The 121,896-nt window shown below is 53.0% G+C and overlaps 2 protein-coding genes across 2 annotated transcripts; one reads left to right on the top strand and one right to left on the bottom strand.

Annotated features, from left to right (window-relative positions):
• The first annotated feature begins 241 nt into the window (after window positions 1–241).
• Window positions 242–39,599, top strand: CNPY1 (canopy FGF signaling regulator 1). The gene is given in 5 exon segments (XM_082473716.1): window positions 242–372; window positions 31,137–31,340; window positions 33,099–33,161; window positions 33,165–33,195; window positions 37,224–39,599. Coding segments are annotated over 5 exon segments (435 nt in total). The 5' UTR covers window positions 242–273; the 3' UTR covers window positions 37,262–39,599.
• A 28,413-nt stretch (window positions 39,600–68,012) lies between these two features.
• Window positions 68,013–74,531, bottom strand: EN2 (engrailed homeobox 2). Its single transcript, XM_082473828.1, has 2 exons — window positions 73,363–74,531; window positions 68,013–70,131 (listed from the first exon to the last, which is right to left on the bottom strand). The coding sequence occupies exons 1-2, from the start codon at window positions 74,051–74,053 to the stop codon at window positions 69,815–69,817; spliced, it is 1,008 nt and encodes a 335-aa protein (XP_082329954.1). The 5' UTR covers window positions 74,054–74,531; the 3' UTR covers window positions 68,013–69,814.
• Window positions 74,532–121,896: the final 47,365 nt, after the last annotated feature.

The raw sequence follows: 121,896 nt of genomic DNA, 5'->3' as shown, positions 1-121,896 counted from the left end.
AAAAGCATGTTTTAAATGGAAAAAGTAAAATGTATGTGGTTTATAAAAACACGAGTACAAAAGGGCATGCAAAGAAAACTAGTCTCAGTTTGGCTGTCTTTGAAAACTCTGCACATTCCTGCCTTCGAAGAAGCAGCCAAAGGACAAGAGCCCGTCCCAGCCCCCAGGGACCGTGGGTTTGCTGACTCTCCAGCTGGAGAACTGCTCACAGGAGCCTCACTCCCCTTCCAGAGGTAACACACGCTTCGTGCTTGTTTAGCGTGCAGGGCCCTGATGCACGAGGTAGAGTACGACGTCACCAAGGCTCGGCAGAAGAAGACCAAGGTGGGCGCCTTCCGAATAAATCCTGACGGGTCGCAGGAGAGGAGAAAGGTAGCGGAAAAGAAATTATGTGCCAGCGTATAATTGCGGATATGGGCAATTACCAGCCATTTATCCAAACAGCAGTTGGTCTTAATCTTCTAACCTTTCTCTTGTTCAGGGTATCAGCTCTAAATTGCTTCTGAGTCCTGGGGGACCCAAAGTAATCTTTAAGCTTGAAATTGAAGTCTCTCTCCCAGCACCTAAATTTTGTGTCTTGTCAAGTCGGAAGACATTTCTGCACTATTGCTCATCAGGATAAAAATAGCGCTTCCGTGGTTCTTGGGCAAGGCCAGCAGGGGACCCAGAACAGCTGCAGGGGCTGCCCAGAGACCTCAAAGGCTGGGCACCCTCCCCCAGGCTCCCCACCCCCGCCTCCGAGATCCACAGAAGTTTCTAGTGTGGGTAAGGATGCAAGACCCATCTCCGGGACAGACTCAGGCACCTGTCTGAGCGGAAAGATGGATGTTCTTCCGCCACGGAGACCACGCGGAGAGGGGCCCAGCCCTCGGCATCTGATGGCAGGGATCTGAGAAGTCAGGAGGGACGGGCCCACGGCGAACTCAGGCTCCCGTGACCTCCCCCAACCCGGCACTCAGAACAATAAGCCAATTTCATTGTCATCCTAAGCGAACCATAACAGGAAAAGGTGTTCCATAACGTCATCCGACTCACTCGGAGCTGAACAGAAGTTGGTTTTGGATTTCCTGTTGATTTGGCCCAGCACATGGTACCCCGTTTTAGAGCAAATGACTGAGGTGGGCCGTCTGCTTTTTCCACCTCTTTCTGGAATTGTGTGCCCATCCAAGAGCCTGGGAGTAGGGCAGGACAAGACCCACCAGGGGACTGTGTAGGGTATCGAACGCGTCTTTAAGGGAGGCCTAAGTGTGTGCTGAGCTAGGAGGCCCCCTCTAAGGAGGGCAGGACAATCTTCCCCACAAAAGCCCATCTCCCATGATTTCACCAGGTAATTCACCAGAATTAGCAGATAATTCTGATAACTCAGGTGCTTTCCCGGGAAGGAATGTGATACCTCGCATCACTGCTCATCCACAGGCCTCGTTCCCTGCGACCAGGTGGCCCCATTGGTCCCAGCGACCTGCAGGGGAGGAGCAGCCCTGGTCCCTGACACCGGCTGCAGAGGATTCTCACGGTCAGGCAGCGCCAGGAAAGGCGTGTGTGCCCGGGGCCATGGCAGCTTCGAAAATAAACGGAGGGTCACTATTGTAAGAGGTTAAAATGTGGGTTACCTGACCCATTGTTGGTGCACCTGGACCAGGAGAGAGGAAGGAGTCTTTCTCTAAAAGGTATAAGGGCAAAAGAGGGAGACCCTGGAGGGTCAGGGAAGGAGTGCGGGCAAGGGTAAGGATGCGGGTCCGTGAGGGAGGCCTGGGGAAGCTGGCGGTTCTTTACCGAGGACCTGCCATGACAGCCTTTAAGTGATTCCTAGTCCTGACAGCAACCTGCAAAATAGGTATGTTTTCTGTTGAGAACACGCAGAGCAGGTTAGCGGTGTCCCGGGGTCCCTCGGTGACTGGCATTGCACACATAGGCCCTCCATCCTCCGAGCTCTCCTGCTGTGTCCTTGGGGATCTCTCCCGGGGTCCGTGCTGAGGATCCCTGAGCCCCCCCTGACATGGACTCACCTTTACCGGAAACAGGCCTGCTCTCCCTTCCCTGTTGTCTTCTGCTTTGAGACAATCGAGTTGAAATCACGTTTTCAGTGTTGCTACAAATACTCCATCCGCTGAGCCGTTTGAAAGCCATCATTCCGCCGCGTTCATCAGTCAGAACAGAGTGACCTCAAAGTCCCGGCGACGGTGAGCAGGGCTGTCCTGGACCACGTCCTGCTCGGAACTGCTGCCTGGCGGTCGTGGGGCGAGCAGCCCCCGGGAGCTTCTCCCTGCCGTCGGCACTGGGGCCGGACTCTCCTGGCAGACACGTGGAGGGTACGCGGTGCCCGGAGAGGCTGGTCTCTAAGGCCCCGTGTTTCGGAGCCGGGTGGCTTTGGGGTTGAGGGGTGGAGGTCAGGTTTCCTGCCTGCGGTCAACGTGAAGCTAGTGATCCCAGCAGTTCTGCTTTACAGAACCCAGCAGTCCTCCCTCCCTCTCCGAAAACTCTCCTCTGCTTCAAAGCCCCGTGGTTGTCTCCTCGGCCAGCGGGCTGCTTGGCCAAACTTGAAACGCAGCGGCCTCTCGGCATGAAGTCGGGGCCTCGCCCGCCGCCGGGGATGCAGGCCAGCTGTTCTTGCCGGGCGTGCTGATGCGGAGGCATCTCTGTCCTGCTGCTGGGGGCGCGCAGCCTGTGTGTGTTCAGCTTAGTGTTCAAGAAACACACAGAAAGCACAAAAGAAGCGCCTGGCAGGATCAGGCCGGCGCCCTGGCTGGGAGAGGTCTCAGATTCAGGGCGCTTCCTGGGTCCCTGACATGCCGGCCGAGGGCGACACGACCCATCTCCTGCCCTGTCCTGTCTTTTGTTTTCCTTTTTCGCTCTGTTTCTCCAAGGACGGAAGGAAACGCTGACCTGTGGGCCGCGTCCTCCAAGCTGAGGGTCCGGGAGAGCCCGGCCTTCCTCAGAGGGAGGCGGGGAGCGCCCCCGAGGGCCCCCTGAGGGGCAGGGGCCCGAGTTGGCCTTTCAAGTGCAGTGTGGACAGTTAACGCACAGACTGCCTGGCGTCGATGCAGGCTGGTCGCTCGTGCGCAGCCTGGTGCTGGGACGGCCCTGGGGAGGGCGGCGTGGGGGGAGGGCCGTGCACAGCTGCTCTGGGGCGGGTCGCGCTGGGCGAGAAGGTGCCAGGTGGCTACTGTGGCACATTCTGCCCCCGGACGACAGCCGGGGAGGGAGCTGGCCCGTGTGACCGCTGCGGGTGGCCACTGCCCCGTCGCGCTCTGTCCCCGTGGACGTGGGCGCGGAGGACACAGTGAGGGCGGGGCAGGCGCCCAAGAGGCCACGTGTCCTCCAAACAGCAGGTTCTGCTGCCCCGTTGCTGAAGCAGCCCCGAGGACCTGGGGCCCTCGCACCGCCGCCACCCTCCCAGGAGCGCCCGCCGCGCTCTCGCTGCCTGGCCTGGCGACGTTCTCTGTCCGGCCTTTTCTCCAGCCTCCACTCTGCATTGCTGCCCTGTGGCCTGCACAGAAATCAGCCCGCCCTCTTCTGTCCCAGGACTCCTTCCACATGCATCCCAGCTGTGAAATCCCAGCCGCTGGTCCAGAAGCCAGGGTGGCCCAGCCGGGGCTCTCGGGGACCCTGGGAAGTGCTGGCCTCAGGCCGTGCCCGGACTGCGGGAGTCAGGCCCAGGCCACGGTCAGTGAGGCCCCCCTGGCCCCTGCCCACCTGCGGGCCCCACTTTGCTCTGGCTCGGCCATGTGGTTGCGTGTCCCCCGGGTCCCGAGCCAGCCTTGCCTTGAGCCCTGTTCCCCTCTTTCCTCCCTCGGCTCCGTACACACATGAGCAGGGCTGCCCGCCCCTGAGGCTGCTTGCGGGACCACAGACTCCCAGACGTGGCCCCCCACGTGGCCACCTGCGGGATGCTGGCCCTCGGAGGACGGGGTGGGACTGGGTGGGGTCAGGGTTGGGGTCAAGGTTGGGGTCAGGGTTGGGTGAGGGGTAGGGTCGAGGTTGGATGGGGTGGGTCAGGGTTGGCATCAGGGTTAGCTGAGGTCAGGACTGGGGTCAGGGTTGGGGTCAGGGTTGGGGTCAAGGCTGGGGTCAGTATTGGGTGAGGGATAGGGTCGAGGTTGGATGGGGTGGGGTCAGGGTTGCGGTCAGGGTTAGGTGGGGTCAGGTTTGAGGTCAGGCTCAGGGTCAGGGTTGGTGTCAGTGTTGGGTGAGGGGTGGGGTCGAGGTTGGATGAGGTGGGGTCAGGTTTGAGGTCAGGATCGGGGTCAGGGTTGGGGTCGGGGGAGCTGTGGCAGATGCAGCAGCTCCATTTCTCCCACTGACTCTGGGAGACGTGTTCTCCATCTGACAGGTTTCTCCGGTGAGCAGGAAGGGTTGGATTGGGGCTGGAGCAGCGCAGGGAAAGGGATCTGATACTCCTCGGTGGGGGGACCTCTGCGGTGTCCTCTGCTTGGCTCTGGAACGTCCCCAGTGGAATGGGGCCCCAGCCGCCCCCCGAGGATACACTTTACCGTCTGCCCCTCTTCCGCCAGCACCGCCCCCTCCCCTCCCATGTTTGGAGAACCTCCCAAGGAAAACCCAGCCGAGATCGTCGCTGTAAAGCCCTCCCACGCAAACTGCCCGTCTGGCACCCCTCCTCCCCTGGAGGGACACGGGAACCACCACCAGCTCCCCACCTGGCAGCGGTGGGCGGGGAGACCCTTAGGGAGAAGCGCTGTTTTCTTGGAGTTGTCACCCAGCAAGGCCTACGACAGGTGCACCACAGCCTCAGTGGACAGCGGGGCTTAGGGCCTCAAAGCCAGGCTCGGGCTGCTGACCTGGGTGGGCTAGAGGGAGGGACATGCGGTGCGGGGGTGTGAGAAAGTAAGTCTTGTTTGCTTGAATTGACCCCATCCTCGAGGCATCGTGCAGGCCTGCTATGAACGTCAAGTTCAAATAGAGAAAGTATCGACAATAATAGTGACGATGAGACCAATATCTCCTTACACTAGACTCTAATGCTGTTTTTGTTAAATTCTTTCAACAACTTTGGGAGGTAAATGAGGCCACTTTAATTAGTTTCGTGTTACAAATACAGAAGATGAGGCTCAGGGAGTTTCAGCAACTCAATTTTGACAAATTGGTATCAACTTAATCTGCTGATAAGTCAATTTAGCTCTTGATAGAGCTGCCCCATCCTGTTTCATACTGCACAACATCAGGTTGCTGTGGTGTCCTGGGGCCGTGCAGTACACAACCTGCGCAACTGTACGTGGGACCCTGTTTGCTAACAAGATGAGAGAGGTGGGCTATTGTAACAGGACAGCTAAGAGGCAGAGGGGAATTCAGTCCATCAGCAACCTTCAGACTGCAGGCTGCCACCCACTAGTGGGCCATAAATCAGTATAGTGGGGTGAAACTGGCATAGAAAAAGATACATAAAATATCAGAGTGCATCTTATAGAAAAGGAAACTATCATCTCATGACACTTTATGTAATGAGTTGCAATGTAAAAAGTGGGTCATGTCCAAAAAATTGAAAGCCACCATAGCAGATGGCTGTTCTCAGCATGGGACAGTAGCCTAAAGACACTTCATTTGGGAAGATTATTCATGCCCAAACGATGCCACAGTAACGCCTGACTCCCCGTGCGGAAACAATCAGAACTTCTCCTCTGAGCCAGGTATTACGGCAGAAATAGCGTTGGGTTTGGTGGTCTATACAGTCTGTAGACCAGGGAACCAGGGCGCCACGAGCACCACTGATGTCTTCCCAGCCCAGCGGTGGCCCCAGCGGCCTGGCTCCCGGCTCCCGGCTGCCGAAGCTCAGAAGTCGTGCTCTGGCACCATGACTGCCCTGAGTCAACACACCACGTACGCGTTCAGCCCACGCTGAGTATGGTGTGGAGAAGGAATTCGCACCCCGAAGGAGGTAGCTCTCTGACCCAGAGGTCTCAGAAGGAACCACTGTGAGCCCCGCATGCGGCGACAATGAGGAATGGGTTTGGTCTTTGTCCCAGTTCCTGGCACTAGAGCTTTATAACGTGACCACTACTCGTTTCAAAAATGTTGCCGTGGGAAGCTCTCAGCTTCAAAGAACAGACAAACCAGCTAAAAGCAGTTTGGCCAGAAGAGCATTTCCTATCCTACACAATAAAAAGTCTGAGTACAGGTGGTTTTGGGGTGGCGGAGGTGAGTTCAGTGGCCCAGGGACACCACGAGTGACCTCATTCCTTTCTGTCTTTCTTTTCTGCCGCTCTTGGCAATAAGAGAGAGCTCGGCCTCATAGGCTGGTTCTCTTCATGGCCCCCAAACGGCTGCCCATCTCCAGGTGTCACATGTAGACAACGTTCAGAGCAGAAGATGGAAAAGTTTTGCATTCCGTTCTTTTTTAACAAGTGGAGAATTTGTCCAAAAGACCTCCGACATCCCCTCCCCACGAGCCTCCTGCTTGTATCTCACGGTCAGGAGATCACTGAGCAAGGGAATGGGCCCACCTTGAGGGTTCCCATCAGTCGAGGCCCAACCCCGGGGCTGAGGGACGCTTGCCTGAGCAGAGGAGGGGCGACATAAGAGGGTCTGTCAGCCTGAGGGTAGGGGGGTGGCTTTGCGGCAGGTGGCCGCCAGGCCGCCCACACTTCAGCCACGTGCTGTGAGCGTGAGGGCCCAGGAGACAGCAGGACCAGTGGCTGGAGACCCCAGTGTGGTGATGGGTCTGAAATGGGGTCGGGGGACTGTCCTGAGTTCTTTCTTGCATTTTCCTGTAAGCAAAAGAAAGAGCTGGTGTGCGCGTGGGTTGCAGGGCTGAAAGCTACACCTAGAAAACAGGAATTGGGGGACCACCCCTATGTTGTTTTATGGACATTGTCAGCCCATGGTTAACACCTTAATAAATATATTACTTGGAGAACAATTGTGAATAAAATTACGTTCACAGGAACCTGCGAGGCAGCGTGTAAAGAAAATCAGAAAGGTGTTTTCCAGTTTTTAAGTCCAAAAAAGAGGTAACTAATCAGTGTATACAGATGACCCTCATGTGTGAGTATCTCTTCTCGGGGTGAAGGGGCACAGGATACACACTGCGGTGGTGACGGGGTCATCTCTGGCCTTACCTGAGCTGCTTTCCTTTTTGCTCATCTTTCAAATGTTTTTCCATAATGAACAGATTATTACTGGGACATTAAAAAATAGTTTGGGTTATTTTTTTGAGAAATCAAAAGAATTCCATGTCATTTCAGGAGTTCCAATTCTCAAAAGTAGCCTTGTTCTTAGTGAGATGGAAACCACACACAGATACGTGATACTCTCATACAAAACACTTAGCAGGAAGCGGCGAGACGGCCGCCCCCGGGTTTGTGCAGCCTCCATTCCTGGTTCCTGGTGGTCCTGGTTCTGTCCTGTCCTTTGAGGTTTGGACAGTCCCGGGAAGGTGGGGCTCGTGAAGGGTGGTTGTCACTTTGTCTCTGGCTGACTCTTCTTCCCGTGACCAGAGGGGGCCCAGGACCCAGGGTCTGAGATAACTTGATCTCATGTTTCTCAACCGTCTACAAGGAAACGAGCAGAATTAGTGTGTTCAGTAATCGACAGCCTGACTGCTTTCCTTCCACTCTTCGTTTTCCTTTCTTCTTAAAGAAGAATGAGTGACTTTTCTAGTCCTCAAGACAATATACTTGGGTTCTTTGCACCTTTATTATTAATTATTTTTGGTGGCTTTTATTGTGTATCATCTTCTCTTTTACTTCTTTTCTTTCTTTCATTTTTTAAAAAGAGAAATACGCCTGCTCTAGCGTTGATTTATGATGCTGCGTGCATCTTTACCGCTCATGAAGAGAGGGGAGGCCTCCCACGATGAGAGCCGGCCTCCTGCCCACGTTGGGTCCAGTGCGGGTTGGCAGGGGAGGCCACTCCACGTGGTCACTCAGGGACCCAGGATCCTCGTATCCAGTCCTCAGTGTTCTCTGCATTCCTGGGAGGATGGGGCAGACGGGGCAGAGGGCTCCTCGGGAAGGTTTCATGGGCAGACCTAGAAGTGGAGTGTCTCACTTCTGCCCACATGCAACAGCTGGGGCTCTGTCACTCGTGCTCACCTGGTTGCAAGAGAGCTGTGTCCAGGAGGAGAAAGCAATGGGATGGTGGGACTTCCCTTGTGGCGCAGTGGTTAGGAATCCTCCTGCCAATGCAGGGGACCTGGGTTCGAGCCCTGGTCCGGGAAGATCCCACATGCTGTGGAGCAACTAAGCCCGTGTGCCACAACTACTGAGCCTGCGCTCTAGAACCCGCGAGCCACAACTACGGAGCCCACGTGCCACAACTACTGAGCCCGCGCGCCTAGAGCCCGTGCTCACAACAAGAGAAGCCACTGCAATGAGAAGCCCGCGCACCACAACGAAGAGTAGCACCCGCTCGCCGCAACTAGAGAAAGCCCGTGCACAGCAACAAAGACCCAATGCAGCCAAAAATAAATAAAATTTTTTTTTTAATTTAAAAAAAGAAACGGGACGGTGACCATTCAGCAGTTCCTGCCCTGCGGCCACTGGGGAGAAGCTACGACCCGGGGGCTCCAGGGTGCGCAGTGTGGGCACCTCAGGTTACCAGGCATCTACTGTGCCACCCGAGTGACGTTGCCTCAAACCTATGACTTGGAGCCCCAGCGCAGAGCAGCCCAAAGCCTGTTAATCTCCCGATGTAGCGCAGCCAACAGCCCACCTCGGGCTCGTGGAAGCCTGGCCTTGTTCCACAGACGCTTCGTCCCAGGGGATCACAGACGGCCGCTCACGTCGCTATTTTGCCACTGCAGGCCTGGGATGAGCGGGGTCCCGCTTTAAATGGAACCCGATCTCAGTGCGTCTACCCGGGTAAGGACAGCGGCCCCAGATCCCCGCCCCCAGGGCTCGTGGCCTGCAGACGATTCTTGTACCAGACCACATCTCAGGGAGGGCTCTGCTGAGTGCGAGAATCCCTGCAGCGATTGTAAACAGGAAGAGATTGAATGCAGGGCTTAGATGCTCCCACGCAGCCACCTGGGAGCTGCTTCCTCTGCTGCCGTCAGGAGGCCGTGGCCAGGCGGCCACGGGGTTCAGGAAGATTCGGGCTCAGCAAGGGCACCTGTGGCCGCTCTGGCCTCGGAGCCGGGACACTCCTGCTGCTTTTGTGCCACAGAAAGGAGACAGTGGCATCCCCCCGCCCTCCGCCGCTGCCTTTTCGAACCACAGACACCCTCGTCCTTCGCGGGACCCGCGATGGGGTGTGGGGAGCCGCTCCAGAAGCCCCAGGCCAGCAGAAGCAGCACAAAGGTGGGCTCCCCTCACACCACCCTCTGGGTCACAGATGAACACAGCGGATCTGCCAGACCTACGTCCCATAAAGAACCCCGGTTGTAAGCGATCCTGGAATTGGGGGTTCGCTGGCTGGCCTCTGCAGTCCGCGGCGGCAGGCGGGGCGGGGAGCCGAGCGCCCACCTGCACACTGCCGTCGTCCAGCAGCCTGGGGGCCGCTCGTGACGATGAAGAGGAGAGCCTGGGGGCCGCGGCCTGGGCTCTGTGGGTTCGAGCCGTTTACATCCCTCTGACGGGTCTTCCTCCGTATTCCTGCGGCGCCGTAACTTTCTCCCCTTTCTTCTCACACCTGGTGTGCTTTTGTCATTCTGTAACTGAGTGTGACCTAAAGGTGCTGGCTTCTCCCCACCTCTGGGAAACTGTCCCTCCGAGGTCAGGTGCTCCTGGTCTCCCCTCCCGATGGGCCCAAACTCTGGCAGAGACAAGGGTCTGCCTGAAAACCTCCCCCGATGCAGGGGCGGAGGGGCCTGAGACCCCCAGGGGGCCACGGAGCCGTAACCACAGGGAAGAAAACACACGCTAGTATCAACTACCTTGTCGTGTCCCGGACGCGGGCTCCGTCCCAGAAGCGCCTGCAGGTGCTCGGAGCACGTCAGCGGGAGCACGCGGTGGTGGAAGGTGGTGAGGGAATCGGGGCGGGGCTCTGCGCCTGCTCGCGGGCTCGTCTCTCAGCCGCAGGAGTCCTCTCCTGCCCTCCGCGCGGGGCCACACGTCCACCGCCTCTCCTGCGTCCCCACAGCCCAGACCTCTCCCTCAGGAGCCGGGTCCCCAGCTGCCTTTGCCTCCCTTCCCAGAGAACGTTCCTGACCCAGAGGGTATCAGCCGCCTCGGCCTCTCAACTCCATCACCCAGGAAGAGGCGACATGCCCCAGCTTCCCCAGCCCGCTGGACACGTGGACAAGGGCCGAAGGCTGGACTCCTTAGCCGCATGTGCGAGCGCAAGGGGCTGCCCGGCACTTGCCCACTCAGCGCCCGGCCAGCCTGCCGCTCCCCACCAGAGGGATGGGGCGTCTGGGACCTGCAGGACTGTTGATCTCTTCTTCACCTGAGGCTGGAGTCCCATCTACTTTCCAGACTCCATGCCAGCCCCTTGCTGCTGCTGGAGGGGGGCGAGCTCTCTGAATTGCCCAGGACCTGCCCGGGGCGGCGGTGCCACTGGCCATCGCCCCAGGCTGGAACTGCCCGCAGCCCCCAAATCCTCTTCTCAGCCTGAGCCGCCTCCAGAGAGGCCAGGGTGGAAATGCAAACCCGGAGGACGGGAGCAAGAGTGTGCGTGTGTGTGCGAGCACACGTGTGTGCACACGCGAGCACACGTGGGAGAGTGCGTGTGTGTGCGCATGCCTGTGTGAGCACCGCGTGTGGGTGTGGGTGTGAACGTGCCTGTGCACACGGCACAAACCCATTCGCTCGCAGTCGCCCATCACAGAGCAGAGAGTGCAGACTTGGTCAGCCGAGGGTGGTATAGGGAAGGAGGGAGCTGCCAGCCTGGGCAGGCGTGGTCAGGACCCACCGAGATGGGGGACTGCTGGTGGCCCCGGGGGCGGGGAGAGGCACATTACCGCGGCCCGGCCATCTGGTGGCCTTCATTCGGTGTGGGCGCTCGGTGCTCTTCCCGGCGAGGCCAGCAGAGGGAACTTTTCCCCAGGGCTTCCTGTCCTGGCTGGCGCCTCGACAAGGGTTAACCAGCCCTCCCCCCAAACCAAGGGGATTAAAAATTCACGCTGTCCCCAGGGCATGTGGGGCGGAGGGGTGACGTAAAATTAAAAGGGAAAGAGAAGATTATTTTTAATCCTCTTGGTGGGTGTTGAAACAATGAAGGGAGAGCAAAGCCGCTAAAAGTTGGTCCCATTAGATTGAGGCACCAAGGACAGACTTTGCCACCAGGAGCAGGTAATTACAAACTGCATATTTTCCTCTTCTAAATAAGAAAATCGCTTTAATCCCATAGAGATTGTTTCTCCGGTCAAAGGTGCTCAGATTTTCACTGTGCTTGATGTTGTGGGCGAGTGGAATTCAGACTTGATGTCAACTTCTGCCTCTCGAGGGGTTTCAAGTCAGATGAGGGGAATTGTGGAAAGCGATCGTCCCGTGCATCCTAAAGAACATCCTGACACGGTGTGGGTCAGCCGAGTCTTCTCTGGGGTCTCATTCCGGGGACCCTCTCTACCCTATTACCTGGGTGATCTGCAGTCTCTGCCACCCCCCAACTTGGGCACGTACTTAAAAATAAAAGGAACAAACTTTAACTTTGCTTTGAGAATCTTTTTGGAAATGGCACAAACTTTCCTGTTTTCCCTCTCTCCCTGACTAATGGGCATGTTCCAGGATTGAATATAGAGCAGTTCCTTTTGTTTAAATTTTATTGATGTAGAGTTGATTTACAATGTTGTGTTAATTTCTGCTGTACAGCAAAGTGATTCAGTCATACATACATATACCTTTTTTTTTCATATTCTTTTCCATTATGGTTTGTCACAGGATATTGAATACAGTTCCCTGTGCTCTACAGTAGGACCTTGTTGTTTATCCATCCTATATATAATAGTTCGCATCTGCTAATCCCAAACTCCCAATCCATCCCTCCCCCACTCCCCTCTCCCTTGGCAACCACAGTCTGTTTTCTATGTCTGTGGGTCTAGAGCAGTTCCATTTGTTTGCCAACTGAAAATATGTCAAGGTTCTGAACTGCCCAGCTCTGGCTTATTCCTTTCTCCTGCCTTCCCTGCTGTGGACAGGGCGGGAGGCTGAGGAAGAGAGGCACAGACACCTGCTGTCCCGGGTTTAGCGCGTTTGGGGATGGCTGTGGTGGGGCAAAGCCCTTGGAAACACGGTTCTGCGGTTGTCTGTGCGTGGTTATGCTGATTCCCAAGTCACCACACATGCATTATCTCCGTATGGTTTATTCTTAGCTCCTCTAAGGCATAGGCGATCCCCCAGAGATGTCTCACTATCTTTGATCTGTATGTCAGCAAGCGTGAATGGATAGCCATTGAAGATTTTTTGGTTTTATTGAATGATAAAGGAGAAATTAGTGTATTTTGTTTTCTGACTATAGACTGAGGAGGAGATGGCTGGTAACGTAAAATAAAGCCATGGCATAAAAAGGTGTCCTGGTCCCCAAATGGTCAAAGAATCGTTTAAAAAGACAATGACCCAGAGAAAGAAACAGCCCTCAGGGCTGCGCATGGATCGACAAGCAGAGAAGACGGAACTGTCTTTGTTATAAATCAGCCATTAAAGAAAATCAGGCTGAACTTTCAGAACCAATTTTTTTCCCTCTCTAAATTTCAGTCTCATTTTCGCTTATGGAGTGTCCTACCAGACGCTGATCTAAGTAAACTCCTATTTACGATTTTGAACAGATGTTGACACACATTCTGTTTTACCTGCTCAAGCTGTTATCTGAGATCCAAGCTGACTTGGTTCTCACACTTTCACCAAAAATTTGGGTGATTTGCTGTGAGGGGGACTCGTTCTCCCAGGTCTGTCTGATGCATCCTAGGACATCAGGGGCTCAAGGCTCAGCCCTCCAGGGAAGCGAGGAGGCAATGTCCCCCTTTCCCCCACGGACGAGGCATTTCCCTTGATCTCTGTCCCTTAGCCATCACCCACTCGTGCCCACATTTTGCCTGGATGTCCGATTGCCATCTGCCCGCTGGATTGTGAGGTGCTGAAAGCAGCCAGAGTTCCTGAAGTCTCAGCCAAGGAGCTCTTAGGAAACAGACAAATCAGGAACGATCCCATGTCCGAACGCAGCTGTGCATCACCATGACACCGCCCCTGACAAGGAAGAGCTCGTATCCCGACCCGCAGAGGGAGAGCAGGAGAAAGGCGGGATAGAGCAGCCTGATGAAATCAGGGTCAGCCAGCCGAAGGCGGACAGCACACCAACATCCGGCCGTGCACTCAGCAAGTCCTCGGTACTGAGGCTTGAGGACCTCTCCCACTGTCCAAACACGTTTTTAACCTTCTAAATGTTATCTAAACCTCCCAAGTTCAAATGTCACGACTACTCTAATGACCTACACGCAAGTTCACACAGTTCTGAGGGAGGGAAAATCTTTAATTTAGCTTAGCGTTAAGCGACAGAGGCCAGTGCCAAATATGGACACTACTCCTTAAATTTCAATTAAAAAAAAAAAGTGAGTGTAGAAGGCAGAGAAGATTGATTGTCAAGAATTTTGGCCTAGTATGACCCAGTTTTTTTTCTTTTTAAGGGTCTATGTACGAGGAGAAGCCTATTCCCAAATAAAGTGTACACGGTCACCCATTTTGCAGCACCCGCTCTCAGAGGCCTGGAGGCCGGCGTGCTCACCTGCGGGGCGAGGCAAGGGGGGTCGGGCTGGACTTGTTCGGCCCAGGATGCTATGATGTGCTGCACAGGGGTCAGCCCCCGACACAGCTGTGAGGACGACCAGGGCGGCCAGACAGCCAGGTGGGCGGCAGAGCCATTTTTCCCACCAGAATGCTTCAGCAGAGGTTTACACCTGGGAAACGGGTTGGGCAGCAGTGGTTCTCCGCTGGGGGTGACACTGGGCAACGTCTGGAGACGTGCTTGGTTTTCACAACCGGGGGGAGGGGGCGCTACTGGCATCTGCAGGTGGAGGCCAGGGGCCCTGTAAGCGCAGGACAGCCTCCATGACAAAGGATTAGCTGGTCTTAAATGTCAACAGCACCGAATTCGAGAAGCCCTGTTCTGCGGAAATCAGGAATTTTCTTTCCTTAGAGCCGGAATTCCGGTGTTTGGAGACAGTTGTGGCTGTAACTTTACAAAGAACGGCCCCCCTGGAGTTGCGTTGCCATCCTATGACTGAAACCCTTGGCTGCTGGTGTTGGACCTCGGCTGTGGTCAGATCCAGTTCGGAGAGAGTGACACACCAGCAGGACATAAAGGAGGGAAGGGGCATGAAAAAAAATCACACGCAACTCTGGTGAGGCGGTACGCTGAATAGAGTAGCGCTCTACCTGGCCGGCCGCCCCCGGCAGTGCACGTCCACCCAAAGCCTCAGATTGTGACCTTATTTGAAAATAGAATCTTTGCATATGTTTGTAGTTAAGATGAGGCCATCTTGGATAAAGATGGGCCCTGATCCAGTGACTGGAGTCCTTGCAGGGAGGCCAGCAGACACGGAGGTGCTCAGAGGGAGATGCAGGCAGGACACCCAGGGCGGCCAAGGGCACCCGAGGTTGGAGAGAGGCTGGGAGAGCACGGCCTGCCGAGCCAGCCTCCGACTGCGGCCCCCTGGCAGGTTCTCCCTCCTGTGGTCTCCCAGGCTCCAAAGCCCAGTGTTCACTGCTGGGGGGCAGTCGTTTCCCTGGCAGGTGCAGAGTCTTTGTCTGTAACCAGGTCTCTAACAAAGGAGAGACCCTTAAAAGACCGAGATGACAGTGCGTGGAGGGAGGGGGCCGCGTGTTGCTCTGCAGGGGCGTGAAGACCACCTGCTCTCCCGCAGGGCTCGGCTCTGGATGGGGAAGCTGCCTCAGCCTACACGGCCTGCCCGGGGGGCTCCGACGCGTGGTTTTCAAGGGCTGGACTTGAACGTCCCTTCTCTCCGGCTCCAAGTGAACTCCACGATGGGGTCAGCCCCCGAGTCCCCCTGCCGAGCTTCATGTGCGACAGAGGAGGAAAAGTCGGGGGCCCTGATAGCGATAAGATGAATTGAGAGGACAAACAGAAGTGTTGGAGTGGACAAAGGTTCAACTGAGAGGCTTTAACATTTATATTAAGAGAGGTCTTATTCCCCTGCCCACCACTTAAGTCAAGTGAAAAAATAATTAGGCTCTTTGGGCTGTTCTCATGCCCTTCCTCCTGAACTTTCTGGAAACATCAGAGAGAAGGAGGCCTCTCCGGCCACTTGAATGGTCTGAGTTTGGTCTGTCTGGAGAGCTCTATGTAAAAATGTGGGATGTAGAGTAGCCTTTAATATTTCAGAGGCTGCTGGGTCCGCTAATAAGATCACCTGTGTAGCCAGACAGCTCTGTGGGCAGCTGTCCCGGTGTTTCAGGGAAGGAGCCGAGTTCTTGGGGGAGGGTCAGGCCGTGCCGCCCAGAGGCTGGGTTTCCGGGGGCTTCTGGGGGTCCCTAGACAGTGGGGAGCAGTGGGCTGGGAGCCCCTGATGGGTTTTTGAGCAGTTTTCAGGTGGTACCTAAATCGAACTAGAGGACATGCCTGTCTGGTGACTCTACTTTGGGTTTTCACATTTTTCTTCATTAAAAAACTGACATTACAGAAGTAAGACGGTAATTTTAACTAGAGATACACAGAAAAAAAAGTTTGTAACTGACCCTTCCCCCCACCCCCCAGTGGCTTCCCACCCGTTCAGATAATCCAGGGTGAGAGCACTTCCTTCCTAGCGTCCTGCACACCCACTCAAACCTGCACAAACACGCCCATTTGATATGTTTTAGTTTTTGTCTTTTAGTCATTTAAAGATAATAGTGGGACTTCCCTGGTCGTCTAGTGGTTAAGACTCTGTGCTCCCAATGCAGGGGGCCCGGGTTCGATCCCTGGTCAGGCAAGTAAGATCCAACATGCCGTGTGGCACGGCCAAAAAATAAAATAAAATAGTAAAAATCATGCTACATATATTCCTCTGAAGACTGTGGAAATGTTCAATGAATTTTTTTTATAATTTTTTTTTTTTTGGCTGCTCCGTGCAGCATGTGGGATCTTGGTTCCCCAACCGGGGATCGAACCCACATCCCCTGCAGTGGAAACGCAGAGCCTTAACCACTGGACCGCCAGGGAATCCTCAATGAACTTGAATGTTAGGCTTGAATGCTCTCCTTACACCATAGACTGGGTTGTGGCTCTCCCGATTCACCTGCTGAAGCCCTAACCCGCTCCCACACCACGTGACCGTGTTGGATGGAGATGGGGTCTTTGAGGAGGCGATTCGGGTTAAATTGAGGTCATAGGGTGGGGTCTCAATCTAACGGGACTGGTGTCCTTATAAGAAGAGAAAGAGACGCCAAAGCTCTCTCTCCCTGCCATGTGAGGTCACAGAGGGAAGGTGGCCATGGGCAAACCAGGGAGCGGGTCCTCACCAGACACCAAATCAGCCGGCACCTTGATCTTGGACGTCCAGCCTCCCGAACTGTGGTAAAAATTTTCTACTGGTCAATCCACCAAATTTGTGGTGTTTTGTTATGGTGGCCCAAGCTAAGACGCTCACTTAATGAAAATACGTCATGGACCCCCTCCAGGTCAGTGGATGGAGATCTAGCCTGGCCAATGAGACGGTTCTCCTGTAGGTGGACACGCAGGTTGTTTCCAGTTTGTTGCTACTTCAGCAGCATAGGCAACAAGCCTCCTTGATTACACGTCCCCGGGTCTGGTGCATGTGATTTCTGCAGGACAGACTCTCCAGAGGGCAGGGGTCAAAGAGTAGGTACATCTTCACTGGAATCCATGTCGCCAGGTTACTTTCCCCAAAGGTTGCCGCATTTTATGTCCCTACTGGCCATGCATGAGACCTTTCTTGCATTTTTGCACCAGATAATATAATTGTTTAATTTCTGGTAATCTAAGACATGAAAGATGGCATTTCATTTTCGTCTTAATTTCCCTTTCAGTGGCTCCTAGGTTGTTAAGCAGATTTCCTGTGCTTCGAGTTGCTTATTTGTATCCTTTACCCATTTTTTGTTGGGTTGTTTGTCTTTTACGTTATTTCCCAAGTCACCGTGTAAGGACAGGCAGCTCCATGTTGCCCACGCGTGTTCTTAGTTGGGATTTGTCTGTGGTTTTGCACCCTTTGCTCCACAGACAGTCTCTTTTCATGACGCCTTTGGGTGTCTCATCTTGTTCAAGAACACCTACCCCCCGATTTGTCATACTAATAGTTTTCTAAATTTTCTTCCAATAGTTTGTGCTTTTATGTTTCAACATTGAGTCTGTACAGAACGCAGTTTTTGGATATGGTATGAGGTATGATCCAGCTTTCTTTTCTTCCAGCTGGAAGCAAGTCATATGTGTTAGCACCGTTGATTAAACGAACCGTACTCCCCTCCCTGTTGCATTAGAAGGAAACTTTGTTAGCTTTTCTCAAAGATAAATTTGTCAGAAACTGAAATACAGACATTCCCTCACACGTTCTGGACATTCAAGTATTTTTGTAGCTCTTTTAGAGCATTTGTTAAATCCTGCATTTTATCCTAGTTATTTGTGTGCTGTCCTACATCTCTACCCTGAAGGACACATTTTGTCTTGTATCTCCCCACTCCCTACACCACATAACACAATACTTTGCTCATAGTGTGTTCTCAATTTCTGTGAAATAAGAAAATAGATGTTTGCTTGATAGGTGTGTCACTTCTTCTCCTTTGGTTCTGTGAGGTGTCTGGGGACTATTTCCACTATTTTGTGAAGCCCCTGGAAAAATGATAGAATGTCAAGGAAAAAAGAGGATTCATCACCTGTAACCTCCTGGGTATTTAATTAGATGATGTTATAAGTGTCTATGGTATCAGGCTTGTGCTGATCAAGCCCAGGATGACATAAAAGGAGTCTATGATACCAGAGTTGGAGTTTCTAGACTTGGCAAGGCTGCCCTGTGCCCTCAGCCCTGTTCACCCAGAGCAGGCTCGCACACAGCCAGCCCCCAGCCCTGGGTCTCTAGCACCTTCCTCCTCGGTTCCCACACACTCTGATGTTACTGGTGCTAGTGGACAGTATACAAGTCACGGACAGAGGCAACGTGGCCTGACTAAGCAAATGTTCTGGCTAAGCAAGAAAACATTGACGTTAGCATTTGGGCATGTAGAAAGATTAAGTGCCATGCTATCCTCAGGGAGAGGAAATAAAACAGATGATTCAATACCCCTGAACCGATAAAAATAATAATTATCAGAGGGCATAAAGTGATGGGAGAGAATTAAACATTATAGTAGCTTAGCACAGAATTAAGGTTAATTAACCAAACCCTGGCCATGCATGCGTTTCAATGGATCAATACAAACAAAAGCCACGATAGAATGCACCAGGAGCTGATGGTGCCAGCTAGCGGCCTGCTCGCTGCTCCCTTCCTGACCTGAATCCTTCCAGGGACCCTGAAGAGGATGGAAACGCCCCCTTTCCCACTCAGATCCCGGAGGGAAATGAATCTACTCCCCAGCGTGGGAGTGTGGTTTCCCCAGCTTCTCTGTCTACAGCTCCACCTCCTGCCCCCGGGTGTCTGGGCCACTGGACTCATTTGTTAGTTCTTCATTTCTAAACCCAGACTTGTGCCACAAAATACCACAAACCAGGTGCTTGAACAGAGATGGATTGTCTCACAGTTCAGGAGCCAGAAGTCCAAAACCAAGGTGTTGGCTGTTGGTTCTTTCTTGGGGACCCAGGGAAAATGGGTTCCCTGCCTCTCTTAGCTTCTGGTGGGGGCTGGCGCTCCTTGGCGTTCCTTGGCGCTCCTTGGCGCTCCTTGGCTTGGAGATGTGACCTCCACAGTCTCTGCATCCGTCAGCACGTGGCCCTCCCCTCTCTGGGTATCCGTGTCTCTTCTTCCATTCCTATGAGGACATCAGTCACATTGGATTAGAACCCATCCTCACTGAATATGATCTCATCTTATCTACCTACATCTGCAAAGACCCTACTGCGTTCACAGGCACCGGGTGTGTGGACGTGAGCTTATCTTTTAGGGGGACACAATTCGATCCATGCAGGCTTTCGAGTTGGCGACCCCGGGGCCTCCCAGTTCTGTCTTGCTGATTCCATAAGGCTCAGTGGGTTTGTGTTCCCACCTTGCCCTCCTGCTGGGCGTTGTCAGCTGATGGGGGTGCTGGAGGGTGGGTAGGGAGCCCTCTGCAGCCCCTCTTCCTGTTCGCTGGCTGCTAAGGCTAAGGGCCTCCCAGTTGGGGCTGGCACGTCCCGCCCCACGTAGCATGCTGGCCGGCAGCGGCCTCTCCCTCCAGATCAACAATAAACATGTTAGGGAAACAAGCCCTAACATTGACCTCCACGGCCCTCATGAAATGCAGCCCCCTGCCTGGCCTCCATCTGGGCGTGCAGCTGAGTGCCCTGTATCCTTTGTCTCTGATCTTCGCCTTCGTTTCCGGTACCTGAGACTGCTCTCATCCAGGCTGGTTCAGACCATTTGGCAAGAATAATTTCACGAGCGTGGTATTAGACGCTGCACAAAAGTCTAAATACATAATGCATTTTGTAATTCTGTCACACTCAAAACAAGCTGTCAAAACTGTCTGGCATGACTTATCCTTAATAAATCCCTCGTCCCGTTAATTGCTCCTTAGTCCACAGAATCAGAATTGTTTGAATCCACAAATCGGGAGGAACGGAGGGATAAAGGGGATGCATTTAGAGGACTGCACTGTTTCCCCAGCACAGAAGGAGCCAGGCCTGGCAGTGGGCGCCACGCAGCCCTCGGTGAGGGAGCTGGGCTGAACGCACTGCAGCTTAGCATCTGGTGGTTTCGAACGATTCTTTCCTTGGAAACTTTGGAGGGAAAGCAACGCACTGATTGTCTTTGAGAAAGATGACTGAGGTGAGAGACTGAGTTCCGTGACACTGATTGTTCTAGAAACAGTAGCTTTGGGGCGCCTCCTCGGTGCCAGAGGTGACAGGTGTCTGTCCAGGGCTGTGCGTGGCAGTGCACACGCCATGAAGGCAGGGGAAGGGTCACTCCCTCTGGCCCCCCACACTCAGAGAAGGGCTTTGGCATCCCATGGACCCGATTAGCTTCCAGCTTAGCGTATACACGAGTTCTGTGACCTGGAGCAAGAGACCTGCATCTCGGGGGCTGCATCTGGTGAAGTGGGATGGACAGGACAGGGACGGGGCCCCTGCAGCAGGCCTCGTGGATGGAGAGAAGGGGGCTTCACTGGGAGAGGCCCCGGGCAGCAGGCTTGGAGTACAGACAGGAGGCCACGGAGGCCACAGACATTTGCCATGTCCACTGTGGGGCTGGCTATGCGGTGCCGGGGGGAGATGCAGACCTGGGGCATCTGTCCCATCCCAGGCCTCCCTGAAATCACTATGTGAATTTCTCGAGGCCTCAGTTTCCTGGCCTGCAGCATGAGATAACAATTCCCACCCCATCGGGGGGTGGGGTCCTGGACCAAGGCATGTGTGCGAAGCTTCACTATTGTAGTGACTGTGGTGTCACCGCGTACAGGTAGGTAAAGGCAGGGCCTGGGTAGAAGCATCTCTACGCCCCACTGGGGACGATGTGGCTCACTCAGTGTCTGCGCATGCATGTGTGTCTACGTGTGTGCATGCGTGTGTATGTAGACAAATCTGGAAGAACTACTGTTGGGTCCTCCAGGAGAGAGGCGCTACTGGCATCCAGAGAAGGGAAGACGCTGGGGAGGGGGGAGCCGTGGAGACGGGACTGCGTCACTCGGCAGGCGGGGCTGAGGGAGGATGGAACAGCTGCCAGGAGCCCACCTGGGCAAAGGAGCTTGGCTCGCCAGAGTGGGGCTGGGCGAGAGTCTTCTGGAAAGACCTAGACAACTTTATTGTGGACACTGAAATTTGAATTTCATATCATTTTCCTGTGTCACAAGATATTCTTCTTTTAATTGTGTCAGCCATTTGTAAATGTAAAAACCAGTCATGGCTCACGACACAAAAAAGATGGTGGCCTGGGGGACCCCGAGGCCAACATGGCCCCTGTGTGATTTCAGGTAGGGACCCAGACCACAGGTTCTGGGAGGACAGGGACCACCATAGTTTTGTTCCCTGCTGTCTCCTCACATCTAACCCAGCACCTGGCACCTAGTAGGTGCTCAATAAACATCGGTCAAGTGATTGATTTCACCGCTTAGGTCTGTGACTCGTGCCACACTCTCTTGGCTGTGGGTGTCTCCTTGTGCACCGTTCTCGGGGCTCCCACACCGGGAGGGACCTTGCCCTGCCCATCGGAACAGCCCACTCATTCTCACTTCCCAGCACCGCTCTCGGTGAGTGGAGTTTAGCGGATGCCCATGGCCTCTGCAATCGCGGAGCCCTGAGGCAAAGTCCCTGAAAGCCTCACTCCACCCACAGCCCAGGCTCCCGGGACCTGGCAGAACGATGGGCAGGGATTCTTTCCCTTTGGGAGCATTAGGGAGAGTGTTTCTTACTCCCGATTTAGAAGTGTAACCTTTTTCCAAGATCTGGGTGTTAACGAGCAGAAAGATAATATCCAAATGCACAGAGAATCAGGAAGGAAGAGATTTCATGTTACCTCTTGGGATTGTTAATTTTTAAATAGTGATAAAGAAAACTCAGCTCAAATGGAACAAAATGATCTCAGGTCCATCTCCTTTTGGAAACATTAGCAGGGGGCAAAGTGGTAACACGTGAAGGAATGAAGAGGGACGGGTGGGCGTTGCCCGGCGCTGAGAGATGCCTCCAGTCTGCGTGATAAACCCAAACTGTTCCTCCTTCCATGATCCGCTCCCTACCTGGAGCAGGTTTCTGAGGAATCTCCAGCACACGGGGCCTCGAGGGAGCCGTTCCTCTTTAGGGAAACCGCTGAGGAACTTCACCGTGACTTGGTTCGTAGTTTACTTTCATAGATGTCTCTCTATTAGCCGGATTGGGTTTTGTACCCCAACCAGAAGTATCAGCAGATAAAACCAAACACGACTTAGTTACCCCATGTTTAGGAACACGGCCTGAGGAAATAATCCAACAGGAGAAAGAAAAAGCACTTCATCTACAGAAGTGCTCAGAGAGGAGTTATTCATCATGTTTTTAATGTGGGCAACCCCCTGCATGTCCCAAAGCGAAGGAGCTTTGAGACGGGCCGTAGATTCTCAGAGGCGCTGCCACCCGGATGATCACAGGGCCGGGTGCCCCCGGAAAGGCCTGCGACGGGGCCGGGGGCGGTGGGGCTGCACAGGTGTGCACGGTCCCACGTGGACGAAGGCTGGGAGGGGCCAGGGCCTGGGTGTAGGGGTGCTGAGACGGCGGGTAGACCTCCCCCCTCGCGTCTGTGTCCCGTTGCCTGCGTGAAGCAGCATCTCATTGCACGCTTAGCTTGTCGGCGCCTTGACTTGGGAAGAGTCGCGGTCACTAGCGGCCCTGAACACTGAAAATGAAACCAAACAAACAAAAACGTTCTCTTGCACAAGAACAAAGCTGACTTGTTAACAGTCTCTCTGTCTTCCTTGGAGACAGGTTGGGCGGGGTCTCAATCAGGGCCAAATGTTGCGCCCATTCTTTTGAGGTTTTAAGAGATGCGACAGAACTGGAATCCAGGAATGCTCAGCACAGCAAAGACGCTTACAACCCTCCCGTCTGGCCCTGAGGTGTGGCAGCCCCCCAATACTTCAAGAGTTTACCAGTGACCTGCCCCCTTTGCACCTGAAGCTATGGCATGTCTGGTCACCACCCTAGGACTGACTGGCTCTTTTTTCTTTTTTTTCTTTTTTTTTTGGTGTGGACCATTTTTTAAAAGTCTTTACTGAATTTGTTACAATATTGCTTCTGTTTTATGTTTTGGTTTTTTGGCCATGAGGCTTGTGGGATCTCAGCTCCCCGACCAGGGATCGAACCCGCACCCCCTGCATTGGAAGGCGAAGTCCTAACCACTGGACCGCCAGGGAAGTCCCGAAACTGGTGTTCCTGAGACAAAGGGACTTCCAAGCCAGGTGCATGTGCAGGAGCTTCAATGTGGTGTTAAAGCCATTTCCAAGCTGCTTGCCTTGGGTGACCTGAGTTTGGTGCATCAGAGAAACCACCATCCCTTCTCTTCTTACCGCTTCTTACTAGAAGGGCTGTGGCCCGCGGGGCCTAGTGCAGAAGGCGTGGGTCCTTACACGGGCACCCAGCCCAGAGAGCTCCTCCTGGCACTAGGACGTCCTAGCAAAGTCACACTTGGGACAGCACCCCTGCCTGGCATGGGTCTGGAGAAGAGAGGGAAGGTCAGAGATGCATGAGAGAAAAACAATGCCATGAGAATGAGCTAAATATTTTTTGGAAAATGTTCAGCCCTGAAACATAACAGATCTGACTCTCGAGATGGGTGCCTGGGAACGGCTGTGACGCCCCTCACCGTCCTCTCGGCCCCTCTCAGTTTTCTCTGTGTGTCGATGAAAGACCTCTGTCCTGGCACTGCGTCTGCTCACTTGCGATCCGCCGTCTCTCCCAGTTTAGCGCTCAGCATGGTAACAGGAGCGTGAGGTCCTCCCAGAGGTGCTACCTGAGTGCTGTTGGGTCTGAGGACGGAGGCCTCTTTCCAGGTCATCCCACACGTGTTTCTAAGGACAAGCCTTTCACTTGGCCTCTCTATACGAAATGGTCCTCCTCCAGTTTCTGCTCTTTCTGGGCGGAGCACAGAAGCAGGAAGTAGAAAAGTCAGCGCAGGTACCACCCGCTCGCCATTGCCACCCTGACCGCCAGCAGCGGGATTCTCAGCAGCGCTGCTCTGTCCTGGGCACGCAGCTGCCTGAGGGTCTTGGGAACAGGCAGTCCGAGGCAGCAGGTGCTGGTGACCACACTTGGAGTGCCATGGGTCCGGATGCCCACGCTGGCAGCTCTCGGATTCTGAGAGGATGGGAAGGGGAGAAAATGACAAGAGGTCCTCAGGCTAACTTTTCAAGGCACTGCCTCGGAGTCACCGGACCATCCTACTAGCCCACCGGTAAGGAGAGTGCAAAAATCAGTCTATGCTCAAGTTGACATCACTTTTAAGGCATTTACAAACTAAAACAGTCAGCATCCATCAGAGGGAAAGTAGTCATAACCCTTTACGTTTACTTGTCACGTCAAACTCTCGAAAGATTTTCCTACCAGTTGCTTGACCTGATCAGATACATTAGAACAGGTGTTGTTTCCGTCCCAGGTTTACCGGCAAGGACTCTGGGGGAGCAAGGAGGCCAGCGTCTGGTCCAGCCCTCAGCAGGCTGTAGGTGGTGCCAGACCAGGATGGAGGCGCTTGGGGGCCTCTGCCGAGTCCTGCCGCCGGCTCAGACGGGATCAAGCACCCGTGCACCGAGGCAGACCAGCATGCGTCTCGTGTTGCTCCGTGTCCCCCCGTCATGGCAGGCTCTCGAGCAGCCCCCAGTCACCTCTTGGGCTTGGGCTGCACTAGCAAGACTTCAGGGGGGGCTCCATGGTCTGGGACTGTATTAGGAGCTCGGGCGGCTTAAACAGCAGAAATGTGTTGTCTCCCAGCCCTGGAGGCTGGAAGTCCCAGATCCAGGTGAGGGCAGGGCCAGTTCCTCCTGAGGCCTCTCTCCTTGGCGTGTAGACACTGTCTTCTCCCCGTGTCCTCACGTGGCCGTCCCTCTGTGTGTGTCTGTGTCCTGATCTCCTCTTCTTATAAGGACCAGTCAAATGATATCAGGGCCCACCCATACAACCTCATTTTACCTTCATCACCTCTTTAAAGGCCCCATCGCCAAATAAGGTCACATCCTGAGGTCCTGGGGGTTAGGGCGTCACCTAGGAATTTGGGGCGTGGCCGCACCTGGTCGCTTGGTGGAGGGCAGCAGCGTGTGCCGACTAGAGCAGCTGGCTTCCAACCCTGGCTCTGCCAGGTGGTGCTCAGGTAAGTCGCTCCCGTCTGAGCGTCAGTCTCCCCACCTGAAAAATGGGGGGTTTACTGTGGGATCTCCAAGGTCTTCCTGGTCGCAGTGTCTGCGTTGCTGTGTCCTCAGGTGCAGGACCTGGAGGGCGTGGAGAGCAATGACCTTGAAGCATCACGGTCGGTCGGGGAAGGAAGTCCCTGGGGCCTGGGGCTCCTCACCCAGGAAAGGGGGTTAAAAACGCTGGCCCCTTCCCTCTCAAAACCATTGTTTCAGGAGAGAATAAGCTAAGCTATATCCCCTAACAGATTTTTAACAAATATTCCAGAGAGATTCTGCCATAGCTCACGTGGGCGGGAGCTCCCCTTTTGAACCTGCCCTTGGGATGTAGAGCATATTTGAATCTAAATGGGTTTAAGTTCTGATGCCCCCATAGTAAGTGTGCCTTCATCCAGTGACCGTCAGGAGACGGTCCTCAGCCTCCCGGACGTGACTGAACTCTCTTATCCCCCAGTGAGAAAGACAGGGGGTGTGCTGTGCTCAGATCTCGTAAAAAGAGGAGGAGGGACACTCACAAGTGCACACATGGACACACTCACACATGGACACACTCACACATGGACACACACACGGACACATGCATACACGCCTACATGCACACATAGATACACACGGACACACACATACATGCACACACACATTCATTACACACTCATAGAGGTGCACTTAGAATGTTTCTGGGGGAAGGAGAGCTGGGCTTTAGGGTCTGGGGGAGCATCAGCCTTACTTTTTATTCTATTCTTTTGTTCCTTCTGGATTAAAAAAAATCAAGTGAATGTGTAACTTTTTCTATTTAAAAATGTTTTTAAAGAAAGAGGGACTTCCCTGGCAGTGGTTAAAAGACCCTTGGCTTCCACTGCAGGGGACGTGGGTTCAATCCCGGTCAGGGAACTAAGATCCTGAATGCCCATGGCGTGGCCAAAAAAAAAAAAAGAGAGAGTGCTTTCTTTGCAGCCAGTGGGAACTGGCGTGTGCACGCGTGTTTCCACAACTGTGGAGACGGAACACCCGGAGCTTCTTAACGTATCCCATTCTTTCGTCCTTTTCCTCTGAGACCTCTAAGGTTTTCCAGGGAAATCTCACCATTTGCCCACAAGTACACAGATGATGAAACTGGGAAATGCCACAACAGGTTCCCCAAACGTGACTTTTCGCCTCTTCTAGTCTGAGAAAGTGTTTTGCAGAGGTGGTTAGAAAGGCATAACTGTTGTGTTTTCAGTAGCAAGATGGTGAAAGACACGCAGATGGGGGGGACAGAAATTGTCAAATAAGGACACAGATATTGTATTGATGTGATCTTTATATTATCATCAACTAGGATTTATTGACTCTCTTCCAGGCAGTCTTTTTCGAGTATTTCTTTTCATTTTTATTCAGAATCACAGAAGAGTCCCCTTTAAAAAGTCCAAATTAGAGAGGTATGTTTGTCTGACACGGAGGTGGAGTTGAATAAATATTGTTGAGCGAATGAACAAATTCACATCACCTCTATTACTGTTGCAGTCTTACGGCCTTTGCCCTTTTAAGCACTGTCACTTTCTTCTATTACTTTCTTTTTTAATCTGCAAAATCCTTCCGGGGTAAGCCAGCAGAGGTCAAAGCTCAGAAACAGCATGAAAAGGTCGTTCTAAATCCTCGCTTAGAGTGATTTTTAACAAAGGTTGAAAAATTGTAACATTTCTCACGTGGATAGCTGTATTCAGTTCACCTAAAATGTTTGAAAATTAGTTTTTTTAAAGACTAATAGAATAGTTTTTAAGATGAGAAATCAAATGGCAGTGCCACTTTTGTATTTAATAATGAAAAGAAAGTATGTTTTTTTAACTTTAGGAAAAAGTCAAATTGACTTAGATGACCCCCATTTGGAGTTCATTAATGGTGATCCACCATGCGATTTTTCTATACTTTCAAGTTTTCTATACTGTTAAGTTGAAAACAGGCTCCAGAATGAGAAAATGTGATTGAAACTTTAATAGTTTTGAATTCTGGGGAAAATTTCCCCCCAAATCACATTGTTCTTATTTTATTATTTCTATTTTTCTCACAACCTGAGAGTATACTTTATGTAGACATAATATCTCCACGAATAAGAATAGGAAACAATTGCAAAATACTTTATTTCAAATAATAAGAATGTCTTCTTCCAGTATTCAGATTAAAGGGGGCAGAATTTTGATGTTACTTTCATAAATTTACTGTGTCATTTGTGGTCAATTGTGCTGCAATCTTTGTATTTTTGCCCCCAAGGTTTTATTGATTGCACAAATTCACCTGTTTTAACATCGAATTTATGGAAAAACTAGTATTAATTCTGTTGTTTGGCTCTCTGAACAAAGGCTACTTAAAATCTCTCTTATTGATGAAGTCCAGATGGGATTCATTTTTTCTGATATACAGAACACTGGAAAATGTATCAACCTTTATTATTCCTCATTGAAATGAGCTTCTTTAGGTTTCTAATTATATTGTTTAATAAAACTAAACAGTCAATGCTATTTGCATATTACATGAAGAAGTGTCACACAACAAACCCATAGCAGTCAATTTACATAAAAGCTAATTATAGATCTCATCAACTTAGAAGAGTTTCTGAATTCTTGCTTTCCCTGCTGTAGCCTAGAGCAAAGAAGGTTTGAATTTTCACTTCTAAATATTGACTTTTAACTAATATCAGAAGTGATTTCAGTATTTTTATGGATGAAAAGTTAGTGATTAAACTAGATGTAACATTTGCTGTAACGCAATTAAAATTTTTACATTAACTAAACCTCTAGAAAGAAAATCTTTGCAGCAATGTGAAACTAACTATCAGTCACTAAGCAGGTTAAGTACTGGTTTCCTATCTGAGGGACACTCCAAAATTGTCAGACTGTTATGAAAAAGACAGTGTACCACAAGGACAGTTTCCACATCAGACTGTGCACTGTAACATAATTGTGATAGCTATCAAGCAAGAAATCTGCTACAAGATGAACAGAGACACAGTAATGAACGAACATGGGAGGCACCCTGTAATTGACTGTTATTAAAGTGTTGTCAGAGTGCTCTGGAAGAGATCCCTAACTCGTTTTCTCAAGAAACCAAAGCCAAAACTTTCAACTACCTTTTTCCGTTTTCAAGTTGGGATCTGAGTACCTCCTCCCACTCCCATGTCATTGCTCACACAATAAGCACATGGTCAGAAGAGGCCTAAAGGAAAAATAAATACATAAACACGATATATACTAAGTATGATTTAGAGTTGTAGCTAGATTCCAAAATGGCAAAAGTTAGGATTTACTTTGATGAGGGTGTGCTAAGGTAGCAATGAAATTGTAACAGATCGTTTTTGTATTTATAACGTATACCAAATGAGTCTGTGTGTAAAAGTAATGGCTGATAAGAAAACCGTGCCAGTGAATCGGTTTTCTCCTGATACAATGATGGCGGCCTTTTTCATTCATATTTTAATGAGGTTAGTATCTCTGAGACCCTCCTTCCAGGGTGGAGGAAATGCTCCCCTAAGATTACAATAGGAGTTGCTTTATTGACAAGTACTATTCAGAATCTTCATAGTATAGGAAGAAAGACTTAGTTTTATTCCACTTGTCTCAATACTTATTGCACTCTTATAATCAAAACACTCTGAGGGGAGAAAAAGGCTCAATTATTCCCTGAACAGTCTTTAAGTTTAGTGAATGTAGTGCAGCTAAGTGGAATCATTTTAAACCCGAATCATGTGCATTTTAATAAGTGTATAAATAGCTGCCATGCATAAGCATCTTTTTCTTTAAAATTTTCTCACAAAATCGGATGCTTTGATTGGCACTTTAGGTCAGTTTTTTAAAAATATTTCTGTAAAACGAGCACTGCTAGTCTCATGTTGGGTGTTTTCCTTTCTTGCTTTCAGTGAAGATTGTAACGTGGCATTTTCTGAGCTCTCTGCCTGTAACATTTCCTACTCTTTCTACTAAAGAACATTTACTCAAAAGAGCCAGCAATTACATCAAAAAGCCAGTTAGCCTTCAAAGATGTATGAAATCAGCAAGATTCACGTGTTGATCCCTAGGTATAACATATTTGCGTTAAAATAGGCACAATACTACTATATTCAAATATGTAAAATTCCACTTTCAAAATAAGGAAAACAATCCCGTTTGGTGGAAAGTTATCATGTGGCGACTGTTTTTTAAAACGCGTCAACGCAGGAAATAAATACTACAGCTCTCAAAAGTAAGTTGTGGAAGGTCTCGCATATTGACATCCTGATTTGCTCAAATCTTATACACTCAGGATTTTTGCACGCAGCTCAGAACGTCAGGTCAGTTTAAAAAAAAAAAAGTTTCGAGAGTGGTCTCATCTCAACGGGAAATACTGTGGTGTGTAAGGACGACATCCAGGGTTCCAAAAGCGCCCTCCCAATGCTCAGACCCTCTCCATTCAGTGACAGCCTCGCCCCTCGGTGTTTACACTTTGATTGGGGAAGGAGAGGGTTAGGGAGGGGGAGAGAGAGAATGGATTCTTGATTACAGTTAGATTTTTTTTAATGAAAGAGCCAACTCTTCACTTTGAGGTTAAAATGTTGCTTTGTGGACCTGCAGAAAGTGCTACGAGCCTATTCATATGGACCAGACAAGGAAATATACTAAAGCACACGCAGGGCAGGAAAAAAGCCGTAATCATTCTGTTAATGATCTGCTTGGTAAATTGTAATTTAAGAATTTACCTCTGTTTTCTAGCTTTTAAGTCCCAATACATATTTAATCTTTCGTTTCTGAAACAGATTTTCAATTTGTTTGTTAACCTATGTTTTTGGTTTTATTTACAGCTTACGATGCTTAAGTGGCCCCATTAAAGGTGTAAATAAAAACGTAACTTGTGTTTTGACTGTGCGCTTTGAGCTACTTTCTTTAGGGTCTTTTGACCGTAGACATTTAAAAAAATTAAAACACTCAGTTTTTTAACTTGCTATTTTAGCGAATAAAGAATGCTGCGGTACACTCCCGTTTAATAAACGACTTAATTGCAGAGTTGACTGCATGGGCCTTGAAAGCAGTTCGTAATCAATCTCAAATGGAGTTTTGCGGGCAGAAGGAGGGATATTTTATCACGGCGCACGTGGTGGTGGTAATGGAAAGTTCATTAGTGCCGTTTTTCTTTGGCTCTTTCCTTTTCTACAGAGTTCGTTCCTTGCCGAGCCTGGGGGGTGACGGGAGTGATGCTGGAGTGGTTTTGGCTGGAAGCAGGGTTAAGCGCAGAGGCGCGCCGCACGGCCCGCCCCGAGCCCCGCGGCCAGATGGCAGGGAGGGGCGCGGGGAGCCTTTGTGCGCCCGGAGCGCGCATGTGAATGCCGCGCGGTCGCCGGCACCGGAAGGGTTCACACTGCGTCTGAAAGGGGACAATGGAGGCTGGATATATCAACATCGGCGAAATCGAGTTCATTTGTGATTCAGCCCCTTTCACCATGGTTGTCATGCAAACTTCCTACTTTGATCAGCAGAGGGTGGAGAGGGAGAAAGCCCGCAGAGGCCGGGGCGGCGGCGCGTCCGCGGCGCCCTTGGCGGGTCCCCGCCCCCTTCCGGAAGGAGCCGCGGGGACGCAGCATCCTGCACCTTGACCTGTCTAGACGGCCCCCGAGTTTTTGTCCCGGTTACCAAGGCCGAGGGGTGCTCTTTGACCCCCGCGCGGGGCGGAGGTGGTGGCCAAAGGGTCCTCCGAATCCTCGCTGGATTCCGGAGGGAGAGGGGCGCGCGGAGACGGGCACCAGCTGTTCCAAAGACAGCGCAGCCGCGCCTGCGAGTGGGGCGATTGGGTCAGCCCGGCTTTGCCCTGCCCCGCGGCCACCGCCCCTGCCCCCGGGCCCGAGCGGCCGCCGAGGGGCCACGGCGCGCAGGGCAGCGGCTGCGGAGCGCGAGGCCCGGCCTTCGCCCAGCTCGGAATGCGCTGCACGAGAGACCCGAGCGCTCTCTCTGGCTCTGTCTGTCTGTCTGTCTGTCTCTTGCAAGTAGATAGATAATAACAGCCATTACCTGTGCTTAATGCCTTATTCTGCATATTCCATGACTTTCCAAAATTATCACCTGTAGAAGTATAGTTTCTAGCTTGAATAGAAGTTTTTTCTTCTGTCCGCTTTCGAACAAAGGCACTTTTTAAAAACCAGAATTTAGGCTAACCCCTTAAATTATGTAAATAATATAACTGTGCACATGTTGTATCAGGACAGGAATACTGTTTGGGGGATGGGGTGTGCTACCACGTGCATTCTGGGGAAGGTCTTTTAAATCATATCAGCGTTAAGACGAGTTTCCTCCCTTTTTTGGCTTTTCTCCACAGGTTCCCTTAGCCCAGTCGGAGGCATTCCTCACGGACCTCTTGGATAAAGTGTGCGAGCGAATGAATGACTACAAGCTCGAAGAAGACCCCGTGGCTAAGGAGAAGACTTTCAAGAGATTTGCTCCAAGGAAAGGAGACAAAATATACAAAGAATTTTTTAAATTCTATTTTTATTCTGATGCTTACAGACATTTGAAATTCGCGGTAAGCTATCTTCTTCGCAGAGGAATTCCGTACTCCATGCACAGGTTTTGGTACCTTTTTTTTTTGCTGTTTGTTTGGGTTTTGGTTGAGTTTCAAGACATGCCCATTAAAATGTTATCTATTAGCTTTGTTGTCCTGCTGCTTTCTCAGTGTTAACCGCGCACTTAGTGACTTGCCTTTTGAGACACCTAGGGGCTGTGTTATTTCATCTCCGTGGAGACAGTTAAGTGATATTTTCCAGAAAGTGCGTTACAAATCCCAGTGACTTGGAGGCACAGTTTGCACGTTGCTTTGCTCCTGGGGACGGTTGGGAAGAGGACTCAGTCCGTCCCCGTGCCCGGGCAGGTCTCTTACAAGTTCCCACGTCAGGAATCAGGGACTGTGGTTCCGAGGTTAAAATCCAAATTAAAATGAATGTCGTTTTCAAATATTTATAGCCACATGATGGAGGGAGAGTGACACACGTCACTTTTTTTTTTCCCAAGGCTTCACAGAAAAGAGAGAATTTTTTTTTCCTGAGTTCATTCAAGTATTTTAGCACAAACTCAGTTAAACAAAGGCTTAGAATGATAGTTGGCCTTATGCCGCATTTCCTCCCATCATAATGTTTATTTCACGTGAATGCTGGCCTCTGGCTCTCCAGAATGTGCCTGGCAAAATATATAGCAAGAGATTTCACTTTACTTAATGCTATTGAGTCAGACCAAGTGATGGGAAAGCCTGTTTGAGAAATATCTTTGGTTCACACGTTGGCCAAAATGTCAGACATGCTGAACCCCTGGTATAGGGGCTGCAGCTGACTTTTGAAGATTTCATTTTAATTAAAAAGTCAAGGCAATAATTCAGGGCTAAAAGTACTGTAGAATGGGAATCGCAGTGAGGAAGTGTGTTTGTATCTCACAGGTCTTCCATAAACATGTAATAGTGGAATTTAAATATTTTAAAATGCCATTTAAAAAATTTTAGCTTCTCCCTTAATGAACTCGGGAAATGAGTTACTAGTCTCCAGTGAACACTCTTTACAATCACAGTTCCTAAGCTTGTGCTTCTCCAACGCAGACACACGCTCCAGTCAGAATTTAAGATTTTGGGGTGCGTGGGTACATTTGAGCTCCCTCTTCTCTGGAAAGTCAGATTTGGGGTGGGGGGAAGCAAAGTGAAATTATGGATGGATCTCTTAAGTGGTATGAAGAGAAGCTTTCCTGAGTAACTGAAAAGCCCCGTTATCCTGAGTGCAATTGAAGATGCACTTGTGTTTTGATTGCTGAGAAAGCTTAATTATTTTCACACTTCAGACCCTGTTTTAAAACCACAAAATGGATTATTATGTTAAATCTAAAGGAAACTGGTTTAACCATTTCAAGGAGCCGTGTTCTCTAAAGTTTCAAAACAAACAAACAAACAAACAAACAAAAATGAAGACTTTCAGCTCCATAAATAGGAGCTACATCCCTCCTGTTCCTTTCCATTCCAGTGTGAGGAAGAGGAACAAATACAAAGAACCATTTTCCTGCCTCACCCTCGTCTTTCAATACGACTAATCAGTTAGCCAAGTCTCAGGAAAATGATGCAATTAGCATTCTGGGAAGAGGGTTAATCCAATGCAGTGATGTCTTAAACCAAAAGGGCTAATAAAAATGGACCACCTTGGTAACATGATTTTATATTTTTAGCTAATAAAACTGTGACAAGTCCTTCCTAACAAGATGTCCTGTGAGTGCATATCTATCCACATATGTTGTTATTCTGTTTCTACAGTGTGAAACTAGAATGGAAGAGTACGAAGATGAAATATTCTCACTTATCGCCCAGGAGGCACACTAGCTCACTGACAAGCTGTGCAGTGAAAAATCAGGTACTGTGTCTCATGTAGCATGCGCCCTCTCCCTGGCCCACCCCTCTTTCGAGCCCAGCACTGCAGCATCTTTTTTTTTTTTTTCAAACCAAGCCTCGCTGTCTCCCTGCCACTGACGGGGTCTCCACTGAATCAGAAACGACGCCATGTGAGAGAAAGCAAACAAACAAACCTCAGGGCTATGAGGCCTTGCTGGCTGCACTTCTCCTCGACATTTTAAATGAATTTAAAAATGCTTGGTTTCCAATTGGGATTGCAAGAATCCAAAGCGTTTCTCTTTTTAAACTTTTAGAGCTGGGTTCTCCATCCTGGACCAGGGAAGGAGAATCCCTTTATGACTTGTGTACTTACCTCCACCAACAGAAAGTGGGATCTTTCTTTAGGAAGACATTTCAAACGTTTTTCTGTTTGTTTATTTGGTGCTGGATTTTTTTTCAAGTTCCTTTCCCAGCATACCTACTTCTTAAAATTTTTTTTCTGGTAGAGGGTGGAAAATAATACTTGATTCGTATTCTTAAACACACACATGCATACGTACAATAAGAAGCTAGAAAACACTGCCAGAAGTTTCTTTTCTATATACAGAGTTGAAACACAGGACCACCCTGACCCGACCCTCCATTTGGTTGAACACACACCTTTTAGTCTGTATCACGTTGATCCTTTTAAAATACATTTACAAGAATGTAGTACAAGTCATACATTCTTTTCAGATATCTTTGAAAAAATGAATGTGATATATGGAGACTGATTGAAAGCTGGGGGAAATACTTTGATGCAATTATGGAAGCTTGAGATGTTTAGCATTCGGCAATTGTTTATAATAAAGTATAATATACCTACAGCCATAGGATCAAATTTAGTGCTGAAGTCCTTAAAATAACAGTTACTGTGATTAGAAGGTAAATATTTGTCATCCAAAGTTACTGAACAAGAAAGTAGCAAATTTCCATGAACATGATGATGTTGTCTTACTCTGAGTAGATAATGGGGTTGTTCTCTGTTTAAAAGCCAGTTTAGTTGGGAATTTGAAGAAGAGTATGGTGAAATGATGTAGTCAGGATATAGCCAGGAATTCAAGAGCTTTTTCCATTGATTTTGATATGTACTGCTGTAACTTGTGAAATTCACATAAATAAGTGCATAGTCACAATTTCCCAAAGAAATTATTTTGGAAGGTTTTCAAGCTATTCAGAGGTGAACGTGTGCGTTAAGATGTAAGCAAAAATGTGACGCTTTTGAGAATATTTGTTTTCCTATTTTTTTCTCATAAAGGATTTGGGCTTGTCATAATCATCTATGGTAAATGCAAATCATTTGCTGTATGAACACCTGCTCAAATATTACAAAAGTCTTGAGAAAGTTTCACCAACTCTTTATGGCAGTAGTTGCCTCAGATAATAAGGTTCTGAGGAAAGACTCTGTTCCCAAGTGCTGCAATTTGGCTTAATTTCGATAATATTAACTATCTCTTTTCATTCCTTCTGCATATTTATAATTAGAAATAAAAATTAATATTATCCTAAAGAAAATACAAGCATAAAGCATAAACTTAGGATATGTGCAATATTACTAGTGTAAAATAAAACATGATCAAATAATTCTTAATAGCATCTATTTAAAAGAAACTGATTAAGTGCTTACACTGTAAACATAAGTATCAGTGCCCCAGAACTATTGAGAACACAAGGTAACAACTCCAAAGAGTAAACTACCACGTGGCTGCTACGTAGTAAAGTGGAGTGAGTTTTTTCAGGTTGTTTCTCTGTGAAACATACTTATAGATGTTCTAAACCACTTATAAATTAAAAACTAAGAATACAATAATCCTAAAAAGAGATAAGAATCCCTGCCCTCCTAAACCCCCACTACTATTGAAGTAAGTAAACCTCATGACAAGATAAAGAGTTTTTCAAACTTAAAAATTATTGCCAGGAAAAAACTAAAGTGACACAGCAATGAGAATAATTCCAATTAATGACTGCAGCAACGAAGATGTAATACATTTTAACATATTGGGATGCTTTTGGAAATTTGTGTAAAAGGTGAGACTCTCGTATTGTAGAAAAAGTCCAGAAGCTTTTAAACATAGTCTAATACAAGTACAGTAAGTTTCCTACAATAGCATGACATTCACCCTGTTTTGTAAAGGCGATGCTTTATTTTGTGCTGTTGTACCACAGTTTTGCTATGATCCCTCTGCACGACTTAAATGATGTTTTAAAAATATGACTCTGTGTGTGTGTGTGTGTGTGTGTGTGTGTGTGTGTGTGTGTGTGTGTGTGTTTATTGGAGGCTATGAAAACTACATTAACCAGTAACTCTGTACCTGGTATAGACTATGAGCAGACACTGTACTGAGAGCTCGTAAAATGTCCACATTGCTTTTAGGAAGATTAATAATCTTTTCAAAGATAGATATTTCTAGGACTAGAGGTTTGAATGGAAGTTTAGTCCCTTTATATGCTTTATATGCACCTTATATGTGTGTATGTGAATTTTGCTTTTTTCTATTTCATGTAGACCTTTTCACTTTATTTTTAACAATTACATGGGAGCAGATGAGGGCACATTCACAGACTTTAACATTTCAGCTGTAGAGGTATAATTGACCTAGAAAATTGTAAGGTATTTAAAGTGTACATCATGGTGATTTGATATGTGTGTACATTGTGAAAGGATTCCCCCCATCTAGTTAATTAACACATGTATGATTCTTTAAAATATTAATATTCTAAGGCTCACCCCCTACACAAAATAAATGGGGAATAATGGAGGAAACATATCTTATGTTAAACTTAAAATGACTGTGTTTGGCTTTAAAAATAACAATTTCGTGAGATTTTCATAAACGTGTCATCCTTTCAACGAATGAAAAACGTCTCAGTGAAAGGCTGTGGGTCTGCAGATGGATCTGCAGATGCCACTATAGCTTTATTCACTGGATAGAAGAAGAGTTATCAAATACACCCTGTTTGGGGGGCATGAGACAGTAATAGTGGTAGCAGGTTATTTCTTACGTATCTCTTTTTCTTTCCCAGGCATGAAATAAAAGTGAGTTCATTAGATTTTCCTGGTTGAATGTTTTGTGGCACATGACTCAATCTTTTCCAGATTGTTGTTTTAATGTCTTGAAGTAAAAATGGTATTTTAAAATCTTAATAATATATAAGGTCATGATTAAAAAGATAGCTATACTCCACTCAAGGTAGAACATGTCACTCTAGATTATGGATAAATGGATACTCTGGTCTTTGGAGGTTTTCATTAGGTAGAGTGAGGGTATAAACACAAATACATAAGTATGTTTTGTATACATATCACTTCTGCTTTGATATCAAATCTTAACATTTAAAAACATCAGACCAATGAGAATTTGTGACACGATCATTTTGAATGCCACAGATGGAATAAGGTCTCAGATATTCAGAAACGTTTAGCCTACATTTAAAGTAAAAGCATTTTGACCTTTTTGTATAGATTTCCAAGCACTAATGGGGGTGTTAAATTCTAATATTCAAAATAATTACTTTCAAGGCTAATAAATCATACAAAATAATACGAAGGCTGACCTATTTCCTATTTTAAATAAATTACGTAGCTAAAATAAACCGTAGCCCAGTCTAAAGAGAGCTGGCATTAATTGCTGCCAGTTGGAAATGTACTGTGTATCCAAGCGTCATTGCCTCTCTGCTGCTTGGATTAAATGCCCAGCGCACTGATTCCCTGTCTCGAGTATTCCTTAAATACTCCCATGACCACGGGCAAGATGATACAACCCCTGGGCTTTGTTTCAGAATACTCCAGGAAAAAATACTGGAGATGGGACAGGAATAGCAGTGGCTGACCGAGCTGCAGGGGGGTAGATTACATTCTTCTTTCTACTCTTGTGTGTATTTGAAAATGTCCATAAGAAAGTTTAAAAAAAAATGTGCTTCCACAAGAATGTGCTTTTGCGGAAAGTAAATTATGACTTATGGGCTGGTGTTAAATGTGATAGTGATGCCATCTAACTTTTTTTTTCCCAGGTCTGTGTGAGACTTCTACTAATCACACTGAACTCTAGGAATGACGGTGCTGCGAGTTAGAGGAGAGACAAGTCACAGCCCCCAAGGTCAATGTCTGCATTTCTGTCTTCATGTTTCTTCATGAGAAGAAACTTTACGTCTCTTGTTCGTACTGCATTGTCTCATGTTTGATATTTTATTGAAAATCTCGTTTGGCATCATGACGAGCCCCAATTCTTTCTATAGGTGAAGCTGAGGGGTGCATGAAACGAATTACCTTTGTAGATTTTGATATAAACAGGCTTGGCAGGAAAGCATTTAACTCAGTAATAGGAAAAAAGTGAAGACATTTCATAAATGAAATAAGGATTTAATAACGTGTACTGTATATTTCATGCACATATACAAGTATAGTGTTCTGTTTGATAAAAACTTGATTTGATTTCATAAATACTTGATTAGTCATGAAATTAAGAAAACATATTGCTGCAAATTCCAGGTTAATTATTCTGGGCTGTATGGCTGTCACTGAAAGAAGCGAACTCACTTTATATCAGGAATGAAATTTAAATTTCTAGAAACCTTAAGTTTAAAAACTTTTTAATTTCTAAAATTTAATTAAATGCATAAAAAACAGTGAGTACTTTTACAGGGAACAATAACTATATTGGCCTTTCTGATGCATACATCCTGAATTCAAATGATTTAGAAAGTTGATTTATTATTCATGTATTTATTATCATGTAGTCTTAAAGGATGATACCAATGGCCATGTTTTGTTTTGCTGCAAACTCTCCTGCCGTGCCTTTGTTTATTAAAGAATTTCACCTAACATTTAGCGTGTAGATTTTACTACTAACCAACCTATCATTCTTTCTATGGATGTTTTTGTAGGTGTGGAGATGGAAGGAGAGGTGGGAACTTATGGAAAATTGCCTTTTGACCACGTTAATAACAGAGTGTAGTAATAATCTCACTCTTGGAGATTTCATTGTCTCTGTTAAGTTTACATTCATTGGAATATAAGTTTAATCATTTAAAAGGTCAGGACCTATTTTACACTTGTTTTAAAGAAGAAGTTCTCATTGTTGTCTCTGAGAGTTTACTAGGTAGGATGCTTATACTTTGTTATGTGGATTACTATTTGCTAAGAATAAGCCAAGACCAATGAATCCATTTCACTGAGGAGTGGAGAGTGGAATAGAGCAAAGTCCCCAAAACAAAAACTATTTGCCGTATGTTACCTGATGGCCTAGAAAGCACATTACTTAAGCCACTCAACTGACTCGTCAGGAGGAAACAATTCTTACATTTAGAAAAATTTGCCAAAATGAAGAGAAAGAGGTTTCCATTCTTCTCCTTTTCCCACCTCAACTCTTATTAAAAGTTAGATTTTTAAAGTGGACTTCATTTATTTGGGAAAACTGAGAAGGTCTGTGATTTTTTGATACGTCTGTAGCTGGCTAAGTAGTATAGATCCTACATATTATAACCCAATGAGGCTGCACTGCATACAACTGATAAAAAATGGAAATAGGATTTAAGAATAATTAGCATCATTTTTCAGTAGGGTAGTAAAATTGTGACTTAAAACATAGTCCCTATAACTTTAGTAAACTTAGCTATTTAAGTTTAATTTAGCATTTCAAAAAATGAGTCATAAACATTTTCCTAACTTAGGCTTCCTTGGTAAATGCACTAAACTGTTTCTTCACGGGAACATGTAGAGACACTGGCACAAAGTTCCCTCGAAAACCATAACATTTGTGATTGTAGAAGTGTTGGCTGCGGTCCTTCCATACCCTCAATGGTAAATCTGACAAATTCTCACATCTAGACAGTACTAATGCTAATCGTAGAATTTAAGAGATTTTGGGCTTTTGTTTCCCACCTAAAGGACCGTAGGGAGGTATGCCTTCCCTCCACTGATGGCTGTTTCTCATGGATATTGAGGCTTCTGCTTTGACTGGAGAGAACCAGACATCTTGCCTCTGATGGGGAATATCTTAAGGTTTTGCTAAATAGGGCTTTTCCATTTTTTCTTACTTCCCAGTAAAAATAATCTTGTCTCTTGCAAGATTTTCAATATCTCACGACTTAGATAATTGTTTTCTTTCCAGATCGAACTTGTTAAACACATGTACATGTTTGTAGTTACTGATTAACACTACATTTGAGTGAGCCACTGCATTTCTTATGGCTGCGATGACTTAAGTTTCCCTCTGGGTGTGGTGAGGCTGTGCTGCTTTTAAATGAACAATAATGAAAGAGTAGCTGACTGCTGGCTTTGCCAGGCCTCCAAACACATTCCTGCCTTTTAATGACTTTTATTGACCAAAAACAAAGCAAAAGCAAAAAGCCAGAAAGAAAAAAAAAAAGGAAGAAAAAGAAACAAAACAACACCTAGGGTGTGACAGAAAAGTTTCTTAGAGCCCATGGAAAGCACCTAATTCTGGGTCAGAAGAGAATCTTGGAGAAAAGGTAGGGAGAGATTTATAATGCTTATTAAAATAATGTGGAGAGAAGACGTGTTTCAGGTGGATGATTTCAAATCGTACTTTTATGAGATGGTTTTTTTGGGTCTCCATGGAAGACTTCTGTGAGCCTCTTCTCATAAAGAAAAGACCAAATTGGCTGAGATGAACAGCTTATATTTTGTTATGTGGATTACGATTTGCTAAGAATAAGCCAAGACCGATGAATCCATTTCACTGAGGAGTGGAGAGTGGAATAGAGCAAAGTCCCAAATGGGAGAGATCAATACTTGATTTACTAAAGCAAGCCCTAAAAAAAAAAGTCAATAACTGGTTATATTTTTTTATACCTATTTCTCTGCTTGGCTGATATTTATTCATATATGTAATAGCATTATCTAAATAAATATTTTAAACTATATATCAATCTTAAAATTCACATTGTAATGAAATATGAGAAAAAGCCAGTCTTTGATGTGATCGTGTAGCCTGTTTTAAAATCTCATACAAATCTATGAGCTAATCTTAAATCTTGAAACCCATTCAATGGCATATTTCATAGTTTTATACCAAAATGCAATTAACAATGATATTGTACTGTTAACAATAAAAGGTATACCCATTAGATATGTGTGTTTTTATTATGATTTTTAACCTATAATTTAATTTCCCTTTATAAGTTTCTTAAATTCCTCAGGTTATTTGCTTTTAGAGCAAGGGACTAAATAAATAAAAGGTCAAATGCAATGAATGAAATTGAAATATGAAAGTCATTGCCCTTATATTACCTAGGGAAAGAGGCAGGAAATGGCATGGTTCTCTCTGGGAGTCATACTTGCTGCCCCTTGCCCTAAACATGTATTTGCTGAGGAGGCAGGATCCACTCTTTTTGTCCGTGTTCAGGACCTGCCCTGCTCAAAGGAGATGGTGATTAAATTTAATATAATATTGGCTCATTTGTCTGTAGGGCCATCACCTGAAACATCAAGCTTTGCTTCCTAAGGACAGTTTGTGGAAGTGGAGTCTAAAACGTCAGATACAGCTCTGTGCCCCTCCCGATTCTCGGGGGACTCTGGAGATGGATGGGTAGATAGAAACACAGGTACGTAGATGCAGCCTACAAACCTACACACATAGATATGAATAAAGTCAGGACACAGGTCCGCTAAAGCTTTGACTGCTCCAGGGTGATCCCAGAAAAAAAAGTGTCTAGAAATTTCTTTAATTCCTTAAAGGAAAAAATTATTCCTATATTCCCATCTTGATTTTCAAGATTTTCGAGAAAGAATATACCCTGCATCATAACACACATAGAAACACAACAGCAAAATATTTATGAAACATATTCGTTAAGAAGTTACTGGAAAACAAAAAATGCTCTGAGGTTACATGGGAAATGTATTAGAATGTTATTCTAATGTGGCTTATTATTGTGGAGCTCAGATTGCAAGGAACTGTGGGCCAAAATTGTCTCCCCCCCACCAAACATAATAGCGCAAAGTAACCCAATACATAATAGCCCAATACAATGATGTAAGCAATTAAATATGTAGAATAGAGTTGTATTCCATTGAACCACAGTGTCGGACAAAGTTCCTGAACTGCCGACTTGGTTGATCTGTGGTGCAAGTCAGAGGCATACATGCCTTGCTTTAGAGCAAAGATTCTAGTAACTTCTTTCTCCTTTCGGGATTGTTAATAAACCAACATCTAAGGAATGTAAGTTACATAATGGAACGTTGGAAGCCCAATGTCAGCTAATTAAGTGTGGCTACGACTCGGAAAGATCGTGTAAGTGATAAGTTAAAATATTAATACCAATTTCAAACTTCTTGAATAGAGAGGTTGGCACCTGAAGAGTTAGAATGTATCCTGACATTTTATATTAAAGGTTTGCCTCAAAGCTGCTTTCTGAACAACTGGGGATTTCTCTGCTGCATGTCCTCTGATATCAGCCCATGAAAGGTGACGATAATCCTGGGGGTGACACCATTGTCCACAGAGAGAAGATTTCAATCAGGTGATCTTCATTGTCTGATAGAAATGATCTTTATGGCTTTGTTGTCCTTCATCAAAGGGCCCCGATTAAGCATCTTCATGCCCTGTGGTTTGTAGAAGAAAGCAGAGAACCAAAAAATAGACTATTTGGTCCCCATTAAAAATGGACCCTATTTAAAGCACCATGGTATTAAAACAGAGCAAAATCTAATACAAATGCAACTTCAATAAGTGTTATTAAATTATTAGACCTTTAGGTGAAAACATACCCTCGAACTGCCTTTATATGCAATCAAAGCCGCGATTAAATATTAATGCCCTAAGATTAAAGGGTCACTTGAGTGGGTTTTTTTAAGCAATACCCCCAAATGGTGAACAGCAGATGTTGCAAATTAGCTCCATTTTGTACACTTTGTGGGCACTAAAACCTGGACCAGTTTTGAGAGTGAAAACCCCAAGGGTCTGGCGCAGCTGTAGTAGCTGCCCTGCGTGCCTGCAGGTATGCTGTGATTCCTTCGCGTCAGCCCTTCTTGCATCCTCTTCCTGGTGCTACGCAAGGTCCTTCCACAGAAAGAGAAGCACCTGGAGCCGCGTTTGTGTTAAAACAAAGCCGAGGACAAGCTGCTGATCGTCCATTCGGATTAAGGGTAGGATACATTCAGCCTTGAGAAAGGAATACTTTTTTCTTGTTTAGAAATCCTTTTCCTTCTTCTGAGTGTCTGAGGCTCAGATCCAGCAGAGCCTTAGTTTCTGTCGTTGCTGTGACTCATTCCCAGCAGTGGTAGCTCCGTCTCCTGCACTAACCCGGCCCTGATGACCTGCAGCCACCCCAGGACTCAGGCCCAAGCAGGGGGACCAGAGACCCTGCTCCTCTCTGGTGAGGCTGTCACGTGGCCCTTGGGGAGCCCCAGAGCACTGGCACTGAGGGGGCACCCCGGGCAGGTGAGGGGAGCGGGGCCCGGGGCGGGGCAGCCCCTTGGTCGTCCGTGGTGTCCTGCATCCCTGCTCTGAGCAGCCCCACGCCCTTGAACCCGACTGTCCTTCTCCTGGGTCCCATGGGAGCAGAGCTCTCCGCTGGCCAGCCCGTTGGGCTCACACAAAGCCTCGTGAACAGAGGGGGGCGCGGGAGCTGACTTTCTCCCATTTGTTCTCATTGATCTGAACCCAGGGAGGCAGCCCGGCTGGCGGCCCTTCTCTGAGTCTGGCAGCAGAAATGGAGGTTCAGAGTCAGATCTGAGTTAGCAGTGTACCCAAACCCACCCGCTCCCCGAAGCCCCTCGTCCACCCGCAGACTTGGGGCAGGCGGGCCCGTGACCTGACTCCGCCCCGCGAGCCAGGTGGCCACGTCGGCCGGCACCACTGCCGGACGCCTGGCACGTGCCCTGTGTTGGGCTCATTTCATAGCAACTGTCCCCATCACTACTCTCCCCACTCAAGCCCCCCCAGAGCTGAGACGCCCCTGCTCTCTGCACACCTGGCTGTGCCCAGCGGGCCCCTGCACATGACAAGGCCCCGTGGTGCGTGCTGAGAGGGACACAAGGAAAGGTGGCCATGCCCGTGAGCAGGGCACCCTCCATGCCCCGTGGAACGGGACCCCGCCGTGGGAACGGGGAGGTGAGGAGGGCGACCTCGGCAGGGTCTTTGGCGTGAGAGCTGGTGCCTCCTTGGGTGGACCAGGGCCGGTCTCCTGTCTTCCTCCTGCAAGGGTCACCTCTTCCCGGGCGACCAGCCCCTTAGAGATCAGCAGTGGTTGCAGAGACGGAACGGGCCCTGCTGGAGACAGTGAGGAAATGCTGACACTAGGCCCTGCCGACGACAGCATGTGGATTTGGAGACTGTACGCTCCTGTCAGTGGCCTTTGGTGGGAGTGAGAGAGGAATCTGATAAGGCGAGGAGATCGTGAAGCGTGCCCGGTGCTGGGCGCCGAGGACAGAGGTGTCTTCGCCCCAAACCCCTCAGGGACACGTCAGTGGAGGAGCCTCTCCGCAGGTGGACGTATCCTCAGCCGTGTGGCAGGGAACGGCCTGATCTCAGTCTGTTCTTGGTTTTGCAGGGGGACTGGCAGGAGGGCTGAGGGGGCCCCATCTGGCCCCCGGGGCCTCCACTGTGCACCCAGGGGCCCCACCGTCTGGGCTTCCGTAGAACTGCAATCATCTGGGGGCTTGGGACATGGGCATTACTTGAGAGTCAAGCTACACGCAAGCTCAGATTGGAAAATTATTTCATCTAGTTTTGGTAAATTTCAGTACAGTAGAAAGCACTTAATTTTTTTAAGTATTTTTCTTTTTTAAAAAATATATTTTTTTATTTGGCTGCATTGGGTCTTAGTTGCAGCACTCAGGATCTTTCGTTGTGGCACGTGGGCTCAGTGGCCCCGCGGCACGTGGGATCTTAAGTTTCCCAACCAGGGGTCGAACCTGCATCCCCTGCATTGGAAGGCGGATTCTCAACCACTGGACCGCCGGGGAAGTCCCCAAAGCATGACTTTTTATTGGGTGCTTTAGGTTCTTACAGAGCTGAGGGTGCATGAGAGGGGGTGGATGCTCTGTGATCCCTTTAGAGCTTTTATGTTTGTGTCTGATGGTGCACCTGTGACCAGCCTGTGTCCTGGTAGCCTGGCAGGGGGAGCTGAGGGGCCCTGCCCAGCGGACCTTCTTTTATCTACGGGTCACCGCGCGGACCTCCAGCCTTGCTCTGCTGCTTTACCTGCCGGCTCGACCTCTGCGGTCGCGAGCCCCCTGAGTGGACATTGCTGGTCTGTCTCCCCATCCTCCTCGGGAGACCACATCCAGGACCACCTAAGCGCCTGCTGACCCCTGCTCTCTCTTTCTGGGGCCCACCGGGGCCACGCCGTGGGAACCCTCGGCCCTCTGAACGTTCAGGAGGTGCCATTCAGACCAGAGCAGATGGACCAGGACAGGTGGGTGACTGCGGCCACCTCAGTCTGCCCCGACTAAGAAAACTGCAGACAAGGGCATTTCCGCCTCTTTAGCGTACCTTTCCTTCTTTAAAACCAGACAAAACAAAATGAAAACCACAAAGCCCCCTACATTCTTTCTTATAAGTAATGAGAAATACACATATTTAGAAAACATAGATTTTTTTAAAAAAAGAAAAGAAAACTTTTCTCAACTTCATCACCCAGCTGATTGTTTACCTCATGTATGTATGCCTGTGCACATATGTGTGTGGGTACATGGATGTGAATTAGACGTCTTTCCTCCTGCCCTGTGACTGGCCTTTTCACTCAACGTGTTGTGAGATCCTTTCCATGTCGTTCCACCTTCTTCTACACCATGAACTCTGGGGGCTGCCAAGTGTTTACCTCCTGTATCACACAAGTCACATGTATTTAATCTCCTATGTTAGGTCATTTAGATCATTTTCGATATTTTTATTATGGTGAACAAGGCAGAGGAGAATTCCGGTGGCTGAGTCTTTAGCAAATTCAAGGGAATTCCCTGTGGCTGAATCTCCAGAAGTGGGAGTGCTGGCATAAGGGCACGTGAATGGCCCTGGGTCCCCACGCGGCCCTCGTGAGGCCAGTTCCTCACGGTCCAGGGAGGCCTAGGTCCCTATTACCCACGACACCCTCGGAGTCTAGGACACCGCCCGTCCTCCTGGGGAGATTTGGCATCCAGGAGAGCTCTGCCCTGTTTGGCAAATTCCTTTATCTTCAGTCCAAGGACAACAGAACCTGGACCAACCCACACCCGCCTGGAGCGGTTCCCGGGCTGTGGGCCGGGGGGCTGGTCACCCAGAGTCGGGCTGGGCCACGCCACATCCCTCCCCATCTGCCCTGTGAGTGCTCCATTGCTCTGATAACTGCCATCGACTTTGGGTCAACGACACAGGCGGGCGCTGGTGGCTGATGCAGTGCCCATGTGTGCCAGCACAGTCAGCCCCGGGAGGAGTGGCCCAGGTGCCATCCTGCAGGAACTGGCTGCTCTGAACACGGACAGGTCAGGAAGTCACCCCAGAGCCCTTTAGCCCCCCAGAGCCATTTCACTGAGCTCATCATTGCAATAGCAACACTGCTCTCTGAACTTGCCCTAAAGAGCCGCTGGTCCTTTAGCAAATGTTCAACCCCCTCAATACCCCTCTAAGCAGAGCTTCTTGACCATTTTTTAAATGCCATGGCAGCCCCGGGAACCCTCCTTAGACCAAGATGTTTAAATGCGTAAAATGAAATACACAAGACCTCGAGGAAACCAATTAGATTAAAATAGTTATAAAATATATTTTAATTGTGATGTGTGCTTCTTTACTGATACGTTAACTAACAAGGTCCAGCAGCAGGTCTAATCACTGATTCTGAAGCAGCAGACACAGAGCAGAAACGATATTATTATCTGCAACAATTGTAACATGATACAAAAATATCGTGGTTTAAATTGGCAACAATGTCACAGGCAATACAATCCTGCTGTAGCATCATTATGTCTATTTCATAATGAAAAGAACTGGTAAATTTCAGTTAGCAGAGATGAGAGCAAGGATGAATTTTTCCCACCCAAATTCACAGAACCCAGGTGAAGAACTCCTGCCCTAAAGCAAATAGAAATAAGCAGTCTTGTTTAGAGGACAAATGAGGCACAGAGAGGCTAACGGTTTGGTCCGAGGCCACACAGCAAGTTAGAGCCCCACTCTGGTACTCCTGTCAGAGGTGCTGACCAGTTGGTTTGGCTCAGCTTCTCCCCTCCTTAGCCTCCAGTCTTAAAATGAATACTAATCCATGATTTCATCCTGAAATGCTTCCAAAAAAATCAATTGACTACATTTGCTACTATTAGTAAAGCTACAAAACGTTCTCAAAAGCACTTTAGGAAATGGAAAAAGCTTTATGGATAATACAAAACACAAATCCAAACCCCATAAACAGACTTGCTCTACCAGGAGGAATTAGAAGATTCATTTCAACTGAGAAAAACCCCTAAAAATCCAACTACTGGTGCCCTTTTCTGGGGGGAGCGCTGTAAAATTAGTAACAAGGCTGCTTGAAGAAATCCTTCAGACCAACGTTCAGATTTAAAAGAAATATTTACAAATAAGTCCACTGTAAGCTCCACTTACTATGTTTTGGTGGCAAAGGGAGATGTGACCATTGGGTCTTCGGGACCTGCGTTGCCAGAATTCCTTACAAAATTAAGCACTCTGAGGGAAGTATACCCCCCAAATAGACTAATTTCATACGTTTCCAGTAATATATAGCCAAAAGGATGGGACAGCACATGATCATTTCTTCATCTAACTAATAATCTAAATGAAAAGGTGGGCAGTTGGACTGTTTCTCCCTTTTCATAAATTAAAAGTAGATCTTCCCCCGAATTTTCTCTTCCTGTCGCTTTTTCCTACGTCCCAGGGCAGCAGGGTTACCGACTGATGGACCGCCATCCCTCCTTTACGCAAGATGCTCAGAGCGTCCCAGTGAGCTCTCACGGAGGAAGCTGACACCCACTCCCTCTGCCACTTCCTTGGGGCTGTCTTCCTGTCCCACATCCCCCTGGCATTTGCATCTCTGCTGCATCACCTTTCACCATACTGCCCCCACCCCAAATCTACCACCTCCTCCCCAACTCCTGCTCTGGGTCTACCAGCCTTCATGGACGAAGATGGCTCCTAGCCTGGCTCCAGCTGCCCCAGTCCTCCCAGCATCTGCCCCCCATCCTCTCTGCATCTGTCCCCCCATCCTCCCAGCATCTGCCCCCCATCCTCTCTGCATCTGTCCCCCACTCCTCCCAGCATCTGCCCCCCATCCTCTCTGCATCTTCCCCCCATCCTCCCAGCATCTGCCCCCCATCCTCCTTGCTCTCTGCCCACCTCAACCTTCTCTCACAGCCCGAGTTCTGCCCCTTCTTGCTTCCTGTCCCATGTGTTTTCTCTCCAGTGTTGACCCTTCCCACTCTCAACATTATTCCTGCTCCTTCCAGGTTTCTTGATCCCAGTTTTCAAGTGTGACTGCGTATTTGAAAAGCAGGCTAAAAATATTGTGAAATGATCTCCACAGCAAGTCTAGTGCATCCATCACCTCACTCCGTTACCGTGCTTTTTTCTTGTGATGCGGATTTTTAGATTTGCTCTCTAGCAGCTTTCCTGTAGGCAGTACAGTATTGTTAACTGTGGTCATCAAGCTGCACATCACGTCCTTTTGCAACATATACAAATACTGAATCATTACATTGTACACCTGAGACGAGTATAATGTTACATGCCGATTACATCTCATAAAACTATGTAATAAACAAGAGGCAGGTGAGTGGTGCTGGGGAAAGAGCTTGCAACAGAGGGACCCGGGGAGACCTTGGCCTCAGCGGTCAGCTTCCGTCCTCCCTGGGCACGAAGGGCTTGGCTGGACGGTTGCCCAGGTCCTCTGATGACTGCGGTTCTGTGAAATTCCGGATGCCGCTGGCCGTGATGATGCACGTAAGTATTTGCTCTCGTGGTTGTTTGCGGTCCCCAACCTGCCCTGTCCTGTCTGTTTCAGTCATGTTTCTGTCCCCACATCCCCACGTCGGGCTGCCTGCCCTCCCCCCAGTGCCCACACCCACGCCCTGGGAGCCCCCGAGGCCTCCCCGGCCTTCTCGGCCTGGTCCTCGCTCTCTGGCTCAGATGCTAATCGGCGGCCAGCTCTCCCCTCTCCACGCCTCCTCTCGTCCTATCAGCTCCCTTTGCTCTTCCAGCCTTTGTTGGATTGTCTCCTCTTTTTCCTTTTGTCTGTCGGTTCCCTAAACTGTTTGCACATTAAAAAAAAATTTCTGTCTTCCACGTCAGCCCATTCTCTCCTGCTGTATCGCAGCCCACAGCCATGTTTCCTGCAGCCTGCCATGGATGCCTGAGGCCAACCATGGCAACCGTCGGAAGGGACGGGCAGTGATGCCTCGGGTCAGCCCTTTCCAAGCCTCAGCTTCGCCTCCTTCTTGGAGGAGGGGCTAGAAGCAGCAGCCCAGGACTCCGGGGATAAAGGAAGAAGGTTCTAGATACCCAGCCCCGAGTCCAGGTGTTTAGGCAGCTCCCCCTCAGGGGCTGCTTGGCTCTGGGGCCTGCCGGGTGGAGGGGAGTTTTGGTGGAGAAACAGCTCTTTGCTCTATAGTGTTGTTTAAAATTAGCGGGCAACTGCAAGCAAACGAAAATAACTCCTTAACGCCTTGGAGCAATCCCAACGCCAGGAAGAGTTTCGGGCTCGGCCCAGGGGCCCCTCTGTCCTTCACGTTAACACTTTCTGACAGGTTTCCTTCCTGGGAAAACTCAGCCCCCTGAAGTCCGAGTCTTCCTGACTTCCCGCCAGGGCTGCCCCGATGTTCTGTGGCCTCACGGTCCCCACCGAGCCCTGCGGGCAGGGGCAGGACGCATCCTGGTTCTGGATCCTGATTAGAAATTTGAAAGAGTGGCTCTGGTGAGAGCAGCTGCCCCATCACTCCCTGGGCTGCGCACCCTTTTCTCCCTGGGCTGAGCGCTTCCCACCTGGAAAGACTGCGTGCACAGAGCAGGCAGCCGAGCGTGCAGGCCGGGCGGCCGCTGGGGCGTGGCCCCTTCACCCTTTGCCTTCTGGTGGCTTCTGAGCCATGAAGTCCTGGTCAGTGGTGCTCAGGACAATCCCCGGAGCAGGGGGGCCGGGCCAGGGGCCGGAACCCTGGGAAGGGGGGTTCCCCAGCCAGCGCTTCCTGTTCTGAAGGATCCCTCCTTCCCGGTTTCCTGGTGGCCGGCCCGGGCTTGTGACAGAAGAGCCGGCTGAGAACACCCAGCGGCGCTTGCAGCACAGCGCAGTCCTTGGCTTGTGGCGATGCCGCCCCTGAGCCTTGGTCACCCCCGCCTGTGCCGGGTGGGAGGCGGGGGAGGGCTGCTGCACGGGGCCCCTCTCCCCGCTGCTGAGGAGGACCGTCTGGGCCCAGGAGGGAGAGATGAAGGCCTGAGCCGGAGGAGCAAACCTGCCCTGCCCACCACCCAGCGCCGCTCTGCCCCCTGCTCCCCTGCCTCTCAGGCTTGTTCCTTGGGGTTCTACCTCCGATGCCCTAGCGCCCCATGCAGGCCTCGCCCTTCTCTCCTGGCCTCTTAGAGGCCACGTCCCTCCAATCCGTCCTTCGTCTGCTGCCAGACACGCCTCCAGAGCACGCTTCTCACCACAGCTCCTGGATGTCGTCCCCACAAATCGGGGACCCCTGCCACCTTCAGCGTCACCTTCTATGGCCGGCCTCTCGGTCCGGTGGGCAGTTCTGGCTTTCCCCGGGCGCGCCTGCCTCCCTCATCCCGGGCACGTGTGCTCCCACTGCCATGTGCACGAGTTCTCATGCAGCCTCCCTTCCCGGGATCCCCGCGGTGGGGCGCTTGCCAGGAGTGGGACAGAAATCCAGACGGAGGGACAGGGGACGCCGCTCCAGGGAGCGCTGGCCGGGCTGGATGTCCGGTTCCAGGCAGCGTCCCACGCCGGAACGCGCGCCCGTGTGTTCTCGTCCTCGGGAACCTGCGCTGGGGACCACAGGAGCCGTGCGTCTGTCCAGCGGCCCTTCCCACCCCCGCCAGGGCGTTGAGCATCAGGACAGGGTGGGGACGGAGGCTGCGCTGCTCCTGAGTTTCCTCATGGGGGGGGACGCCCCTTAGTCCCTCTCAGGGGAGATGAAAGGAGACCGGAATCACCAAAGTCCTCCGGCGGTGAAAGGCCCAGCAGACAGGAGCATCTCGCTGCTGTCCCGAGTCCGGGCTGGGAATGCAGGGGCCAGTGCCCGGAGCAGCCGGACCCCAAGGCGCAGGGAGCCCAGGCGAAGGGGTTGGAGAGAGGCCAGTGATGGGAAGGCAGGGACCCCCGCCTGGCACAGAGCTCGGGTTGGCTACGTCGTGTGGATGAGGAAGGACTTGAGCTGCGGGCTGAGCCAGGCTGGTGATCCCACCCTCTGGGCACAGACCCCTGGGGGATGCACGGACCGCAAGGGACCTACAAACCCGTACTTCACCAATTAGCGCTACAGACAAAATACGGAATACAGAGCAGGTGTCTGTAGCACAGCTTAGACCAGCAGCTGTCCCCCAGGATTCCTTCTCCCTTTCATAGCACCATCTCCCACCCCGGGGTGTGGCTGCCCGGTCAGGCCTTGGCCCGGGCTCTCTGCATCGAGGAGTGGCCTCGAGACGGACCCCTATGAGGGTGTGTGAGCCTGCCCCCTCCTCGCTGTCCCTCCACCTCCAGCGGCGCCGGGTCTACACTGGCAGGCAACTTGGAGCCTGGACCAGGCAGGTGGTAGGGAGGCCCCAGCGGCAGCACAGCTGTGCTGCCCAGCATGGTAGCCAAGAGTCCTGGGGGCAGTGAACTCAAGTTAGTTAAAATTAAATAAAATTAAAATTCAGGTCCTCAGTGGCACTGGTCATGTTTCAAATGTCCAACAGCCATGTGGGTGAGTGGCTACCATATTGGATGGCATGGAAAGCTCTGCTGGACAGCGCTGGGAAGGAGCCTGGGTTTCCAAATAATCCCTGGGGACAGAGCTGCCCCGTGACCTAGCCCTTGTCCCTGCAGAAGTGTCACCAGAGAAGAATTAACTTCTGTGTTCCTTGCAGAATATACTGTATTTGGGGACCTCTTCGTTGTAACACTGTAGCTTTATATAGATATACTTGTGGCTGTGTGTGTATACATATATATATATATATATAATGTACGTATTTGTGAGCGGATCCAGATGTACACATATATAAATTATACCTCAAATACATGAGGGCGCTGATGTGATTGATAAAATGTCATTTACGGGGAGGGGGAAGGGCAAGCTGAGGTGAAGTGAGAGAGAGACATGGACATATATACACTACCAAATGTAAAATAGATGGCTAGTGGGAAGCAGCTGCATAGCACAGGGAGATCAGCTCGGTGCTTTGTGACCACCTAGAGCGGTGGGATAGGGAGGGTGGGAGGGATGGAGATGCAAGAGGGAAGAGATATGGGGATATATGTATATGTATAGCTGATTCACTTTGTTATACAGCAGAAACTAACACACCGTTGTAAAGCAATTATACTCCAATAAAGATGTTAAAAAAAAAAAAAGCCCAATGGAACTGAAAGTTGTCTTTTGTCTCTGTTTTTTCAGAACGTACTAAAACTATAACTACCATCGGGTTATCTGAAGCCTTTGGGTATTAAAAAGAGGTCCTTTTACCTGAAAAGGCTGGGAATGGCTGACCCAGCCAAGAAGGACAAGTAGGGCTGGGGCGGAGGAAGCGGGGTGTGGGTTCCCGCTAGAGGGCGTGAGGAGCTCTTTGGGCGCAGCTGGGCTCTGGCCACTGGTCCTCAGCCTCAGGCCCAGACCGGCTCTCAGGGCGGATGGGTCCAGGCAGACGAGGCAAACAGAGGCGTCCAGCTGTCTGGCCTGGGCGTGCAGTCAGCTGTCCAAAAACGGAACAAAGAAAGCCCCAGCAAGGGGGAAACCGAGGCAGAGACGGATGACCCCAGTCTCCCACGGCTGGGCGGTGGCAGAGTCGAGGTTCAAGCTCAGAGGCTGCCCTTGGCCTCCCCAGAGTGCTCAGCGCCTAACAGCAGAACCTCCCAGTTACCCCGGGTCCCCTGCTCCTCCTCTGCTCAGGCTGTCAAACTACAGGCAATCGCGCTCCTGTTCTGTCTGATGTGTGAACACACCCCCTGGGAATTCACAGCGACAGCCAAGAAATTAATTGTGCAGAGGTCACCCAGCACCCTTTGCCGAGTGGCGATAACTCCCGGTCCTCCCCGTGCCTCAGCGGTGGGGACACACCGAACAGCACCTCCCCTCCTGCAGGCCTGGAACCCCAGCAGCAAGGGTCTTTGGGTCACAGGACCCGGTGTGTGACCGATAGCCTCAGAAGACCCCGCTCCTCAATCCCCTGTTTAGGGCTCCCCGCAACTTCACCGGAGCAGTGAGCGGCCTGGGAAGGCCTCTCGGGGATGTGGGAGGTGAGTCCCTGGTAGAACTGGGGGCCAACGAATCAAGTCAGAGTTCTGGAGGGTCTCTCAAATTCTCAGAGTAATTGTGACCTTAGAAGACAGAAAACCCAGTAGGGGCTTGGGCTGTGAGCCAGTGAGGCGGGGAGGGGCCTTCCGTAGAGGCTGGACCAGCCTGCAGGGAAAGCATCAGAGCCAGGGTGGGAGGGGATTTCTGAAGAACACCAGATGTGCTGCTTGAAAGGGACAGCCGGCCACAGAGGACAGTTAAGGAACTGCTGGCTTCCTAAAGCCAAGGAGAGCCCGGTGGGTCACCAGGGGAGGAGCTCTGGTCAGGTGACCCTCACAGGTCAGCTAGCTTCCATCACATCTGTGCCCAAATGCAAGTGGTAGCCATGGTGACCTGGAGCCCCGATGCAAACGGACTTTGCTCTCCTGAGATGAAAATGGGGCCCCCGGGAACCAGCGACAAGGGAAGTGATGCTGTGGGTCACAGCTCAAGAAGAAGCCGGTGGCTGGAGCAAAGGACACAGGAGACCCTGAAAGTCGCTGTCGGGCCAGTGCAGTGCCGAGGCGAGTGGTGCCCCAGTGCACACCTCAGCGTGTCTCGTAGCAGGACGCATCATGCTTTGTGGTGAAAACGGGTGTCCTGACCCCGCATGGGGCTCTCGATGGACACGGTGGGGTGAGTGGAGACCAGAAACCCTGGAGGAGTTATCTGGACACTAGCATGTCCCGAGAAGAATAGCCGACAAGTTCTAATTCAGCACTAAGCCAGCAGGTCTGGGCCAGGGTTGGGTGGAGAGAGGGGAGGGGGACAAAGGGAACTGGAAAGGCTAGGACTGTGGCCGTTTACAGAGCCTGCCTGGGACCCCCTCCTCTGAGGGGCCCCTCCTGCGTCCACCCCTGGAAGGGGTTGACCCACCCCCAGGTCCGGGGAGGGCCCCGATTGAGCGGGTCAGTCACCGCATCACGTGGTCCTTGGCTCAGGAAAAGCACATGACCCAATTTGAGCCAGTGAGGCATCAAGAAATGTCCACTGGGAGCCTCTGGGAAGGACCCTCCCTCTCTCCAAGGATGGGACCCAGGGGTGGGAGTTCCTTTTCTTCTGGGTTTGAACCAGGAAGCTTGAGACCCCCATTTGGGCCAGAAGCCAACTTGTATCCATACAGGGAGGAAGTCTTAGGATGAAGCCAACACCTTGGAAGGCAAAGGGAGAGACTGAGGAAACCAGCCCTAGTGACATTGGTGAGCCTTGGTCAAGCCTTACCTGAAGCCATCCTACTGCTGGATTTTGGGGCTTGTCTAAGCCAGGTCAACTTGCTTTTTTCTGTTCTTTGTGACTGAAAGCATCCTGACACAGCTGTAAATCCATTTTATGTTAAGCAATGCCGACAGGCTGGATAAATGAAAGGTCTCACGTTTATAACAATATCTGAGATGCTGTTATGATCAGTGCATTTAAAGGCATTACTTAATTCATCATCATGTTTTCCCCTTGTGGACTTTCTCAGTGAACAGATGGTAAAGGACAGTGGCCATCATGTTGTGTCCCTCACATTTGGATGTTTAAAAAATGCCTCCTGCTGGTGGTGCGAATCAACCAGACCAAGAAAGACAATTTGAATTTGTATAGGAGGGGGGAAAAAAGTGATCCTCTTCTACTTTTCAGCATCATGTCCTGATTTGATTTCTTCTCTCTTTCCCCAGAGTTGGAGGCCCTGTGGGCTCAGCTGGGAGCAGGACGGCCGATCCAACTGCAGGACCCGGGTCCTCTTCCCAGCCCGCGAGAGGGGCACCAGCCCCGCAGGTGCGTCCTGGGTGTTCCCAAGATACGATCCCGCCTCGGATGGCTGGCTGCTGTTATCCGGCCCGACACCGCCAGCCACCGCCCTGCTGGCTGATGATCATCCAGCCCCGGTTTTGGTCCTAGAAACAGGGAGCTCCCCACACCCTGCCGACAGCGGGGATCTAACCTCAAACGCTCTGAGCAGATGCCCCATCAGCCCCCAGAAAGCCAGTGGGAAAAAACTCTGTCCTCCAGTTTACTCCATCACGGCTTGATTTCAGATCCACACAGCAATTAGCATTTGGCATCAAACACAGTAACAGACAGAAGCTGCCCCCCACGTGCACCTGACTCACCTAACACACGCGTGTGCACATGCATGTATACTTGTGAGTGTGCACACTCAGCCACCTGCATCCACATGTGGGCGTGCACACACAGGCTGCACACTCACACATGGGCGTGCGCACACATCACATGCGTGTGCATCTCACACACAAGCACACACACTCACAAGAACAGACTCGCGCACATACACATGCAGGTGTGCACAGCTGTGCGTGAGCACAGGTGGGCTGTATACATGGGCCAGACGCCCAGCAGAGGTCTGCACACGAGGAACTGACGCTTCTCCGCTTACTCCTTGGGATGCTTTCGGCCACCCTCTCCCACCGCCGCCCATTTCCCACTGCGGGCAGACGGCTATCAGGTCCTCTCATGAAAACTCCAGTATTTCCTCTACCTCTCTAGGATATTTTTAAGTTTTCCGAGAGACAGTGTTCTTGTATTGGAGAGAGGCTTGAATTAGGAATCGGAAAACCCGAACTGTCCTGGAAAGCTGTCACGGGTGGGGCTCCTCAGGCAGTGGCGCTGAGCAGGGTGGGCTAGGTCTAGCTCCCAGGCTGACGTGGCACTCGGCCGGGGAGAAGCTGGGCTGCGATGCAGTCACAGCAGTGGCCCCAGACGACTCCCTGGGGGCTCTGGAGCCAGGCTGGCCCTTCGGAGGTGCCCACGTTGCAGAGGGGAGGGGACATGCAGATACTATAACGCGGGTGCGTAACTTTGGGGAATCTTCTGCTCGTGTCTTAGGTAACAACATTAGCAAAGCTCAGTGTGAGGCTGGGACAGATAACAAGGGTCAAATCAAGGTCTCATCGCCCCAAACATAACAGGGCTTTATAGAGCGGGTTCTCCCCGGGGCTCAGCCTTAGCACATGGGAGTCACTGCCGTGTTCGGCCTCAGTCACATCTTGACAGATGTTCTGAGAGATCACATCTGCTTTAGCCACCCCGCAGGGAACATGCTAAACAGCATGGATGAATTTTGTAGTGGGCAACGGAGATGGTAAGATGCACAGGAGGTTCTGAATGATAGTGTCAACATCACCGAGGGCCAAGAATTTAAATAGAGATCAGGCATAATCCTTGCATGGAATTTAAAATAAACGCTGGGACAGAGTGATCAACGAATACCCTCCGTAAATCAGTCCCCAAATCTCAGATGTGGGCAAGGAAGGAATTTGAAAGAGGCCATTTTTGTCGGCTGCAGAGCCCTGCAGGACAGAGCCCTGCAGGACAGAGCCCTGCAGGACGCAGCGGCTCACAGGAGGCAGCGTGCATTCTTCTGCTCCTGGACTCCCGGGTCAGCGGCAGTTCAGCTGCCCAGGGATGGGCTCAGCTGGGCGGCTGTGCTGTGGGGCAGGTCCAGGTCTGCATCACATGGGTTCGTCTGGAGCCCAGGCCACCGGGAGAGCCCAAGCTCTGAAGTAAGCCAGCACTCTGCAAACACTTCATGTCCAAAGCTCATCGTCGAAGCAGCTCAACTCCATGCAAAGCAGATGGGGAGGAAGAGTGAATATTTGCTGAAAAATAACCCGAACTATCAACAGACCTAGGCAGTGTTTTCTGTTGTCATGACTTTTATTTTTGAGTTTATGTCTTGTTTATGTTGAAATAAACATGAGGTGCTGGCACTCATGTCTTGACACTGCAGAGACTGCCTCTCCTATACCTCCTCTTTCTCTGAGGTCTCCTAGCCTTTTCTACCAGGGCTGCCACTGATGTCTTTGTGCAAATTAGAGAAAGGCTCCCCCTCTGAGCAGTCATAGATTCATGAGTACAGACCTTGATGAATGGGTGGCACCTTCCTGCAATTTAGAAAAATGTACCCTTTCCTCGAGGTGGATGCAGCTCTATGCCAGGAAAGAGAACTTGGCAAACAGAATACAAGCTGGGTTTTAACTCAACCACCTCAGGGGGCTGTCCTTGTGCCGTGAGCAACCTGCTCAACTGTACATGGCAGCCTTTTCTCCACCACTCTTCCAGCTCTGCACTAGCAAATAACATGAAATTACAAATGTAGGTCAATGGATGCTCTCTGAAAAGCAAGAAGGAAAAGGCCCTCGCTGCTTTCGGTCTTCAGTAGTGTGTAAACACTTTATATTCTGGGCTGGAGGGGTCACACAAGTCCACTCAAACATATAGTTTTCTCTTACTAAGTCAGTAGAGATGAAAATGTAAATTTATTTGAGTTGGACAAGCATCACCCCGAAAAGAGGGATGGGTGTAGGAATAGTGAACACATGAGCCTTGAATATTTAGTATACTGAGGAGATTACAAGAATGGTGCTAATATCAGCATATCCAAATTGTGCTACATCAGAACCTCAGGTGGTAGGGCGTGTGGCACGGCTCATTGGCTTTGAACGTAGATAAGCATCTGTACCAGAGACACATCACAAGTTCCTTAACCTCATCCTTAGCTTTGCCTTCTCAGCCCTCCAGCTAAATGCCCACATGGGCCCTCTTGCCCTTTCAGAATTAAACCCTAAGTAGTTATAACACTGGACATGCATCCTGTGTCATCCCAGGGGCTGTGTGGGCACAGTGTTTGCACTTCAGTCTTCTTCCTCATTCTGGGTCGAGGCTCCTAGAGGGAGAAGCGGGAAAGGATGAGGATGCAGAACAAGAGGTGAAAGTTCAAGGGCAGGGAGACTGTCTCTCTTCTCAGGACCGGGCTGGCACCAGAGTCAGGAGGGGCAGGCCGCCATCACTGGTGTCATGCACAGGGTCCTGTTAGGTCGCTGGCCTGTGCCGCTCTGAAATATTAACTGCATGTCTCACTGTCTTGTCAGCCTAACTCTCTGGGGTCCAGGCGGATGGGGGCTCACTGCCCCGTGAGGTCACTCTCTAACCCAAGACATCCAGAGCTGCAGAGGCGGGAAAGGAATGGGGGAGCTCACATCTCACCAGCCTTGGACCTGCGGTCCAAGTGGGTCGCTTTGCCCCAAGACCATTGGTCAATGCTACTCTGCTTGGGAATTCCCTGCCAGTCCAGTGGTTAGGACTTTGCACTCTCAGTGCTGAGGTGCTGAGGGCCTGGGTTCGATCCCTGGTTGGGGAATTAAGATCCCACAAGCCTTGCGGTGCAGCAAAAAAAAAAAAAAGTGCTACTCCGCTGTTCCTGACCTGCCTACCAGGGAGGCTGGGAAATGCATGGGCACACGCAGAATGTTTCGGGAGCGCCGTGTCACCCCGCAGCCCTCCTACCCAGCGCTTGTCCTGTGCACCGGTGCCAGGTGTCCATCCCCGGAGGTCACTCCTCGGGGGCAGCTGTGCCCCCGCCTGCCCGGTGACCCGCTTTAAAATGCAATTACTGCTAGACCGTCAATCTCAGGCCTGCCACGGCCAACGCGGTGGCTTTGGGACGTCACCTATGCCCCCCGTGCCTCGCTGGTGGCTTCCCAGTAATAGGACTCCGCTCTCGGGACTGCTGTGCCCTAATCGTGGCTGGTGCTTGGGAAAGCTGCCGGCTGCTGCCGTGGGTGGTCGGGCTCAGGGCTCTGCAGGCCCGAAGTGGCCAGAGGATGGAAGCCGGCAGGCCGGGACCGGGGAGGCCCCCACACCTGCCTTCACAGCTGATGGGCGGCCAATCCTCCGAGAGAGCGCAGGACGAGAGGCCTCCATCTAACGCTTTTCCCCGAGTGTTTCACTCAAACAAGCTTCTGTTCTTCTCCACTTATAACAGAATCTAGAACACACGGTGCTCAGTTTGTCGCAGGACGGCCCTGTGTTCCCCTCTTTCCCGTCTTCTGGGCTGCTCTCTTGCAGTCTCACCAAGCGCACCCACGTTTCCGGTTTGAGAGGCTCAGTCCTGACTCGACTGCTCCGCTGCACGTGAACTAGACTCACTCCCACAGGGTCAGCAAGACGGTAAAAGCATCAGCCGCAACACAGCTCTGCGTTAACAGGGGTACCGAGCACCCAGAGAGGCTCGGCTCCCGCTGGGCGCCCAGGGGGACCCCAGCACTGCAGGGCCTCCTGCAGGGACACCAGCGCTGCCTCCATCAGGACCCCAGTGACGACGCATCCGGCATCTCCTCTGTGCCAGGCGTGGTTCTGTATCCCTCATGGGGCCAGCTCGTGGGGATCTCCCCAGAGCCTGCAGAGTGGCTTCTCTCCTTCCTTCTCGCCAGGTTTCAGATGAGGAAACCAAGGCCGCGAGGGGAAAGGAATACTTGCAACAGAATAACCGTGCTCTGTGCAGCCCCCATGGGGGACGAAGCGCCTTTCTGTAAATTATTCTACGGGAGGGACAGTGTCTCTCTGGGTCGCATGGATGCTAAAGTCGAAGGCCGTGTCACGGATGCCACAGACCAGCAGAGGAAGCTGAGGGCAGGTGACTCACGCTGGCCACCAGGGGGGCTCCACGGCTCAGTCTCCTGACCCTTCCGTGGTGGGAATAGCAGAGTCCACTGCGGGGGCTTTACTGGGAGATGGCTTAAGAGAATCCGCATTACATGTGGAGTACTGGCTGTACTGGGCTGAAGAACGTCCCCCCAAAGGCATGTCCATTCATGAACCTGTGAATGTGACCTTATTTGGAAATAGCATCTTTGCATGTGGGAGTGAAGATAAGGTCATACTGAACTTGGGTGGGCCCTAAATCCAATATAACCGGTGTCCTTATAAAGGGGGGAATTTGGACACAGACATGCATGCAGGGAGAAGGCCATGTGAGCACAGAGACAGAGACTGGAGTGATGCGTCTACAAGCCAAAGAACACCAGGGGTTGATGGTCTGAAGCTGGAGGAGGTGACAGATCCCCTCCTGGAGCCCCAGAAGGAAGCAACCCTGCTGACACCTTGATTCCTGACTTCCAGTCTCCAGAACTGAGACAAAAATCCCTACTGGTTTAAGCCCCCCAGTTTGTAGTGCTTGCGTGGGGCAGCCTAGGAAGCTGGTGCCCTGGCCCTTCGTGGGAACTCAACAAACGCTAGATACTGTCATTACTTAACACAGAAAGACACAATGGACCAAATATCTGGGAAACCTGACTGCTGGAATAAGAAACCCAAAGGAAGGGCTAGGATGTCTTCTAAGGAAACCACCAGCCAAAGTACACGCACTCAAGGAGTTGAGAGAGACAGGAGGAGGGGTCTCCCAGGAAGGGTCTCCTCGGGACACTCTGGCTACCAGCCACTGTGCTTCTTTCAGTCTCGCTTCCCTGGAATTCTGAAACTCATCATGTACCAGTTGTGGGTTTACAGTAACTGCAATGCATGCAACTTGCTTCCTAACTTCAAGGGGACTTGAGAGAATTGTGGCAGAAATGGACATTCCTAAGTCCTGGAAACCAGAGGCAGTTTTGGGGGCGGAGGCTGCTGCCAGCTGCCCCTCCCCCAGTCGGCCTGCCAGTCGCCTCCCCTGGGGGACAGTGGGCCGGCTGGGGTCCAGAAGGGCAGAGGAGGGTCTTCGGAATGCACGGATGCAATGCATGCTTTAGTGTGAGTCAGGTTTTACGCCCGAGGCAGAGGGAATTCTAACACACACTAGAGCAGAAAGACAGAAATTGCCTTTTAGATGGCTGCCATCAGCAATATCTGGCCGGCAGGTTCTACAGGGAAGTTTAACCTTCTGTAACCTTACAGTAAGCTCTCCAGCTCCAGCTCTCTCTCTCTCTTTCTCTCTCTCTCTCTCTCACACACACACACACACACACACAGAGATATACAGATATACCTGCAATCATCTATAATTTTTACCATAATGGTTTTATCTGGGGGGGGGGGCCCTACAGACTGATGCCCTTCCTTCTTCTCTCTGCACCTAACATCTTACACATGCATACCTACACAACTCACACATTCACATCTAACAGGAACTGAAACTTAGGCAGCCACGAACCTGCAAGCTTCTTGCTAATCAGGGCAATACCAGATGTACAGTTGGAGCTCGGCAAATAATTAATAGTAATGAAAATTGACATTGTAAAAATTAAAGTGAGAGGGCTGATAGAAAGGAATTGGTTTGGTTGTCAAACCTCAGGCCTAAAGGGAAACAGATTGCTTTGGAGAATCTTTTAATTAATTTCAGAGTTTCCCTGTTTCTTTGCCAAATGAGCTGAGTTCCTTTCTTGGCCATCAGGATCTTCTGCAGACAGAGGCAGGGATGGGGAGAGTTGAATGGTGTCAGGCATCATCCCATCCCGGGAGCCTCCGGAATTCCCTGCCCTCCCAGCAAAGAAAGCTCAGGATGGGGGTGATGCATCCCAAAGAGGGGTTCGTTTTGTAAATTACTTTTACTACCTATGAATAAACCAGGAGGTCTACCTCATTCATAGCTAAAATAAAAATGGACCTCTACAGTCTGACCAAGTTCAGCCACTGAGCTGCAGCATTAACTTGTATTCTAACAAGATTAAAATATATTTGTCCTGGGGATTAGCATACTTAAGTCCCCTTTCCCCTTTTTAGCAGTGGCAGGGCACTTTGATCTGCCTTGCGTGGCAAGAGCACGGCTTGGGCCCAGCTATCCGACTGCCAAGTGTGAAATCGGCCTGATGTCATCCTCATCCTTCATCTTTTACATCTTTCACCAGTTTAATTATATTTCCGCCACAAAGCTCTGGCGCCTCATTGCATATTCAAGTTTGACTAGGAAGCATTTAAAAAAAAAAAAAAGGTGTGAATGAAATACCCCTGTAGGGGGAAAGGAGGGGTCTGCAAATCTCATGGTGCAAAGGCAACGAGCCCCAGCCCTCGGGTTGCCCCAGGGACGTTCTCACCTGCATGGAAATGTGCATCCGTCCTGGCCCGCTCTGTGCTGGGCCCAGCGCCCTCATTTGGTGCCAGGCACAAAGGCCATTGTCACGCCCCTGCGTTGCGTTTGGGGCTGTTTGGCTTGTGACTCCGGCGGGTTTGTATTACATCCATCCTCTGCCGCGTTGGTTTTGTTTCCTTGGGGCTTGGAATCCACAAGGCGCGCTCCTGCCGCTGCGTAAAAGCCGCCTTCCTCACGGCGGCGAGTGAGCTGATGTGTCACCCATGAATCGCCCACTTTGAGGCAGTGTGCAACCGCCAAAAAAAAACTGTAGGGCGCACTCAATGCCCAAAGGGGACGTGTCTGGCTGACCTTTGATCACCTCAAAGGAATCAGACAGTTTAACTCTCCATCCAGACGCGGTACTCTGGCCCTCCAGCCCTTCGCAAATTCCCCAGAACTGCTAGGAAAGCCAGGCTGCCGGCAGAATAGGCCTTGGTATCCCAGTGGAGCACCTCCTAATACCTCAACCCCAGGGCCACCAGAGCCTCCCGGGTGGCTTGGAAGGGGAGGGCGGGGGAGGGGATCCGTGGCCGGGCCGAGGTCCTGCGGGCGCCCCTCCGAGGACGCTGGTGTTTGGGAGCAGAAACGAACCACCTGCAGGCGTGCCTGGGTTTTGACCTTCACCCCAGCCCACCCGGCTCTATTCACACCCTGCTAGAGTGTCTCAGAGAGCCGGCACTCTCCAAGGGTCGCCCGTCAGGGACGTTGGGTGTTACTTCCACATACAAGCCGGACAGAATAGAAATGCAGATCGGCTTTCTGAGCCTTTGAGAGCAGGTCAGCGCTGGGAAATGCTCTCCTCTCGGACAGCCCCCTTTGTCTGAGATTTCCCCGGGTCTCCCCCTTTCTCCGTGGGGTATTCACGTTCTCGATGTGGGGAAAACAAAGCGGCAACTCTACGTTTTTTAAAAGGTCCAGATTTAGGACCATTTTTATTTTAAATCATCAGACTTGTTAAAATGGGAGGTTAACAACACATTGCTTCTTCAGTTGAATGATATAATTATAAAATTATCTCCACATAATTACCTCAGGATTACGTTTCATTCTGGTTAGCATGTAATCAAAGCCTGTTATGCTTTTAGCTATAGGAACAGCAATTAATTTCAAAGCGGTACTTAGACCCTTCAGTATTTAGACAAAATAGCTCATCATGTCACGAGGAGGCCGGCTGGCTTTCGGAGGAAGAGCCGCGTGGGTGGGGCGGGTGTGATGCAGCCGGGGCCGCGGGCGGGACACGCTGCAGGTCGCAGCCTCGAGCCCAGCCCTCCATGTGCAGGTGGGTGCCCACCGCCTAGGCTCTGAGTCAGCTGTGTCTCGTGGCCATGAGGCTCCCTGCTCAGTGCGGTAATTATCAATTGGAATGGAAAATGGAGTGGCAGGTAAAGCTATTGAGCTTCTACAGAAACCCAAAGCACAGCATCTTGCTCATTTTTTGGAAAAGCCTGGGGAAAAGATCCTGATATGAATATGGGTGCCTATGTTTTCGAGCCCTGTGATTACAAAGTGCACGCGTAGCAGTGTTTCGAAAGAGAGGGGGGCTCATGATTCTAGAAAGTGCTAACTGCAGTCCTGCGTCTCTACTGGTGGGATTGTGTTCTGTTCTCCTTCAGCTCCCACCACTGTTGCACTTTTTATAACCATGTGAATATCGTCTCTCCTATTTCACGGTTTCCCCCCTTTCCCGTTTCCCCTAACAACTATATAGATGCTACACGGGATGGTAGTAGCCAGGAATGTGTAGGCACTTTACCAAAAACAGGCCCTGGGCTGGCCGGGACCCACGTGAGCTGAGCACAATTTTCCCGTGCAGAGCGAGAGTTCCACCATCCAAGTAGCGAGCCCTGTTCTGTCCCAGGAGCTTTCTGTTCATGTCCTCACAAAAACCCCTCACAGGAAACCTATTAGGTAGGTGTTCTTTCTGCTTGAAACACGAATGATTGGACTCTGGGGCTGGTAAGTAACACAGTCGAATGCAGGGCTGCCTGGTCACAAAACTCTGCCCTTTCCTTGCCCTGCACTTCATTCAGTGCGAAGTGCCGTTATATAAATATCTGCATGAAAAAATGTGGAACTTGAGCCGTCTGCAAGCTGATGTGAGGGACCCTGAACCCTGGGGCATCTGAAAGCAAGCTCAGCCCAATGCTTTCTTAGCAGGCTTCAGTCTTGTCCCAAACAAATAGATGTTTGGAAGCCAGCATGTCCATCATTCATTCTCGAGATTGAAATCTGTCCAATTTTCACCCAGATGTTTTGGCACTGGAGGGCATAATCTGAGACTTGAAACGACAGCCTCTGAGTTACAATGGAAATGGTTTATCCGGGCACCTTACCCGCAGTAACAGAGTAATGGTATTAGCCTTGGCAGGAGTAAATTCTGCCAAAGGCTGGGTGACTCTGCTGTGTCCCCTACTGCCTGAATCTGAAGAAACGCCAGCTTTCCAGATTCATATTTTGTCGGTGGGAGTGTGAGAGTCAAAATCCTCAGGAGAAAGTTGTGGCCTGAAGGGAAAACTCAGACGCGCATGCCATGGCCACTCAATGACGCCAGAGGGCAGGGGCCGGGGTCCTGGCGAAGTTGGAAGGAAGCGGCCAGTCTGCTGCCGGGAGGGGCCGCAGACACAGGAACCCGGCAGCAACTCCTCGCGGCACGCTAGGCAGCTGGAGCCTGTGATTACCCATCCAAAGAGGAGAGAAAAGCGGAGGAAGAAAGGGAAGTTAGCGGAGGGGGTAGAGGTTGGGGGAGGAGGAGGGCAAACCCCGGCGCAGAGCCTGACAGTCCTCTTCCAGACAAAGGACTTGGCGGGAGGAGAGAACGCCGAACGCGCCGGCTGAAAGGCGGTCGGAGGCCCCTTCCGCCGGCAGCGCGCTCGGGCCGCGCGGCCAAGTTTCACAGCTCGACAGATGGGGCTGAGCGGCGGCCCGCCCCGATCCTTCCAGACGGTCCGCGCACGCAGTGACCCCCACCCTCCCTCGGCCCACGGAGGACCCTGGGCGGTGTCAGGGTCCCTCCCACCCGCGTTCCCATCCCGAGCCCCTCCGCAGAGGAGAAAGCGCCGCAGGCCCGCCGCGCGCGCGGCCCACTGGGGCCCTCATCTCTTCTTCCCTCCCGGGTCTCCGGGGAGACTGGGGCGGGGGTGATGGGGCGGGAGGGGGAGGGCTTCTCTGGGACGCCTTCCAGGCTGAGGGGGTGAAAAGGCGGCCAGGGAGGCAGATCTCGGCCACTCTTTGTTCCGGGCAAAGCGCGGGGCTCAGCCCTGGAAGGAGGGGTGGGGCAGGACAGCCAATGCGGCGAGTCCGGGGCTCCGGCCGCAGGATTCTCCCTTCACGGAACACCGGTCCTGGCGTCCCCCAGGGACACGGAGGGCCTAGGGCTTTGGGGACACGCCACCTCCGCCCGGAGGTGTTGCCCAGGCCTGGCAAGGGCCTGGGGCTGGGCTCCGCGAAGGGCAGGAAGCCCGGGCCACACGTGTTCCCGAGACTCTGGTCGTTTCCCCCACCCCCATCTTGGGGGGCTCCCCACATCCCTCTGCGGGGATTGGGCCCAAGCTGGGGAGGTGGCCAGTCACCCTGGCGGCTGAGCAGGAGACTAATAACAACAACGGCAATAATAATAACGCGGTCATCGTCAGTCTCACCAGCCAGGCCCTGCGCGAGGCCAACCACACTTGATTAAATCTCGTAATTAGGAGTCACTTTAATGAATGTTATTACATTTCAGGAGATTTCAAGACTGGCCTTTTCTTTTCTGTGGGCGGGGATCATAAATAGAATGAAGTATACGAGATTATTAATAAAAACATGAAGGGTCTACGAGGGGCTCGCGCGGCCGGGCTCACGAAGTGCGCCCTGGAGCTCAGGGCGCCGGCACCACGCGCGCCCGGGTCTCCCCCGCGAAGGGGGCCCGCGGGGCCAGGGGACTCAGCGCTGCGTCCCGCCTGCGACCGCCCGTCTCCCGCCACCCCATCCCCCCCACCCGCCTCCTCTTCCTGGAGGCCCGGAGGAGGCCTCTCGCTCGGCCCTGGTAGGAAGGAGAAGCGCGGAAAGGAGGTCCCCACCCCGAGGCCCGGCTCGGGGCTGCAGTGCGGGCGTGTAGGCAGGGTCGGGGTGCGGGGCGGGGGGGTCGGTCTCCCCGAGGCCTTGGTCGCCAGCCGCTATTAACCTCCCAGAGCGCGGCGGCTCCTCCTGGCAAGCGGCCGTTTTCGGAGGAGCCGGGACCTTCCCGGGGGGCGCTTGGGGAGCTGCCCGGGCGGGCAGAGACCGGAGAGGTCGGATATTAAACCAGCGGGAGACAGAATGACTTTTAGCCGAGCCGGAGCGAGCAAACGCGGCCTCCCGGCCGGCCCCGCGCGGCCTGCGAGCGCACTTGCATACATAGTGCCTGGTGTTCGCTGTGCAAGCTGTTCGCCCGGGCACACCTGTACCGAGCGGTCCAGAAGTCCCATGGATTTGCCCTTTTCACTCAAGGGAAAACAGAAAAGACGGACCTCCTTGGACAGCAGACTGGGGGCTCCTCCCTTGTCTCCCCTAAAGAAAGCGCTTGGCCGTTCACTTTGGGCGACCTTCAGACCTGTGTTGACCCGCGGATTCTGACGCCAGCACGAGGGTTGGGCGCTACTCCTTCGACCCCTTTTGGCAGCCGGAGGAGGAAGGCTCTCTAAGCGCCAAGGAACCCTGCTCCGCAGGCCTGGGGGTGGCCGCAACTGTCCTCCCCACCCCCGTCCCCGGGCTCCCAGGCCTCAGCCTAGTCTCTACCCGACTAAGGAGGACTGTGGACACAGCTCCGCCTGGGCCTGGTAGGGACACAGCCAGGCCTGGGGGCGGGGGCCGTTCAGCTCCAAGGAGCAAGGACTTCCTTTACAAAGGAACTTTCCTCTGAGGGACATTTAGGAAACCGGCCTCCTGCGGGGGCAATGACCTGGTGGGGACCCAGCCCGGTGTGTCACCGGTGCTGCAGCCCGGGTCCAAATCCGAGACACGCAGAACCGTCCGTGGTGGTCCAGGTGGAACCGAGTGGCAGCTGGACTTCGGAAAGCGTGGCCTTCCCTTTAGGCCTGACTCTGGTCTCCACTAGCTCCTAGTGAAAGTGGCTGGCAAGCACTGAAGTGGATCTCCATGAGTTATGAGCTTAGACTGTAGCTGTTGAATTTTAAAAATGTAATAAACACAGGAGCAAAACCAGAATCTCAGCGTTTGGAAGGTCTGAGAGCTCATTTAGTCCAATCCCCTACCAGAAGGGGGAAAAAAGGCAAAAGAAAAATCGTATGCCACTGTAGGCCTAGTGTCTGCTTGCATGCCTCTGAGGACGGGGAACTCATTACCTTGCAAAACCATACATAGCCCCTTAACAGTGCTATGATTTGCCAACAGATTAAAAAACAAAACCCAAAAATGATTGCTTAATGTTGCTATGTTGTCTTTTTATTAAAAAGAGAGAGAGAGGCCAATCGGGTAATAGAAGTTGTGCTAGTGGGGTTTTAATTTTGTCTTTAGGAACCCCCAGATCTGTGCAGGGGTGGGGTGGTGGCTAGGGAAGACGCTGGGGATGGCTGGCGTGATCCCGCCCCATTAATGCTCCTGGGACCAGGCAGCTGGAGCTCTGGAGCCTCCGCAGTGAGGAACGTGTCTTTGCAAAACCCGGGAGCGGCTCAGCTCCTGCCGGGAGGCCCAGCGTCCTTCCTCTTGGGAAGCCGGTATGGAACTGAAATGCCTAAAAGGTCGCCTTTGGAACAGATGATCCTCTCTAGTCTCTGAGCTTCTTCTTCTGGGAGAATAAAACTTTTTTAAGCCAAGAAAGTTTGGAAATAGGGCAGTTGGATGCGCAGGGTGCACGTCGGCTGTCCTGCGTGGCCAAGTGGGTTGTGGGTCCCGAGATCGAAAATCCCAACCGCTTCCAGCAGAGGCATCCGGTCAGCTCCGGCAAAGCCGGTCCTTTCCCGGCATCCACCTTGGGATGTTGTCCATGTCCGTTGCTTTGGGGCTAAAGACAACAATCAAACGTAAAAGGGGAGAGCCTCTTTGCCTCAGGTCAACTAACAGTTCCTCTCCCCAGCGGGTGAGCGCCTCTGTCCAGCTGAGGAGCAGCCAGGGGGACGGAGACCTGTTGAGTCCTGCAGGATTTTAAATATTTATTCAACGGAAAAGCACTGTACTTTGGAACACTTCTTTCTGGTAAAGAAATGTGTACTTAAATTACTTTGGTTGTTCTGTATTCACATGAGCTATCCAAAGTATCTTCATTATTTAAAAAAAAAAAATTACGCTTCTGGCTACGAAGGTAGGCATGTGCCCACCTGCTGGCAGAGGCGAAGACCATGAACACCTGAGCACTGGGGAGGATGCCCAGGGTAGTCTGGCTGGACTCAGAAACACGCTTAAAAAAAAAAAACTAGTCATTACACCTTGGACAGCCAATATTTTACAATAAAGCGTTTTGTTTTTTTTTTATTTAATGTAACTTTCAAGAATTTAAACACACAAAAATGCAGGGGGAATGTTCACAATTTTGATAACCACAGTTGTAAATAGAAACATTCACTTCTTATAAGATTATAAATATTTGCTACTGGAACTGTAAAACGCACATGTTTTATAAACTAAAAAATAAAAAATAAAAAAATAAAAAACCAAAAAACTTTGCTTCCTGCTAAAAAGGCATATCATTTCATTGAGTTTCCTAAGCAGCAGATGGTTATTCACAGAATTTTAAATTACAACTTTTGCTTTTATAGTTTTTGTTTTAAAAAGGTTTACATTAGTATGTACAAAGTGAAACTATTATCGCAGTGAAATAAAGAGGTTTAAGGCAAAGAGAGAAGTTCACCCTCAGTCCTCAGGGGCAGAGCCATGACTCCTGGCTCAGCCATGGGTACACCCCCTGGGCTGTCCCAGTGCAGATGGACATTTGGACACAATTCTTTTTCCATACACTAAACAGAAGACAGTGTGGAGTTATATATATAGATATAGATAATGTGTTTGTTTATATATATGTACTTGATGGGGATATATTGAATATATTTAATTTACACTGTACCACACCTTCAAAAAAATAAAATGTATATTTTAAAAAAAACAAGAAAAGACAAAAAGTGATAAGAAATGATTATTTACACATTTTCTTCCTTCCTCTAGATCCTGGAGAATTCTGAGTTCCTTTAAAGTCAAGGTAGCCACATGTTCCAGAATTGTGGACTCTTACACGTCTGCTTGTGTGTGTGTATATGAGCATGTATATATAAGTACACACACACGTATTTACCTTGAAAGAGTGCTCTCTATAGCAGAAGCGGCCACTTTACAAAAAAAAGAAAAAAGAAAAGAAAAGAAAAAGAAAGAAAAGAAAGAGAAGAAAAAAGGAAGGGAGGAAATGCCAGCTCCCTCTCCAGGCCTCTGCTGGCCAGAGATGGAGGCAGCGGACCTCGGCCGCGTTTCTGGGGCCCAGGCGGCCCCTGGGCTGCTGATGGAGCCGCAGGGGAGTCTCTGGGCCCAGGCCTGGAGGGGTGGGGTGGCCTCACCGCCCGCGGGCCTCCGGCCACATACCCGGCACCTCGGCCCTGAGCCCCGGAGCGGTGCCCGGAGGCGGGAGAGTTGGTGCTGGCGGCAGGCGGCTGGACTGGGGAGAGCGACACAGACGCAGACGGAAGCACGCAGGGAGGCGCGGGCCAGGCCTCGGCGAGGAGGAGGACCGGAAGGGAAGGCAGGAGGCGGGGATGGGGGAGCCGGCCGTGGGCCCCTCGGCCCAGGCAGCCCGGCAGGTCCAGGCTTGGGGGGAGCCGAGCCTCCAGCCGCCGCCCCGCCAGGGCCCCTTCGCCGCCGGCTGCCGGATGGCGAGGGCGAGGCCGGGGATGCGGCCCCTCCTGCTGCCCTCACCAAGCCCACACGAACAAAGTGGCAGAACTCATAGACCAAGTAGGAGCTATTTATTCGGTTCACAGTCGTGTGAAATGCAGCAATAAAAATCTTTGGACTTCAGCAAGTTGTTTTAATGTTTTTCTCCTTTTGAAATTAAAAAAAAGAAAAAAAGTGTCCGATGTTCCATAATGGAACTTAGGGGATTAAAAAAGATGAAACCCTACGCAGCCCCCTTCGCAAAAAAAAAAAATCGTAAAATTAGCATAATCTCATAAACATAAGAAAACTCAAAAAATATTTTATAGTCAGATATTTTGGATTTTACACCTCCTGTAAATTATATATACACAGAATATTGCAGAACCATAGCTAATACACGGTATTTTCACTATTAATGCTGGTATAATCTTTATACACTGGCCCTTTATTTATGATTTTAAATTATTGCATTGTTTAGCTCGGACTGAGACTGGGCTTGGCGCCCGCCCCCTACTCACTGTCCGACTTGCCCTCCTTGGCGGTGGTGGAGTGGTTGTACAGGCCCTGCGCCATGAGGTGCACGGCCAGCGTGTTCTTGTTGCCCGTGGCCTTCTTGATCTTGGCACGCTTGTTCTGGAACCAAATCTTGATTTGTGACTCGTTGAGGCTGAGCTCCTGGGCCAGGCTCTGGCGCCGCTGCTCCGTCAGGTACCTGTTGGTCTGGAACTCGGCCTTGAGCCTCTGCAGCTGCTCCGCCGTGAAGGCCGTGCGGGGCCGCTTGTCCTCTTTGTTGGGGTTCTTCTTCTTTGGTTTGCGAGACCTGGGACCTAGATAGGCATGGTGGACACAGAGAACTCGGGTGAGGAGGGCTCCAGGCCTGCCTCCTTACTCAGGGGTGGGTCACCCACGGGCACGGAGTGGGTCACCCACGGGCACGGAAGGATGCAGAGGCCGGGAGGGAGGCGGCTGCCCAAGGCCAGCTGGCTGACCTGGAGGAAAGCTGGCCTGGACTTGAGATGGGATGGGGCGGAGCTCCCACCCACCTCCAGGACCCTCCCCTGGGGAGCAAGGAGGTGGCCCAGGAAGTCTGCAGGAGGGACCGTGAGTGCGGGTGAAGGACAGGCTTAGCGGAAAGGGCTCCGGATGAAAGGAGAACTCCTGCAGGAAAGCGAAAAACCACAACTTTGTGGCCAGGCTTTTTCTAGCCCTTTCTGAGGTTCTGTCCAGGAATAAGTACAGGACGGGGGTAGGTGCTGGAAGAGAGATGAGGGGGAAAGATCGGGGCAGGGCAGCCGGAGTAGCAGGAAGAGCCCTGGGGGGTGTAAAGGGACTCCCACAGGGAACACCCCCCAGGTCCCGAGGGCCGGGGGGCAGGGTTAGCAGGGCCCCAGAACAGGAGGGGCCCAGAGGTCTGCCTCCCCACTTGGCCCTGGGCCCAAGTTCACTGCTCGCTTTAGGAACGGGAAGGCGCCTACATGTCCTTGCCTGAGTGGGGCAGGAGCACTGAGCTTCCTACCCCTTCACCGCACCAGGTCTCCCCAGTCCCCTGTCCAGGAGAGGGGGCACGCGCGTGGTCGGGAGCGGAGGAGGAGGCCGCTGGGGGGCCCGGGTGACCTTGGGCAGAGGTTCACACTTCTGACCCCTCACACTTCCTCCCGCTGGGACGCCCCACAGCACTTGAGGGTGGCTTGGGACCGTGGTGGTGAGGCTCCCAGGACCTGGCCATGGGAAAAGGCCTGAGAAAGGAGAGCAGAGGAAAGGGGGCCAAGTGTGTTCTTTTCGTTGGTCTCAGAAGGTGGGCCCCGCGAGCGTGTCTGTGAGGGAAGAGGCCTTTGCAGGAGGGAGTCACGGCTGCACGCCTGGGGTTCTTAATCTGTTAAGTGTGTGAATTGACTCTGGGGGGCTCCTGGCCCCAGCTTCTTCCGAGGCGCCCTCGGTGGGAGGCTGGAGAAAGCTAGACCTCGGGCAGCCGGAGCACCCAGGTCCCCGCCCCTCTCTGCAGGGTCAGGGGGCTGCCAGGCCACGCAGCGCAGCGCCGGCGGAGGGATCCAGCTGCGAGCCCCTCCGGCGGCACCCGGACCCGGACCAGGAAGGTGGGTTCGGTCCCCGGCCCGCGCCGAGCGAGGGGTCTGGGACGGTCCGCAGGCCCAGGGGGCGCCAAGCCCTCCGTCCCCCGCCCACCGAGCCCTGTCCTCCCTCTCCGGGACGCACGATCGGAAAGAGGGGGCCGTGCGCGCTGGAGAGGGGGCGCCAAGGGCTGACTCGGCTCACACTCCGGGCCTTTTAGCTTCCACAGCACGCCCCCGCTCACACCCACCCAGGCGCACTGCCCCACGCGCGCGCACACTCACGGTCCCGTCGCACCCACGCCGAGGGCACCGGCTCCTCGCCCAGCAGCCTGGCTCTTACCCGGGGGGTGCGGATCCGGGGCGGCGGCCGGCGTCCCGGGCGCGCCAAGGGGGAAGGAGGTGTCTCGGCGAGGCCTCGACAGGCCCCGGGCGGCCCCGCGCCTGCTCGGCCCCCCAACGAAGCCTCGCGTAGCGGAGCCGGTTCTCCGTCTCCACTCCCGCCCTCCCCAACCCCCAAACTCCTCTGGTCCTGGGGTGCTCGCACACAACGAATCAGCCCACAAAAGATACACACCATTTTACGCAAAGAAAATCTAACTAGAATCAGAATTTTTAGTTCCTTTTCTTTCTTGATTTTCTTTCAAACCGCAAACACTTAAGGAGTCTCGGAAACAGGACCAAACCTCCGCAAGAAAACTCTGCGTTGCTGCTTTCTTAAACGCCAAGAAACAAATCTTATCTTACGGGGCTTTTTTTTTTTTTTTTTTTTAAGTCCAGGAAGAGCAGCCGCCGAGCCAGGCCGGGCTGCCGGGCTCCCGCGGGCCACTGGGGCCTGGCGCGGCCGCGACTCCGGCGCCGCACAAAGCCGGGCCGAGGCTCCTCGCCGGCCGCATTGTGAGCCTATATGTTAATTAAATATTAACAAAGGAGAGAGGCGAGAACAATGGAGCAAATTTCAGATCTAGCTGGAGAAATCCGGATTTCATCAGAGATATACACACCATCTCTGCGGGAAGGCGGCCAAGGGGTGACTTTGTTGTGCTGTGAACTGGGTAAACGACCCCCGCAAAACAGTTGAGGGCTGTGGGGGGGCAAGGGGGTCCGGTCTGCGCTGCCGGCTCGGGGACAAATGGAGTCTGCGCCTAATGGCGGTTCGCAGCCGCAGACCCGCATTTAACGCGGCTGATGATTTCTACAGGGACATGGACTTAGCTTTTAAAAATCCCGGATCTATGAAAAATACGCCCAGAAGCTCTGCACACCCCCACGGGCTCCCGCCACATTCCCTGTGAAATCTGCTCCTTTTCTACGCAGAGCTGCCCCAGGAAAGCTCTGGGAAAGGTCCTTTCTATTTGGGGATTGCAGGCCTCCCTCCTCCAAGCTGTGTGCGCGCCGGCTCGGCAGTCAAACCAGGCACGGGGCAAAGGGCGCCTCTGTTTCCATCCCTTCCCTCCGCGGATCCCCCCAGGCCCCCTCATCAGCCCCAGCTGAGGAAGAGCAGACAGCCTTGCTTTCTTCCCCGGCCATATCTGGGATAACTGGGTCGTAGGATGAGTCTAGGTCTGCGGTGGGCTGGGCGTGGGTCCCGGGTCTGGACTGAGTTGGAAGAACGCGGAGAAGGGGTGGAGAGTGTGAGCTTCCGGGCCTGTCTGGCAGCCACCCCGTTCCCACCAAATAAACTCCAGCCAAGGGAGGGATGGGCTAGGGGCTGCAAGGAGAGGCCCAAAAGGCAAGAGAGAAAGGAGGTCCGGTGCTTTTGCCGTTCTACGAAGTCTGTACCCCCTTGTGAATCAGTCCTGCCCCCTCTCCTCCCGGCCGCTGCCGGGGTCAGCGTCAGCCGCAAACAATGTCGCTGTGTGTGTGTGTCTTTGTGTTGGGGGACAGGGATCCTGGTGTCTTCTTCCTCCGGGTAAGTTCCCGCGCCAGCGCTGCCCCGCAACCCCACGGGCCTCCCCACGGCGGGCCAGGACATGGGTCCCCAGGACTCACCTGAAGAAGGTCGGTCCGAGTAGCGCGTGCAGTAGACCCAAGCCGGCCAGAGCATGGGCTGCGCACCCAGGTTGGCGCTGGCCTGCGAACTGTCCGAGTCTGAGCTCACAGACAGGTCGCCGCCGCCCAAGCCGCGGGCCTTGAGCGCCCCGTCCAGGGGGCCCCCGGCGTCTCCGCCTTTCTTGGCGCCGCTGTGCAGCGAGAGCGCCTTGGAGCCGCCTTCGCCGTCACCCGGAGAGTCGCCGCCGCCACCGCCGGGCAGCGGCCCGCCCGCACCCGGCACACCCGGCGCGTTCTGCCGGGGCTCCCGGCCCGACCCCAGGAGCTGCTCGGCGCCGGCCGCGCCGCCGCCTCCCTCCGCGCCGCCCGCGCCGCCTTCGCCGCCGCCTCCGCCGCCTCTGCCTCTTCCGGAGCCGGCGCAGCACGTCCCTGCGTCCTTTCTCCGGCCGAACTCGGGCCGCAGGATGTTGTCGATGAAGAAGTTGGTAATACGGTGTGGATGCTGGTGGTTGCCCGGCGCCTGCAGGACCGCGGGCAGCATCAGAGCCCGCCGGCGGCCAGTGTCCGCGTCGCCCGGGCTGCTGCCGCCGCCGCCCGAGCCGCCGCTGGGGCTGGATTCCGGCTGCCGCTGCCCCTCCACCGCCGCCGCCGCCGCCGCCGCTTCGCTGGGCTTGGGGTCATTCTCCTCCATGCTGTTCGCAACAAATCCCAAATCGCTTCTCCGGGGAGTCCCTCCAATCAGCCCTCGGCCCGCCCGCTCTGCACGCGGAGACTCTCGCGGCCAGTCCGTGCCCCTACCCCGCCGAGTCTTCTGAGGGCGTGCGCGGCGGCCGCAGCCAGGGCTGGGCTCCTACAAGTCGCCGGCCGCGCTCAGAGCGGAGCCACGTTCCAATCCACGAGTTGAGTTAGAAAATACCGAAAGTCGCCCCGCGCCCAGATGCCGGGAGATTCAAAAGAGTCCGGTCCTCGTCTTCGCAGCGCACCCGGGCGCTACACAGTCACAATGGTCCAGCGCGGACCCGGGGCGCCTCCGGGCTCCGCGCTCCTCTCCACGTCCGGCTGCCTCCGACCCGGCGCTGCCGCGGCGGCCGCCCGGGGCTAGAGCTCCGCGCATGCAGGCAGCGCGCTCCCCCGCGCTCACGCCCGCCGGGCCCCACTCGGGCCGCCGCCGCCGCCCGGCCGCCCCCGCCCGCGCGCCCCGGCCGGCCCTCGAGGGTGCGGGGCGCGAGCGGTCAGCGCGCCCGCCGCCGCCAGCACGCACATGGAGGCCCGCGGGCCCGCGCTGCGCTCCGCCGGCCTCGGGGCCCCCTCCGCGCGGCCGCCGCCCCGCTGCGGACCGGGGCGCCCCACCGGCGTGCGGCCGCGCCCCCGCCGAGCCCCGCCGAGCCCCGCGGCCCGAGTCGCATGGGTGAGCGGCGGGAGGCGCGGGCCGGGCCGGGCCGGGCTGGGCCGCCCGCGCTCCCTCGCCGTCTGCGCGCCCTCGCCGCCTCGGCCTCCGCGCGGCTCGGAAATTTCCAGGCCACTTAGCGCAACCCGAGACACTTTGACTCTGGATTTTTGTTCTTATTTTTAACAGAGCCCCCTCGAGTGACGTCGCGGGCCGGTCTCCTGGACACGTGCCTCGGGCCAATGGTCGCGGCGCCGCGCGCCCACGTGACGCGCCGGCGGCCGCTCGGTGACAGGAGCCTCCCGCCGCCCCTCCCCCGCCGTCGCCGCCCCTCCCCCCCTTAAAGCGGCAGCGTCCTGGCGCTCCGGGAACCGGAGCCCGAACCGGCGAGACCGCGGCCGCGTACCCTGCGCTCGCTCGTGTTTTCCCTGCCGCTTCTCGGTTCAGGGATCTGAGAAACCCGCGCGATAGCCCCGCCGGGTCACCCCGGCGTGCAGACGTGGACAAGCGCTGGAAGACTGCTATTTTTTAACATTTCCATATTGTTTACCGTGGGGAAAAATCCCACAATTCCTTGCACAAAATGCATAAATAACATTAAGTGAGCTGCCGAGATACAAAGGGACTTTTGTAGTCCGCCTTCCTTGCTGGTCGGAGAGGGGAATTGTCACTTACATTTGACTTTGGTAACCTGGCAGATTCCTGTCTTAAACGCAGAGCTGACGCGCAGGACCCTCTTCCTACAGACACTCATCGTAAGTGTGCGTGTGTGTGCGCGTGTGCGCGCTTGTGCAGGGAGCCGCGTGTATACGGTAGGATTCCACCCCGGGACAGCGATCCTCCTGAAACATGCATGCAGATCCAGAAGAGCTCGGGAATACGATCTGGGACTCCGCGTGGGGGAAGAGAAATAAAGGAGCCTGAGGGTTATACATGAGTCTTCTTTTCTGGAAAGGGAAGGGGAGCTGACGGCCAGCCAAGACTTCAAAACCACGTGGAGAGAAAATACTCTAGAGCAGCTGCCTCCCCCCAATTCCCCACCCATCATCTGCCCCACCCCAGGGAGGGACTACCAGGAGGACATTCACCTCATTTTCTTGTCTTAAAATCCTTTAAACTAGTTTTTCTGGAGAGCAGGGCCCATCTGAAAGGGAAATTAGAAATCACATGGTGGGGTGGCCCCCCAATTTTTTTCCCCCCTGCTTTCCTCTATCCCTTCTAAACTTCCTTTCCAGTTGCTGTCAGAATGTCCAACTTGAACTTCTGTTTCCCCTTCTCTCCCCCCTGCTCCTTCTGGCTCCTTCCTGTTCACTCTTGTGTCCTTGCCCCCAGCTGCAGACACACCACCAAACACCCGTTGTTACCCCAGGCATGCCTGTCCATCGTTTAAAAGGCACTTTCATGGAAATTTTCAAAGTTCGAGAAACATCCAAAAGGGCAACTCTGAGGGTGCTGGAGCGCTGGCACAATAAAAGTACACTGGAGGGGGATGAGATGAAGGACGGGGAGAGGCAGAAGAGGGAGAGCCCAGGTGCCCTAGGTCTGGACTGCCCAGGTGGCTGCGGGGTACCCAGCAACTGAGGCCCCCCACGGGGCCGGCCCTGGGCCTGGGGCAGCCAGCAGGAGGCTGTCAGGCCTGGAAGGATGGAGTAGGGTCTGGACAAGCAGCCCTCCTGGCGGTGTGACCACCAGGCCACGTTGAGGCTTGAAGGCTTGACCCTGACCTGGCTCTCCTTTTCTCTGGTCCCCACCCAGGTCCTATGCTCTCTCCACCCCAGCTCTGTCCACCCACTTCGGGCTCCAGAGTCAGGCCTGGGCTCAACTAGAAGCAACAGTTACAAGGTGCTGCTGGGGGGAATTTCACCTGCGGAGGAGGGGCATGGACTGGGCAGGAGAAGGTTCTGGGCTGGGTCACCTGCTGCTAAATGCAGGTAGGTGGCTGGGTGTGGGTAGGCTCTGGAGGCAGACGGGGAGGCTCATTGGTCCTCGGTGAGACTCAAGCAGGATGGGGAAGCACTTCCCACTGGGGTGACTCACATCTCTCTTCCCTCCCCCACCAGTGGAAGGGTCTTCACCAAATTATCTGGCTAGATACACACCTGCCAGTGGCCCTCCCTGGGTCTCAAAAAATGAAGCCCATAGTCTGTGTGTGCCTGGAAAAATGAAGCTGGTGAGTTTTGTGGGAACACCCTTTTTACACATGTTTAGGGTTTGGGGGGAAATTTTCCTGCGACTCTGGGAACCCTAATCATCAGAGAATGTCCAATGATTTTGGGTCTCTGGGTCACCAACTGGGTAGAGGGGGGGCCCGGGACTGGTTGCTTCCTGCAAAGCCCCCGCAGGTTAATTTCTCCACCTGTCCCATGAAAACCAGCTAGGCTATCTCCTGAGAAATAATTTCTAATGTCTTGGGCATCTTTGCCTCTGATTGCTTTAGCATTAACTGAGCCCAAGTGATTTACTTCTGCTGTGTTTTCTCCTGCGATCCAGACCCAAATTACTGGCTGCAGCATGAGCTCTGCAAAGCAGCATGTCATCTCCAGGCCAACCTCACTTTTGGGGGGACAGCATTCTGCAGACACTGGTCTCCAGGCTGCAGATCAGGCTGGTCGAGGAAGCAGGCCAATTCCTGAGTTATGGGCCGGGCTGTGGTGGGACCGTGCAGGAGGAGGTGCAGGAGGAGGTGCAGGAGGAGGAGGTGCAGGAGGAGGAGGAGGGGAAAGAGGAAGGAATAAGGAAAGAAATCATTAGAGAGTATCAGGCCACTCAAAGCCAACCCAAACATGAATGTAATTCCGGAAGCGAGCGCCCCTTGAGAGTGGGCACCATCCAAAGGTACAGCGTGGAGGGTGAGAAAATCTGGGGGGAAGCTGCAGAAAGTTGATTTACTCCGGGGCTGAGGGAATCCTAAATCTTACAAACACAGAAATCGCAACAAGCTCTTTTCAGAAAGCTCTCAAACTCACTTGAGGGCCGACGGGCCAGGCGGGATCTGGGACCCCCCCGCCTGTGCTTTCTGGGGGTGCCGGGGAAGGCAGGGGACGCATTTCCAAGTGTCTGCTCCAGAACCCGAGGTGCCGGCCCTGCGCCCAGCGAGCCACGCAGCTCCGCTTTCCCAACTGGATGGCGGCCGTCCCGCAGGGTGGGCTTCTCCGCGTGAACGGGCGACCAGCACTGGACGTTTGTTTCTCCCCAACATAGTGAGGCCGCGGCTCGGGAACCCCGATCCCTTCTCCTCTCGCCAGGCCCAGGAGAGTGGCGGCAACCCCCCTCCCCGCTTCCGGAGAACCATCCTCCACGCTTCCCGGGCGCTCTGCACAAAGGGGGACCTCGGAATGTATCAAGGGGAAAGACGGCTTCTGGACACGGTGTTTTCATAGCACGGACGCTAGACTGACAAATAAAATCTCCGGTGGCAGAGAGCTCCTGGGGACGCTGGGTGCCTGGCTGCAGATCCAAGCCTCCCGTTTTTTCCTAAAAACGAGGCCGGAGGAGGGAACTTTTCCAGCCACTCTGCTGTCCCCTTACTTCCCACACTTCTCTGGGAGGGCGGGGGGACGCGAAGAAAACAAACGAGCGCAATATGAGCGGCGTTGGCTCGCTGGGGTCCTCGTCACTCGGTTGGTAGAGACGCCCAACAATTCCGGAGGGCGAAATCTCAACCCCAGCAGAATCAGGCCGGGGAGCCCCGCGCCCGTGGCCGAGAGCCAGCCCCGCGCGGCCGGTCCCCGGCGCCGGGCCGGGGCCTTGGGGCCGAGCGGGGAGAAAGGGCCTGGCCCGGCGGAGAGCCACCCTCGGCTCCTGGGGCTGCCGCCGCGACCCCGGCCTGCAGACAAAGGCCGAAATGATGGGGCAGGCGGAGGAGGGGGTGGTCGGGCGGGGCCGGGGGGCGCGGAGGAAGTGCGGGTGTGCTCACCTCCCAGCCACGCCTCGGGCGAACTTGGGGGCCTGGGGTCAGGGACCTCGTCCGAGCAGCCCCAGGAGAGGGTTAAGCGCAGCCGCAGAGGACCTGGAAAGGGCCTGAAGCGTCGTGGGGAGCGGGGCGCAGACGCCCTTGCGCTCCGGACCCCGCGCCTCTCCCTGCCCCGGGCGGCAAGGGGCGCCCCGCTCCCGAAAGTCCCCACGTGGCACCCAGGAGAGCCTGGTGGCTGGGTTGGCGCCAGGCGGAGGCTTAGCTGAGGAAGGGGGAGGGCAGCGAGCGGCATTGCCCGTCTGGACCCTGCCGCCGGAGCCGGAGAAGAGGCGGCCTGTGCTCGGCAAAAGCCCCGTGGGAGTTGGGGGGTGTGAAGTGGGTGCCCGCCTGTCCAGGCCTCAGGGAGAGGACCTACTTTTGACACTTATCCTCAGCGCCAGCCTGGGAGGGCTGCGGAGATGGGCGGAGGGTGGGCAGTTCTCCAGAGCCGAAACCTTCCCTAACCTGGTTTCTCAGGAAAAATGATGCTTCTAAAGGGAAATCGTAGAATCGCCCCACTTGTGCTAGGAAACACACCCCCAAACTCATTCTTTTGCTCTGGCCCGGTGGCCCACCATCCGTTGGCTTTCTCCAGAGCCAGGCGACTCTTGCCTTAAATGACCTGAGCTGGGATTCCTTGGGAATCACCTTGTGCCCTAGGGGCCCCTTTCCTGCTCTCTCACCCTGTTTCACTGCTGTTCTCCATCCCAGTAAAATGTGGACGCCTCTGGAAGTTGGGCCCGCTTCCACTCCAAGTGGACCACACTCTCCTCACCAAGCCCACCGAGCAGCCTGTGCAGAGTCATACAGACTGTTCCGTGACCTCACGCCTCCATGGTAAAGAAAATGTCCCCTCGGAATTGCGGCAACCGAGAAGAAAGTGACACATTCCAAATAATCCAGAGGCAAATAAGTAGAATTAGTTGGAATTTGAAGAGCGGCACCTATAGCCTGAGCCGGCTGAGCACACGAAAACAAGAAGAAAAGATATATAAAAGGATAATGAGTTGTGAAGACAATCCACCACCCTCTCCAATCTTACAATTACTTACATATAGTGGAAGGAATTCTAGTGTCTATCCACTGTCTTCCTTTTGATCTTTGCAAGGAAAACAAGATCTTCAAAAGGAACTCCTGGAACACCTGCCTCCCTCACAGAGCATGGGGTTTCTTTTCTTCGCTTTCTTTCCCTGAAAGCCACAGGAAATCACAGCGAGGCGAACATGGCATAAACTCACGTATGCTGACTTTACACTATTTTTGGAAACATGATTTGAGTGGCTAGACAGTTCCAGAATTTTAGACAAGTTCAGGTTTAACTTAAACCACCTGGATCCAGCCCAGCTGACCTACCAACTGCTACTGAGACAAATAACTCATTAGTCTGGGTTTTATACCAGGAAGAAAATATCTAAACCATCACCCCCAAATATCAACAATAGAGCTTCACTGGGGGAACTCATGCAGAGTTATATACTGGTTATGTTGGGGGAGATAGATTTTATTTTAAACCTATGTTCAGATTAGTCATGAAATGGATTTCTTTTTTTCCTTATCAAATAGAAATATATTAAAATTTATAGTTTGTTATAAAAGAGTGAAGCTAAATTGTGAATGAAATGAACACATTTCCTGTATTTGATGAAACTACCGATCAATTCCACTGAGTTCAACAGGCTCTGAATTTGGCGGCCTGGGGGCACAGGCTTTCACCTTGGTGGAGAGTTTGTACAGTATGGGGTGTATGTCCCCTGGTACATTCCTGTGCTAAGGGCAGAACACTCTTGGGGGATTGGTGGCCTTTTAGGAGCACAAAGTCTCGGTCACTGCATAGTGGGTGCCTGCTCTTGGTGGCACTGAGGCCCAACTTCCCTCCCGGGGCAGCTCCAACTGGTCCGGTCAGGGCCCAGGGCCAGGGAATGGCCCTCAGCGGTTCTCCCAGTACTCATATCTACTTCTGTGCCATCATCCCAGCAGACCTCACCCACTTAAGGAAAAGCCCACCAAAGCAATATTTTAAAGTTAGGACACATTAGAGAAGCACTCTTTCTCCTCCCAAAAAAACGCTTCCTTCTCCTCAATATCTCTAAAAAAATCTTCCATTCCTCTGCAGGCAGCTCTTCATGTTGCATCTTATGTTACGGAGTTTCAGGGTTTTGTGTGTCTCATATCACTTAATCCCCTAAGACACAGCAGCCTCTGTGACGACGGCAAAGTTCAGGAACTCTATACCAGCTGGAGGATAAACACAGGCTAGGAGAGAGAAACGGGATAGGCATCAGGATTTCCCACATATGTAGCTAATGCCCTTAAATTCCTAGGGATTTACACCTGCCCAGCTACCCGGAGCCAGAAATGAGAGCTGTCCTAATTAACTACCCAGTTTAGCTCTCCGTTCGCAAGGCCAGGGCTAACTTTGGCGGCGGCGGGGCAGCCTCTGGGTTTCAGATGTTGGGGGCCTGGGGGCGAGGGTCTGAGGCTGCCGGCGGGGACTGAAGGTTTGGTGCCGAAACGCTCCGACGGTAAAGCGCGGATTCCCCAAACAAACGACACATTTTGGGCGACGCTTTTCTGTCTTATTTGCAGATACAAGTTCAGCTGCTGCTCCTGCAAAGCAGTCAGGAAAAGCTCAGCCTTGAAAATAGAATGTGAAACCAAGTCTCGACCGCTAGGAAACCTCGATCCGGGGACATTCTCCTAAGTCGGAGGCCAGAATGGATATCGGATCGAGAGGCAACCCAGAGGCGAGCGTCTGCCAGGTTCCGAGACTGGGCCGAACGCAGGCTTGCAGCCTTTCCACCCGCACGGGAACCGCCTTTCCTCAGTGAAACGGCTCCTGGAAAGCACGAAATCGAGCCAAAAGAAAGCGGCACGCCCGTCTGCGCCGGGGCACGAGGAGAGCTCCCTCTCCGGGAACCCAGGCGCCTCGCACATCCAGGCTGGCCGGCGGGGTGGGGGCAGGGTGGACCTTGCTGGGGTTCGGGGTGGCGGGGCAGGGGCATCCCCGGCACCCCCTGCGGGCCCGGCTGCTCCGCCGAGCGGGGAAGGGGTGGGGCTCCGCCATGCCCGCATCACCCAGTGTCGCCTAGTGGTGTCTTGGCGAGCAACCAGCTTCTCCGCCCGGGGGCATAGGTCTCCTTCGCAAGCGGGGATGCGGCGACCCAAGCCGGATGTTTCCCTTCGTGCGCGCACGCAGGGCGGGAGGAGGTTGTGGCGGGGTGACCCGGTCTCTGGCTTCCAGAACTGGCCGTCTGCTGGGGGCGCGGCTCGGTTACCCCTCTCCAGGCTCCCTTCCCCGTCTCGCTGCGCCGTCGGGTTGGGTGAGGGGATCCCTTGCTGGAGTTTGGAGTGGGAGACCCCCTGGAGGCCCCGAAGCCGGTTTCCTCAGAGAGTCTCCCTCTCCTCCCCGCCCCCCACCCCCGGCTCATCTGAGTAAGCAGCGAATCCCCGGGCGGGCTTGGCTTTAGGGGTGATTCCTAGAGACCGGCCAGGTGCCCCGCCGCGCCCCGAGAGGGAGGGAGGGGGCGCTGAGGCTGCGGCGCCGGCCCTGCCCCGGAGCCTGGGAGGGTCTACACTCGCGCCGGCTGGCTCGGAGCAGGCCGCTGGGGATGCGCCCGAGCCACGCTCCTGCCTTCTGGCCAGGAGGGGACCCCGGCCCAGTGGAGACTCTGGGCTCTACAGTGAGGTCCCGGGAGTCGGAGCCCGGATCCATCAGACGGACTTCTTGGCTAGGAACTTTCCACCGACGTGAGAGCCTCTGCCCCCAGGCCCCCAAATTCCGAGGCTTGTGAGACGCAGCGCCCGCGAGGAGGCGAAGGGCGCGGCTGCAGCGGATCCCCTACGCGGCGGCCAGCTCCCTGGGAGCTCCGGGCCCCGGCCCGGCGCGGATTTGTGAATGGACCGCAGAGCTCTTTGCAGCTCACAGATCAGAGGGCTGCTATGGCCCCACCGACGTGGTCCAATGAGCCGCCGCAATAGCGCTGAGCTACAAAGCCGGCACGGCCCGGACTCGGCGGTTCCGCGCGGCGCGGGGAGGGGACGCGGGCGGGGCGAGCCCGGGCAGCGACTTCAAAGCCGCTCGTCCGGACTCAGTGAAAGGGTGGCGCTCCGGGGGGGCACGGTCCGAAACTTCATCCCCACTCCACCCCCGAAACGCCCCCGGGCCGTCCTAACCACCGCGACCCGAGCTTCCGGTTGCCTCCGACCCGCCCCGCGCTCGTCCCTCGAGTCCCCCGGGGCCCCGGGGCGCCGCCTCGTCCCCGCCCCGGTCCCCGCGGCCTCGCGGGTCTGGCCACACCCGCTTCCCTAAGCAGCCGCGTGGTTCAGCAGGTACCCCCGCTGCCCCCTCCCACCTTTTAAAACCAAAGGCTTTCGTCGCCTCCCTCGAGTTCCCGTTGTTGGGGGGACATTCACGCGCGTGGGTGCCCCGCGGCGGAGCCCGGCTTCCCCGCTCGTGGGTGGAGGCGCCGGGAGGGCCCCTCCAGAGAGAAATGCGTGGGCAAAGCCGCCCGGCCCCGCTGCCATTCCCCGCTGGCCGAGCGCCCCTAAAGACGCGAGCTCTGCGGGGTGCAGTCACCGCCTCGGGGCTTCTCGCACCCACTTTCCAAATGCGCGCTCTCTTCCTTCTGGAGAGCCGTGGAGAAGGGGGAGGAGGGCTGAGGCACGGTGGCGGCGGGGAAGTTTGCTTAAAGGGAGGGGGGAGAGGTCAGAGGTTAGGAGGGATTAAGGCTCGGTGGCCGCGCTCATCCTCAGTGGCCCAGGGAGAGAATCACTGAAGCAGGGGGTCCGGACATCTTTTAAAAAAACGATTTGGGGGGGAGGGCGTTGGTCCAATGAAGACAGGGAAAGGTCCGAAATGGAAGAGAGCAGAGGAGGACAGGATCTAGGGGATGCACAGCTAAGGAGAAAAAGGACCTAGGAGGAAAGAGGGGCAGCGCTTCGTCTTCAGGACTCTGCGCCCTGGTGACAAGGGCGTCCCGGGGAGAGTCTCCCTACCGCGGGGGCAGAGGCCCCGCTCTCTCCTGCAACCTGTCCACGGACTCGTCAGCTTCCCCCCAGGGAAGGGGCGCGCCTCTATCACGCAAGCCTCTTAAAGGGCCTGCTTCTGCCTGGCTCCTCTCCGCTACCCTCTTGGGAAGACCTCCAGAAGGCCCCCCTCTGCTTCCCCCTCCCCAGATTCCCCAGAATACATTCCCCCTGGGATGAACTGCCCCCAGCCACAAGAGGGAACTTCCCAAAGCTATGGCAGCCAAGGGTAAAAGGAAAACACGACTCTGATATTTCCTTCCCCACTTAACCCTCCTCCACCCCCGACTACCAGCCCTCTTCCCACCAGCCCGGAAGGGATGGGGCCTTACCTATGTAGCCTCACTGCCCTGATGACCATGGAGATTTCTCTCCAGCTCTGAGCATGAGACCCACGCACCTGCCTGCCTCCTGGCTGTCTCTACCTGGAGTTCTAATGGGCATTTCAATTTCACTGTCCAAATGGGATGGGTTGAGTCCTGCCCCCTCGCCCCCAGTCTGCTCCTTCCCCGTTTTCCCCATCCACCCAGTTGGGAGACAGTCCTGGTTGCTCCCTCTCACAGGCCACACCTGGTCTTCAGCTGCGGCCATTTCTGCCCACACCTGGAGGGCTGGTCTTTCAACCTCTATTGGCCCCCGGCAGCCTGTTCTCTCTCCACACTTGGTCTACACCAGTGGTTTCCAAGATTGCTGAGAATTAGACACAACCCTAAAACACACTTTGGGGCCCTACGTGACCTGCCTCGGCCACTCCCCTCGCCTGAGGTTATCAGGCTGGCCTCCCTCAGCCAGCTTCAACACCCCAACTCTGCTGCCAAGCCCTTCCCACTTCAGGGGTATCCCCGCCCCCTGTCTTTGCTCTTCCCTCTGTGGAACATTCTTCCCCCAGAACCCTGGATACAGATGACCCCAGAGAGAGACCGCGTCTCTAAAACAGCTCCTGCCCCAGTTGTATTCTCCACAGCACTCATGGCTATTGAAGTTGCAAGTACCCAGGTGTGTACTGCCGGGCTGTCCTACAAAGTGGACTGGAGAAGGGCAGGGCCTTGTCTGCAGGAGGAGGGGCCCCAGCCGCGTCCCACCCACACTCTCAAGGTGTCTCAGCATCCTTACACCCCTCATGGTCATCGAGGGCCCCGAGGAGCTTTGTTTATTTGGACTATGCCTATTGATGATTCATCTACAATAACAATAAAAACCCACTTCGTGTTTACTTAAATCTTATATTTTAATGAACACTTACTATATTTCCCAAAACAAGACAAAATTAGAAGAGTGGTGTTTTACATTTTTGCACACTTCTTTGTAATGTCTGGCTTAAGAGGAGATAGCTGGATTCTCATTTCTGCTGTGCAATCCATTACTTTGGTTCAAGTATATGGAGAAAATGCAGCCTCTCACAGACATGTAGTTGGGAAAGGAGGAATGTTTTGTTAACCTTGTCACACAATTGTGGATGTTCTTCCTGAATATTACACAAAATTCAACAGGTGGAAGTTTCGGAATTTAGTTGCAATATGGAATCTGAAACCATATCAATGAACACTTCATATCCATTGATCTGTCTTACACTTTGAATGGGTCTTTTACCCATGAAAGATTTAGCAACATCATTCATTGGTTATTCGGAAAATAATGCTTCTCTGAGTTATGCAGTTCTCCCAAATGTTGACAGGTTTTCTTAAACAATATCACAAAATTACTTTTGTTAATATCACTGCTGAGCTCATCAGAAAGGTCTTTAAATACTGGGAAGTTGTCTGACTTATGCTATTGGATATACGTTTTCCAAAATTTTACTTTTCACTTGAAAACTCAGATTTTATCATTGGCAACAACTACTGTTTTCATTGACATGACAGGCTCACTTCATTTATTTTTGAGAAAATGTCTGAACAACTATGGTGTGTCTGCCAGGTGTGTTTTGTGTACAGCAGAGTTCCATGGCAGAGGGCTGTTTGGCTCACAGTTCACCCACAGGGGCTCCCCTTAGACATCTCCTGCCCTTCTGAGTGCAGCGCTGTGAACACGAGCCCCCGTTCCTTCCTCCAGAATGGACATGTACCCAAGGGCTGAGCTTTAATAAAGCTAATACTTTTTTACTGCTTTCTCAAGGACATTCTTCAGTGAAACTGGCTTTTTTTTTTTTGAATTTTATTTTATTTTTTTATACAGCAGGTTCTTATTAGTTATCTATTTTATACATATTAGTGTATGCATGTCAATCCCCATCTCCCAATTCATCCCACCACCACCCACCACCACCCCTCCCCCTCTCCCCCCTTGGTGTCCGTACGTCTGTTCTCTACATCTGTGTCTCTATTTCTGCCTTGCAAACCGGTTCACCTGTACCATTTTTCTAGATTCCACATATATGCGTTAATATACGATATTTGTTTTTCTCTTTCTGACTTACTTTACTCCATATGACAGCCTCTAGGTCCATCCACATCTCTACAAATGACCCAATTTCATTCCTTTTAACGTTCACTGCAGCACTATTTACAATAGCCAGGTCATGGAAGCAACCTAAATGCCCGTCGACAGACGAATGGATAAAGAAGATGAGGTACATATATACAATGGAATATTACTCAGCCAGAAACTGGCATTTTTTTAAGCAAAACCCTGAGTGCACGGCTGTGAGTGCGACACCTGCTGGTACGGTTGGCGCCGTGGTCTCCATGCTGCTGAGGCCGCAGCTTTCTGCTTGCCGGTGTTTTTGCACCTTGTGCCAAGGTCTGGGCAGTGACAAAGGTAAGTAATAACTGCTTAACTGTAAAAATGCTTGTGTGTGGACCCTCTGAAAGGGTTTTGGGGATCTGCAGACCACATTTTGAGAGCTGTGGGAGTATTTCACGAATGAATGCATTTCCCTGCTGTCTTCAGAGGTGAATACACAGTCCTTACCCAGAGCTCTTGCACCAGCTGCGTTTCCGAACTTCTTTGACTTTAGAAGGTGACAGAGTGTATGTAGTGTGTATGACCTGGCCCAGTGGTTGCCGATAGCACCCTGTAATCAAACACGTTACTATTTCGGCAGTGAGAGCGTAGGAAGAGGAACAGCAGCCGCGAGAAGCCTCACATCCATTCTGATCACATTTTGCCACCAAATGAGTTTCAAAAGTGACTTTCAGTGTGAAAGCATTCGGGTTTTGGAGTGACTTTCAGTGTGAAAGCATTCGGGTTTTGGAGTGAATTTCAGTGTGAAAGCATTCGGGTTTTGGAGTGAATTTCAGTGTGAAAGCATTCCGGTTTTGGAGTTGAAGACCTTTTATCGTTATCTCCACTCGTGGAGGGGCAGCCGAGGACAGAAGGTTAGCAGCTGGCCCAGCCTGAGGTCCACTGGGGATGGAGGAGTGGGATTCGGACCTTGGCAGTGGAGGTCCAAGGCCTGCTGTACCTCTGCCCTGTGATCCCTCCTCCACGCTCCATGGTGCAGCCCCCCACGCAGGGCTCAGATCACGGACATCCAGGTCTGGGGGGCACTCAAGGCCCCTCTCTGCCTGGCCCTGGGTCTCCTTCCCACCCTCTCTGGCCATGTGTGTCCTGCACGTGCCGAACTGCAGCCGCCCAGGGCTATCGATTCCTGAACTCACCAGGCGCTTTCCAGCTTCCAGACTTTTCTTCTTTCAGTCTCACGTGTGAGAATCCAAGTTCCACTAGGACGTCGACTGCTTGAAAATTGTAAATGCTAAGATTGAAAAGGAAATTTTGCCTTTTGGAAAATTCGAGTTCTGGATGCCTAATAATGCTTAGAAAATGGTTATTCTTTTCAAAACGATAAGAAATATAAATTTTCTTTAGTAATGCTGCTAGGGAAAACATTAAGTGAAACAATGTCTGATCGAAAATTTGATTTTATATGTCAATAACATGAGGTTAATTTTTTTAATTGTGAAAAAAATAACAAAATTTACTGTCTTAACCATTTTTCAAGGAACAGTTCAGTGGCATTAAGTACATTCATTGCTATGCAATCATCACCATCTCCAGAACTTTCTCCTCTTCTCAAACTGAAACTCTGTCCCCATTAAACAACTCCCCATCCCCTCCCCAGTCCCTGCTCCCCCCCCCCATTCTACTTTCTGTCTCTACGACTTTGTCTATCCCAGGTACCTCACGTAAGTGGAATCACACAGCATTTGTCCTTCTGTGACTGGCTCCTTTCACTGAGCATAAGGTCCTCAAGATTCATCCATGTTGTAGCAGGTGTCAGAATGTCCTTCCCTTTTAAAGCTGAATAGTACTTCACTGTATACCACACTTTCTTTATCCATTCATCACTCTTTGGCTGTTGTGAATAACGCTGCTATGAACCTAGGTGTGTAAATAGCTCTTCGAGCTCCTGTTTACATCTCTTTTTGATATATACCCAGAAGTGGGATTGCTGGATTGTACAGTAATTCTGTTTTAAATTTTTTCGAGGAACCGTCATACTGTTTGGACAGCAGCTACACCATTTTACGTTCCCATCAGCAGTGCACAAGGGGTCCAACTCTTCCACATCCTCATCAGCACCTGTTATTGTCTGTCTTGTTGGTAGTGTGAAGTGATACCAGCTTCCAGACTTTGGAAAACAGTATTCCTTTCGCCTAGAATACTCCCACCTCCCACCTGCCTGAGGAACTGCTCTCCCTCCTGGCTCAGGACCCCCAGTTCAGTGTCTGTGCTGCACCGCCACCCCCCCACCCCCCACCCCCCGCCCGTCTCACAGAGCTCCTTGCTCCTTTATGTGTGCTTCTGAAGTGTCTTATCCTGATTCATCCTCCGGGCCAGCTGCCTGGCGGGAGAGGGAATCTGTAAACCAAGCCTGGGGATTCCTGTATGTGGCGCCCAGGGCAGGGCTGTTCGGAGGGCCGGAGGGCGGGCTGTACCTCTAGGCCTCCTTCCAGTTTGATTTGTTGGGGGAGGGGATAGTGGGAGGAGCGGATGGGGACACAGGGACGGTGACTCCCAGGTGGGTCTACAGCTGCGCTCTCCCGGAGTCATGTGTAGCCCTGAGCACTCAAAATTTGGCCAGTGTGACTGAAGAATTGACTTTTCAACTTTAATTAGCTGAAATGCAAATTTTAAAACTGATTTTCCACTCAGCTCCTGGGAACTCCCACATGTGTTTAGAACAACTTGAGTATGTGAGCCCTCTTCCAAATGCAAACTGTATAAACGTCAAATGCACATCAGGTATTTCCAATGAAAATTTAGATGTGTTATAAGTGTAAATTGCTACACATTTGAGATATGCCATAAATATGAAGTGTGCGTGGAATTTGAAGACTTAGTACAAAAAGACCTGAATGTAAAATATCTTGTTGATTTTTATGTGGATCACTTGAAATAATATTGTGGCTATATCAGGCTAACTAAATATATTAACATTAACTTTACCTGTTTTTTTTTTTTTCGTTTTCTTCCCACGGCCCACTATACATTACACGTGGCCACCTTCTTTGTCTCCTGGACAGTGCTGGTCCAGAGGAATGAGTCTGCACCCGTTAGAGGAGGGAAAAGGTGAAATCCCAGGCCACAGCAGAGGAAGGGAGAGCCAGGTGTTTGCTTTCTGCTCGAGGTGGGTGGAGGGGATGCGGCTTCGGAAGTGAGTGTATCAGTTTCTGGGGCCGCTCAACAAATCCCACCCCCCAGGGGGCTTAAAACAACAGAAATTTATTCTCTCACGGTTCTGGGGAACTTGCCAGAAGTCAAGATCATGCTCCCTCGGAACCTTTAGGGGGATCCTTCCTGCCTCTTCTGGCTCTGGGGTCACCTGCAGCCCTGGGGTCCCCTGGCCTGTAGACACATCACTCCCATCTCTGCCTGTTGTCATGGGCCGTCTCCCCCGCGGCTGTGTCTCCCCCTTTCCTACAGGGACGAAGTCATGTGGGATTAGGGCCCACCTTTCTCCAGTGTGGCCTCATCTTACCTTGGTGGCATCTGCAAAGAAGACCGTATTTCCAAATAAGGTCACACTTGTAGCTCCCTGGGGTTATGACTTCAACGTAGCCTTTTGGGAACAGAATTGGACCCGGGGCAGGGAGGTCGGTGGCATCTGGTTCCTGCAGCCCTGTGAGCCCTGCTGAGGACCCGCCTTCGTGACACATTCCTAACCCTCTGTCCCTCAGGCCTTCATCTGTGAACGGAGGGCCACAGTGGCTTGTTGGGAAAATCAGATGAGGCTAGGCCTGCAGGAGAACGCCTGGCACGCGTTACGTGCCGTGTGAAGGTGACTGCTTTGTATTGACTTCTCCCCTAAAGGCAAAGGAAAGCCATGGAGCGTTTTCTGGAGTAGGGAGGTAAGTTACACAGAGGTGAACCCAGTTTTAGGACCGCACTGTCCCCCCATAGCCACTAGCTTCATGTGGCTACGTGCATTCCGGTTAAAGTTAACACAATGAGAAATTCAGTTCCTGACGCTCACTAGCTACGTATCAGGTGAAGATGCGGCCGGGAGTCGTCAGTGGGACTGGGATGGGGGGGGCAGCCCGGAGGAGGTAGGATCGGCACCGCCCCCGCCTGAAGCCTGATGGTGGAGGGAAGGCGGGGAACGGACAGCGGGGCTGGAGTGTGTGTGAACGGGAGTGAGGCCAGCACGTGTCTGTGCAGAGGGAAGGCGGTGCCGGTTCTGTGGGCTCAGTGTCTGTTTCCCCCTGGAATTCATGTGTTGAATCCTAACCCCCCAATGTGATGGTGTTAGGAGTGGGGGGCTGTGGGAGGTGATCAGGTCAGGAGGGTGGCGCCCCCATGAATGGAATGAGGACCCTTGTAGAAGAGACCCCTTGCCCCTTCCCCCACGTGAGGACACAGTGAGAAGACGGCCCTCTGTGAACCAGGAGGCGGGTCCTCGCGAGACACCAAATCTGCCTGTGCCTTGATCTGGGGCTTCCAGCCTCCGCACTGCGGGGAATGAACGTCCGTTGTTAGGCCCGCCCGGTCTCTGGCTACAGGAGCCCAAAGGCATTCAGACAGGGTGAAGGGGGGGAGTGAGGCTGACAGCACAGGATGGACAGCTGAGCGTGGCCGGCCACCCGGCTGCACGGCCCCCTGGGACAGCAGAGGTGCTGCAGCTGCCGTGGCCGGGACCCGGGGCGGGGACAAGAAGAGGGCAGGCCACAGCGCAGGGGGAGGCCGTGGAGATGGGAGGCCAGGAGGCCAGGAGGCCAGAAGGGGCGGTGGACGGGGAGATCGAGGTGACCGCGGAAAGCAGGGGCTGGGAGACAGGAGGAGGGCTGGGGGCTGCCCTGGTGGTCAGACCCGGTCCTCCCCCTCTCGCCGGGGTCTCCGGGCCCTGTGCTCCAGCCCGCCGGGACCTCCCACTCCCCCCCCATGCTGCATCCGCCCACACTCATGTTCACTCACCTTTCAGAGACACCCCCCCGCCGGTGTCTGCACTGGGCCCGTAGACACCTGTGTGGTTGCTGGAACCAGCGACCATCTCAGGGAGAGGTCCCCAAGGACAGAGACCACGACGGCTTGTCCCCAGCACACGGCAGCAGCTACAGGTCACATCCGTGGGGCGAGTGCTCTGTCCTTGGCGCTGTTCTAGAATCTTCCCATGGAGTGATCTGTTGAAACTCCCGACAGCGCGCTGGGCTTCTGTACCAGTCGGGGCTCTCCAGGGAACCAGCGGGAGAATCCACTAGGAGACTGGTTTTGGAGAACTGGCTCACGAGATTGTGGGGTTGCTAGGTCCAGAAGCCTTAGGGCAGCCGGCAGGCTGGACGACCCGGTGGGAGCGGAGGCCGCAGTCTTGAGGTTTCCTCCTTCTCTGGGAAACCTCCGCGTTTGCTCTCAAGGTCTTCAGCTGCCTGGAGGAGGCCCACCTGCATTAGGGAAGGTCATCTCCTTCACTTACAGCCACCTGATTGTAGGTGGTAATCACCCGTACAAAACATCCCCACCGCGGCCCCGGGGCTAGTGTTTCCAGACTGGGTCCTGGAGCCTCGCCAAGTGACCCAGAAAACTGATCATTCAAGTGACCCAGGGTGTGGTCAGGTCTACAGGAAGGGAATTGAAATGCAGGCTCCTGGGCCCCAGCCCAGGCCTGCGGGGCCCCACTTCCTGGGCGAGAGACCTGGAAACCTTCATTTTAACTAATGTCCCTGATGCCGGAAGCCCACCAGGGTCTGAATCCCCTGGGGCGGGGCGGGGCTTTGGAAGGGTGCGGTGGGGTGGGGTCTCTTCCCTCAAATGGGCCCCTCTCGGGCGTGACACGGGGGCTGCTTAAGTGTGGCCCTGGGGTGGGACCCCAGGATGAACGTGAACATGAACAAGCCGGCGATTCCTCCCGGGTTACTTCCTGGGAGTGTGATGAGGAAAACAAAAAAGCACCCGCTGAGGCCTGCAGGGTCCCAGACAGGACGACGCATTCTACCTCCTGGGGTGCTGGTCCTGCCAGCCCGAGACAAAACGAGGTGTCGGGGTTGATACTGAGGGTCCACAGCCTTCGCCTCTCCAGTGCCCTCTGCACACCCAGTGCCCTGGCTCCCACCCTCCGTGCTCCCGGTCCTGCGGCCACCTCAGCTGCCCCTCCTCATCCTGATCTAAGAAGTGACTCCAAGCTAAGATCAGACAGCTTGACGCATCTGCCTGCCCACCTCCCGCCCTGTTCACGATTCTACAAGGAGGTGTTAACAGCTCCACCCAAGGGACTGACTCATAAACAGAGGGGTCTTAGGAAGAGGGGGCAGCCGAGGGCTTGTGAATGCGAGGGCCTTGGAAGGGTCCTGAAGCTCTGTCCCCAAACTCACCTGTCCTTGGCTGCCTGATGCCCGTCATTCAGCCCTAAGGGGACAGCGGGGCCCTGGGAACTGACCGCCCTGGAGCGGGGGCCGGGGTGAGCTCAGGGCCCCCAGCCTTCCTCTCTCCAGCTTCTCTGCACAGCAGCACTGCGTGTGTTTTCACCAGCTCTCCTTTGTTTCCGCCTGTGAGATTCAGATGGAAGCCTTGGTGCTGTGTCCTGTGCCATCGTGTCAGTTAGGGCCAGGGCCCATGGGCCAGGAACAGAAGTCCAAGTAGCGGTGCCCCAGGACTTATAGCGTTCCTCCCTCTCATGTGGAAGGAAGCCGTGCAGGGCTGCTGAGCTGGGCCTGCCCTCCTGGGAGCTGGGCAGCTTCTCGGAGACAGAACAAAGCAGGGTGAGGTCAGGAGCCCGTGGGCCTGGCACGTTTGCCGGTAGAGCCTTTCCATTTTGGACTCACTCCCTGGGAGGTGTATGCATTTCCTCTTGCTGCTATAACAACTGTTGTAAAAAAAAGAAAAAAAGAAATTACTGCAAACCTAGGGGCTTAAGACAACACAAAATTATTCTCCTGCAGCTCTGGAGGTGTGAAGTCTGGGCTAAAATCATGATGTTGGCTGGGCTGGGTCCTCATGGAGGCTCTGGGGGAGAATCCACGTCCTGGGCTTTTCCAGCCTCTAGAGGCACAACCTTCCTTGGCTCGTGGCCCCGCCTCCATCCTTAAAACCCATCCCTCCAGCCTCTGCGTCTGGCTCACTCTCCTGTTTCTGGCTTTGACCCTCTCACTTCCCTCTTACAAAGACCCGTGTGAGCACGTGGGACCCACCCAGATCATCCAGGGTAGTCGCTCCACCTCGGGGTCTTGGTCACATGGGCAAAGTCCCTGTGGCCATGTGAGGTAAGCGCCCTGGTCCATTCCAGCTGCCGTAATAAAACAACACACACAGGGCAGCTTAAACAACACTCACTTATTTGTGGAGGCTGGGACTCTGAGATCAAGGGGCCAGCAGATTTGGGGTCTGGTGGGAACCCGCTTCCTGGCTTATAGACGGCAGTTTCTCCCTGTGTCCACACGTGGGGAAGGAGCGGGGAGCTCTCCGGGGTCTCTTATTAGGGCACTGACCCCGTCATGAGGGCTCCACCTCATGACCACATCACCTTGGGGGTTAGATTCCAACACGTGAATCTGGGGGCGGGGGGACAAATGCTCAGTCTGTGGCAGTACCACGTTCTCAGCTTCCCGGGGACTGGGGCGTGGACGTCTCTGGGGGCCATTCTGTCTAGCACGGCAAGTCTGCGGGGATGCAGCACGGATGCTCTGAGAACCGCACATCTTACCTCGCGTGAAGGGACAGGTTTGTACCCCGGAGCTGGGAGCTCATCCTGTATCTCTGGATGTCAGACTGGATTCTCTCTGGACGGGGGGTTCCCACGATGCAAGATCACTCGGGTGGGGGGTTGTCCGCTGAGCAGTGTCTTGGTCTCATCGAGACCTACTGGGTCAGAAGCACCACGTTCCAGTCCGGGCTGTGACTCTGGAAGCTGCTTTTCAACCAGCCTGTTGGGTTGTTTCACGCACACTGAGATCTGGTCGTCTCTCTTCTAGACAGAATGAGGTGTGGACAAGCCCCCAGGAAGCAGCAGACCCAGGCCTCCCCCTGCCCTCCTCGTTCGCTCCCCCCCCAGGCGTCATCGGGCACCCTGTCTCCCTGGTCCCACGCCCTCTGTGTGTTTGTCTCCCCAACTAGACCGAGGGTTCCAGGAGAGGAAGGTCTAGGCCCACGTTGCCGGCCGCTGCAGCGCCTGCGGGTACTTGATGGAGGAGCCCGAGCCCCTGGCCGCCCCCTGCAATGTTGGCCAGCCGGGGGCACTCACGATGTCCCTCCCACTGACCTGAAGGGATTTAGGAAACAAAAACTGACTGTGGTTTGTGTTCAGAGCCTCCTGAAGTTTGGAGTGCAACTTAGAAGTCATTGTTTTCAAGCTGCACTTACTGATCTTACATGTTCTGCGTCTGTGCTCTTGGAATCCTGTCCCTGGGGACAGGAGGCGAGGTGACTGGCCTGGGCGGGGCACGAGAAGGGCACCAGCTCCCACCGCCCTCAAGCGGCTGAGCAGCTCTGGGCGAATCTCCAACCCTCTGCGTGCTTCCAAGATAAAGGTCTGGGGAGGGTCCCTTCTCACACTGTGATTCCACCTGGAACAGCTCCCTTTCACGGGTGGCTGGGCCAACGGGATATTTTCTAGGCTAATTGAGCATTGCCCCCAATTCCACCCTCTCCGAGAAAAAGCCTCTTGATTATTCACGTAGGAGAACACGGTTTTAAATAGCACCTCAATTTGCTTCCTCACCCATCAAGCGGGTCTCTGTGGAGAGCGGGTGCCCAGGGGAGCCAGTCTACCTGCAAGAAGAGTCTGGAGGAGGGGACCGTCTTCCCCACCAGGGAGGGGACCTGCTTCCATCTCATTTCCATGTGGTGGTTCTTCTCATGCCATGACAATTAAAAAGATGGAGAAACCATTTGCATTTTTCCTGGGTGTTAATGACCTTTTAAACCAGTGTTCAATTGTCTGGTTTAAAACAGCAGGGCTCACGTTGCATGAATAATTCAACTGCCGCTGAGTTCTCTCATGCACAGGGCAAAACCTCATTTTTGACCTAGTTCCTAAAGTTGAATCCATTCATGTAATCTTTAGGCACGTTTGGTTTTCATTTTTTAAGGTATATCTTATTTTACTCCCATCCTAAGTACACTTAGTGCCAAGGTTTGGGGGCTGAAATTGATGAAGCAGAGACCTAATTTGTTTTACATCACCTGAAGCCTTAAATTTAATTAATTTTCTGTCTTAGGCACAGAGGTGCCTACTGGTTGGCTGTGATCTGGCTCAAGTGAGCATTGTAGGGGCGTAGATAGAAGGAGGTGTGGAAGGCCTGGCGTTCAGGGTGGGCTCAGGGCGGTCAAAGGCACTGGGGCCGAGGGCTGCTGTCAGGGCTGGGGGACTGGGTAGAGTGAAACGAGGGTGAGGCCGCAGCTCCCCCCGGGGGCACCGCCTCCCCGCCAGGAGCCTTCAGTCGAAGACAGAGGATTGTCTTAATGAGCACACGGCCGGAATGCTTCTGTTCCAAGCAGCAGAACTCTCCGCTGTAGAATCATGAATATGCAGGGTCCCGGGGCTCACCCTGAATCTATTAAAGCCGAATTTCTAGGCTGGGCCTTGGGGTTCCATATTGTAAATGTGCTCCCCGGCTGTTCTTAATCGCTGTTAGCGTCCTGTAGCTGCCATAACGACGGACCACAGAGCTGGTAGCTTAGAACAAGAGAAATGTGTTGTCTCTCAGTTCTGGAGGCCAGGGGTCTGACATCAAGGCGCTTCCTAATTCCATCTGCAAGGGCTCTGTTTCCCAGCGGGTCCCATTCACAGGTCCTGGGGGCTAGGGCTTCAACATGGCTTTTGGGGACGCGGGTGGGTCACAGCCGTAGCAGCACCGAAGCGTGAGCACCTCCAGCATCAGGTGAACCTCGTCATCGTCCGTTTGCTGTTTGTAAGGGGCCTGCAAGCTTGGAGTCTGTTCTCTTCTCATCCAGTCATCCGTCCACACACAGCAACTGCTCAGCTGGTCCAGCACCGTCTGAGCCCCAGGTTTTCCCAGCTGAAAGACAGTGTGATATGGGGGTGTTCTCGGGCCAGCGTGGACGATGGGCAGGGAGACCGTGATACGTGCCATGTGATTCACACGGGCTTTGGGGGCACATTTGGGGGCATGTCTGACCTAGCACGGACGTGGGGAGTGGGTAAGTGAGGGAAGAAGGTATTTTCAACAAAGATGCTTCTCCCTTGGAAAACTCCGTGTATAAACGTGTTCATCCTCTATTGAAGTAACAGCTCAGAATAAAAGGAGCGATTGTGCTGGGGTCTCAGACCCACTACACCCTTGGAGGTACCCCGTCATTTCCCAGAGGGACCTAATCTTTCTCACAGGAAAACCCCCCAACACCCCAGGAGAGCACAGCCGGACCTTAAATGATCAATAACGGCATTTCTAGTCTTTCCAGATTGAACAGTTTGATCAGAGAGGAAAGCTTTCATCTGCAAGCACCGGGAACCCTAACTTCTGGGGGCTGAAATCAGCCCTTTGCTGCCAAGAGGTCTGCTTTAGCCCTTGGCGATGTGAGGGCCGTGTCCCGTGGTTCACTTGGCCTTTCCGTCACTTTCCATCTGTGATCTCAAGCGGATGCAGGGTCTGAAGCCGAGGCAGGGAAAGGAGGGGCCGGATGAAGCCTCCTGTCACATTCACCCTTCCCGACAGGAAACCCCAAGCTCTCCCGGACGCCCAAGGGTTTCTGCTCACGTCTCAAGGACCAAACCATGTCACATGGGCACCCTTAGCTGCAAGGGAAGCTGGGAAGGTGAACATTTGGGGTTTCTAGGCTTTTACAATAAAAGCAAGCAAGGGAGAAAGGGGTTGGAAACAAGTGTTGGGTCACCCAGCCTACAATGTCTGTCACGAACAGAGCTTCCTCAACATTCTGTTATTAACAATTTCAAGGTTGAATTTTATGCTCAACACGTGGATACCCACCGCCTAGATTTACTGTTGATGTTTCACTCTGCTTCCTTTATCATAAGTCTACCCGTCTCCAAGTAGACTTTTTAGGGAAATAGCTAGCTAATTCAGAGTTTGTCTCTAAAAGGGCTGTTCCCCCATCTCCTCGTAACCTGTGAGGCCTGCGGGAGTCCTCCTGGTGGTGACAGATGTGGGTCCCTGTGTCAGTCTCCTGGGGCTGGTGCAACAAAGGACCACACCCTGGGTGTCTTGAAACATCAGAAAGGCCTCCTCTCACAGTCTGGAGGCCAGAGGACTGACATCAGGGTGCGGTTCCTTCTGGAGGCTCTCAGGGAGAATCTGGTCCAGGCCTTCCTTCTAGGTTCTGGTGGCTTCCAGCATCCTCGGTGTTTGTGGGCCTGGGGCTGCATCCCTCTGGCTGTTGCCTCTGAGTGTTGGGAAAATTCATCAGAGGGCAGCGGCCCCTCACTCTGCCCATGGGAACTTCTTATCTGCTGCTCACCCAAGCCAGGAGCCAGCCTCGGGCTGAGGGGCCTGGTCACCCCCCGGCCCCCTGCACCACTGCTTCTGCCACGTTAGACACAAATGCCCACAGGGCCCCTGCAGCCCGGAAGCCTCGGGGCACTACTGTGCCAGGTTCTATCTGCTTGTTTCTGAAGGTGCCAACCTCTAGCTTGGGGCCCTGCCCTCAAGCCCCCTGACTTTCCCCACTTCCGGGGCCCGGGGAGGCCAGATTCTCTTGCCCTCAGAAGGGACTTATCATCAGACCTTCTCCCTGGGCACAGCAAGCCTCAAGTTTTAGTCAGACGTTCTCTCTACCTTGTGGGAAAAGCACCGCTGAGTCCAGCAGGCGTGGCTTGTGGTAAGAGAGCCCTGAGATGCTCAGGGTCAGGGATAACCAAGGGGCCTCAGGTTGCTTCACTGTCCCACAGGGACCTCACTGTCATGGCAGCGGGTTCTGAGCCCTCCCTGCCTGACGGGCATCGCACGGAGCCCCAGGGTCCAGTCTGCAGCCCGAGTCCAGGCACAGCCTGTACTGAAAGGGAAAACTGGTGCTGACGGTCAAGCCATTTGCCCAGGTCCACACGGCTGGTGATGCTGACTTTATCCCAGGCCCTGGGCTGGACCGCTGTGATGTCATCACGTGCACGGTGATCCAGGTGTGAGAGCACACAGCAGCGACTTGTTGGCTCTTCCATCCCCGGGATTTCTGGGCCCCGTGTTCCGGGCCCTTTCTTGCCCCAGGAGAGTGTGGTCGCACGCCTGGCGGCCCTTCCCCGGGGGTGCCGCATCCCCCCTCTGTGGCCTGAGGACTTGGGCAAGACCACTGCCGGGGCTGGTAACGAATGGCAGGGCTGTCCAGGCAGCAGCCTTGTAGTTTTGTAATTCTTGGTCAATTTAACATCATCGAGGGCATCACCCTGGCCAGGAATCCCAATCCACCCCCAGATCACTGAAGGGGCCAGACCGCGCCAGCGCCACTGATGGCAGGACCGTGAGGGTCTCAGAGGCGATGCATCTGACTAGTTCAATTGAGAAATGGGCGCACGGGGCACAGAATTGTGAAGTGTCTGTTTCTGTAGGACTTCCTTTCGTTTTCTACCTCACGATCACAGAAAATTTTGGTGAAGCTGGGATAGAACCCAGGAGCTGGGGCTCTGAGTCCAGAGGCCTGGCCCCCGCACACTGCACACCCAGGGGGCCAGGCAGGGCTGCCCAGGGGACAGACAGCCATCCCCTCCCTGCTGTGTCCTGGACACATGCCCACCTGAGGTTTAGGAACCCACCTCCCGAGGCGGGTGCAGTGGCGGCCGTTCCATCCCTGAACTAGACCTCACCCAAGCCGAGGGTCGGGAGGGATGCGGGGCTTCTCCAGTGGGCGGGATGCAGGCACGGCTGGGTCTGCCCCCACCTGAGCCTCCCAGCCCCTGAGTCCAGGCTGATGGGCGGCCATGGTTCCCGAGGGAAGGGGTGGCAGCCTCCCACCACGCAGTGCCTGGAAGCCTGCCTGAGGGCTGACTGTGTCTCGTGCTATAGGCGCCGGCAGCGAACAGGCAGCCGGTGTGCAGTCAGGCCATGCAGACGCCGGTGAGCCGGGGCCCGCCACCCCAGTTCTGCTCACCAGGTGCAATCGATCGAAACAAAGAGGGGTCCCGGCAGGGAAGGAAGCTCACAGAGGCAGCCCGGTGCCGGCTCTGTGCCAGGGCCTGGCCTTCCCACGGTCCTGGCTGGTGAGCACACACGTCCCCACGTGGTGGGCGATGTCAGTGCCCCCCATTCCGTCAGGTGCCTTCTGGCTGTTTTGTGGGCCCCCCGTGCCCCCCACGCTCTTTCCTTTCTAACACCCAGCACCGGGACACTTCTCTGGAGCCACTGGCCTGCGGGCACCAAGGGCTGGGACACGTGGGAGTTGACTTTCCTCCCCCACCGGCAGGGACCCTCCCAGGACAGTCCGGTCTCCTTTGCTCTGCTTGGGACGCTCCAGGGCATCTGTCCCCCGGGGTCCGGCTGAGGTTCCCAGAGCTCACTCTGCCCGGCCTCCTTCCTCCCTGCTCTGCTTCCCCCTCCCTCTGGCCAGTTGTCGGTGGGGTCACTTCCTGACCACATCACCTGCACACAACTCCTCGCCTTGGAATCTGCTTCTGGGGAATCCAACCTATCCCATTTCACAGATGAGGAAACTGAGGCTCAGGCTGGTGCAGTAAATGGTGTCCGGCTCAAAGGGAATGGGGTTCAACATCCATCGGTAAAACTGAGATGCTGATGGCTCAGGTTACTTCCAGCCCTTAAATTATTAGAAGCTACTCTGTGAATCTTCACATCTATGAGTCTATGAGCTCTCCCCATTCTCTACCCAGGGTCTCTGTGTGGAGCCTCCTCAAACCAGACAATGGAATCCTCGTAACAGATTCTGCTTATAAATAGGCAAAATCAAGAGTGGTGAGACAATGCAGGCAAGAACACCCAGTAGGGACAATCTTGATCTAATTTTCGCTAGCAGCTCAAGTCCTCTGTGCCCACAATGATGTAACAGTCACAATGGCTGTTCCAGTGACACTGAGCATTTAGCTGTGCTAGATAGCACTGTCATCTAACATAAAATGTTTAAGCCTCAGGACCACTCCACTAGTGCTCCGGATTTATAGACAAGGAAATTGTAAATTACTTGACTGCGGTTACACAACCAGGGAGTAGAAGTCAAATTAGGTCCTCCTGGCTCCAGAGCTGTAGATCCCCATTCCTGTCTCTGACACGCTTGAAGCCTGAACATGGAACAAATTCCCCTGCACCAGAGAGGAATACAACTGCTTTAGTGTTCGTCCTCCACTTTCCACATCTGACACAACCCTGTGTCCGGCCAGAAGTCACCTGAGATTCTACAGGCATGTGGCAGGGAGGATGGATTGGGGAAGGTCGGGCTGAGAGTTGCTATAACAAAACACCACAGACCGGGTGGCTTATACACAACAGAAGTTTATTTCTCACAGTCCTGGAGGCTGGAGGTCTGAGATCGGGGTGCCACATGGTGGGGTTCTGGTAAGGACCCTCTTCTGGGCTTCCTTGGCCATCTTCTTGCTGTGTCTTCACATGGTGGGAGGGGTGAGGGATCCTCTGGGGTCCCTTCTATGGAAACACAGGTTCCATTCACATGGGCTCAACCCTCATGACCTAGTCACCCCCCCCCAACCAACGCCAAGGCCCCACCGCCTAATGCCATCGCCCTGGGGGTTAGGTTTCCAAACGAGAATATTGAGGGGGGTACATATCATCTCAGACCATAGCAGATGGGATCGGGGACTGGGGGGTGGGGCGGGAGAGAGGTGGGAAGAATGTCATGATTTCAAGGGGATGGTTGGCAGGGTCGTGGGCGGAAGCGGGACGAGCACCTTGAGCAGAGGCGCAGCAGGGTGGCCCCGGGCTGAGGAGCTGGCAGAGGACCACGCAGGGAGGACCGCTGTCAGAGACCTGAGCCCAACCCGAGCCCCTTGGTTTCCTCGCTGTGAGACGCCCTCAGAGTGGGTCAGGGATGTACTTGCAGGGAGGCTCTGTGTGACCACAGTTGCCCCTGTTGTTAGCGAGGACGGGTGGCAGCTGGCGGTCCCCATGGTCGGGGTATGGAGGGTGCAGAGGTCTCTCCGTGCAGCTACCGGCCCCTGAGGAGCCGGGCTGGGCCTGCCCCCTCTTCTGCGAAGCCACCAGCCTCGCGCATCTCTGCTGTAACCAGAGGCGCCCTCCATCCCGAAGATTTCATTTCTAAACCCTTCCTCGGCCCATTTTCCCGCAGCTAATTCTCCCAAACCCTTCCCGTCTCTTCTCCTGGCTTCTCAGCGCCCACCTCTGCCCCGGGAGCCCCGGAGCCCAGCGTTGATGGTCCATCAGCTCTAGCAGCCGGAATTGCGGCCACTTCCCAGGTGAGTGGCAAACCTGTCACAGAGCCCTCAGCTCTGAGCCTGGTGAGTTTAAGGGCAAGCCTTGGATATTTATTAAACTGGAGGCCTTACAGGAAAAAGGTACCTTTTAAAAAATGCAGTAACGTACCTTTCAAAACATCCCCTGTCCCGGTTTGCGAAGCTCCGGGAGACCCAGCCAAGGCGGCCAAGGCAGTGAGTCCATCTCAGCTCTCGGCCTCCCTGCCAACTGGGGCGAGAACCCTGGTCTCTCTAAAAAGCACTCACGCTGAGTGGCTTTGCTTGCTTGGCTCTTGAGAATTTGGGCGCGCGTGGGTGCGTGGTGTGCGGTGCACGTGCACACACACGGGCGCAGAGCAAGGCCGCCCGCGTTCAGCCCTCCACGGGGAGGGGATCGGCTCCAGCAGACCGAGCAGCCCTGAAGGGGTTGGGAGACACACCTCCCCGGGGCACACGGAACAACTCACCGCCCCCTCGGCCCGCTCTCACTCTCGGAGCCGAGGCCCGCCTCCCACCGGGACGCGGATGTGTCTGTGGGCAGCGTCCGAGCAGGGCTTTCATTTCCAGGGGCCGGAGCCTGCCAGGGCCTTGGATGCCGGTGGAGCGGCAGCCGCATCGGGTGGCCCGGGGCCTTGGAGACGGCCCTCCTCACACCCGCCTTCCGAGATGACCCCATCGGTGACTGGTGCTTTGGAAGATAAGCTCTCTCCTCAGTGACCCTCTAGGGCGACTGAACTGACTCTTCCAGTACAGAGAGGGGGAAAAATCCAAACCATGGCAAATCAGAGGACTGGCCCAGTACCTCAGGGCTCACTGGCAGAGAAACAAAGCCTCAAGCCGTTAATTATTAGGTTTTTTTAATATATAATTTTATTTATTTTATTTATTTTTTTGGCATTGTTGGGTCTTTGTTGCTGCGCGCGGGCTTTCTCTAGTTGTGGCAAGCGGGGGCTACTCTTTGTTGCAGTGCGCGGGCTTCTCATTGCGGTGGCTTCTCTTGTTGCAGAGCATGGGCTCTAGAGCGCAGGCTCAGTAGTTGTGGCTCGTGGGCTCTAGAGCGCAGGCTCAGTAGTTGTGGCTGGCAGGCTTAGTTGCTCCGCGGCATGTGGGATCTTCCCAGACCAGGGCTCGAACCCGTGTCCCCTGCATTGGCAGGAAGGTTCCTAACCACTGTGCCACCAGGGAAGCCGTAGTTATTAGTTTTTAACATAGGCCATGTTCACCCTAAAATTCAGAGCAGCTTGCGAATCCTAGTGAGGACCAGGAGTTTACTGCACACCTTCCAGGGCGGGGCGGGAGGAGCCAGCATGCAGGCCTCAAACAGCCCCTCGGGGTCCAGGTGACTCTGCGTGCTGCCCAAGGTCAGACGGGACACTGTCAGCCCCCAGACCCACTGCCCAGAGGAGGAAGGAGCTAAGCACACAGAATTCACAGAAACCCGGTCCCCGCAGGCCGTGAGGCCGGCAGCAGTGCCAACCATCCCAGGGAGGACGTGCTAGTCCTGGGGCTTTCAAAGATGCCAGGGCCTGGTCAGGCCTCCCGGGTGGGCCAGGAATCACAGGCCTTGTCGAGATCCCTTCTTCCAGCTGCCACCTCCTCCAGGGCCGGCCTCACTGCACGCCCTTCCCAAGGTGGCTGCTTGTGGAACAAAAGCCCACCCGTGGCACCTCTCACAGGCCACACAGCCCCAGGGCCCCCCGGGTAGGGTACCCGGGCTTGGTCAGGCTGTGTCTCAGCAACGCCCCTCCCTCCCACCCCATTCCCTAGGCTGGAGCCTAAAAAGTATCCTGCATGCAAACTCCATCTCGGCATCGAAGCCAGGGGCCAGGGCTCGGGCCATAAGGAAGAGGTCAGATTGCTAAGGGCAAACACTGGGGGAGATGGCGGGGCGAGGCGCGGGGCAGGGAGGGCAAAGACAGACGGGAAATGCCCGGGGTAGGGGTTAGGCGGGCAGGCTCGCGGGAGCAGCGGGGGGCGCGGTGGGGTCAGTACCCAGGGGCCCTGGGCAGACTGAGGGGCTGATCTCTCAGCCGAACAGTGAAAAGCAGGGAGAGGGTGGGTTGCGGGTTGAGTTTCCAGAAGCAGTGGGAGCAGCTTTAATTCTTGATCCCCGGGCAGCACCCAGCTGGGTGCCCGTCAACCTCCCGAGAGGACTTCCTGACTTTGAGAAACGTGGTGAGACGCCGTTTTTCGCCCAGCGGACTGATTGATGGTCATCGGCTAAGGAGAGCCAGTCTGCACTCGCGGATAGGAAGGCATTAACGTCAGTTTGTTAGACGCCAGAACAGGGTAGTAGTTATGTTGCTGAGAAACCTTTATCTATTAGAAGTGCATACGGACGTATTTGGGTAAGATGCCTTGATGTCTGGAACTTGTGCTAAATATATTCCACAACATGGCAGGAGAGGTGGACGGAACACAGCTAGGAAGGAGTGGATGGTCGCTTAAGCTGGGGAATGAGCATATTTTGGTTCACTGTTGTATTCTCTGGACTTTGCTGTATGTTTGACATTTTCCTTAATGAGAGTTTAAAAAAGAAAAAAAGAACCTCATGCATGTCTGGTGACGATGTGGGGACCGGGTTCTCTCAGACAGTCTAAGGCACGTGACTCAAGGTTTGGGGCAAGTGATCTGGCAATTTTAACAACATGAGTAAAAACACATGTACCTGCGGAGGCAGACTCTCACTGCAGGTCGCTTATCCTATGGAAGCAGGTGTCCCACCTGAGGACACGCACACAAGGAGGTGGACGGGGCTGCAGACATACGGCCCATCCAAGGGCAGATGGGCGGATGCGGTTGAACTGGAGGGAGATGTGGCCTGAGGTTTGGCAGATGGCGAGCTGCTGTGGGCTGAATTGTCCCCCAAGTCCAGACATTGGTCCCCGCAACCCAGCACCTCAGAATGTGACTGTATTTGGAAGGAGAGCCTTTAAAGACATACTTAAGTTACAATGAGGTCTTCAGGATGGACCCAAATCCACTACGAAGGGCGTCTTTATACCAAGAGTTCAGGACACAGACACACACAGAGGGACAACCACGTGAGGACACGGGGAGAAGACGGCGTCTACACGCCAAGGAGAGAGGCCTCAGGAGGAACCAGCCCTGCTGACACCTTGATCTGGGACTTCCAGCCTCCAGGACTGGGAGAAAACACATATCTGTTGTTTAAGCCACCCAGGACTTTGTTATGGCAGCCCTAGCAAACTGATACACTAACGCCATTTTTATAAAAATAAATAACAGCAAAAGTCCCCCCTACATGTGGAGAGCGTATGGCAGGCTGCAAGCCAGGCCCCTAACGCCAGTTCCTGGGAGGGTGGGGCTTAAGGGAGAGTGTCAGCTTGTCTCTGCGTTCTGCGCATTTCCTTATACCGACCATGCATTACCTTTGCTGTTGAAAAAGCAAGTAACAATAGTATTGTCTGACAATCAAAAAAAAAAAAAATTTGAGAGAGAGAGCCATAGAGAAAAAAGATTCTGGACCATGTATCAGGACCACCAGGTTCAACTGAGATTGTAAATTTCCAGAAAGTCTGCATAAAACTGCCTTTAAAAAAAACCAATTTAGCTGGGTATGGAAAGTAGAAATTTGGAGAAAAAGGTCAAATGTTCCACTTCTTCTGTTGATGCTTCTTTCAGACAGAGTGAATCTATGTCCGTCACGCTAAGATGGTGACGCTGTTATTTATAAGGTGGTCATAAAATTACCACCTTTTGTCTTTCAGTAAAGAAGGACACTTCCTGGCAGAGCCTTGGAGAATCTCAAGGTCTCGGACTTGAGAGGAATGCAGTTCTAGCCTCAAACCTCTTGGCCTTGATGCCGCGTGGAAGTCTCGTTTCCTCTCCTGCTGGAATGAATCCGGCCACACGTGCCCGGCCTGTCCAGAGGCGATCCCCAGGCAGAGGGGGGCTGGCCCACATGCACCGTCCTTTTGTGACACCTACCCTTCCTTCCCTCTTCGTTCACACCCTGTCATAGGACACTCTGACTTTTCATTACAAAAATAATCATTTTAGGACAATTAAAGACCCAGACGTAATGTAGAACCAACACATGATAAACACTGAAATCAACACTGTATCGTTCAAAACGTTTCCATGTCTTCAGAAGCGCAAACATTTCAGGTGAGGGGGCAGATGCTGTATTTTTATTTACTTCTAAGCGTTCATATCTAGTTTGGGACTCAGCCTCACCTGTGATTGGTTGGTTATCCTCCAAAACCAGTTAGGCAGTTAAGTTGGTCCCGGGTTTTTTATTTCCAAGTCAGGCATAGATTAACCTGTGGTTGAGGAATCGCCAAGAGAACGCTGGTCATTGTTATCCATCATCATCATGGGAGCCGAGCTCCGGGGTGGACTTGCGTGTCTTGTTCACTGGCGTGTTCACCGGGCCTGGGACACAGGAGGACCCCAGGGACGCTTGTCGTGTGAACGAGAGAATGAGGAATGAACAACAAACGCGTTCACAACACTGAGTTCTTTACAGAGTGCGTAATGCCTGTTGCTCACGCGTCCAGCCTGCGAGGGGAGACTGCACCCCAGCGTCTAGCTCAGTGCTGGCATAAGGCAGGCACTCACCTAGTATCTGCTGAATGAACAAACATCCTAAATCAAAGTCACGATCCCTGATCTCAGCTGACTGTAACGCTGGGGGCAGCCCCAGCATCCTGAAGAAGATACAGAGGGTCAAGGTGTCCAGGCCACACCTGGGGCTTCTTTCTCACAGCCTTGCCTGGAGGTGAGGCTGCTTTGGGAGGGGGTCAGCTCCGGAGCACCGACGCCCTCACCCTCCGGGACGGCCCCTGGGGACTGCCCTCCGCCCAAAGCCCTGTCTCCCCTTCTCCGACTGGACTCTAACGCCCTCCCCTGGGGGCTTCCTGCGCCTCCGGATCAGCGGCATGGGGTGTGCACCCCGTCAGGGCCTTCCATCCCCCGGCAGGCATCTACTCCCTGAGCACTGTCCCCTGAGCTTCTCCAGCACGGGGCCAGTGTTGAGCCAGCCCGGCACGTTCCAGCCCGGGGTGGGGCGTCCTCTTCTGAGCCGTGCCTCTCTGCAGCCCGGGGAGGGGGGTATCTTCCAGGTGTGACCCAGTGACGTGGGGACACGGCTCTGCACGCAGCTCCCCGAGGAGACACCCACCCTGCCACGGGCCCTGGTCTCCCGAGGCCACGTGATGGGTGATTCTAAGGGTCCAAGGAGGGGAGGGATTGGGGCTTCCAGGCTGCGAGGACCCGAGAGACGTCAGTGCTCCCAGTGGCCTCTGCTCGATGCCCCGCTCCGTCCCAGAAAGTGCTCACACCCGTGCCGTTCACAACACTCACAGCTTTTCAAACCTTGTCCAGCCCAGCGTGTCTGCTTCTCACCCCTCCTGCGACACAGGCAGGCACTGTCACCCCACCTGGCAGGTGAGGAGGGTCCAGAGGGACGAGCGACTTGGTCAAGTCCCATCTAGGTCCCCAGTCCCTGGAAGTGCAGAGCCTTGCCTGGCTGCAGACGGAGAGAGATGTGACCTAGGAGGGAGGTCGCAGGGATGCCATGCTGCTGGCTTTGAAGACGGAGGAAAGGCCACAAGCCATGGAGCGTGGGACCCTAAAGCTGGAAAAGGCAGGACACGGCTTCTCCCGGGAGCCCCCAGCAGGAAACGGCCCGGCCCACACCGGCCCAGCCCAGCGAGACCCGTGTTGAGCTTGACCTGCAGAACTGTAAGATGAAAAATTTGTGTTGTTTCAAGCCACTACGTTTGTGGTAATTTGTTACAGCGGGAATAGGAGCTAATATAATATGGAACAGCACATAAAGCCCGGAACTGTTTCCTTTGCACCTTCCCCCAGGGAGGGTCTGGAGAAGGAGGGGTTGTGCTACTATGTTCATGATAATTACAAAGAGAGGAAATGGACCAGGTGAGAAATTTCATCTCTCCCCAGGCAACGCAAACTCGAGTATTTACTAGCCCTCCTCCGGGCACAGGCGGGTGGGTTACCCATTCGAGTCTCTCCAGCCCCTGGTTCCAGGCGTGAGTTCAAGGGGAGATGCTATCGGAGCAATTTCCTCTGCACGTGCACTTCTGGTGACTCCTCGGGCAGGTGATGGGGCAAGGGAGGGTCATTCCCCTGGACTTCCGGCAATTCTCTCTGGGCCCCTGGAAATGGAACCACCATCCGGAGTTCACAGGGCTGTAAGGAGGCCCCAGTGTGGCCCCGGGGAGTTCTGCAGGGCGGGTGGGGTAGAGTTTGGATGTCAGAGCTCTGTCCCTCTCCAAGGGCGCCCTTGTGCAGTCAAGGCTGATCAGATGCAGGTGAGGGGGATCTGAAAGTGCAGCCAAATCAAACGTGCCTCATCCAGGCCGAGATTTAGAGAGATTTGGGGTCCTGGAGACCAGCAGAGCAGAGCAAATCTCAGCGGCTAGTTTCTCCGAAAGACCAGCTCCCAAGAGCACCAGGCTTATGGGATTCGACTGGGAGACAGGAAACCCTCGTTAGAGGGGGCTGGTCGCAAGACAAGGACTCACCCACACGCACGTGCGCACACACTTACACACATGGACGCACTCTCACACACGTTCCCACACGCTCCCAAACCATCTAGAACCGCTGAGCGGCCAGGACCTTCTCTCGGGAGCTGTGACCCAAAGGCTGTGAGTGGCCGAGTCAGCCTGGGTTTCTTTCTTGATCTTTTCAAATCAAGCACCTGCGCTGTTAGGACTCTGATTTCCCACCGGCTCCTGGGGCCCTGGGTCAGGTGTGAGCACATCCATGTCCGGCAGAGTCCGGGGTGAGGCTGGCGGGTAGGAAGGACAGGATGCGGTAACCCACGCAAACCCGCGTGCGCAGCCGCAGGGACTTTGCACGTGCGCCTGTCCCGACACCGCGGGCAAGACGTGGTCGCCCCCAGCAGGGCCCACGCCCCTCGGCCCTCGAGGCCATGATGACCCGATGCACCCAGACCACTCGGGGCTGAGCTGTCCCAAATGCAGCCGGAAGCAGCCTGCCAGGGGCTCGAGGGTAGGGAAATGGGGAGGTCCCTCCCCCACCCCAGATAATTGCCTATCCTGGCGCCACAGGGCCTGGAGTTTCACCACGAGAGGCTCATTTCTTCAGGACGGGCTTTCCTTTACTCCCAGGAGGTTTAGCCGACCAAGAGCATCTCCACTAAGGGTTTAACAGCTTTGGGATCCTGAGTAGAGCTGGGTCTAGGGTGGGAGAAGGTGGGTGGGCTGAGAGGAGAGGGGGGGGAGCCAAAAGCCAACCAGCCCAGCTCCAGACCAACCCACCTCCACCCTCCTGGTGCCGACCCCAAGCCATCCACCGCAAGCTGGGCGGGATCTCTGCTCAACAGCAATACACAGACATTGTGGTAACACTTTCCTATATAGGTATTTACAGTTAGAAACGTTTTAAAAATGAAGAATTCTTTCTGTAGCAAAGAACACTTAAAATGATAGATTCTGGACCCAGACCGCTTGGATTTTAATCCACCTCTGCCACTTATTAGCTGTGTGACCTTGAGTGAGTGTCTTCACCTCTCTGTGCCTCACTTTCCTTGTCTTTCAAATGGGGATAGTATCTGCCTCTTAGGGTTATTTTGAGGATTAAATAAAATGAGTTAATATTTGTAAATCATTTAGCACAGTGCCTGGCACATGGTAAATACTACGTACATATTTGTTAAATAAGATAAAATAAATGCCAATATCGTAACATACTCAACTTGATGCATTCCCCTCTGATGTTTGTTTTCTAGTCGTGCAGTGAGAGGGGGCAGGAATCCCAGCCTGGAGCTCAGTGCCTGCTGAGGATGTGAGGGCACTGAACAAAGCTCAGGAATGGAAAGAGGACAGAGAGGGACACATCAGTGGGTATGTGCGAACACCCACAAAAATGCACAAATGACCCCTAGCAGGACGCAGGCTCTCGGGCTAAGGGACACACACACACACACACACACCTCTGACCTAGCTCTCCCTGACTTCAGTCCTGGGTTTGCCCTGATGGGCGGCACCCAGCCCAGCTCCCAGCCCCACTGTCCCTAGCTCCCAGGGTGGGCGGGGAAAGAGCCACCCTTCTGGTCCTGGCCCTTCCCTGGGTGAGTTCTGGACCTGTTTTCTCAACTGCCCAGTGAAGAAAATAACAGCTGCCTTCTCGGGAATGTTCTGGAGAAGCCCCAGAGGAGCGTGAGGGCCCTGGCAGGTGGTGCTGGTGCGGCGTCTCGGTGTTGCTGCTGGGCGCCCCCGGGGAGGAAGGGTGCAGGGGTGACGCCTCCGCCCCGTCTGTCACACCAGCCATCCTGCAGGGCCTGGAGACCTCGCTGAGACATCAGGTCCCCCCACTGATCCCTCCCTCTGCCCCTGCCTCCCTGCCACCCCTGCCGTGGGTCCTGCGCTGGGGATCTCGGGAACTGTATGAAGTCATGCGCTTGAGGAGCTGACAGCAGCCTCCGGGCTCAACTTTTGATCCGCCTGTATGCTGACATCTTCAAAACAGAACGGGCTTCTGGCTCTCCTGTTCCCTTAGTTGGTGGTAGCAGCTCTCCTGCAGGGGTGGGGCAGTGGCGTAAATGCCAAGGTGTAAGCGCGTGAAGAACCAGGACGGGCGCTGTCCGTCACATCGGGGCGCTCCCCTGGCAGGGAGGCTTGGGGGGCCTCCGAAGGTGGAGACAGGGCCCCCCTCGCCTCTCAGCTGCTCCCTCCTTGAGTGTCCCCTTCCTCCAGGCCCCCACCCACCCCTTTCTGGGTGCCAGTGACTCAGCCTCAGGACCGCGGTGCCTGTTGGGCATAAGTGATGGTCAGTGGATCCTTAGGGACCCAAGTGGCTGGAGAGGGCCATGCCCTTCATTCAGGGGTTTCCTCTGCGTCCTTGATGGTACAAAGGAGGGCAAGGACAGCTGCCCACAGTCTGTTGGTCTTTTGAATGAGGAGGAGAGACTCACGGGGACAGAAGTCGAGATGCAGGTGAAGATCTCAGGGCTGCTTCCTCCTGAGGCCTCCCTCCTTGCTGTGTAGACGCCGTCCTCTCGCCGTGTCCTCACTCAGCCGTCCCTCTGTGTGTGTGTCCTGACCTCCTCTTCTTATAAGGACACCGGTCACATTGGATCAGGGCCCACCCTAACGACCTCAGTTAATCTTAACCACTCCCTTAAAGGCCCATCTCCAAACACAGTCACATCCTAAGGTCCTGGGAGCTAGGGTTCAACATAGGAACTGGGGGGGCGGCGGGCACAACTCCCCCTCTACACACGCTTCTTACGTTCTTTGTCCGGCCTGTAAAGCTGATTAGGTTATGTCCATGGCACCGGGCAGGAGGGGCACAGAGATGACCAACGCGTGGGCTTTCTCTTTTAGGGACCTACAATCTATTAGGCAATTACGCACACCCATAGCACAAACAGGAAGCCCCGGGAAAGGTAAAAAACAATGCTGTCTTTGGCTGTACCCAGAGAGAAGGCAGCGGTGTATTGGATTTTGTGGCTGGGGAGCAGGAAGTCTTCTCGAAAGAAGGGGCACTTGTTCTGGACCTTGAAGGGAGCAAGTTTGTGCAGGTAGGAGCAGGGATGCTGTGATCCAAGGGAATTGCTGGTGTGAAGGTGCAAGGTTTGAATATCTTCTGGTATCCAGGGAGCTGAGGGCCAGGAGAGCCAGGGAGGGCGGGGTGTTTGTCCAAGGCGGGTCTTAGAGAGCTCTGGGTGCCAGATCAGAACTGTATTCTTTAGGCCATGGGGGCCCAAGCAGAGAAACTCATGATTTAGCCTCTTGCCATGTTGGGACCTTGGTAGCAGATCTGGGTTAGAGAACGTGACCAGCGGTCAACTGTCCTTCAAGGACACTGGCCGGGCCGGGGCTGCAGGCTGCCCTGCCTGATGGATGAGCCCAGCGGAGGCTGCCGGTGCTTGAGCCCAGTGCCCGGCCCAGGGGTGGAAGTGGTACAGGACCCAGGCTGGGATAACCATACCATCATTATCAAATGTTTTGTTTTTGAGGAAGAAAAGAAGGAAGAAGCAAGCGAGGTTGTCTGGGCTTGATTCTGCCTGCAATGGGGACGAGCCAAGGGCTTCTAGGCAGGAGGTTACATCATGACATTGCGGGGGCATTACTTTGCCAGGGCTGTAGGCTAGATACGGGAGTCGGGGGGAGGGTAACGGAGGCAGAAAAACCTGGCCACAGATTTGATTATTTCTCTTAAATTCAGCTGCATCCCATCTCTTCAAACAATTTTCCTCTTTGGTTTCAATACTGTGTTAAAACCCAAGTTGAATAATCTTCCCCACCCAAAGCTATCATTTTCAGCCAGGAGGGGCTGGGGTCCTGGGGTGAGGCTGCAGAGCTGGGCTGGCCCCGCCTCTGCACCCCGTCTTGGGGTGTGCTAATCTGGCTCCCAGAATGGGGCCGACTTTTTCGGAGACGTCCCGTCCCTCCTCCTGTAGCTACGGGGAGAGCGAGGCCTGGTTTAGACTTCTGTAGTCAGGCAAAGAATTTCTGAATGCGGGAGGTTACTCCAGGCTGGATTAAAAAGCCACTTTCATGCCAGCTGGGTTTCTGACAGAAATGCCACAGGCTGGCACCTGGCAGCGTTACCAGGCTGGCAAAGTCGGGGAACTTTGATTTCTTGCAGCTTGCTCAGCGGAAGCCTTCAGCATTTCACTGACTCTCCCATGTGACTTGCATTTTTGAAAGGGGCTGGTGTGGAAGTCCTGTTAGATCCCGGCTCCTAGGATTAGGAACTAACGGCGCTATTTGAAGTTCCAGGGGCGTCTGAAGTAAGCATCACCCACTCCTCCTAAAAGTCTCAGCTCAAGTCCAATCAAATCATGCTCCTTTTCCATAAATCAGTGAATTGTGTTTATGCTGATTCTTGCGCACAAAGCAGACTCGAGGGAGGCGGGAGGTGGGCCTGGGTTCGAATCTTGAGTCCGCGAGGTGCGGACTGTGTGACCGTGAACAAACAAATCACTCCACTGTGAGACTCACCTGGAAAATGGGACGAGCTCAGCCTCCCTGGCGTTTGTGACATGAACTTGTGGGGACATCGGGTGCAGCGGCATTTGTGATGGATGAGTCGACCGGTGAATGGACCTCGCTTATGAAATGAATCTAAACAGGAAATGCATTGGGACTTCCCTGGCGGTCCAGTGGTTAGGACTCCGCGCTTCCACTGCAGGGGGGTGCAGGTTCGATCCCTGGTCGGGGAACTAAGATCCCGCATGCAGTGCAGCGCGGCCAAAAAAACCAGAAACCAAAACCAAACAAACAAAACCAGGAAATGCTTCGGTTAACGGGACGTCCTCAAGGTGGGGGGAAACCCAGCCCTCACTCCCTTCAGCCCTGCTTCACCTGCAAACCAAACCTTGCTTTCAAGATGATGACCTCGTGCTTTACACTATGGGGCCGAGTCTGCTAATTGTCTCCCAGCATCCAGTCTCCCCTTCTTACTTTTAGCAACAGAACCTCGCCAAGGAGTGTCAGCTGGACAACTGACCAGAGAGAGACCGAAGCCAGGTGGCCGGGGAGGGGGCTCTGGCCCATTGGAAAAGCAGATGCCATCACCTCCAGGGCATGTCCTCACAAAGGCAGCTCCTTGTTCCGGACTTTCCTCTCCCCCTCCCCCTACCCGGAGCCAGAACAAGTGCCACGCGGGTGCGGGTGACACCCCAGGACACAGCACGCAGAACAACTGGGCAGACAAGGGGCCTGGACCCTTCGAGACCTGTGGGGTGCAGCTGCGGTTCCCGTGGACCCCCTGCCCCATGTGGGCTGCAGGGGGGGAGGGAGGTGGGCCCGCACCCGCTGCCCAGCCCTGGACCAGCACGCTTCCTCGGGAAGTCCAACTGCTAATGCACTCACCTGCTCCCTGAATGCGCAGTGACCTGATGCTTCCTACCTTCCAGGCGCTTTGCAAATACGAACCCTCCCCACCTCACAGCAGCCGTTTGAGGTCAGTGCTATCATGACCCCTACACATGAGGCAGCTGGGGCACGTGGACGCAGCAGGCACGTGGCAGAATCAGACTGGAGCCCAGGCCGCATGGCTCCCAGCCACTAGGCTAATCTTCACGAAGCTTCCAGGAGATCCAGGTACTGTGTGAGGCTCAGAATTCAAAGATGAGGTCCTGCAGCTCTGGCCCCCCAGGTTGTCCCAGCAGTGTTAGAGCCAGCAGTGAATGTGGCCTGGGCGGAGGCTAGGGAACCTCCGAGGGAGAGGAAGGGGCTTGCCAGCCTTCTGGAGGCGCTGGGTGCCCCTTCAGAATTCCCACCTTAGGGTATGTCTCGGCCGTCACTCTGTCCCACCTGAGACTTTTCTGGTGGCCGCCTGGGCTCCACTGCATGAAAGGGAAATTGTCAGATGTCAGCTGGAAGTTAAAGTTGAGGCTTCTTCAACCTAAATGTCCATCGACAGATGAATGGATAAAGAAAATGTGGTACATATCTACAATGGAATATTACTCAGCCATAAAAAAGAATGAAATAATGCCATTTGCAGCAACATGGATGGACCTAGACGTGATTATATGAAGTGAAGTAAGTCACACAAAGAGAAATATTGTATGATATCACTTATATGTGGAATAAAAAAAAATGACACAAGTGAATGTACTCACAAAACAGAATTAGACTCACAGACGCAGAAAACAAACTTATGGTTACCAAAGGGGAAAGGGAGGGAGGGATAAACTAGGAGGCTGGGACTGGCATATACACACTACTATATATAAAATAGATAATCAACAAGGACCTACTGTATAGCACAGGGAACTCTACTCAATACTCTGTAATAACCTACATGGGAAAAGAACCTGAAAAAAGGATAGATATATGTGTATGTATAACTAAATCACTTTGCTGGCTGAACACCGGAAACTAACACAACATTGTAAATCAACTATACTCCAATATAAAATAAAAAATAAATTAAAAAATAGAATAAATATACAAAGGTATAAAAAAATTGAGGCTTCTTCCTGGTGTACAGAGAACTGAATAGAGAGTTGTGGAGAGAAAGACATGTGCAACGCGGAGAAAGCATGTGTTTATCTCTTCCTGGAAAACCCTAGAGCCTTCAGACCCACCTGCAAGGAACTAAAGGGCTCAAGGGTGCTGGGGTCTGCGGGGTTGGGGGTCAAGGGAGGAACAGGTGGCATTCGGCAGCAGTGGTAGAAACGTCTGGGTTTAAAATCCTTGGGGTCCTGGGGAGCACGGTTACCATCTGATGACGCTGCAGCCCAGGAGAGTGGCTGGGACTCGGGACGGAGCAGCTCAGAGGCAGGGCCACGGTGAGCCGAGCCCTACAGGGTAGATCTGGAGTCCTCAGATGCTGTCCTGGCCGGGCCCAGCAGCCACGTGGGATGCTCGGCGGCTGGGTCTTTCACTCTGGAAGGTCCCCGCTGGCGTTCTCACACTTTGCAATTCTGTCTCCTCTGGCTTGTGTGAGTATGAGGGCTGATCCCCTGCTGTTCTCTCCTCACCTCCCAGCACCTTTGTTTTGTTTTATTTTTGTCCTGCTTTGTCTTGTTTTTGTTTGTTTATTTATTTACATTTAATTTTTATTTTATATTGGAGCCTAGTTGATTAACAGTGTTGTGTTAGTTTCAGGTGTACAGCAAAGTGATGCACTTATACATATACATGTACCTATTCTTTTTCAAATTATTTTCCCATTTAGGTTATTACAGAGTATTGAGCAGAGCTCCCTGTGCTATACAGTAGATCCTTGTTGGTTATCTATTTTATATATAGTAGTGTGCATATGTCAATCCCAAACTCCCAATCCATCCCTCTTCCTCACCTTCCCCCCTTTGGTAACCATAAGTTTGTTTTCTAAGTCTGTGAGTCTGTTTCTATTTTGTAAATAAGTTCACTTGTATCATTTTTTTAAGATTCTGCATATAAGCAGTATCATATGATATTTGTCTTTGACTTAACTTCAGTTAGTATGATCATGTCTAGGTCCATCCATGTTGCTGCAAATGGCATTATTTCATTCCTCTTTATGGCTGAGTAATATTCCACTGCATATATGTACCACAACTTCTTTATCCCTTCCTCTGTCGATGGACATTTCCCAGCACCTCTAAATGACTTTCCAGTCTCCTAACTTCCCTAAGGCTCAGCGTACTCAGTTCCCAGGGCTGCTGTAACAAAGCACCACAAACTGGGTTGCTGAGAACAACAGACATTTATTCTTTCAGCTCTGGAGGCCAGAAGCTCAAGCTCAAGGTGTCAGCAAGGTTGGTTCCTTCTGAGGCTTAGAAGGAGACTCTGTCCCAGGCCCCTCTCCTGGCTTCTGGTGTGGCCGGCCATCCTTGGCTTCCCTGGCTTGTAGACGCGCCAATCCAATCTCTCCCTTCATCGTCACGTGGCCTTCTCCCTGTGCGTCTGTGTCCAAATTTCCCTCTTTTTAAAAGGACACCAGGGACTTCCCTGGTGGTCCAGTGGTAAAGAATCCGTCTTGCAATGCAGGGGACGCCGGTTCGATCCCTGGTCGGGGAACTAAGATCCCACGTGCAGCAGGGCAACTAAGCCCACGTGCCACAACTAGAGAGCCCACATGCCACAACTAGAGAGCCCACGTGCCACAACTACTGAGCTCACACACCTCAACAAGGGAGCCCACGTGCCGCCAACTACAGAGCCCACGCGCCACAACTAGAGAGAAGCCTGTGCACCGCAATGAAGAGTCCGTGCACTGCAACAAAAGATCCCATGTGCCACAGCTAAGACCCAACACAGCCAAAATAAATAAATAAATAAATAAATAAATAAATAAATATTAAAAGGACACCAATCATAATGGACTGAGTCCACCCCCTCCAGGATGACCTCGTCTCAATAATCTTATCTGCAGTGACCCTATTTCTAAACAAGGTCACATTCTTAGGTACTGGTGGTTAGGACTGCAGCATATCCTTTGGAGACACAATTCAACTCCCAATACTCAGTTTCCTTAAATCTAAAATGTGAAATCTGCTATCGGCCTCATAGGGTTCTGGAGAGGATAAAACAATTAGGGGACATGAAGTCCTCTGCCACGGGGCCTGGTCCGTGTTAAGTGCTAAATAAACACTACCTTTTAGTACAGACTGTCGTTTTATGAAGGTTTTATGAGATTCTGTGTTGAATTAATAGGCAGGGCAGGACTAGAGAAATGGTCAGTATCGGGCCGTGGAGACCGAGATTTCCTGCTTAAATTTGGCCGAGTTCTCGTCAGGTGTCCAGGGTTAAAAAAAAAAAAAGCAAACTCTCGTTTCCAAGGCGGCCCAATAACTCCTTGAGGATGTGCCTGCCCTGGAAGCAGAGAGTCCTCAGCAGGGCTGGGCTGGGAAACCTCTGCCGCTTGTTGGGGGGTGGGACGCGGGGCGGGGGGTCGCCTGGGATTCGTGCTGTTTGCTGGTTTCCGTGGTGGAAATGCTCCCACCGAGGCCAATTCAAACCTCAAGACTGACGACCACCTATATGGGAGAAGCATCTGAAAAAGAATGGATACATGTATATGTATAACTGAGTCACTTTGCTGTACACCTGAAACTGACACAACGCTGTAAATCAACTATCCTCCACTATAACCATATTAATTAATTAAATTAAAAGAAAGAAGACTGAAGACTGAAGGAGGAGATACAAAGACAGGCACAGGAGAAGCGCTCCCTCTGGGCTACCACCCCACCCCCTACCGGGTCTTTCTGGGGTCCTAACCTCCCGAGCAGAGGGGCACCACCGCATTTGCCCTCAAGCCCCTCCCTCCTGGGCGAGTGCCCCGAGGGCTGGGTGTTGGCGTAAAGAACCACCCAGGTGATTCCTATCCGGCTGCCTTGGCCCCGCCTACTCCTCCTCAGGTGAGACCCGTGCTTGTGTTTAAGGAGCTACTATGGAGTCAGAGGCACTAGGCACACAGGGCTGTCGGGACAGGGAAAGACAACAGCCACAGTCGACGAAGAAAGGCCCGCGCCTCCGGAGGTGTGTCCACGGGCTAGAAAAAGCCCGGGTCCTGCTCAGGTGACAACTCCAGGCAGGTATGGTAGGTGTTGACATGCGGTTACAGCAGTAAAGTGAGAAGAGCTGAGAAGGGGCCGGAAGGCGCCGCTGGGGCGGGACTCGGGGAGCCACAGGGGATGGAGAGGAATAAAGAAACAGTTGTTCCCCATCCTCTCAGCACTGACCCCCGTTAAAAATATCTCCCAGGCGCTCTCCATTGTTGAAATAGTTGATCTCACAAGAGACTGCGTTACTTAAGTAGAAACGACTTCTCCCAGCTTCCACGAGACCTCCGGGCAGCCCGAGATAACCCGCCTCACCACACTGAGCTGACATCGTTTTCACTACAGTCAAGGACGCGGGCTGCTTGTGGGCCACGCAGGTGCAGGACCCTGGGGCCCGGGGGGCTGGCAGAAGAGCTCTGAGTGCACACGGTGTTGCGGGCCCACCGGCCAGTCCTGGCGGAGGCCTCACCTGGCCCTGTGCCCTTGTCTCCAGGAGACAGAAGAAGCTGGTCCCAAAGGCAGTGGGTGGGGACACATTCCCTGCATCACTGTTTTCAAATCCTTGGGGTCCTGGGAAGCAAACCTCGAGGACCCAGCATAGCACTGCACTTGGAGCCGGAAGCTGCATTCTGGTTTCAGCACTTCATTTTCACAACACGATCTTTTTTTTTTTTTTTTTGATTTATTTATTTATTTTTGGCTGTGTTCGGTCTTTGTTGCTGCGCGCAGGCTTTCTCTAGTTGCGGCGAGCGGGGCCTGCTCTTCGTTGCGGTGTGCGGGCTTCTCATTGCGGTGGCTTCTCTTGTTGCGGAGCACGGGCTCTAGGCGCCTGGGCTTCAGTAGTTGTGGCGCACGGGCTCAGTAGTTGTGGCTCACGGGCTCTAGAGCGCAGGCTCAGTAATTGTGGCGCACGGGTTTAGTTGCTCCGCGGCATGTGAGATCTTCCCGGACCAGGGCTCGAACCCGTGTCCCCTGCATTGGCAGGCAGATTCTTAACCACTGCACCACCAGGGAAGTCCTTCACAACACGATCTTGGCCAAACTGCTAAATTTGTCCAACCCTCAGTAGCCACATCTGTAAAATAGGTCGAGTCAGTCGAGCAGCCGATCCCACAGGGCTGCTGTGATGAGACCAGGCAATGTCCTGTGAAAACAACTGAACCTAATAGGAAGGACCGTCTTGGCCCAAGGCCCCACCCAGCCCCCTGAGCCCCGCAGCTCTGCCCGGCGCTGTGGTTGCTCTCCTTCCTCCTCCCCGGGTCTGCCTCTGGACCTGGCCTGCAGCCTCCCGCGCTCCTCATGCCACCCCTTCCCACCCGCCTCTGGATTACTTCAGCAGCCACAGGCCACCAGGCTGGCTTCCACCTGCATCCACGCAGACATTCTTGGCAGAATTATCGTCCCCAAACAAAACGCGGACATATCATTTCCCTAATTGGAAACCTGTCTGGTGTCCTCTTGCTCACAGAGAAGATGCCAGCCCATGGCCACCCATCTCCCACCAAGCCTGCCCATCCTCTCACCTCCCAGCAGCTCCGCGGACCTGTAACTGCTATTCCTCCTGACCAAGTGCCCCTCCTTCCGTACCCACTTCTCTAAGCTCCAGCTCATCCCTACAGATCCGGCTGGAAGGGCAGCAGCTGCTCACGCAGCCTTCCCACCCGCCCCCCTCGGGCACCACATACTCTGCCGGCGCTTGTCACACAGCCTTGTCACCTGTTTGTCTTTACATTCGTGTGATCTGTGAGCTCCTCCAGGGAGGAGTTTCTCTGCGCATGGCCGCCAGCACTTAGCAGGTGCTCAGTCAACATACAGCACCCTGAGTGAGAGCCCGGAGCGGCAACTTGATACAAGAATGATCACATGGGGCAACAGGTAAAGTTAACACTTGCTGAGTGTGTCTGCCATTTTGTGAACTTGAGTGAGATCCAACATCTTGTCTAATTGTTACAGAGACCCGTTATGTTTAACCTTATTGCACAGATAAGGAAATGGAAGCTCGGAAAGATTAAACAAGTTGCTTATGTCACAGCTAGTAAGTGGCAGGATTCAGACTCAGTTTGGCTGACTCCAGACCCCATGCATATTCATCTCTCCTAGGCTGGTTCACCTTGCCCTTGGCTCTCTTAGGAACTGCTGGTTCCTTTTATGGAGCAGATTCCCTGGCTCAAAGAAAGCTGAAGAATGAGTATACAAGAACCCTCCATCACAGCCAAGATCCCTGTCCCCACTGTAAAGACTGACTTTCTCTTAAACGGTGGGACTAGGGGTTGGGATGGAGCGAGGTGTCGGAAGGGCTAGGTAAGGGGTCTATTCCTCCCCTGGTTCTGCATTTGGTAATGTTGCTAAGTGCCTCACTGAAGACCTCGTTTGGGGAGGGGGCTACGTGATGACAACGCCTGCTGGCCTTTTGGCAGCTGGACGACCTGCAGCTGTGGAGGAAGCCCAGGAAGCCGTTGGTCCCCAACCCCAGCGCTTGTCTCCGTGTTAAGTCGTATATTAAAAGCATAACCGTGTAAAGATGGATATTAGAAGCACAGCCGAGCGGGACTCCCTTCCAGGAGAGTTTTCACCTATCGTGCTGGCCCTGGGGCAGCAGGGACGCTGAGCGGCTGCCCCCGGCCCTCGGCCTGGTCCAACAGTCACAAAACACCCCTGGCTGCTTGATTACCGCCGGCTCTGGGGCAGGCCACTGTGAACCGTTCTTAAGCAGGGATCATTTTTCTCGTCAAGCTGAAATCAAATAGTGTAAATTCGGAACAGCAGTCAGAGGAACAAAGGGTTCAGAGGGGCGGCTGTGCAGTGTGCGTGGAGAAAGGAGGGCCCGGGGGAGCCGCCGTGTCCTCGGCCGGGCTGCAGCACCGGCCTCTCTGTCCACGGCCGCGGAGGAGCGCTCTTCGGAGCCGGCTCTCGGGGGCGGCGGGAGCAGCAAACCCTCACACCCCTGATTTACTAGAGCAAAACACTCTCGGTACAAAAGAGCATTTGCCGGGGCAACGCCTGCCCCTGGAACCCACCCGAGCCTCCCCAGACCCGCCATCCCAGCCCGGCCGCTGTGCCCGGAAGACAGCTGAGAAAGAGCCACAGCGTGGGGGCCACGCCGGGTGGGCGTCCAGCCTGCGGGCCGACGGCGGAGCGGCTGACGCAGAGCCCGGCCGGTCTGCACGCCGTGAGTCTCGGTGGCCAGAGTTAGCATCTTGGCCGCCAGCCGGGCTCCATCACCAGGGCAGGGAGAGCCAGGCGGCCGCCCTCCTGAGCTGCCAGGACATCCGTGGCTGAAAGAACCACTGGGGATGCCTTCGGGGCCGCAATCTCAGGTCACCCCGAGAGCATCCGAAGACGAAACGAGGCCTTTCCAAAAGCCTGGAAAACGTACTTCAAACCCAGTCTGTACAAAATCGTGTTTCCCCCATTGTCCCAGATACACTGCAGACTGGCTGCCCTCTGCTGTCACTGGTGGACATGGAGGGGAAGGCCCTGATCGCTCTGAGGGCGACTCCTGATTTTCTGAGTAAAGCAATTAACTTGATATCGAAAGGAAATGTGTTCTTGTGCTGCTAGCGCGATGGGCACAGAATGGAGATTCTACGGAAAGCACCACTCATTTAAAATCGGATTTTAATTTTTTTCCAGCTTTCAAAGTCCAGCCCAATTCCTGAAGCAAAAACAAAAAACAAATAGAAAAACCCAGAACTGTATTTTTCATTCTTTCTACAGAAAACAAATGCATTTATCTTATACCCTTTCTTCTAAGTAGTGGTGGATGGTTCTTTTTTTTCTAACATTTGTTTATGTTTTGAATATTTTTGTATTTTTACACTTCTTTCCAACATATAGGATGAAAATTCCAAAAACCGTGCAGAATTCCACAGTGCCCTGATTTCCTGTTTCCACAGCCTGCAATGCACCAGCATTCTGCTCTGACCTCCTTTTCACCCTTGAGAATCCTGGCATCCCGCCCCCTTCCTCTCTCTGGAGGACCCCTGCCCTCTGTCACGGTGTCCTCATCTTAATCACCCAGACCCACACCAAGGACTTCACGGAGAAAGCATCCCTTCCCCAGGGATGGGTTCCCAGTGGCACCAATTCAGCCACTGTCCAGGGAAGCGTTCGGGGATGGGGCCCCGTGGCTTTCCAGACTCCAACATGCTCACACATGTTTTGGACCTACAGCCATTTGCCACCAGGCCTAATACGAGGATGGAGGTGCAGATTGACATTTGGGTTTCCGGATGACTTGCAAATTCCCCACCACCACCCCTCAGTCCGTAAGCGCCTGACCCCAGTCAAGCTGCTTTCCTGGGCCTCACTGGCTAGTTTTCCCTGCAATACTGTCTGCAGCTGTAGAACCTGTGGCGGAGAAGGAGGATGCATTATTAATCCTGCGTCTCAGGCCACGCATGTTGAAAGTCACTCTCCAACATCTTAAAAACTCCGGCAGCCGTGGGCCCTCGCGGATGAGCTCCGGATGGGGGCTGTGAACACTCAGG

The sequence above is a fragment of the Balaenoptera physalus genome, assembly GCF_965194825.1.
Source record: "Balaenoptera physalus genome assembly, chromosome: 8".
In the NCBI taxonomy this organism is placed as follows: domain Eukaryota; kingdom Metazoa; phylum Chordata; class Mammalia; order Artiodactyla; family Balaenopteridae; genus Balaenoptera; species Balaenoptera physalus.
Note: the sequence above shows the minus strand (reverse complement) of the source record. Positions and strands in the feature narration are given on the sequence as shown.

Coding starts and splice junctions, on each gene's coding strand:
- EN2 (XM_082473828.1), bottom strand. CDS start 74,053: ATGGAGGAGAATGACCCCAAGCCCAGCGAAGCGGCGGCGGCGGCGGCG. Junction 70,132..73,362: donor CTCGGACCGACCTTCTTCAG/GTGAGTCCTGGG, acceptor ATGCCTATCTAG/GTCCCAGGTCTCGCAAACCA.